This window comes from Lagopus leucura, unplaced genomic scaffold, assembly GCF_019238085.1.
Source record: "Lagopus leucura isolate 7727_CA_CO unplaced genomic scaffold, USGS_WTPT01 Super-Scaffold_760, whole genome shotgun sequence".
Classification (NCBI taxonomy): Eukaryota; Metazoa; Chordata; class Aves; order Galliformes; family Phasianidae; genus Lagopus; species Lagopus leucura.
Genome location: NW_024962257.1, coordinates 10,060,312 through 10,202,096, shown reverse-complemented (window position 1 = coordinate 10,202,096; position 141,785 = coordinate 10,060,312). Strand labels below are relative to the sequence as shown.

At 41.7% G+C, this 141,785-nt stretch overlaps 1 long non-coding RNA gene across 2 annotated transcripts; it reads left to right on the top strand.

Annotated features, from left to right (window-relative positions):
- The first annotated feature begins 21,195 nt into the window (after positions 1–21,195).
- LOC122176275 lies at positions 21,196–101,308 on the top strand. 2 transcript variants are annotated; one of them, XR_006177672.1, is made up of 4 exons: positions 21,196–21,336; positions 23,937–24,114; positions 98,806–98,976; positions 101,106–101,308. It is a non-coding gene; the product is annotated as an uncharacterized LOC122176275 (long non-coding RNA). The 2 variants fall into 2 exon arrangements; XR_006177673.1 differs by lacking the exons at positions 21,196–21,336; positions 23,937–24,114 and adding an exon at positions 94,953–95,028.
- The last annotated feature ends 40,477 nt before the right edge of the window (positions 101,309–141,785 follow it).

The window sequence follows — 141,785 nt, the reverse complement described above, 5'->3', positions numbered from 1 at the left end:
TTATTTTATTTTATTTTATTTTATTTTATTTTATTTTATTTTATTTTTTTAAAGAAGATATAAAAGATGAATGAGGAGTGTAGTTGTGGCTCTACTTGTGTGGGTTTAATTCTGTCAGTAAGTGTTGTCTAATCTGTGGCTCTGTGAGAGACATGAGGGTATATGTGAGGCAAAGAGGCATCTGGAAAACAACACTGAATGGCACATGGTTTAAAGTATGCTTTCCTGCTTTCCACGAGCTGCATCATTCAGAGGCAGGAAAGCACCTCCAGAGCTCAGCCTCTTTTCTAAGTTCTGAATAGAAATAAATGAGTTTGACCCAGCTAAGTACAGATACTCCCCGATGGAACTACATCCCTGATGTACCTCATCTTGGAATGGTCTACTCATGCTCATTTGAAAGTGTACTGGAAGTTATTCAGTAACTTACTTACCAGGAATTATCAGGAATTGGGCAAAATAATTGTGTGAAGACCTGTGTGGGACACAGCTGATGGCACCAAGTTCTTACGCAGAAGCTCTTGCATTGGCTTTTTGTACGTTTAGAACCGGTTTCAAAGCTCTGATAAAAACTTGTATGGTGAGGATCCTCAGATTTTTCTTAGAAATGAGGACACTGAAATAGAAACTGCAACTCCAGGGAAGGTTTATTGAGAGAAACATCGGAGATTTGAAGACAGGAGCATCACAAATTTGAATTGCGGAAAGCATGTATTTTAACTGTCATGGGTCTTTCACAGGAATCATTAAAAAAAAATGAGATTCTGTTCATGGGAATTAAAGATGCACAGAGTTTTGTGTAAGACTGGGAGCTTAGCAGCACTTTCTCTGGCTGGGTTTTTCCCTTCATTAACTACTTGGCAGTGTGCTAAACGTCCAGGGGTCGTAGGCAGCCTTTCAGAATGTGTGCAGTTGCTTTTGTCGATGTAGCTATAAACTGATTTGAAGCCCACAAACGTCATGCTGTGTTGTTATTTTAATCTTTGTTTTCCTTCATTATGCATTCTAATTAGTAGGCAATTGTTTTCTTTTAAACTGTATACAACTTAATCTTGGGGGTGTGGATTGACCTCTTGTCCAAAGAGAGAAATTCCCTTTGTATGCAATCATTCTGAATATGCAGAGTAAGGGCTGCTGCAGTATTTAACATAATTCTGGCTTTATGGATAATTTTGCAAGGCTTTTCCAGACTCTGTCTGTATTTTTAATGTGCCTTTAGCAATGCAAGTCTGATCAAAGGGAATAATTTGTGCCTGTTTCTAAATGGCTGGCAAGAATTTCAACAGATATTTTGAGTAATAATTAATTAGGGATATGGTATGATAATTACTACAGAAACACAGGTCTTTTATTTAAATAGGATAATAATCATTGCTACAGTAAAAGAGTTGTTTGGATTATTCAGAGAATCTCATTTCTCAAATAGAAATTTGTTTTATGGAATTAAAACAAAAACAGGATTTTGAAGCATTTAGTTGTTGGAGCAGCACTTCGTTCTTGTGCCTATTTTTTATAATCATACGTTTTTATTTCTGGGTTTCTCTCCCATGGGGCTTTCAGTGCTGCCATGGAGAATAACTACCCAGTTTCCTACTTTCTGCCTTCACAGGAACTCAGCACAGACTTGGCGTTCACTCTGTGCAGATCCTGAGCTAAAATCAAGACCATGAGGCAGGATGCTGTCTTATGCTAAGAACAACAGATATGTGATTGAAATTTTCAGATTGTTTTTCTTATTCTGCTCTGAATTCTCAATCTCAAGTCTGGTTTTGTTTTTTATTAGTCAAAATATTTTTAGCCAGTTATATGCATACATTATTTACATTGTCTTACCTCCTACTGTGTGAAAAGCAAGAGACTTTTATCTGGAGACTTCTTATCATAAGGCTCTTCAGCTGAGAGCCGGGATCCAGCAGGGAATGCTTTGGTAGCGCCATCTCCTGCTGGAGTTTAGCTTTTTGTCAGAAGTGAAATGGTTATGAAGTTATCAATTGTGCTGAAATTTTGCGTCTCCAAAAGAGATTGGACAAAGGGAATGCTGACAGTGTTTAACTTCCCTGTCTTGATAGAATGTAATGCTAGGACCTGAATTTGGAGGTTGTAAATTTCCTAGAGCAGCAGTCTGCTTTGGAAGAAGTGGAACAAAGTGGAGACTGTTAAAACTGCATGTTCTGAGTACAGCTGTGTCTTTTTGCTCTAACGCTTCTCCTGCAGCTGAAATTTTAACCAGTAAGTTAATTCATCACACAGCTGTATCTAATTCCTGGGCCACTTGGGTCTCCAATCAAAAGGGTAGAGAGTTTCCCAACCCTGTGATGGCAATGAGATATGTAACAACATTACTTGCATGACAATTACGTACAGGGAGCTTTTCATTTGGCAATTTTGGAAAAAAATGCTAAAACCCTAATCATCATTGCAGAAATTTCTCATATATCCACAATTCTGAGGATGGAGCATCATCTTTTCTTGACTTCTCACCAAACAAAGACAAAATGCTGTAAACTTAGAATTGTTGGCCAAATCACTTTGTCGTGTTTTGCTATGCCCCGTATGCAGGAGGAACCCAGTTGCCCAGGGACCAGGGTTCTGCCCAGGATGAAAATCTCCATTCTGTCTTTCAGGAACTGTTAGCACATTGCCTTTTACATAGAGTGAGCCTATTGTTTATTTTCTAAGCATTACACTGCTAGCTTGCCGTATTAAGAGCCATAATTTCCATCTCGCTTCCAAAAATTCTGTGAATTTGTGCTCTGCCATTTTCTTTCCCCTCTTTAAGTAACAAGCTGAGACATTGCTTCTGGTAGGAAATGAAAAGAAATTAAATGCTTTTGCTTTTTGGGGACCACCTGTGTGACTCTTACCTAAAGGCCGAAAGGAAAGAATCAATATAGTCATCAGAAGATCAGAATTTCTTCTAAGTGCTGCCTTAAACCTGCAATTTCTTTCAAAAAATAGGCCAACTTCTTGAAATTTCATCCAGCCTCCTTCGATGCAAGACCGCTCCAGCCCTCCCTTCAGTCCCTGTAAGACCTCTCCCCCCCAGCCAAGCCGTGACCCGTGGGCAGTGATGGAACACCTCAGACCTGCCCTGTCCCTCTGGCTCTCTGCTGCAGGGAGGAGAAGGCAGCAGGGCCGTTCAGGCTGCAGGCAGCAGTAAGTGCTTGTGCAGGCTCTCACCGGCAAGGGGCTGAGCAGACGCAGTAAGCTTTGTGCTCAAATGTAAGCTGCTTTATTTTTCTTTCCTCTGAAGAGACCTTTTTACTTTTTTTGCATGAGCCAGTAGCTTGAGCAAAGATGAGTTTTCTTTCAGCATCTCAGCAGATTTAAGTGTAACAATGCAGAAACAATGCAGAAGCTGACAAAAGACAAGCCGGAGCAGAGAATAGTTCGGGCAACGTGAGTTTTAGTCGGCTGTTTGTGGAAATGCCCTATTCATTTAGAGCTGAATTCCGAAATCATGACGGTTTTTACAGTTTGAGAGGCAGCAGCTTGTGCGTATGTGTGTAGAGGAGATTCCCGGCTCTCAAAGGCTGTTATTATGAGGCCAGACTTTCTTTGAATGCTGCCTGATGCCAGTGCAGATGAAATCAGCAGATTGTAGTGTAATGTGGTAACTGCTTACAGAAACTGGTGTGAACAGGGAGGCGGCAGCTAATCGGATTAAGGAAAAGTCTATCACAGCCACAGCTGTCAGTGGATTTTAGCAGATTTTTTTATCGCTGTTTGTGTGGGAAAACACATGATAGAGGGAATCTAATGAAGGAGATTGAACTAATAAACAGAAGTGCTTTTTGATCTGATAGTTGCTCTTCTGAGTAAAGTACTCTGGAGAGGCTCAGGGAAAGTTTTGATGTAACTCTTATGTAGAAGAAATAACCTGGAGACACTTTAGGGAGGGAAAGGTGAGGTGATTGAAATGTTTCCTTCACATTTCAAAAAAGTTAACAAAAAAGATTATTTTAAAATCCCAAAGCTCTACTTTGCCATCTAAAAAAAATCCTTGACACAAAGCATCTGTGTTGTTCCTGCCCCTTCTCATCCCACTAACATGCATACACACACACACACACACACACAGGTTTTTATTAGGAGAAAGAAAACATGAGTATAGAAAAGACTTGGGCAAGTGAGAAGAGAAATGGAAATGACTGTTCTGACTTACATGGTTACAATGCACGCCCTCTGCATCATGCTTCTTCCACCTATCCCATACAGCCTCTTTCAAATATGAGACTAAAAGTACTGACTGATGTTTTGCCTCATCCTGCCCAATCACTGTCTTAGCTGAGGACTCAGCAAGCCCTCAGGACCTTCCTGCAACAGGGTGAGAATTTTAAGGCTGGAGACATGGTGGCTTTCCTCCAATACCTTCACCCTTTCAAGGGTGCCTTGAACTTGGACCCAAACTGAACTGACAACACTTTGTGTGCAGATATGGGGGGTCTGAGTTTTCAGGAGCTGTGCTGCAATGTGCTTATATTCAGAGCTCTGCCCTTACTGACCTCAGCTCCCCCACAAAGGAAATATCTCTGGAGACCACCACAGAAAGTTGACTACAAAACCTCTGCTTTAGCTCACAGGAGCTCTGTGACAGGGACAGGAATTCCAAGTGAGAGTTGCATTTTCATACAGACTGACTCACGCTCATTTTTCCCACTTCCTTGCAGGACTGCTTAGCTCAGGCTTAGCTCCACATGAAGATGAGCATGTGCTTTCCCCATTGGGGGTGGTGGTATCTCTTTTAAAGCTGCAGTATAAGAACGGTTGGTGCTTTGCCCCAGTTTATGCCATAGGCACATAACCCACACATCTTACACACAAAATGCCTCGATTCTTCCTTGAGTTTTCATTTTAAGCAAATTGTCATATTGTAGGCATGAATCAATGTATCCAGGGCAAGAATTCCTGCCTTAGTTCAGGCAATATTCACAGTTTTGTTGGTATAAGTTGTAGCTTTTCATACTAAGGCAAGTTTTTATTTTGTTCCGATTAGAATCTGAGTGCTTGCTGGACTGTGCTTTAGCCATCCAGTACTGTCTTCATCATATATTTATATCAGAACCGAGCAGTAACTAATTGAGGTTAGTTGAGGCAGAAAAGCAGTTTGGATTTGCTGGGTACTTGCTGTGAATTAGGAGTTTTCTTCTAAAAGTCATGGCAGAATCCTTTAATCCAACATTTTTTCTTAATGCATGCAAAACAAACTGCTGTATCAGTGTGTTCAGTCCTGGAACTAATTGGAGGGAAGAGATTTATTCTGAGCTACTAGTGAATTAGAATGGAAGAAAAAAAAAGACCTCGTTGAACATGTTGTTTTATTTAAAAAATCAGCAAAACTGATACTGATGAAATGCAGTTTTTCTAGAAGATGCTGAATTCCTGATGTTTTTCCTGGATGTAGTTATGAAGAAAATAATTCTAAAAGTGTCCTATCCTAAATATTAAGCGTTTTAGCAGCATTGCAGGTTCTCCTCTTGTGTCTTGTATGCTTTGATGACTGTTCTGAGAGGAATCTGCACTCAGAGAAGTCTCTTAGGAACTAATGACACTGTTTCTTCACACTGTAGAATGCACACAGGTCTCTGAATCCAGGGCATTGCAGAATTTCAGGTACTTTTGGGATGGAAGGGTGAGAAGCGTAGCCAGAGTGGGGCTCATGGCATCAAATAGCAGCAAACGGCAAAGCAAAATCTGTTGTGATGTGATCTGGGGCATGGAAGAATGCACCTTTTTTTTCTACGTGGGTATCCCAGTGTTGTCATGTGGTTTTGTCCCTTCACTGTCATGTGGCAACCAGGTTAAGAAGAAGAGCAACAGCTTATTACATTCAGACTTCATTTTAATCCAGTTGCTGTACCGGGTGCAGAGCTGGAGGAGAATTTCAGGCATAGTTACATCAATTACCATCACCTTTTTTGTAGGATTTATTCTCAGGAGTCCAATTCTTTATGTTGAGAGCCCTTTATGCTGCCAAAGTGACATAAAAATATCTTGGTGCAAGCCCTCCTTTTCAAAGATAATATCTCTTTGCTCAGTGAAAGAGTCCTTGGCCTTGATGAATCCTTCTGCCTGCGTGCTCTCTTTTTCCTTTGCATGCACATTCATCCTTTTAGACTTTTTCCTCTGTTCCACCATTAAAAACAAGAAAATTGCGTATCTGTCATGTAAAAAATGTGCAGGAGTAAGCAACGATTCACAGTATTTCATGTCTTTTTGATTATAAAGCAACTAGAAATGCATAACTGAAATGAATTTGCACACACTTGTTTGAAGAAGGAGAGTGTAGAGTGGGTAAATGCACAAAAGCAATCAAAGCAGGAAACATCATATTTTTCTTTCAAATGCTTCAGTGCTCAGCTCCACTGCAGTTCCACCCCAGCCCCACCTGCACAGCGCTCCAGCTTTGGCAGGTGTTTCACAAGGCCTCGTTTTCCATGAGCAAGGCAGAGGCTCTGTAAAATAGCTCTGCAGATTTTCCTTTCAAAACAAAGGTTTTTTGCCTTCTGAATGTTCATTTCATCACAGTAGCCATGTATGAGGAGATGAGTTACTGAGATAGGAGCAGTAAGGGATGCATTGGGTTGAGTGAAAAAATGTTGATGCTATGGATAGTAATTGGCTTGTCTTGAGTAAATTGGTCCTGCTAATGTGAATGATCCATGGCGATAGCATTTTTAGCCTAGGAAAGGAACTTGTAAAGCCAAATAGGTCTTCAGGGGATGCTGATAGCAAAGCAACATCATGCATCCTGTCCATGCAAACACTATTGTAGACAGTAGTAGATCTGTAAGTGCTGGCTTCCACTGGAACCTAGCAGTGCAATGCACGTGTTCAGTATGCATTCAGTACTCAGAAATGAATTTGTAAGCAGAGGTGAACAAGAACATTGTAACTAGAGGATGTGTTTGAAGTGTCATGTGAATGTTAAATATTGTTCATTCAATTCATCCTGAAGTATAGGCCTCTTGAACTTGACATCAAAGTATCATGCAATTCACGTTTTGGACAATCTCAACTCTTCTGAGAGAGCAAGGTGCCAGGTTTCTGTGCTGTTCTATTTTACGGTATTACCCAGAAAGCCTAAGAGCCAAGAAACTTCACTGTCTACTGAGCAGTCGGGGACTAGAAATCCTGGGGAGCACCAGCTACAGACCTCAACAACACTGCTTTGTTTGGGTTTTTGTATTGCCTGGCTAACTGATTGAATACTTGTTCAATGTCAGGAGTGCCTGGCTCTCTGGAAACTAAGACATTCCACTCCCAGGAGCTTGTAAGGTGCTCAGCTCCAAAGCAGTTTCTGCCGTGAGACCGAGCTCACAGGAAAAAACCTTCATGAGCTTGAGTGGGACTGCTGGGAGCTCAGCTGATTGCATGAACTGTCTCACTTACAGAGAATCACTAAACAGTGATTTAACTTTTTAATCTTTCACAAGTGTTTTTGCAGCCACTTAAATATCTCCATTAAATATGTGCAAAGTATTACACAGGAGTACCTGTGTACCTAGACAAATGATATTTATTTTTTAAATCTCCTTCCTTTTCTCAGTTAGAGCAAAGGCAAAAATCCTGTTGCCCGTAAGGAAAACAAGGTTGGGCCTTTGGAGCTTCTGTAGGTATTCCCTTTAAATAATATTTCAAACAGCACTAATTTACCGTGTTCTGGTCAATGCTCCAAATCATCCCTGCCTTCCTCTTCTTTTGTCATGCTGAGTGTTGCACCATGCACTGCCCACCCTGTGCACACCCTGTGCTGCTGAGCCAGCAGCAGAGCGGAAGTTCCCAGTGGTCAGGCAGCACTTGTGCACGGTGCAGTGGGATGGCATGGAGCAAGGCAGGAAGTCAGCCCTGCTGCTGTCAGGCCAGAAAAGAACCTCTGCAAAGGACCCTGTACGTGGGGCAGCCCAGCACCAAGCAAGGGCCCGCTGGCCTTGAACACACCTTTGGAGCCTTTGGTGCTTCCCAAGACCAGAAAAAGCACCTGTGGTTGTGATTAGAGAAAATCTGCTCAGGAGTCTTTCTGTCTGTCTATATTCTGAGTTGCTAAAAACCCTAAAAATCTTAGTTCACACAAAGAAAGTAGGGTCAGTTTTTTGACCTAATAATATCACACACAAATACTGTCCCTCTATTAAGGATCAGCTGCATTTGTTTAAGACATTATAACCCCCTGCTGTGTGTTACAATCCCTATTAGCTATGCCTCTGTAACAGATTTACAGCCTGGATTAGTTTGAGCTTGTGAAGAAAAAAGTTTAAAATAAGGAGCCTGAGTTTGCCCTGAAAGAGCCTGGCAGTGCTCGTGCAGACGGTTGGCAGCAGCTTTAGAAATACCAGAGCTGCACAAGTACGCCTGTCTTTGCCTTATGTGACATAGATACGTAAGCTGTATTCTTGAAAGTGATTCAAGGGTTTTCAAGCCTAAGTCTCATTTTCTACTAAAGATCCAAATTGCTTTTCCATCTCTTCTCTCTCAATAAATAAATGATCAGCTCTGACTACCCATGCCAGAACAGATATCTGCACTCTACATGCATTCCTCACTAAATATTTCAGGAGATATCCTAGAAGCTCTTTGTTATTAAGCAGTTTTGTCATTCTGTGAACCATCAGTTATCAAACAGCAGCTTAAAATAAACAATACCTCTTCTTCTGTGGTAAAAAATGTAGCTGTTATTTTAACTCACTGTAGCTGCATTGCCACACCATCTTTCTGAAGGTTAAATTTAGCCAGTTCTGCCTAACTCTGTAAAAGGAAGTTGTTCTCCTTTCCTACCATAGCCTTTCCATTGCACATTTGTATCTTCAGTTATATTAACAAAAAAAAACAACAACAACAAAAGCAGAACAACTTGAAGTATATCAAATTGAATAATACCAAGTTGAATGATATACCAGCTCATGACTGTCTGCCTCATTCCTTGACTTCTCTCCTCAGCTCTGGTCCAGGCTTGGTGTTTTCATCTCTGTTCCCGCAGGACCCTTAGCAGGGCTCACCTCTCCCCCTCTCCATAACTCTGTCCCCTCCTCAGACTGCAGTGAATGCTGGAGGAGGAAAAGCCATTCAGCACTCCACAATCCTTCAGGGCACAACTCATTCAATCAGGATGAGACAGATTTATGGCTCCTGTACTTGGGTCCCAATTTCCTGCACTGACATTCTGATTTGTTTCAGTGACATTAGGGGCTTGCCAGGCTCGGTATTTGTTCACTCTCAAGGTACATGAAGGAGGGTGTTACGCTAACAGCCTGCAACTGTCCTGCAAAGGGCTGAGAAAGGGTCCTAATAAAAAGGACCTGAGTCTGGGACTTCCCTGATTGTTAAATGCATTTTGTTGATCTGGTTTTCTGGTTCCTAGCAGAGCACTGATAATACAATGCTGGTAACACTGCATTGTAAGGGGGTAGCATTAAACTAGAAGTAATACAAAAAGTCTGGCTTGCTTTCTAATATCCATCATGCTTGTCAGATGTGTGTAAAGTATATGCCATCTTGTGTTGACAAGCCCAAAAAGCAGTTGTGATTTTGAAAACTGAAATTACATCTACTGTTGGCCATTTGAAAGGCAAGCAGCACGAAAGACCACAGAAAGGTGTGATGCTGCCCAGGGTCCATCTTTCCCATAGATTTCCTGGGAGAAACATGGTTATTTATAAACAAAACTTCAGAATGATGTTTCTGCTCTGCAGGGCTGTACAGATAGCAAGAAAAGAGAGCTCGGTATCCCAAAAATGTGCAAGTTAAGCAGTAATTATTGTGAGAAATCTTTCAGAAGTAAAATTTTGAAATAACCGGAGTGCGAAACGACCTTTTACTTGCCTCCATAGAAACACACATTTGAGAGATTTGCTCCCTGGGATTTTACTAAACTTGGAAAAGCAAGAAAAAAAAAAATTGGTTGAAGGACTGTCATCTACATGAGTAAATGTTAACTACTGAGACTCAATGCCAAAATCAGTGGAAGTTAGCATGCATGCCATTGCTCTGAAACACAGATTCTGCTGTTACCTTAATACCCCAAAACTGTGCCTAGCTGTGACTTTCTCAGTAAGGATGGTGGAATTTTTGAATAATCAGTTTGTTATTTGCTCCCAGGAGTTGATAAACGCCGCTTTGGGCTTGGAAAGGACTACTGTAGAGATCCTGATCTGACCTGCATAACCCTGGTGTAGAACTGGATGAATTTTTATCTGTCTCAGTTCCAGTACTCTGGTTGTACCAAATCTGCAAGCTGAAGCCAGGATTTACCTAAGTCAGTTCTCCATTTCCCAAAACTGAAACCAGTTTTTTCTGCCTTTGCAATTCACCATCCGACTTACTTTTATCCAGCATTCCCTTACTAGATATGGGCTCAGAAGCAAATGGTGTGAAGGAGTTAAAGAAAGTGAATCCACTTAAATGTGTGTGCATTAGGCTTCACTGCTTTTATAGTACTTGTGTTTATATTTGTTCAGTGGTTTCTCTTTGTTTTAAATGTTAAGCGTAGGGAAATGCAAGTCATGCAGTTCACATATAGCAATGTGTTCCTGCAAATAAGGAGGGCGGACAGAGCTGCAGCTGCAGTCCCTTTTTGTTAGCAGAGAGGCATGAGAGGAAGTAGCAATGCGGTTCCCAGTGCGAGAAGCGATATCTCAGTGTTGATTTCTTCCTCTGTGATGGGCTGTCTTTCCAGGGTAGCTATGGTTAGAACAGGTCCTCTAGCTGACAGCCCACACACAAGTAAATCTTCCTGCTGGGCAGCCTTTCTTGTGGGCTTCTTGGAGCAGAGAAACAGAAAACACCTCTTTCAGTTCTGCCAGGAAGGATCCTAACGGCTATTTATTCCTTCCCCTGGATGATTTCCTATGGCATGTAAGACACTGCAGGTACAATTAGAAGGGAGACTGGCTGTGACGAGAGGCCGCAGTGCAGCCTGCCCAGTGCTGGACGGCAGCATGGATTTATGCTGGATTACAATCACAAACTGAGATTTGGCTTGCTGCTGCCAGCATGTTTCCTGCTGCCCCCCCAGCTCCACTGCTGCCCTTGCTGTGCTGTTTCTTGGGTCGTCTTCTGCATTCTCTTTAGATCCCGCATTCCAAAAGCTTCCTGAACCTAAATATGCTGGGCTGTGCTCACGGAAAGAGCAGTCTTACCCCCTGCTCCAGGACAGGTACCAAGGTAGCATAAATATTTTTCTAACTGCCCAGCTGCCCCAGTTTTCACTGAGAAATGTTCTCTGCAGCATGCCTGATTCTGATTAGGGTGGTGAAGGAAGGGGAGGGGGTGAGAGGCAAAGGGGCAAAGTGGGCACGGGGTGGCTTGTAGTGTTGCCACAATAGAAGTTTGTGGCAGACTGAGGTCAGGCTATAAGGAGCTGTGGAGAGGAAAGTGTTGAACAGGCTGGGCAGTCTGCTCTGCTTTGAAGACAGCTGTTGTCTGCAGATTGAGGTAAGGAAAACTTCTGCTCTGCCTGTGCCCACCTCCCACCCTTGCCCTGAGAGCAGGTAGGGCCGGGCTTCTGGTCTGTCCAAGGCAAGCAGGTTAGTTGTTAGAACTGAGAACATGCTCACTTGTGAGTGAGATGAAAGGGTGAGCCTTGTGCTAGTTAACATGGCTATTCAGACTTGCATTTACCATTTGGTCATCCTGCCATGTGTAGCCAAGGGGCATTGCTTAATTTTGCATAGCAAAATTGTCCTGTTGAGCAAATGCTTGATATAGCCTTAGTTGCTTCCTTAAAGCAACTACAGCACAGTTTTAATTATAATTTAAACCAAAGTCGGATATCTTTTACAACAGAAGTTTCTTTTTTGTGTTAAACAATGATGAAGAGATTAATGGAGCTCTGTAGGAAGACAATTTTTGATGGAGATGAAATACTGTCTCTGCAATTTCAGATGATTGATTTTTGTTGATTAGGTACCCATCAAAGTGCAGTCGGCAATGCTCTGGGTATGATCATAACACAGTGAAGAAAGGGGCAGCTCATTATCTGAAGAGAATCAGCCTGCCATCCCACCACCCTCCCACCCCCACATTTTCTATTACTGCTTAAGCAATTTAGGCCTCACAAAACTGTGCTATTTGGAAATAGGTACTATATATATATATATAATGTATATACACCAGGCTGCTATGAGAGAGAGTCCTTGATATGCAAAATGAGGCATGCAAAGATTTCATTAATTCTATTTATTTTTAAAAGTTTTGAACAAGCATAAATAATCCTGTGAATATTCCCTACTTTCTGTAGAGGCAGCTTGGTATAATCAGAAGAACAGCCTTCAATTTGGCTATTCCCAGAACAGGAGTTTGCTGCTAAATCATCTCTGTTATCAGTGGAGCTCTAAAAACAAGGCTATTGACCACGAGACAAATTTTGTCACCAGCTTGATGTAGGAGTCAGTTTTGACACAGTGTTCTCTTCTCAAGAAAAGCTCTATTGAGAGCTGATGTATAAAAAAAGTTAAGCAGAAGCTTTTGCATAAATGAGAGCGAGACATCTGACTTGCCTGAGCTTCTACTGCACGCTAAGCAGCTCACTGTCCTTTATGTCTTTGAAAAACCTTCCCTCAAACCACCACCTTGTAAAATGTGGTGGGAATATGATAGTAGGACATTATGTCTGCACGTGGATTTTGATTTTGATATTACGATGCATGTTCATAAATCTTCCAAAAACTCCAATGTTTTCACATCATTCATCCTTTGCCATTTGCATCCTTGCTTTTTTCTGTCCCATAAAATCAATGGATTCTAATTCAACTGACAGTGTTTTGTGGACCTCAGAGAAATTTGCTGAAAGCAATCTTAAAATGTCACTTTATACTGGCAGGAAAGTTTTGCCATTCCTAGCAGCAAGGCCTTCATGCACTGAAGTGCTTTGAAGTCACCGGGATCTACCTTTGTGCTAGCTTTGAATCTGGTTTTGCCAGCTGTGTTTTGGACTCATATTTTACAAGACTAACTCCTAACAGAAGTGAAAGCTTATGTCAACTCAGCACTACTGCTGTGGATTGGGGATTTTGAGAATTTATTACAGAAATGAGTTTGTGCGAATATTTATGCTTCATTAGTTACCCACTGGTGTGGAACATAGTATGGGAACTTTGTACTTACTGATTTTCTCAAGTTAAACTGCCAAACTGTTCTTGACTGATATTCCCATATTAAGTGTGTGCAGCTTTTAACACTTGACTTAACAAGTGCCTTTAATTTCACTGAACATAAGTTATTGATCATGGTGCTTGTTGCCTGGAAGCTCCATTCCTGATTGTTAATTGAGCCATTGATTTTTTTAACGCTATCATTAACCAAAGGGTGAGTGCCGTATTGCAAAGTGGTCTGCTCAGAGCAGGGAGGGGAGTGGCATAGCTGACCGAAAAATACCTTTGGAACACCAATGATAGCTGAAATCAGCTGTTGGCTTGAGAGAACTGCACTTGATTTGGGCTTGATACAGCAAAAGGAAGGTTGACAGGAAAGTTCTGCAGATTTCCAGGAATGCCAGATCAGACCAGATGTTTGGTGTAAGTTCTGTGTGTTAGCTGCTTATCACGACACCAGATGCAGCCCAGTAGGCCTTACGCTAAAAAGCTCATCACAAAAACTCAGACTTTAGCACCCGAAGAGCTCCCCATTCAGAGATGGCAGCTGGCTGGCCAATCTTCCACGCCACACAAGGAACTCACCTGTGCCTGCAACTCTCTGCTCAGACCATGCTGAGGCCAGTATGGCCACACTGATTTACGCCAGCCAGGGCCTTATAGTCACTGTTACCCCATTAACTACAAGGTGCGTACTGGACAAGTGAAAAAGCCAACAGCAATATCAAGTCTGACCACAAAATGGAAAGCAACATTCCCATCTGAGATGTATAACCTGATGACAGCAAGGATAAGATTAAGAATTAAGGTGAATAATGATGCCTTTGGTAGGATGGAGGTAAGCGTAATACATACACACATCGTATTTGTACGTGCAAGATCTTATGGATATGACCCCTAGCTGAATTTTCTGATGTTCAGTGTCTTATGTGTGAAGGAATGCAGTAAGCAAGTACCAATTTAATTAAACTGCCTTGTCAGGGAACTAGCATTATTATCCGTGAGGTCTTCTCAACTACTTACAGACTTCAGAGAAAGTCACCTCTGCTCACTGAAAACCTTTTGCTTGTATTCCATCATGCACAGTTTTTATGATTTTTAAACGGAATAAAATAGACAAACAACGTCTCAAAGGCATATGATGGAATTTATTTTCCTCTTATCTTTTGGGCGCTGTTTTTATGAGCACACATCACGGTATTCAGAAGCAAACTGTTTCTTCTGAGCTGTTGTACAGATTTACATGGTGACTTTAAGTGGCGTGAGAGTAGATGCAGTCTAGATAGGTTGAAAGGATTCATTATTGCTGTCCTTGCAGGACCATATCTAAAAGAAATAACCTATTAGAGTAGAGGCTATAGCAGAGGTGCTCATATTCATGAACCCCTGCAAAACACTACTGCAGTTTGACAACTGTGGTAAGGAAGTATTCATGAGTTTACAATTCGAAAGGTTTGAGTTCTTTGTAGTTCTCCAAACAGTTTCCAGAAACTATTTTATGACAGTTTTAAAAAACTTCAAAGACTTACACTCTTGGGTATACCAGCTTTCTCTGCAAGACAGGAGTGAGGAGAGAGGTCTCGCAGAGGTAGTAATGATTCAGGTGGCATCAGCTCTCCTCATTTCCTGACCTTGTGTGGCTGACAGTTTTAGTGAGGATGGAAACAATGCTGATTTCTGAAGACTGTCAAGTGCGAGCAGTTTTCTGCTGAGTTGTAGGAGGCTGGAGATCTATAAACCTTTTTAAGTGCTAAGAGGAACGAGAGGGCATTGTTTTCATTGCAGCTGGTCTGTGAGTCAGAAAGAGAATAGTAACTATTGGGGGATGGACCTCTGCAACTAGGCTAAGCTTTATTTATTAACTAGTAAAATTTCTTAAAAGGAGAGTGAGCCCACAAAAATTGCTTAGGTCTGTGGCTGTGGACAAATAAATATGAATGCAGAAAGTATTATAATAATACAGCATTAAATTATATTACTAAGGCAACACAAGTTCTTCTACTTTGAAAAATAGGCCTAAATGTGAATAGCATTTCAAGACTATCCAAAACTAAAATTGTTATTACTGGAAAGCAGCACTCCACAAATAAATCATTGGCTGCAATTTTTCAAAGGATTTGTCTGACTTAGGCTATGATGTTTCTGTATTAACTCCTTGGACCTGTTCCCAGCTCAACTGGCCACAGATTTTATCATTCAGTATGTATTTTTTGAAATAAAAAGTCAAGTATGAAACTAGTGGTGTGCCCAGTTGGCCCTGGGCGGTCTGAAATGTCACCCTAGGACTTCATTACCATTTAGTCCCTAGCATTTGCCCATTTTTTAGGAGAAGTCTGTCAAACCAAACGTACTGAGATCTTCTAGAGATGTGGTTACATTCTTTATGACTAAAAGGAAGCTGAGGAGGTGCAATTACTAAAGGACATTTGGAGGTCCATCCTGTTTGAGCTTTCCCTTATTTGCCAACTACTTTTTGAAGCAGAAACTGGGTGAAAAGGGTATAGTGCACTCCTGTGGTACTTCATCTATGAGATTCTATTTGCCTACCTCCATATTAAAATGTGTATTTCTGTCTTTTTTGTGTGTGTGCCGAGCAAAGAGGCGCAAGTAAGAATTTTCAGGTTAGCACATCATAAAGTAACAAATTTCATTTCCAAAATGCTTGTCACTTCCATGATGGTCATACAGAGATCTCCCATTTCTGGATGTTTGGTGTCTGTGGTCAGATGTGACAGTGGAAATGGTGCCAACTGTGTGATGGCTGCAGCCAAATCCTGCCCCTTTGAAACAAGAGAGGAGAGAAGAAAGATGCTCACTTTGGGGGCTGTGCTGGCAGAGACAATACTTGGACTGTAACAGCAGAGGGAATGTCTTCATTTGGGTGAGGTTTGCAGCTGGATGGCAGTGCTTCAAGCTACCATCTTCCATCTAATAAGAATGCTGCTCTGCGTCCAGAACAGCATCAAGTACGTCAGCTCTTCTAGGGATGAAATTCTTCATTAAGCTACAATATACACTTATTTATGGTAATCCCATGAGACACCTTCAAGATTTTCACTTACAGAATAACTTTCCAAAATTCCAGGACCTTTGTGAGTTATGAATGTCTTCCTAAAGACTTGGTAGGATTAGGTTGTAAGGGCTTTTATTACCATGTTAGTTTTTTCTGATGAAATGCCGTTTTTGTGAAATTTTCCCCTATTGAACATGTGCGTGCTTTCAGATCCTGGCTGGAGAAATCACTCAGTCTATGGCATTCACAGCTGCTTTGTCCCCTCCGCTCTGTTGTGTTAAAAATAAAATAAAAACCAGCCTGACTCTCCGTCAGTTCGACTTCTGCCTGTGCAACATTATTAACTGATCCTGAGGTCCAGTTCTGAGCAATCCAGGGAAGGACACTGGTGCTTTGATTTCTCTTATTTGACCTGTCCAGCTGAAGAAATAAGTTCCAAATACTGTCTGTAAAGTTAATATGAACAGCACACAGAATTTCATCCCACCAAAGGGATTTGTTTTTAAGCTTCTCTGAACTCCAGTATCTGGACGAAAGCTCTGGTGTTTAGAATTAATGATGTCTTGGGTTAGCTCACACAGCTTGCAGCGCTCTAGGTACTGCGGCTTGATGACTGTCACTGTTGGTTGGGTCAAGGATAGCTGCCACAGACATAATCGGCACGTTTCCTCATTTTATCAGGCTGGTGCAAGAGGCAGTCATTTTTCCAGGGGACAGAATTAATGGGTGAATGTGCTGTGGGGCTGGCACATGCTGCCTCCAGTTTAATAGCTGAATTAGAATCTTTTTAAAGCCTTGGCACCAAGAAATGTGATTTCTCGATGCTTAGGGCTAATGCTGTGGTAAGTGCTGGGAAATCTTGACTGATAGTGCTAAGAGTTAACAGAGACAAAAAATGAAGCACAATAAATCTTACATGAAGTGTCTGGCTATGTATGAATTACATATGTGCATATATGTATTGGTTGGAAAGGTTTGTTCACATGCAGAGAGAGATTAATTATACTTTAACTGCACTTAATAGGATCATCAAATCTAGTATTTTTTTCGCTCAGTATTTCATCATTGCTTCTAGTGGCCAAGCTTGGTTAGGGGGGAAGATTTATAGCCGCCATGTGAGAAACTGTATCAAATAAATAATGGGGTCAAATTAAAAACATTGATTAACTATCATTCACTATCCTGTAATCTCTTAATGACAAAGGTCTAATTTAAGAAAGTTGAGAATCGGGATTAAATTCTTAGTTGCTATTATTATTACATGCGTTCATTAGATTCTGGAGGAATTCAGCAGAGATTAAAAAGGCACCTGTGAATTAAGACCAGCTATTAATGGGGAGAGTTGAAGGGGCTTATCCGCATTAATGGCATTTTTCTTATTCAGATAGACTAATTCATGGAAGCATTAGACTTTACAGGTTGTCTGTGTATTCATGGATTTTGTCTGCCTAGTTTATCGTCAGAAAATTTGTAGAGCACCTGGAAATATAATCATAGCCACTGGATTGCATTTACTAATCAGAGGAGCCGAAAGCTAATTAGAGGGTTTCACAGGGCAGTTCAAAGGGATACGTTTCAGCTAGTTCTGCAGTCAGTCCAAAGAGATAAAATGGAAGGCGAATGGGAGAGGAGGGGAGAAAAGCTGTTTGCTTTAATTGGCCTGTGCATGAAGCTATTTATATTTAACTCTGCGAGTTTCAGACTGGCCTCGATGTGCCAAACTTAGGAGGGTTGCTGACCCTTCTGAACCTGCAGAACTCCCTCAAATATGTGAACAGCCACCTTTATTAGCTTACTTGAGCATTCGTGTAGGAACAGAGCCAGGCACGACCACACCCCAGCATTTTTTGCAATTTCTTGCCTTCTTTCAGTGATGTGTATGCAGTCTGTGAGTCAGGAGCACGAGAGGTGTGCGTGCCAGCTCCATTCAGCTCCAGTTTGGCTCCAAGGCACCACAGCCCACCACTGTGGCAGCTTCACTGTTTGGAATCGTGGAATAGCAGTGGCATCTTCTGGGAAAATCCACCATATGAAAGTACCGCCAGAGTACTTCCATCTGTGCAATGGTCATAATGGTAGGGCTTCTCCAGCCCTTCCCCAGCTGCTATGGGCTTGACATCAGCACCTTCCAGCTGAAAGTACTTGCTTCATTACAGCCTCAGTGCTACAGAGAAAGACAGGGGGCTGGTCAGGTCTGGGTCATTGTGGAGAGATGACTGTCCTAACATCATCTGATGCTTGATGCCTGAATGAGCGCTGTCTGACACATAGGCAGCCTTGAAGAAGTGGATTCAAAATAACGCTGCCCTGTTGAATATTTGTTTCTATCTTTCCTAATAAGGCACTTGCTTGTGATCTTCAGCCCCTCCTTTTTTGACATTTCTAAGCCAGTTTCCTGATGTTTCGTTTTCAGTAAAGAGGCCATTATTCCTGCAATCTATCATTATGAGGAGTGCTGCCTACTTCACAGAAGCTCTTGCAGCCTAACTGGAATCACTCGATGATTTGGATCATTAATATATTGCAAAATGACAATAAGAACTGAAGTGAGGGGGCAGGCAGACACAAAGCACTGATGAAGATGTATCTGCTCTGCTGTCAAAATTCCACTTATAAATATAGAAGCAACCATTGAATTTCTCTTAGCTAGAAGGTGAAGCTTTAACACACCTAAAGAGTATTGATTGTTAATGCTGTTGGTCTGTTTGGGAGTAGATTGAGAACACCTGAGTCTGCTTTGCCTCCAGTTTTTGTGTCTGAATTTTAGTGTGAGCTCTTTTTAATCGTTCTACTACCAAAGCATTTTCCTTTTTTGAAGCTTTGTTCGTTGTTATGTTGCACTGTAAAGCACTTCATTTTCTGGGTCTTTTTTTTTTTTTTACCTTTGGCATCACTTTCTGAGTTCTGCTTCGTCTCCTTTTTCTGGGAAAAAAAAAAAGAAAAAGGATTGCTTTTAATTGGATTTCATACTACCAATGATGTTTTTAAAAGGATGCAAGCCTAGGAACAGTGGTAGTTCATCTCCTCATCTGCGGCAGCAGCACTAATCTTGTACACATTGGCATGCATGCAGGGCAATAAAAAGTGACATGAAGTAACATTTCAATGAAGAATTGTATGCAGCGGAGCCAAATCCTGTCATTTAAGGCTTTCTGTGAGGTGTGATTTATTCTCATTTGCAAGCTTTGTGAGAATGTGTGAGTGTTGGGAATTATGCTTATACTTTTTAAGCTTTTCTAGTGACTGCAGGTGTCTGTGCCTTCAGGTTCCCAGCTTGGCATTCCAGAGAGGCTTGATTCTTGGCACACGCACAGTCAGCTTGTTTAGAAAAGCTGGACCCCGAGTCCAGGATCTCAAGTGGAACACCACAAATCATCGGGCTTGAAGACGAGGGCTGTAAGTGACTGGCCTAGGTATCAGGCTCCGATCTAGCAAAAGAGCTTCTGAAAGTTCTGCACAGTTGTTAGTATGCAGAAATTTTATTTTATTTTATTTTATTTTTTGCTCCTAGAATAGGAAGTGAAGGCTGATGGGACAAATCACTTCACTTTTCACATTATTAGTCTTCTGAAAGCATAGATCAATTGCCCAGAGTGGTTTCTTCCTTCTTAGAGGCAAATATATAATCTTATTAATGATAATGTTTTTTTGCCAACAGCATGATATTCTGTATTGTTCAGCTTAATAATCAGCGTGAAACCTATTAAGTGCATAAGATATGGAGCTGGAAATCTGGGGTGAAATCTTTGCCACTTGGAAATATTAACTAACGTGTTTGCAGTACTGCAATCTCCCACAGTTAACATTCTGGCAATTACAGAGATACAAGTTTTGAAAGATAAGCTTTCTGTTTTGCACTGTACCCATGATTTACCCTGTAGTCAAAATCCAAAGTAAGCCTTTTTGGTTGTTCTAGAAGCTTGGAAGAGTTTAATCTAATTTAATTTATTTTGATTGTGAACGCTTGGGAACTTCCTGGTTCTGACTGAGCCTAGCAATGACTAAATCCTCAGAGCATCTCTTCTCAAGCAGTGCTGATTTGGGGGGGCAGTAAATCAATTACCCAGCCAAGGATTTCACCTTCTTGTTTTTCCATGTTTCTATATTTTGTGTTCCTTCACTGTCATTTCACTTCTAACTAACAAGAATGCAGAATTAAAGTTGGTTTTATCAGCAACTGTGAATGTCTCTGCGTAGAGTCAATTTTCCTTTCCTTGCACGTGCCTGTCTCAGTTGCTCAATTGTGTTGATGAAAGTTTGAAACTTCCCCTTCACGAGAGGTCAGTGAAGCTTGTAATTTGTCACTTCAAGACATCAGTTCCTATAGCAAATCTCTCATTAGATTTTCCCTGTGCATATCAGAGGTTGAGGTCATATGGCCCCAGGTTGTCTTGTCTCTGAGGGGAGTGCTGGCATTGGAGTATTTGATTGCTTCACCACAGCTGTGAATTTGAAGAAGTCAATCTCTTCTGGTTTGCACTCCCTCTAGAGCATATTGCCTCCTCTGCACAATTTAACAGTGATTGGCTGTTTAAATAGCTTTTGAATAAGTTTGTTCTTAAACATGTTTCCCCTAGTTATCCTCCATGTAGCGTGGAGTTTCTGCTCTGAGTAGCTTACTGGTTTGCCCTGGTGCTTCTCATGTTCTCTGCTCCTTCTAATCTTTTTTTTAAATGTAGCAGTGAATAGCTAGGGAAAGTCATGTACTCTTATGCTTCTGCTGCTGTGAGAAGAAATTGATGCTTATCATTGCGCCTGGAAGTCCACTTGCAACTTCCCTGTTAAAACCATTTTTCCATCTGCCAAGACACGAATCTCTCTGTAATTACTTTCCCAAGGGTTTCTGGTAGGAAGGCTTCCTGCAGTCACTCCATGACACATTTCCTCCTCATCCTTCCAGTAGACTTCAGCTTGCTCAAGCCTCTCACTTCGGGTTCCTTTTCTCCACAGAAATTAGGTTGTGAAGATGACTTTCCATGCCCTTTTGATTTTTCTGTTGGGCGGTGTATGGGAACTGCTGAGTACCGGCCTGAACCACTGATTGAGCACCTGGGAAAGGACCGGGTCAGCTGGGAGCACAGGTGAAGGCAATTCTTTGTGACCAGAAGGGGTGGAGCCTGGCTGCACCTCTCTTAGACCTCATTTAAGGATTGACTGAGGCTGAGGAGAGATCTTTTGTGGGAGATTCCTCCTTGGTGAAGCTTTTTTCTGTGATCCTGGAATCTTCTGATGTGGGTGAGAAATCTTTTTCCTTTCCTTATAGCACCTTTCTGTCATGCTGGTTGTTTCTGTGACTGTTGAGCGTAGGCAGCAGAACAAAGGAGCAGGCACAACAGTTGTAGGGGTGTGCTTCCCCAGCATTCCATAGCTTGAAGCAGGAGGAGGCTGTCCAGAGCCTGCAGCTGGAGCTGGTCCAGCTCAACCCTGCTGCTCACTGATGGGAGTCTCAGCTGAATCAGCACGGAGCTGGTGCTTTGTGCCTTGAGGTTAGAAAAAAAATTCATTTAGAAGACCTGGAGCCGCTACTGATGCTGGTCTGGTTTCTGTAGGAGTGGGGTGGCAGCGTAAGGTGATTGGGCAAATGTAACACTTCCTGTGGCAAGAATATGAAGAGATTTACTCTGTACGCGTTTTACTGCCCAAAAAGCACTTATGTGATGAGAGAAAAAGTATTTTCTGAGGGAATGGAAAATGTGATGATCAATGAAAGATTCGGGCCTGCTGAGGTACTGAATGCCGATTGTCCTTATCTTTTTAATTGCAAAGTAAGGAATCAATTTCTGTCCATTAATTTTTCATGATCTGGTCACAGTGATTACAAGAAAGACTGTAAGCGTTCTCTGCACTATACCGTATCTGTTCTAAACATATACAGGGAGAGAGCACTGGTCCTGTTGGCAGCTACTGTAGCTGTGCAGGTCAAGCATCAAAGAGAGGGCAGCGCTCTTTGGCCTGACAGGCTGAAGTTGAACTTCCAGTATTTCTGTTTTCCTTTGCAAATCCTTTGCAAAACAAAAGCATATTTGTCTAAACGTGTTGCGTAGTCTTTCTATCCTTGTGTTAAAAGAAACATTATAATAGTATTAAAAAAAAAAATCCTAAAGTAACGTGACATTTGTCACTAAGCAGAGAGGCAAACTATTTGTGTTTCTAATAGGAGCCACTGGGAAGAGAGAGATTTGGGGGAAAAATCAGCCAGAGGGAATAGGCTGATGAAAGCTTTAAGTTCTAAGAAGGTTTTATTTCTTTGCTGCTTTGTAGTTCCTCTGGGTAAGCAGGTAAACCTGACAGTTCAAACTACATTTTCCTCAATATCTCAAAATTCATTCAGCCCCCTATGTTTCTAATTATTTTTCCACCTGAGAATCAGCTATTTTGTTTCAGGCTACAGCAAGGAAAATAATAAAGATGCATCTTTATTACCAGGGTCAAAGAAGAAAAAAAGAGAAAACTCCTTGCATCCTTGATAGCATGCAGCATTTTGTTTCAGTTTCCCTGAACTTGGGTGATTACAGTAAGCTGTTAGCACCTAGGAGGAAGGGAAAAGGAACTGAATCCTTTTCTTTGCCCTCTCAAATGAGTAAGCTCTCTTATTTAAAACTCACTGATTTCGTTAATATTACTATATAATACATTCAGGAGATTTTCATCGGCAATAGAAACTGGTAACTTGGTCTTGAGAACTGTGGAAACCACGAGCATTAATTGCAGTTCTTATTCTGGAAGCATAAGCTTTAATTAAGCCTCTAAGTAGGCAACCTATTAGATTTTCCTTCTTCTTACACAGTGACAAGGAAGCATATAACAAATTTTTGACCTACTCCCATTTTTGTTTCTCTTTTGCTTTGAGTCCTTGATGCCTCGAAGTGTGCTTCTAACAAAATATATATATATATATATATCCAGAACAACAGCTTAATGGTTCACTTGATCTGTGTGAATTCTGCTGCAGTTAGTGTGTAAGGAATTTCAATGGAAAAAGCACAGAATGGATACAAACTCAAAGAGCCATCATTAAATGTTTTGGATTTGTTGTTTAATAGCAGAGAAGAGGGAGTGGAATTCCTCACAGAAGGAATTTACCAACAGTAACTTGAGAAATTATTTATAGGTATAATTTATAACCAACCTTCAGAAACTCAACCTTGTAATATTGAAATGGGATTATTCATAGAGCTAAAGCTGTTCCATAAGGCCAGGGCTGAAATATGGAGGTAATATGCTCTGTAGTTTTGCTTGCACCTAGAACACCTTAAAATAGACGGTATACTGCTTCTGGCCAACCTTCTGAGGAGCTGCCCCTTCCATTGCCTTTTTCCAAGGAGGCCTTTCTAGTCTGGTGAAGAAACAGATGCCTCAGGAGCTACGTGTGAGGATACTTGGTGCTCTTTGCAGATGTTACATTTTAGGATTTTCACAGAGCCCTAGAAGACATCAGTACTCTGCACATAGTAGTGAATGTGTGATTACTGGATCACGAACCTAACAATGGAACTGGTAATTTTTCTAATGAGAAAATCTTTGGAAGCTGGGCCATTGTTCTACGAGGTCTATTTCTCCAATCTTCCATCCCCTTTACCTATGAGAAGCTTGAGGGAAAATTAACTATAATTTATGACAGAAATAACTTTGTCATGGATATCAAGCCTACTTATTTTCCTTTCATCTATATTTTAAAAAGTCTGTTCATATAATCTCACATACATATTTAAAACTCAAAATATTCACTTTATATCTTAGTAGCAGATTTCGTGTACTCTTCTGCTTCATTAGACTAGTTAAGCAGTTTTGCCAAATAACTACATTAAGACATTTCTTATCTTTTGCACTTTCAGAGGACAGACTGCCATTTTAACTCAGTTATGCCAAAGATCCAACAACGTGGTCCACAGAATGAAGCTTCTGAAATGTGGATGGTCTGACAACAGATCTCTGATCCATCATTGAATTATTTGATAAACTTCAACTTCAATCAACAGAAGCAAGCAAGATTCACAAGAAGTTCCTTTGTAGGTAAGATAATTAATTTATGAAATTCATTTTATCATCTGAGAGCAAGAGAAACTGAGATATTCATGGATGTAGTAGAGCAGAGATGAAGTTCTGTCACTTCATCTGTAAACTAAGGAAGTTAGAGTTTTTGCTAGTTTTTATGTCTGTGATTGAGCCACTGCTTCTTATTACAGTAAGTGATTGTAATGTGATAGAGTATGTCAGAGAGCTGATAGCTTGGTCCTGTACCTTGTCTCATTTTGTCCAGTATTTTGCTGTACTATTGCAGCAGGCTTGCTTACTGCATGAGCTCCTTCATGTGTAGTTCAGCATCAATTGAAAACAAGACTCCTCTTCTGTGGATACAGAAAAAAGTTGTCTGATCATTCTTTGAGGGTCCCGGATGTTTCTGTGCTCAGGCGGTGTTTAGCTTTAGGTCTGCTTATTTCATTTAAACTGTCTCCGTGCAAATGCCAAAGTGCATTAAAGAAAAGTGTTTCTGTAGTTTGAAGAGTGCAGTTTTGTTACTTTTCTGTGTGTTTAGACTTCAGATAGAGAAATAACTGCTACAGTCAAAGTAGATCACTTGAACATTTCCAAGTAGGACTTCTTGTTGAGATTCTCTTTCAATAGATTATTAAGGGAATATCTGCAGAAATAAGATTTTTTCTCTCCGTTTTCTGCTTTCTTGAAAAAGGAGAAAATATGAGAAAAGCAGAGCTGAAGTCAAATACTGTAAACTTTACTGACTTAATTGAAAATGTTGCCACTGTCAGCTGATGGCAGGAAGACTTGAAGTTGTCTTCACAGTAACCTCTTCATTTCCTTTGCGTTAAAAATACAATATGAGATCGTTACTTTTTTTTTAGAATTGGAAAAGGAAGCAGCCCTTTACCTGGCTTACCCAGTGATTTAGGTAACAACCATTGCACTGAATTTTCTCAGATATCTGACGTTTTTAATGAGTCTCGCAGACATTTCATTTTATTTCTAAGTGCCAATTATCAATCTAAGGGAATGGTGGGTAGTTTAACATGAACTGTCAAGGAATTTTATAAAATTATCCTGTCAACACTGTGCTCTTCCAGCAGAGTTAGAGAAAGATTACGAGAAAATGATATTGTCATTTAATTTAAGTGTGTGTGTTGCTATTATGTGTATCTTGCTATTTCACATTACTTATTTCTTATACTGGCAAGTACTGGCTGTCATTTTATTGTGCATGACTTTGTTATGCTTACTGTTGGGCAATTTGTTAGTTAGATGGCCTGAAAACTTCAGGTATCTATGCGCACTTGAAGTGATGATGTTTGGCATCATGATAGGGTAATGTTGGAGTGGGAAACAAGATTTCAGACACAGTTGATTGCCCAAATATTTTAGATGTGTTTTCACTTTTTCAGTCATCAGTGGAAGGCGTAACGGTACCCTAAACCGCTTTCACTTGGAAGTGTGTTTTTAAGTTGTCTGAACGTTCAGAATTCCCACATTCTCTCCAAATCACCAACCTTATTTTGCTTTTTAGTATTGAAATTTAAATCCGAATTCAGATTCTCAAAAAACTCTGCTAGCTCCACAAGCACGTGTCTGTAATCATTTGAATCATGTGGCATAAGCATTGCCTGTGAAAACCAGGTGGGCTCTCCTGTAGCAGCAGAAAGACCTTGCTGCGGGTTGAGGACACCAGTAAGTCAGAGGACCCAGGCTGGGTAATACCAGCTATTGTTAATCCTGATGGGCAGGAGGACTAGGCTCGGATTCAGTTATGATTCTAGTTTCAGCACTACAGAAGAACTCCTTTGAACCTAGCTGTGTATTTTAGGTCAAGAAAACCAATATTTCTTTCCAGGAGTGTTGATAGCTCTTCAGCAATGTTAGCTAATGAGCATTCAGTTTCTCCTGCAGTAACAAAAGATTTTTCTCCAGACTTTTAAAGAAAATTTTGGCTTCTCTCATGGCTACCCTCAATTATTCCTTTGTATTCTGAAATCTGTGTCAAAATAAATCCTCATCCCTGCAGGATAGTTAAGGGTTGATGGAAGTATGTATATGGTGGTTGTATTCCCTGTCAGAATCTACCTCAATAAATAATCACTGTACATGATTTTGCTTTTTCTAAGTAATCTCATCTCCACAAGTGATTTAACTGAAATTTTCAATTTGGCAATACTGAAGTCTGTCAAAATTTTCATTGTTGAGAATCTCATCGTGTTTTTTGCGTTGTCTGGGTTGTTGGATTTTTTTTTTTTTGTAATGTCTGCATTGTTCTTTGAAGACGTAGGCATCTTTCTTTCTCTTGTATGGTAAAAACAAGCAGTTTGAAGTGGCTGCAATACTAGAAACTAGAAAGCTGTAGAAAGATAAGAAGTAACAGATTGTCCTTTAAGAACTGGCAGACTAAAGAAAAATACAGTATTGAACAGAACTCAAGGAGGAGTTGGTGGGACTCAGTAAATCAGCTTGATAAAAGATTAGAAGAGGTTCACATTAAGCATTTTTTCATTGAAGAATTGGAAGATGGAATGTTGAGCAAGGCTTTGGATCCAGGGAAAGCACTCACAAGCTCTGTCTGCTTGAGTATTCTTAAAAAAAAAAAAAAAAGTTTTCCTGAATCATGGTCTCAGTCCTGGACGATGCTGATTGCTTGGTTGAGTAACTGCCCGCTACTTTTGAAAGTAAAGAAATGTCAGAGAACTGCAAATGCTTAACTCCTGTGTAAATCAGGCCATGTTCATCTCCCCAAAGCAAGGAATGGGTGCACATTTCAGTCACCATTACAAGAATGCTATTACCGTCTGACTAAGTCTGGCCTTCAAGTTTTTATTTTTAACTGAATGTTTTGTGATTTTTATGCCAGTAGGAAGAAATTGATCTGTTCTTGCTACTTAATGTAACTATTATATGCTTGCTATTTAATGTAACAGTACATGTACCTAGCAAGAATTAGTAGCCATGATTAGAACCACAGGGTAATTCTGGTTGGAAGAGATCTCAGGAGGTCCCAGCCCAAACTCCTGCTTCTAACAGTGTCACTTGTGAGATTAATGTGCTTCCAAGTACTTTCTTTTTATACTTCCCAGCAGATCACAGGTTAATTCCAGCAAAATGATAATTTTGCCAAGTGCCAATCGCTTCTTTAGAATTTCGGCTATTATCACTTTCATAGGCTTTTAATTCATGGGTTAACTATGGGAACTCAGTAATGCATAGTGACAATTCTGTAGACCTTTAAAATATTACACTCGTTATTATAGTAACTTTCCTCAGTTCCAACAAGTGCTAGAAATACTATTGTTACTGTAAGTTATGGATCCCCAATGGAAGCATTTAATTTCATGGCATGTTAAAGGTTATAACAGCCTATTAAAAAGGGAGAACAAAATCTTATTTTTCCACCCCCACCAGCCTCCCTTCCCCCCTCCTCCCCCCAAAAAAAGAATGGAATGCTTAGTGGTGTTCTTTAAGAGAGCAATGTATCAAAACCCCAATCTCAAATTTTTTTTCAAATAATACACTCTTCAGGGGCTAACCAATGGAATGGTGCAGCCGTACTTTTTAGCAAATACTGACTCACTTCTAATTCAGAAGAGAATGCTGAAGTTGGGGAGTATATGATTTTTTCCTTTCATCATTCTTCCTCAAATTGCAAATAACCAAGAACAATTAATCACAAACATCAGCGTAATCATTATAACTTAAGTGCACAACCCTGTGGAGGCTCAGCTTGCTTGCGTAGTCCTTTTGGTTTAAAACCACAGGTAAGGCTGCAGCATTTATGGCGCATTTTTGGAAGCTTTCAGAAATTTAGTTAACCCTGTGTGAGCTGTGGGTTTGATTGAGAGTCTGAAAATAGCCCTCCAAGCTACTGGAAGTGATGGAGCCCTGCTGGTTGCTTTTCATCTCCAAAACCTGTGGGTTTTGTTTGCAGCCCTACATCATAATTACATTAGAGAACATAAATAACTGAATATGAGAGATGAATTTTGTATAAAGGTGAATAAATGAAATATTTAAAAACTAGGTGCTTTATTTTGTTGCCTGAGCACCTGTTTCATTGTCCGTTGTAGCCAGCAGGATCCTGTCCATTGGCTTTAGCAGACACTGTGCTGATTCCTGGAACTATAGCTGTAAATGAGAAATCTCACAGAAGAACAAAAGCTGTAAGATTCAGGAATGTGAAGTAGCATTAAAAATTAATTTCTGCCTGGTTGGTACCATCTGGAGCTTACAAAGTATGCTAAAGATCATTAAAATAAAATTAAAATAAAATCTCAGCTTGAAAATCACTGAAGTTTCCGTCGTCCCACCCACCTCTCCCAAGGTGTCTGTTTTCCTTCATTTTAGTTATTTAGACATTTCATATAATCGCATCACCTCAGTGTTTGTTTTTTTTTAACACCTTTGTAGTGTCTTGGAGGCACTACAGTGGGGAAACAACGGTTGATGAGGGTTTGGCTAGTCGAGGAGTGCTGTTAGGCAGGTCCAGTAGCAGTTAGTTGCTCTGGAGAACTTGTAAGGAAATGTGAAGGTGTGAAAGCTGGCAGAAAATAAGAAAGTTGGAAACGAAGTCTTCGGTCGCCATCATTACTTGATAGGAGCAAAGGCTCTGAATATGAGAGCCAGTGGCCTGAACACAGAGTGACTCAAAGTGAGAGCAAATCAGAAGTTTCAGTAGTTAATGTGGGAAATAATTTGTGGCTTTATCAGTGAAGGAGCTGTATGTAAAGAGGGGATGTGGGGCCATGAATTGAAAGCCGAATGATTTAGTACAGCAGGATTCTTTTGAGAGTATAATGAGCTTCTGCCCCTAAATTAAAACTTTTCTTTAAAGATTTTTGAATCCAAAAATAACTATCAAGGGAGTTTCACAGAAGCATTAATTACTTTCATTCCTGAATCTGACAGTGATCCAAATTCATGTTCCAGCTACCATCCCTTTTCCTTTATAAATTAAGGTTGCAGAGCTAAATTATTGGCTTCAAGGACTGCAAGGGCAATTTTCTACATCATATCTCATTCCCAAGTTGAATGTTATACGTAGATTATGCACAAACAATGCTGAAAACCTTTATAGCAATATCCCTTGAGCCAGTAAACTCTTTGTCTACTAAACAGAATTTCCTAATGATACTGTGAATGTATGTGGCTGCCTACAGTGGAATTACCTCTTCTCTAATCCTCCAGTACTCTGTCTTTGATTTGATTCAACTATTTTTTTTCCCTTTTTTGCAGCTCTACAAGTACTATGATTTTTCTGAGTGGTTTTTCCACGTGTTCCTTAATTATCCTGTTTCATTTGGCCTTGCTAAATGTTTTTGCTTAATAACATAAAAGTATTGATACAAGAAATGGATTTATCTTTCCGACATGTGTTCTGTTCCAGTTATCACTAACTTGGATTGTTGATGATTTTTTTTATTGGGCCGGTAAGAAAATGGCTAGTTGTCTGTGGTGATTTTGTTCAAACAGGGTTGGAGGTCACTCAAATGCCGTGCTGCTGACCGGCTTAGAGTGCATGTTGTCTGCTGGGGAGTTTGTTTAAACCACCAGCTGAATAAAATATACTGGGTGGGCAAAAAGATTTCTTGGTTGTCCAATTTCATGTACTACTTTAGTTTTGTCAGAGTATAAACATAATTAGAATATCACATGTCTGAAAGGCAATATTAGAACAGCAGCAGCTTTGTGGTACTGTGTTGCTTTGTGCAGCACCAGCTGAGCTATGCTTGCAGGCCTACATCTGAAAAAGGAGTCTTCATTTTCTAGAAAGAAGTTTGGATTGAGGTGAGTTTTAGATGAGTGTAGATGTTGGAATGGGCATGTTGTTTGCTGCTGTTTGCTGTACTTATTTCTTTGAAGCCCTCAGCTGGCACTTGGCCTTCTGCATGTGTGTGTCGTTAAGCTTTGCAGTTGCCACCCTCCCTAATTTCTATACAGAGGGTAGGTTTTTTGGTTTTCTGATTCAGTTGTATCGGCAGTTGGGAATACATTCTGGGATTCCCTTTGGAGAAAATTTGAACTGGCTTTCCATGCAGCAGCTGTGTCAAGCTGTGTAAACCCATGACAGCATTTTTTGCTTTTGTCTAACTCTTGGATTTTGTTTCCACTCACCAAAGGTTTAAAAAAACCTTAGTTTGGGCCACTCTGGAAGGCCTCCCATAACCAGGGAAGCTGAATAGTATAACAGATTATCAGAGAATCATAGAATTATTCGGGTTGGAAAAGACCCTTAAGATCATCAAGTGCAACCGTCAGCCTAACACTGCCAAGGTCACCAGTAAGCCATGTTCCATTATGCCATGTCTGCACATCTCCTAAATAATTCCAGGGAAGGGGACTCCTCTGCTACCCTGGGCAGCCTGTTTTGGTGCCTAACTGCATCGTAGACTTTTTGTACATTGCAGACTGCATTGTAACAATTGTAGAAATTGTTCCTTATATTCGACCTGGACCTCCCTGGCACAACTTGAGGCTGTTTCCTCACTTGTCTACAAACAGAGACATGCACATCAGAGGCACTTTACTTAAAATTATTAGAATGCAAGAAGTAATAGGATGAAATCCTTCCTGTGTAAATAGAATTTTTTTTTCCTCTGGTCCAGTTTTCTTAGCAAGGGAAGTTGCCAGAAGGGTGTCTGCCACAGTGTGTGTAAACCTGCATGCTCTTTTGGTCATTGAATTCTTATTTTCCTTGTGTCTTAACCAACCCATTGCCCTTTCTCTGGCACTTATTCAGCTTTGAAACCATTAAATAGGGTGGCAGAGAAATTTACTGCAGTATTTGTACCTGTTATTTGGGAACCAATGGGGAGAAACAATCTGGAATCTTTTGCAAGAGAACAGAGGAGAGGCTTGTTTACCAGATCTCGCATTTCTGGCAAACAGCTGGCTGTAGTTCTAATAATGAGCTGCCCATAATTGGAATGTATTTAATCCAAGTTAACACACATGCACTAAACTTGCTAATTGGGAATTTCTCTTTATAATAAGCACATTACTCTTGCTTTTTCAAGTAATGCTAACACGCTGATACAGCAGAGAGACTGCACCTCGCTATGTGAATGCAGCCAGCAGGCCCCAGTGCATGGTAATTTTTGAAGAAAACATATGGTAAGAGTAATGGCTGAAGTCTGTAGACAGCTTGCCTAAATTACAGTGCATCCATTGAAACCAGGACACATGCTAAGCTGCTGAAAGCAAAGAGATGTCATTAAAAAATGATTCATATACCTTTGCCTTAATGAGTGCTCACACTTGAGGATTGCCAATTGCCTGATCAATAGGTTTGCTGCTGCACAAGGCAAAATTCTTTGTACAAGCAAAATATTATGATTACTTCTGTGTGTTAGCTTCAGCGTATACGCTTTTGCCTTACAGAAATTTGAAAATAATATTTTTCTCTGAAACCTGCCTATATTTGAATCTAGTAAATAAACAATCGTGTGCTGCCATATGGAGCAATTTCATAACAGCACATGGTGAGGTTCTAATGAGTTTTACCATACTGTGCCTGACAGGTGAAATTTCAGCTTTGATTACAGGAGGCCAAAAATAATTCATCCAGGCCAATAAAGTTTGATTTAGATAAGACTCGATTATTTTTGCTATCAGCCATTAAGATCTGTTCTTTCCTCATTTTCATTTTCAGGCACGCAGCTTGGCAACAAGCAGTAATGGATATTTATTGGGCTATCAAATCCACAGAGACTTGTTTATTTATCTGAGTACTATGACTGTTGGTGTTCCATAGTCCACTCACTGCTATCCTTAAAAAGGTGTCATGTTTAACAGTTGTTTTCAAGCTTGATTCCTGGACTTCAAAAAAAAAAAAAAAAAAGTGCTTTGGAGTTGCTGTTAGTAATGCAGTGTCTGGAGACCCCATTATGCCAGCCATGGTACAAACGAAGAGGCAGACCTGGCGCAGGAAATGAGCCCAAACATCACCAGAGCAGAGACAGCAGACTTGGTGCTGCAGCAGGTGGGTGCCTCTGTTGAACCAGTAGTAGCGTGAGCTCTCTGAACGAGACGTACTGTGCTGATGAGGGATTACAACACAAAGCAACATAGGTACTGCCAAGCTCAAGTGGAACGGAGTCTGCTTGCTGCTGGACTGCACATTTTGGGGTGGACAAAAGCAGGTTGGATAGGGTTGAGGCTTAAAAATCTTGGGTTAAGCCTTCATCATGAACCGGCTCTACCTTCGGTCTTACCTCCCCTCTTGCAATTAAATACTGACTTTGTGCCCCAAAATTCAAGTAATACCACTGAGTCAAAGCCATGGAGTTAATTTTAGTTAAACAAATAAATGTGGATTTGCACCATTTTTTAGCATAGGAGGGCATTTGTGCCAGCGTACAGCTTCGGATAGTACTGGTTTTCCAGTAAACTAGGGCACTGAATTATTCAGAGGAGGCAAGTGCACAGGGAGGTGTAGGCCACCCACAGCTGCAAGAATAAGGGATCTTGCTGTAGCTCTTGCCTCAAAATTCTGCCAAGTTTCTTCCCAGGGCTGCCCAAAATAGCTTCATGTTTTTGGAAGGCTGGTAGGTCTCAGACTTCTAAGGTTTCACATTAGTACTTACCATTGTTTTTAAGGTATCTTTGGTGAAAAGACATACTGTGTCATCTTGATTTCTTGGAGGCCCTTTATTCTTACTCGTGTGCTCATCACTGTTCTTTTCTTCTATTCTCTTATGTTCAACAGGTGGAAAATGAGCAGTTATGCCTTTTGAGAAAATTGGGAAATAGGTAGGCATGCCATTCCTGCATAGCGTGTGACATTTTATGCAAAGCTTTATCTCTGACCTTTCTTTTCTTACCCTTGGTTCAATTTCTTTCTGCCCTGGGGTTTGAGACAATGAAAGTTAATTATGACTCCTGTTAGGTCTTTCAGGGGGTTAGACTCTTCATACACATATACAGGAAAGAAGTGACCTTGAAGATCCTTTTTCAACAGATGCCCCTCTTTTTTTCTTCTTCTGGGTGCTGTTAGAGGTGTTAGAATTCAGTATGAATAAAATTAAGATCAAATGAAAATCTTTTTTCTTTGCTTTTTTTGGGAAATAGTCTTGGGATTCCTTTCCAAGGAATTTAGTAATCTTCGCATAAAATTTGGATCACCTCTCTGAATCCCACAGTGGAAGTCTAATTTGCAAATACTTACCAAGGATACTAAGGTTCAAGCAGGTCCTTTAAGTCATCTATTTAAAAGTGAGCTAAAAGCAGCTTCTGATGTTTTCCAGAATTACTGTAAGTTGGGTGCCCATTTGAAAGTATCACCAGTGACTTGCAGATACCATTTTCCTTGCGTTTCTGAGCTGCATTGCAGTCTGATCTCCTACTTCAGGATTAAAAACACAGGATAAGCAAGGAGCTATTAAATTAAACCAGAATATAACTGAGCCAATCTTAGATAGTATCTCTGAGGTAATTAAGAAAGGAGCAATACAGTGATCAAATCAAGCTTGCAATTAAAAGTGAATCAACAGATCAATGGGTTCAAATGAGCAAATCATCTTATTAATATAGCAGGTAATCAAGTAGAATTAAGAGGTTGGCACTGGAGGGAATTTATGTTAGTTGCAGTCTCGCGTTGCAGGATGAGGCAGGGAAGAGCCGGTTTTGCTCTCAGCTTGAGGTTCCATGGCAGTGATCACTGACCTACCAACAAAGCTCACACACGATCCTTGTGATCCTAAGCTTGCGCCGCATGTTTTCTCCAGCATTTCTCAAGGCATTTTTTCATTTTTAGGAAGTGAAGCCTGTCAAAGTCAGTGGTGTGAAAACTGAACATGATCATCCAGCTAAATAAAATTCCATTAATTCATTAGTGTGGGTGTGCTGAAAAATATAGTTCATCAGAAGCTTCCCTTATGAAATACATGAGTTCTGTGGTGTTCGCCTATATGGATCTTTCAGCATCTTGTACTGTGCTCCAAGGCAGCCTTTCCCTACAAAGACGTTTTCTGAGTCTTTTCAGTTCCTTCTTTCCCAGACTTTTGGGAATGCCCACCTCTGAAATCTCTGTCATCCCATAAATTCAGTTAAAATACTGAAGTTAGTTCTATTAGACTCCAAAGCTATTAGAAGTGTACAGGCAGTATGATGACACAAGCCTCATCTCCTCAGGGAAGATTAAGAAGATATTTCTAGACTTTACTGTGATAAATTCTCTTCCTGACCTAAGGATGGAACTGCCATGCTCAGGTAGAATGTGGGCATATAGATTTAAAAAATACTTTGTCAAATAGATTAATTTTGAGAATCGTGTTTTTTCACTGATAAAATAAGCAGAGCTTATAAACACAGGGGCGGCTCATGTGCATCTGTTTAGTATGATAAACTTGTCTCGCCTTTCCCTTGTTAATGGGGATGGCCTTTTGGAAAGCCTGTAAAATTACTATGTGAAAAAGAGCTTGTTTAAAATTCCACAGGATCTGAGGAGCTGGGCTGTGCTTCTCCACCCAAAATGGACAGCTACAGATCTCACCATCTTAATTCAGAGACCAAATGTAGCTCAGGTCAATTTAATTTCATTACTGTCACCAGGTCTTCTGAAAAGCTTATAGTGTTTGTGAACCGCTGCCCACCACGAGGTGATGCCACATGAGGAGAGTTCACTGGGGACCGCAAGCAGTAGTGAAATTAATTAACCCATGTCAGCAATGTAGAGCTAAACAGGCTGGTAACTTCTGCATTTGCTCGTCGAAGGCAGAGGAAAAATCAATTTAAGCTTCTTATTCTGCTGAGAATCAACATGTGGAAAGTTGAGTAATTTTTTTTTTTTTTAATTGATGGATATTGCAACAAAAGAGAAGGGTGGAAAAGTAAGAGTAGGTGTATTTTTATTTTCTCTTTTTATGGTAAGTGCTTACTAAGCGAAAGCTAACAAATGCTGCTGCAGCACTGGATCGCCCATGCTATGTAATTTTCAAACAGACATAAATACTACAGACCAACTTGTCATTTTAAAAGGGTAAACAGAAAAATCATATAAATTAAGTGACATTTAAGAAGTTCAGGGTTTATATCGCTGCCACTAGGGAAATCAGAGACCCAAGGAAGAAATGTTTCTGTAAAGCATTGATGTAATCAGGCTTGGGAGAGAGATTTTTTTTTTTCCTTCTAAATGATTGTCCAAATAATTTAAAAGCATAATTTTGGACTCAGATTGTCACAAAGGATTAACTCGATTTATTTTTAATTATGGGCACTGCATTTGGAATTCATTTTAAAGTTGATTGAAAATTAGTTCACTAAGGCAGGCTAAATGCAGTCAGGTGGCTGTAGGAAATAAAAAGCCTACTGAGGCTCTGGTTTTCTGAAAGCAGTGGAAGTAGTACCACAGTAGCAAGGTTTGTTTTGTTTGGGCCCTTACCGAAGCATTCCTTGGGCCAGCAGAGCCTGCCTTGGGATAAAGGAGCACTACGATCAGCTCCTGACAGCCATCCAGAACCGTGCTATGAGCCTACATGTGCCAAATGCTAATGAGCCTCTTTGCAACCAGAGAGCTTCACTCTGGAACGGGCCCTTGAGGTGATGCGTGCTGTGATGCCAGCCAGAGCTGGCTCTGGTGTGACATGGGATCCCGCAGCCCCAGCTACCGGCCCTGCCGTGTCACCCCAGCGCTCTGTCTTGCTGTGCAGTCTGGCTTTTGCTCTCTTTCAGAGTGGGCCAGGCCTGCAGAGCTCCGCTGAGTACGCGCACAGATTCTGGGGCACAGCAGCAAAGATGGACTTGAGTTGCAGCTGATCCGATGTTGGCGGTGAGGCTGCAGGGCCTCTGCTGTGGGTGCTTCTCACACAGCTCGTTCAGCGTGTAGGCTGCGTGGCTGCTGCCATGTGGCGTAGGTGCTGTTTCCTTTTCAGTCTGCAGTCAGATGCTGCTGTATCAACACGCAGATGATGAGAGGGGCGAGATGGGGGAAAGGTCACCTCCTGTACTGTCACAGTACATCAGGCTGCTTGCTGATATTTCTAACCCACGAGTGCAGGAATTCATTGTGCTTATCTCAAGAACAGTGTTCTGCGCACCAGAAGCAGCTCGGTCCTGTCCTCAGTGCTGGCGTTTATCATGTTAGGTGATGACCTTTGAAGGATCAAGCTACCAAGCACCATGCGGGCTGCAGCTTTTCAGTTTGTATAGTCAGGAGGTAGCTGCAGTGCAGTGTGATGTCGATTTGCGTTGCACAAACAGGTCCAGAACTTGATTGACCTCAGTACAGGACATGACCCATTCTTTGCTGATCCAATTAGTCGTAGTCATTAATTTATCTCTTTAAGGTCTTGTTTTAACAGAAGACGGTCTTATTGCCAAGGTAATCCCTAACGTTTCACAAGCATGGCACTATAGATGCTTCTGATGGAAGACGAACCTCAGGGGGGTTCACTAATCCTCCCCCTGTCCTAAGGCAGGATCAACAAGACAGTCAAGCTTTTGATGGACGTATTTATCTAAGCTGTTTTGAAAGAGAGCCTATAATTCTGGCAAGAGGGCTGGGTTAGAAGTCCTATCCCTATTTTTTTTTTATTTTTTTTTTTTCTTCTTGAGGGCTTGGGGTGGGCTTTGACTCATTTTGTCCACCAAGTTATTGGTTAGAGGCAGCAGAAACAATACGTTGTTTCTGTATATTACCTGTGAATGAGTTACTACTGAATGCCTTAACGAAAAGATTAGCAAGTGGCTTAGAGTCCATTTATGAGCAAGCTGAGACAATGTAATAACTCCCACTGATGTGTTAAAAGTTACCTATGTATGAGGGTTGCTCTAGAAGTAATGCCTCCTATTTATGATGTTGGCCCAAGATGGCAGAGGTGGATGTTGGTGGGATGGCAGTAGAGGTTGAACCTTCCCACCAATATTCTGTTATATGTTGTTGCCATGTGACAGATGGCAACAGAGGGACAGTCTGACAGAAGAGCATCTGATGCGGAAGTGCACATGGAGAGAAGGTTTGTCACTGAACTGAGAATTTGCTATATCAAATATTGTGTGCTTTGTATCTGTTGTAGTATCCGTGGAAATGAACAGGAGGCATTATTTTCGGAGCGACCCACATGTGTAGCAGTCTGATATTTCTTTCAATATCTGGTTCTTCACTTAGAAAAGTCAAAAAAGTGCTAAAAAAAAAAAAAAAAGTTAAACAATCATTGTAAGTAATTCCATTGTTTTTTTCATGAAATTGTTTTAAGAAACAAAGAGCCTTTTTATTTTATTCTGTAAGCTGTTCTTTATAAAATAGACTGCACTTCCATTTTTCTCAGAGGCATTTTGCTCTCTGATTTTATGCATCAAATATATTACGATGTTTGGGAAGCAGTGCTATGATCTTTTTTGTTCCTCGTTTGCTTTTTATCAGTAATGTCTGACTTAGAAGATCTGTAGCACTCTCATATACAAAATTATTAGTATGTCAGCAGAGAAAGTGCAAATTTTTTTTTGTCCTAAAGGGTTTCATAAAATGTTATGCAAGTGTCTGGTACAGATGGAGTTGGTAGCACTGCTCCTTCTTAAGGTAGTCCAGCGCTTGGCATTTTCACTTGCCAAGTTTTTCATTGTTCAAACTAAAACTTTTTAGGCAAATATTTGCTTTCAGGCTAAACGTTTTAGGGAATTTTCAAAAAGAAAACAGTTCAGCTGCATCCAAGATTACAGAAATCTATATCAAAGTACAGAGAAAAGGAGATCAGCTTTTCCTCACGAGAAGCAAAATATTAAAATGATCTAATCAGAAAGGTTTGTTTGCTCTTTGTTTAAAAATTGGCCGAGATTTGCTGTGACATCGGAGGTCAGTATCCTCCAGCTATTGGAACACCCAGGAGAGGTTTCTGAAAAGGCCCCCATGGCTGCACGTTGGAGTGGGGTCTCTGAGTGCTCCAGGTGGGTTCTGCCACCAGCCTTGGAGGGCTGTGCAAGGCTGTGGCCTTCCACCAAACCTGCAGAATTTACAGGAGCAATCTAGGGAAATCTCTGTGCTCCACATGTGCTTTCTATTTAATGGCTTTTCCTTCATTCCAGTTTGGCATCCCCAGGGGTGAGGTGTGTGATGGCCATGGTCTCTGGTGCACCGACAGACTTTGTGGTTCAGCTGAGAGGCAAGTCCTACCTTACAAATCAACACCTGTAAAAAAAAATTAAACCAGCTTCAGAGATGTCCAGCCAGTTTATATTGGCAATTACAGCTTTGACCTGGCTGACCATCACTCTTCAAGCAGTTGGCAGCGACAGCTTGAGTCACAATGAAGTCTGTTAGCAGGAATCTGCAGACGGGTCTGGCGAGGTAGGGCAGGAGGCAAATACTCACAATGGTGTCAAGCCTAACTATGCTATTTGGTTACTCTAATGCTCACTTACAAATGAAACAAAAGTTCTCTGGATTCAGTTCAGAAGTTGTCTGTGCTGAGCATGCTGCAGCACTGCACTATGGGGACCGCACAGGACTTAGCCTGGCAGCTGGAGGAAGCGAATGTAGAGGCAATTATGGTGTTAAGCACTGAACCAGAGAACAGGGAGACAGTGAAACCCTCCCTGCTTCATGCGCTTGATCCCCTGTGATGATAACAGTCTGCTTATTGTTGCCAGACGTCTCATCACAGCCAGTGGTAGAAGCCTGCGCTATGTACCCAGGTCCCTGAGACTCCAGCTCAAGGAGTCTTTCTTGCTTGATGGAATTTCATGATAATTTGTTTCATGAAATTTAAGACTTATTTTCTCATTATGGATATACATACAAATAGCTGCGCTCGGATTTGAAAAGGAACCAGTTGCTTAGTACCTCCAAACTTATGCATGCTGGAATGTACAACCTTAATAACCTTCTGAATTATTTATTTTTCAGAATCTAATATAGCTCTCAACATTTGTATCAAATTGGAACCATAGGGGAAACTTGGGCAGTAGGACGCAGCAGCAATTATCCCTGGTGCTGCTCAACTATATGATGGCTTGGCTAACCATTTTTAGCTTTCATGGAGATTGTACTGACGAGTGTTGCTTCAGAACTACTTTATCAGCCTTTGGTTACGCTGTTGTGCTAAAACACCAATTCCAAATCAGACTGCTCGTTGCTGACACATAGCGAGCTTCTGACTCGTGTGCAGCTCTGTAGCGTGGAATTACATAGCTGCAGGCATCTGGACCAAGTTAACGTATTCATTATTTGGGTCCAAATTTATTGTCATTAGAGGAAAACACGTGAATTAGCTGCAATTTTGACAGAACAGTAAAGTATAAGATTAAAATTGATGTATTTGGAGCGTTATATGCTATATCTATTTTCTTGTAAAAACAAAGGCATTGGAAATTGTTGTACAAATGCTTTCTATGAGGAAACCATTTTGAGAATGCTGGCTGCTGCTGGTTTTACAGACGTAGGGATCTGAGTCTTTGGGAGCCTGCTAGTTGCTGCTGCAGCATGTGTCTGTATGGCTGAAGGATGTGGCTCTTCTGAGGTCTGCTGCTGCCTATAGTTAGAACTTCTGGAACTGAGCAACTTGTCTTCTCTGCCTCACCCTATGTGGCTCTGCTTAAGGTGGGAGGTGCTTTCAGAATCATGAGCTGATACAGTGCAGAGGGGCTTTCTGGAGCTGAGTTTTCAATCGGAGCGAGTATATGTGGTGTTCAATGCAAAATTAAGTGGATTAGTTTAAGTAAATAGGCTTTCAATTTAACTTGGAAGGACTGTGGGATTTGGATAAACAATCACAGGGTGTGTTTCTTTTTCTTTTAATAGAAGGTCTGTCTTGTACCGTTAAAAAACAAAAAGTATTTTTCTTACTGAAGAATTGTCTCTGAGAACGTGGAGCAGACTTCATAATGCTCTGCATGATGAAACAGGGGAGTTTATTTCTATATATTTGCCTCTACAGGGCAATGTACGTTAGTATGTGTGATGACTGTAGGGACTGGTTAGATGTGTGATAGAACACACAGTACCGTGCTGTTATCTTGTTTTAATTACATGCAACATTTTTCTTCAAAATGAAGAAAACAATAGAGACAATAATCCGTGAGCGAGCAGACATGTGGATGCAAAAGAGATGCCTACAGTATTCCTCTGTTGGTAGTACCAAGAAGAAAGGTCATGAAAAGCCCCATAAATAGCCTCTATTACCAGAAAGAATGCCTCAGTAAGTGTCTGACAGAGATCCCCAGCTCCCAGCAGCCATTAAAGCAGACTTTCACTTTCAGACATTAGAACATAAAGCTCCTTAATGAAGGGAAGATGTTTTTAGTCAAATTGTTTTCCTTTAATATTTGTTTTCTCCACTTGAATAAAATGTGTATGACAAATGACTGCCTAAGCTTACAAGAAAGACCATTGTTAAAATGGACAGTTTGTACTGAAATTTTTTAAAAAATTCCCATTACACTATTTAAATGGAAACAATCCAGACATCATTAAAATAAAGCAGGATTCCTTCAGGGAGAAATTATTTCTGGTTTGATTTCTGTCAAAATGACTTTGACTTTCAGAATACTTTTACAAAATGTTTTCCCGAGGCTTTGCCTTTGTGAAAGGTTTTTAAACAAAGGAACTATTTGCCACTAAACAGAGTAATCTGATAAAAGATTGAATTCAAATTAAGTACGCTGCCTTTTTAATGGAAGAGGTTCTTTATTATTTTATTTTGTTTTAAGACATGTCACCTAATCAGCACATAAATCTTCATAGAATTCATCTGACAACCTCATTAATTTCCTGTGAATATTGCAGTGCGAAGAAAAAACCATAATTTCATGAAGGTAATTTATTTCAAAATCAGGTGCTTCATATTTTTAGTTCTGTGAGTTTTTCTTTTAATGAAGCTAATCTCAGTCCTAAACACATCCCTGTGGGCACGGCACGCTCAGGCTCTGACCCTGCAGGAGGCCCCATCCTGCTCTCCTCCTGCGGCAGCAGCGCAGGCACATCTCAGTGCAGTCACACGAGGGCACGGACGAATGTAAGCCAGGTGCAGCCAAGCTCAGGTGTCTCTAAGAGCTTCATCTATGTTAGGCTGTGGCAGAAGAGGGGTGGAGGACTCTAATTAGACCATGGAACAACTTGTCTAGCATAATCACTGCGTTAGAGCAGGTAGACCCGAACTGGCACAGCCCTCAGCCGGGCCTCCTGCAGGCAGCAGAGCTCTTGCTCTGCCCCAGCAGGTTCCTTTTACTTGCAAGTTCATTGCTAAAAAGTTTCACTTAGTATCTGGAAAAGCTGAACTTTCTGCCAAAAATCACCTGGTGCTGGACCTGATTTTCAGTTTCTTTGTGCTTCAGTTGTTTATTGTTTTTATACAACTGCATGTGAACTTTTCATGTTGCCTCAATAGAGTACGTTTTTTGCTACTTTGTTTGTTTGTTTGTTTTCCTGTGTTTGTTATATTTGTGTCATAGGCGTCTTGGCAAAAAGCAGTTATTTCTGTTGTTCTCCCAGCTTCTATGTGAGTGGGCCTGGCCAAGGAGGCTGCTGCTGGAGTGAGCAGGTGCTCACCTTTCTCCTCTCCTCCAGGACCTGTTTCTGCCCTGCATGAGTACTGATCATGTTTTAAGTGTAACTCCCTAGAATTTTATAATACTATTGCATTTTCAGTGTGTCTTCAACTTAACATCATCTTTGGGCTTGTTGACAAAGGTGCTTAAATAACTTACACAATAATTTTATATAAAAGAGAGGCTTGTCATAAGGCACTGGAACTGTGACATGAATTGATATCTATCACTAAACGCTGGTTGTGGAAAAATGTCAGATTTGCTGGTAGTGAGTTAAGGTTTTGATGAAACTTCTATAGCTATGCATCTCCCAAATTCTGCCCGCTTTTCAGCGTTACTGTTCTCTTAATGCTGTTTAAAAGCATGGTGGTCACAAACCCCATGCAACCATTAACAATAATGAGATACAATTTCAGAAAAAAATAAGCAATTTGTGTGAAAATGTCTTGAGGTCTAAGCAAAGGCAAAGGGAGCCTGCTTTATTGTCAGAAAAGTTTCAGAAACTTCACATGCAGAATGTACAGAAAGCATCTTTCAGGCGTGATTTTGAAAATTGCTAATATTTGAAACCAGCCTGTGTAACAAGGTTACTGAGGTGAGGAGAGAACGGCTGCCTGGAGGACACGTATTAGAGAGATCAGAAGATGTTGCAGGCAAGCTTCAATATCAGTAGCTATTTTTTACAGTAATTTCATTGCAACATTGACCACTGAGAACCACCACCCGTCATTTAACCAGTTCTGAAAGTTCTTTTTCCCCCAGTTTTAATCTTCTTGTGGAGGCAGCTGAATAATACCTTTTTCAAGGTAAGTGTCTGATATGTTACATCAATCACTAAAATTTCTTCTAAGATCCACATTATGCTTTAAACCTTGACCTTAACAGCCATATCAGCATAATAATTTTTAGGTATCTGAAGGATTTAATACTTGATCAAGAGAGAAGGTGTTGGGGGCTCCTTTTATGACCCATGGCAGATAGGAATATGATTCTGTTGCTCCCCCCTTGGATTATTCTCCATCATCAAGCTTTTAAAGGCAAATAGCTGTTGTGTATGAATGCAATCTGCATGGTAAAGCTTTATTAAGAAATAATAGCCAGTACAGTTGAGTATCAGGTAAGATATTTTGGAGAAGAGTGTTTGATTTTTCAGGCCAAGGGCAGCATGGAGAACAGCAATAAAGATTTCATCTCCTTGCCCCACGGTGAAAGAGAGCTCTCATTAGCATGGTGCAGTATTCCAGGTTTCAAGGCTGCTGGATGGTTTTTGAGACAGGCAAAGAAAAGTGGAGTGGTGGTTTCTGAGTGGTGCTTCCTGTAATGTGAACAAATTCAGTTAGAAATTAGAGGTGGGCAGCTCATTGCTTGGCACATCAGAACATCTTCCAGGTATTGGCAAGTTTCACTCCTGGAGGTTTCTTGCTCCAGGTCTGTTGACCAGCCACCCTTGTGAAGGCATGTAGCTTTGTAATCGCTTGTGAATCTGCGGAGGCAGTCAAATCACTGCAAAACAGTTCAGTAATGATAAATTATTCCAATTTCCATTAGGGACGGTCAAGATATTTTTCAAGATTTTATGATCTTATTTGAGCAGAAGTATTCCTTTTAATTGTTTTATGCAGCTGGTCTATGAAAATGACTATAATTAAAGTCATTTTATAAAGAAAAGAATATTTTAAAAAATGATCGTACCATTTTTACTCTTCTCATCACAGAGGAATGAGGTATGAAGTTTTCTCTTACTTAGCCCCTAAGGCACGTAGGTGGCAACTTTCACAAACATCTTCAGTAACAGAGGCCGGCAGTTTGGCCTGTGACATCCTGGGCCAAGACCCGTTGGTTTCAGGCTGGTTCCACATAAATGAAGCAGCCTGTTGTTTGAACTGATTGTGAAATTTGTGTCAAGGCTTACTTGTGAGTTCAGAGGGTATCTTTCCATTATCATCAGGGAGATACCGGCCAGGCTTCAGTGTCATAATCATGTTCTAGCCAGTGTGATAAATGAATTTGTTTGCCATATGTACACTGCTGTGTGAGGAACAGCAAGTTCTCAATGAAAATAGTCCTGTTTGGCTGCAGGTTAAAATGAATATGGAATAGTCTGTTAATCCCTCCCAAAGTTTGAAGGTTACTAGTTCAGAAGTTAATTCTGAGTACCGCTCAGCTTGACACAGTCGAGCTACATTTTTCCTGTGAAATAGGCCTGCAATATTGCAGTAGTGCTAAAAATGGATGTTTGAGTAGGCATTTCCATAGCAGAAAATGATTCTTTCGAAGTATGTGTAGATGCTCTGCCATAGATGCACTACGTGCACTTTATTAAAGGAGATGCTTTTTCGATGTTATAATCCCCTCTGCTATTTCTAGCAGGTATGCATTTGACTCGTAGGCTGATCCATTTCCATAAAGCACCTCTGTCCTTAACAATCATATCATGCAGCTGTCAAAATCCCTGGGCTGTGATGAGGCATGGTTTTCCTGGGCTTTATCTTGTCATAACCATAGTAAAGCATCAGACATGTAAAAGTGGATGAGTTGTGAAAAGAACCTTTGGCACAGCTTTTTCATTTTCAGATTTTAGTGTTTAGGAAAATTATGAAGTGCATTAATAAGTTTTTTATGCTTGAAGACTTCCATTTTTTCATCAAGATAAAATATTTTAAATAAGGCAAATTTGAGGAAGAGCTTGTTTTGGTTTTATGTATATTTAATAACAAAAGTGAATGATATCTATTCTTTCTGTTGATTGCTGTGTGGATGGTTTGAGTTGTATGTAGCACAACACACTTAGTTCATGCAACTTCATTATAAGCATTTACAAAAAGTGATTTTCTCTGTGGCCAAGCTGAGAGTGGTAAAACATGTGGCATGAGCTTTATCTCAGCACGTTTACAGAGTATGTTGGGAACCACAGGATCCCTGAATGTATTTAATAAATAACACATGTCATCCATCTATCAGCTGAATTACAGTGTGCTGCACAAGCTCAAGCAGTCAGCTGACCTGTTTATCTTCACCCCCCCACCCACCAGCTCTGTTCAGTGTGAGCAGAGTTATGGAAGTAAAAAAAAAAAAGCCATTAATAGAAGAGAGGCAGAAGATGATGAATTAAGGGAGCCTCCATTAATTTTTCATTTTGACAGATTATCGTCTGTCAAAAGGCAGAGGAGATGTTTCTCGTACACAGAGCCAGGGATCTCGCTCTTTGTAACACAGGCTTATGTTTTTCGCATGAATTAGGTAGTGGGCACCAAAAGGATGAAAAATTCATGACAATCTATAATTTACATGCTAGAAGATAAATAATGAACTAAATCCCGTCATTAAATTGGTCTTTCGTTTTTTCTTAATCCCTAGGGTGATGAATCTGATTCTGCAACAACATTTAGTATAAATTGATTTTTTTTTTGGTGGGGGGCAAAGCTGTTTAAAATACTTTTGTTATAAATAGCTTTAGCAGCACAGTGCATTGCCTTAGGCTGAAAGATATGCCAGCCTATTAATGTAATAGTACATTAAGATTGACGTTAATGAATGTCAATATTAACATCACCTTTTCTAAACCACACTGAGCTACAAAAAAAGTCATAAATATTGTAGGGCTTGGTTTAATTAACTTTGAGTTTTGTTCAAAAAAAGAAGTCTGACGTGTTGTGAAACCTTTTTTATTCCAATGGTATTAGCATGGATAAATGGGCATTTGAATGAATGCGGGCTTTTCACATCACTTAATATATGTCAAGGGACATGACCTCATTTCAGTCGGATGTGTTTTTTCAGATAAGGCATTATGGTAACTGAAGTTCCACTGTGTATAATAAATAATGAAAATGCAAGCATCAAAAAAAAAACCCTAACAATTTTAGTTGTGCTCTGGACTGGTTGCTAAAGGCTGCTGAAACTGTTCTGCTTTCTTATGTCCTCCTTGTAGATGGCAAAGGGAGGAAACACGGCTCTTGCTACGGATGTTAAAAATGAGTTTCATCTTAATTTTTCTGAATGCCTCTTTTAGTGGAACGTTGTGCAAACGCGTGCAGAAAATTGTTTGTGTAAATATATACAAATACACAGCTGCACACATGCTCACACATATGTGTAGGGCATAAGCTTGCTTATGCTTGGCTGTGTTCTGTGTTGCTGTGTGACGCGAGGCTCTCAGATGCTGGGCAGTTCTGCAGCCGGTTTCCTCCACGCAAGGCGCTGCTCATGGTGCCAGCTCTCAGGAGGCCAAGCCATCAGTGCCACCTGACCTCTGTGGCAGTGCCCAGCCTCGCAGCACATGAGGGCCCTGCTGCGCTGTGCCGCCAGCAGCCGGCCTCATGTCCGCTCATCTGCATCCTGAAGGTTCCTTGCTGGAGGACTCCTCCTTCAGGTGGTTTCCTTGACCTCATGAAAGCTATGGAATAGATCAGACGCATGTGGCCAGAAGGTGTTGTATGAGTGTGCCATGAGTGTGACTCAAGCAGAGCACATCACTGTTCCAGCTGTTCCTGTGGCCGTGGCAGCCATGTTCCATCAGTTCATGTTGGTGCTGTGCGAGTGCTGTGTGCTATGAGACCCGGGCAGTGCGCCATCCTGCATTGTATCCGGGGTCTGCAGGTACTCCTTTGGCTTCCTGCTTGCAGGAAATGCCTCCTAATTAGTTGTCATAATGAAAACCAGGCTAAGGATGGACTGATTTAACACATGATCGTACCATTAATTTCTGGGGACTGGTAGATTGAATGAGGTTCCTGAACAGTAACACAGAAGCGCTTCAGTCACTTCCAGCCATTATTTGGAGTAGTGAGCATTGGCTGCTGTGTGCAGCAGGAGCCCTCCTTCCAGGGCCACCAGGGCAGGTATATCAGGCCTGTGTCCCTGGCTGGAGGTAGGTTTTGCATAATATCTGCCCTTTTTTTTTTTTTTTTTCATTTCTTGAAGGAAAAGCATTTTTTGTATGTTCTTACAGTTACCAAACAGACTACTTTCAGCTCCAAGCCTTTTTCCAGGCAGCACTTTGCTCCCCGGACATTTGGATTTTTGGAGACTGCTCTGGAGCTTTCCTTTGTGCCTCCTGCTGGCAGCTGCTCCCCTGTGCCTCGGCTCGGCCTCCCGCAGCTCTTCCTGGGCTCTCAGCACAAGTCCCACTGCTCAAACCAGCTCACTGTGGCACAAAGCCTGGCTAGCTTACATCAGAAACAGGTATGTTGTGGGCCAGCCAGGCTTGGAGCAGTACCCTTGTGTGAAAACCAGGCCCACTGTTGGTGTGTTGAGCCCCTTTCAATACCACAGCTTTCCATTATCCAAATCCCCTCAAAAGTTCATCCAGAGAGAACGCTGTGCTGGTCTACACCAGCTAGGGATCTGGTCTAATTTTCTATGTACAGCAGTACATTTATTGCTCTGATTAGCAATGCCAGTCATGGCCTCATGATAAAAGAAGACAGGTAGAATCTCTCCTTCCTGAATATGGCATTCCTTAGCTTGTGCTGTCTGTACCATTGGGATGAGAGAGGTCTGAATTTCACCCCGAATAAGTCAGTAGGATTTTTTCTGTCACTGAGTTCCTCCTGGCCAGCATTTCACTTTCAGAATATGCAATATATTTTTAACACATTTGGGTTTTATAGCTCATTTCCTGTAACAAATGTGTGGGAAATATCGGTGGACTTTCAGTGCAGATTATGCTTTTGTAGCTGTCCAAATTATCTTGGCCTATTTAAGCACATTTAATGCTATTTTAGGCTTGTTGGTATTCACATTGCTCACTGCTTTAAATGTAGCCTCGGGGGCCCCGTGGGCAGGAGCTAGAAATGAGGTTGTCCCCATGGAAGCCCTGTGCAGTCATATGGTAGATAATGGGATTGATCCAATTTCCATTGAAGTCTGTGGTGGCGGGATTGAGTCCAGTATGTTGATTAAAATTTTGTGCTTGCTCATGAGAGTAGGTTTGAGATCAATAAGTAGAATGACATGAAATATCAGGGGAAAATTTATGCAGCGCTTTTTCTGCAAAAATATCATGCCCGTTGTTTTAGGACTGTGTCGCTGCCTGCATACTCTCAGCTTCTGAACCTGGATAAGCACCACATTTAAAACTTAACAATTAATAAGGATTTTTCTTGACGATCTCTGGAGTGAAATTTATTTCCGTGACATATGCTCTGTGTTTAGACTTCAAGGTTAACGGGCAGTTGACAATGGAGACAAAGTATGGACACCTTGACCTGAGTCCCAAAACAGGGCTACAGTTCACACTTTCAAAGCCACTCATGCAATTTTTTAAGATGCATCAAACCATAATATCTGTTATCTTCTGGCCCCTCTTGCTGCCTGTTCTTTTCTCTGTAAAGCAACACAGCTAGTCTAGGATAAAATCTGACTGTTAATGTACTTTTGGATTTGTCTTTCCTGCAAATACTTGCTGAATATTAATATCTGTGGAAATTAATCATTTTTCCATTTGATCATCCTTTTATTGCATTGACTTTACTGTATATTAATCTTATTAAGACCTTTGAAAAATCAAGTCAGTACTTTAGACACCTGCTTATAACAGGTGTTTTCTTTTAAATCCTGAGTGGGGAATCTTTGTGATGATAGCAAAAGAATTCTTATGACTTCTTCCAGGTTTTGGTGTTTTTTGTTACTTTTCAAGTTAGGTGAAACTCAAAGATTATGTAAGGACATTCCTTCTATAGGCATTTCTTTGCTAACTATGAGGAGAAAACAACTTGGTACAATGCTCACTGAACTTAATTTCTTCTACTGGAGGTAAATTTGAAGTTGGTGGTTTATGAAGAAAACTTCATAGCTTGTTTAAAAAGTTTTTCCTGAATCAGGACAAAGTTTAAAAAAACAAACAAGAAAAAAAATGCTTCAAGTGGGCACTTTCATTTTTAGGGGGAAAGGTTTGACATTTTTTCCAGTTAAATTTTTCCCAGTAACAGTAAGCTGGACCAGGACCTATTCAAAGAGAGCACTGCAGCAGAAAGAGCACTCTGGGAAAGTTTCCCTTCACTTTTCCTGATGACAAATCTCTCTGCACGTCTGAGGCAAAATCAGAACTGCAATTAAACTGTTTTAGTTCTGGGGAAAAGAGCCTTCTTTCATTTAAACACCAATCACTGTGCTATTAGAAACTGACTAGCATTGGGAAGCAGCTAGAGGATGAAGTCTTTGCAGAGGCTGGAGTTAATGATGTCCTAATCAATGACCAACTCAGTTCCACAGATCTGCATTTTCCTTTCTTGGCCTGATAAACATCTTCAGCCCATACTGAACTTCTAAGCAGTGAATATTCCAATTTAAATCAATCGTACAATCCTCAGCTTGTAACGGAGGAGCGTGCTTATTTGATGTCTAATATTTTAAGTATATGGGGAAGGAATAAGCATGCTTACCATGTCAATATGTTTTTATACGTATGTTTCTGAAATCAAGCAAAGAATGGTGCCTTTAAGAATCTTTTCGGACAGTGCACCATCTAGCATCCCAGCACTTAAAAAACAAGACAGCTAGGCAGTCAGCATCTCTTCTGGTGTGTGACCATATATGCTTTAGTGTCGTTACCAACATTCTAGCATCATTCTATATCCTGTATAATTTCAGTTGTAACATTATCTAAACTAAACCATCCTATGTATGACATGTATTATGTGCAGTCCTAGAATGGAGAAAAAAAAAAATTGCAAGGCTTTGTAATATTGAAAGGTAGGACATCACTTTGTATGGTGATTGTAGACCTTGGATTAAGAAACAGGACTGAGATTTATACTGATAAAACAGAGGGTTTTTTTCATACACAAAGAATAGATCCTCATATGCCCATCTTGAAAAGAATGAAATTGGGATCATTTTGAGTATTGGGAAAATTCAGTCCTCTATAACTTCAGAGAATAATGCTTTGAGCAATTAATTCCTGCTTTATATCTGGTATAATCATTGTTGAATTTGATGGGGATATTTGATGGGGATGTAGGTAAGCCGGACTGATTATTTCTGAAAATTCCAAATTTATAAAGCCCTGGAAAATATTTAAATAAATGGGACCAATTGTGTCCCTCAAATATGAAATCACTGTGCATGGGGATCAGATTCCAGGTGTCCATACAGCTATTGCCATTGTTTTTGTGTAATTTGATAGTATCTTGGAACTAAGCCACAGATGAGTTTGCAACTGAGCTACTGCAGTGCAAACACAGGAGAAAAGCAAAAAGAACTCAGTTTGCAGAAAGTGGCTGCTCTTTGTAACAGGCTTGGTATAAAGAAAAGTAACTCGGAGAAAATTTTGAGACAAAAACAAGACCTGATGTTAATTAAATGAGTGACAACCAACCTAATCAACTGGCTGTCACCACATACTGACATAACACAGATAGTGGGAGACAACACCAACAAAAAGCAAGTGGTAGTAGCAGTAAAAACAAATAACGTTGAGTACAATGGAAAGACACACGTCCAAGCTGCCTCTTACAAAGAAAAGAACAAAGTTGGCAGAGATCAAACTGATCGTGTTTCCAGTTTAATGTTCTATTAACTGTCACTGTCAGTCGGAAAGGACTGCTTCTTCAAAGATATGCAGACCTTTTGTGAGTAGCAAGATGAATATTCATATTGCCTAGCACAGAAGGAAAAAGTAATGATTGAAGAACTTTGGAAAGACAATCTGAAGCTGATGAAAAATGGACCCAGAATCAGCACAGGTTTTAGAACTGTAAAGCAGAATTGTGTGAGGCAAGAGAGTTGTTTGTTATGTTGGAAGCAAAACTACACAAAACCTTTGGGGTTTGCTTGATGGATACCAGACAGGACACTTGGAGGCTTTTGGGACACTCCATTAACTTTGCATCCTAAAATTTCCTTGGGAGCATATTTTCTCCTGATCATAAACTAATTTTAATCTAGTGAAGGATGTGGCCGTTTAGAACAAAATTTGCAGGGGAGGGGGAGAGGGACACATAAAAATGAACTGCAGTCATGACAGATGACTAAGAGTTTCACTTGCTGGGAAAACAGAAAATGTAATCTGTGGCCAAACAGAAGAATGAAATCATAGTCTCACAGCCAGGGAGAACTTTGCGAACTTTAATGGGAATAGAAGCACCTTGTTTGCTTTTGATGGCATGGGATAAAGAGATCTCAGTTGTTTGTTTTTTTGTTTGTTTGTTTTTTTTAAGTAGAGATCTACACGCTGTGCTTCTGTTAAGACCAATGAAATTTGCACCCTTACAAAGGCCATGTTTATATAACAACAAGCATAGTACCACTGTGAACAAAGGGCATATGACAAAAATCAGAAGAAGAAATATTTTTATTTCTCTTTTTTTGTTGTTAGTTACAACTCCTCATGACCCCCACATTTGTGTTCAGATTATTTGTTAGAGTACTGAGAGTTTGGGGAAAGAAAGTATTCAACTAATGGTTTTAGTATTTCTTTAGCTGAAGTGCTTAGGAAAATTCCTCCCAGTAATGTGGTTTGTTGGTTGGTTGATTTGTTTATTCAGGGAGATTAATACACAAGCTAAGGTTCTAGACATTCTCCCATGCCGTAACCCTGCATACTCAGCAAGCTCTAGTTATGGCAAAAATGTGATAACAAGTCCCACGTTCTGTTGTTCATTAAGTCTCTTACTTTTAGGACTCAGCCTTGCTTGACCTCTACAGGCTACCAAATGCCTATGACTTCCATGGAATTACTTTACTACAGAGAATGGAAACTCTAAGGAAGTTTATTTTAAATTAGCTTGCTGTTGCTGAGCTACTCTGTTTCAGAGGATTCCTTTCAGGGGGAGAAATCCATCAATCATGATTTATGCTCTTTGGGCATGACATTTAGAAGTGCTAGATGGTAAAGAACAGTATTTGGTTTAGAGAAAGACCAAGAAGACCCAAAAGATAAAAGTCCTGCATCAGAGCAGTTTACTGGATTTATATGGCACGGAATGTCTTGAATTATGTTTCTCCTGTGCTAAAAGTCCCACATCCTCATCCATGCAAGATATGACAAAAATAGGCTGTTCTAAAAGTACACTTTAAGGGTGGAAATGAAAATTTATTTTCAAATGTATTCAAAGACACTGAAATAAATATCTTGCAGAGGAGAGAGAGACTCAAAATTATTCTCCAATTAGCATATTCAGCCTTGCATATGAATGATTTACTTAAGTGTCAACCTGCAGACTAATATAGATATATTTCAGTCAAGAAGAAGGGCAAGGAGTCTTTATCACAGTGCTATGAATCTGGACCCTAAAAGAGTTTGGAACAACAGACAGCAATTAATTTTGGCCTTCAAGGATTATCAGAAGGCTTCACATAAATTAAGAAGAATGCTGTGGAAGTTAAGAAGGTAAGCAACTGTGCAGTGCTGGAATACCAATGACTGCCCTTGTTTATTATAAAATAAAAGGCTCAGTTATAAGAGGAGAACAATGAAATTCTATAAGCATATGAAGTTAAGCATTTGCCATTACTCTTAATTTGCTCATAATGGAAGCAGACAAGATTTTCCTTCGCCTTTTTGAAAAGAAATACTTTAATATGAAGAATAACTTGTTGGTTGGTCAATAAGAAAAAAATGCAATGCTCTGATATATTAGAAAAAATAATGCTAGCACAGCACTGCATTTTCAGGCATCTGATAATTTTAGAGGAGAAAAATACCTATACCACTTCAAGTAACGCTAACTCTGTATTTTTCATGTGCAGTCCTTTAAGATAGTATCGAAATATTTTTCACAGAGAGATCCAGATCTCAGCATACAAATACTGAGATCAAATTCTGATTCTGAGTACATGCACACATTGCTATTGATTCTGTTAGCATCCATGTTCTCGTACAGGAGACAGATCTGACTCTAAGATGAACCTTAGAGTAACACTGGTACTATTACACGCCCAACTAATGTGTTGGCAAATCTCTAACAAGAAATAACAGTTCAGACAAGCATGAATGTGATCATAAGAAGATTCTGTATTCCTGTTTTGTCTTGATCAGACTTCCTTTGAATAGTGACAACAGACGTTACTGCACAGAAAGAAAAATGAGCAATTGGGTAGAGACCAATCAGACACCCTGTAGATGTCAGTTGTCTGTTTTTATGTGGTGTCTTAAAAGCCCTTAAATTATCATCTAAATTTTGTCTTAAAATTACTATTAGCGCTAACATCTTTCCACTGCAAAGTCCAACTATCAGTCTAAAGATCTATTTTTGTTTTGGATTATTTATTTAAGTCTGAAGCTTATGTTCTTACAACTCTACATTCCCCTTGGGGTATTGTTATTTTTGCTAAATGAAGAAGAAACAACATTTCCGATAAGAACATTTCATGAGAATAAAGTTCTTTCTTTATGGTGAATTAAACTGCTAAGCGTTCATTTTATGTTCTAATCTCAGCATTGCAGCACAGCACAATTCCAAAAGTTAAGGAGCTGAGCTGCCCAGTTTTTGTACATGACACTGCTACTAGAACTACCAAGTTGTCTAAGTATTTTTTTCAGTGCAGCACCAACTTCAACCTCCTCTTACAAGTCCAGAACACCACAACTCTCAGTATTGTAGGGAGGGATTTTGGTGCATTGAACAGATGCATGAGCAGTAGGGTGAAGATGGAGTCAGATCATGCTGTTACCACTCTTGGAGTCAAATTTATTCTGTCTGCAACTGACAGTGGTGCCAGAAAGGTTTATATTCTTCTCTAGCATAAGCATTGTTGGTAAAGCATGCATCACTGAAGCCTCATAGGATTGGTTGTAGGAGTGCAGGCTGAAAGTTGAGCAGCTTGTAGCAGCTGAAGCCTGAGTCCACAGGAAGAGGCAGAAAGCAAACCCTTCCTAGAATGCTCTTTGTGTCTCAGTGTTTTCTTTGGGGTAATTTGTTGTGGGTTTTCTTCCATGACGTTCTACAATTGCTTTTTGAACTCTTGTGAAGTACTAGCAGCCCAGTTACCTGTGTCTGTACACACAGTGGCTTAAATACCTATTCAGTGGTGATTTACTTCCTTTTGCTTCTTGCAGACGGTCCTATGTTTAGGTTACAGTTGCCTCCCTCCCTTGCTCTGGATAGAGACAGCTGTTCCCTTGCTCTACTAACACCTCCTCTGTACTTCCTATGACTTTATGGACTTCTGTCATTATTTTCGTTCACTTCTTTTACAGGTTCATCTAAACCTCAGTCTGTTGAACAGTTCCTTGTATAGAGGTTGTCCTTTTGAACGCATTTGGCACATTCCCCATCCATTTTCTATTTCTCCTGTATTCTTTTTGGGACACAGCTGAGCCTTGGGCAGCTACTTTCATAAAACAAGCTTTGATAACTTAAAGATCTCTTTCTTGTTGATAATCAGTTCAGAACCTATTTATGTATGTGTAAAACTTAGGAGTTCTTCCTACATAAATTGCTTTATGTTTAATAGTATTGAAATTCATTTGCCTTTCAGTGTCACAAGAGAACCCTGTGTCTCTTCACAGTTGGCTTTCAACTTTACTGGAAAAAAAAACTATTTTATCTTGAAAAACTCATCATCCTGAGAAAACTTTGTCAGCTGACTATCCGTGCCCTTTGTCACTAGATCAGGTTGGGACATGTTTGGCTCAGCTGCCCATGGGGATCCCCTGGTGCCATCCTGCCTCTGTGACAGCTGCCCTGCTTTTGTCCGGTATCTTTCAACCACCTCTTTTTCTGAGAGAGAACAATCCCTTGTGTTCCATGACAGCACAGCTTCTTTAAAAGTCTTTGATGAGGGACCTTGTCAGATACCTTCTGGAAATACAAATAGACAGTATCAGCTCAAACTCCCTTATCCACATGCTTGTTGATTTCTTCAAAGAACTCTTGGTGAGAGGCTTTCAGTAGCAGTGGCTTTGAAAGTCGTAACAAGAAACCCGTGTTGACTTTTCCACAAAAAAATCATATATATTAATGTACCCAGTAACTCAGCTCTTTACGTCCAGATTTTACTTTTTTACTTTAGTTCTTCTTTACCAGATTCGGTATCTCTGTCAAGTTACTGTGTGCAGCTTTTGGATATAACAGTGCTGGCAATGAAAGCAAATCCTCATGTATCTGCAGCAAACTAGAGAGACAAACAGCAGTCCTGCCTTGAGAAACATGGTGGTGTGTGGGTGACCAGAGGGGCTCAGCCTTGAGAGGAGGCTGAGAATCTGACTGAAGGGGATTCATAATTGGTGTTGCCTTTGCCTGTGCAAAGAAGCACCTGAACATGCCATTTCTGGTGACAGCTCTGCACTCTCCACAGAACTCCCTGCTCCTGTTCTATCAGCCTGCAGGGAAATTTCCTCTTTCCAATCAGCTTCAGTTGACTGAGCTCTTCCAAATACAGGTTTGTTTCCTTGTATTCATTCCCTCCTTCCCTGGTTGTTCAATGTGCTTTTCTGCAGTTTCTTCTCTGGACCTTTTGATGCAAGCTGCTGCAGCCCTAAAGCAGTCATTTGGCACTGAGAAGATTGAGCTCATGTTATGTGGGGATTTTCTGTTCCTTGTTTGTTTGTTTGCAGGGAAATAGGAGTTAAGCTGGCCAGTCTTTTTTGTTTGTTTTTTTTTTTCCCTGTATACACATCAGAAAATAACACCTATCTTTTTTTTCTCCTAGAATCACAAGTTACAGCAATGGTTTCCGTGTTTAAAATAGAACATAGCTGTTTGCATCACAGCTCTAACTGTGTGTGTATTAGTAAGCAGGTTGCTTTTTTTTCTGTGGTCTTTGATAAGACTGTGTAGGGTTTTGTTTGTTTTCTTTTATACCTTAAACACTATTTCCTAGCAAGAGATGTAACTTGAATTGGTACTTTGTCGTCCTCCCATGCCTTTGTGTGTGTGTGCGGTTTGGATCAATATTTTTGTAAGCCCACACTTATGCTCTTGGTCCCACTCGGAGAGAAATAGAACTCCCCCACTCACGTCAAAGCCGAGCAATTGTAAATCAGCACGGAGGAGCCTGGCAGCCACAGTAAGTGCTGTGTACTGGAATGAAAAGGTTACTCATCCTGACTACTAATGAATCAAGTTATGTCTGCCACAGCTATTCTCTGTATGATACATTCATCAGTTAAATGGGTTCGAACCAGCCGTTTGCATCCTGACAACAAGGTGGAGTGGCTCCCAAAATCTGTCTGCAGCATTCAGATCCTCCCAGAGTGCAAGGGGAACAGAGGCGGGTGCCAAAACATGTATTTGCAGTCAAAAAAGAAAGAAAAAAAAAAAACAAAAAAAAACCATGGATGCAGTGGCTTTTTTAATGAAAAGAGGAAACATTTGAAGACGACTGGATAATATCCTTGCTGTTTCTTTGACCTCAGGAGAATTTTAAAGGAGTTTGATCTGTAATATATACCTGTAATATATATAGGAGGTCATCTAATGTTTATTGGTTACAGCAAACTGGTTTTATTTCATGTATGTTCTGAAGTGTTATGTGATAATGGCAGTGGATAACATCCATCAGATTGGATTCAATAAGAAAAGTTTGCCAAGAACCCTTTCTAAATCTTGGAAGAAAGAAGGCTCTGCTTTAGGAAGGACAGTATGCATGTAAGAGCTTCCTGTAGTTGAAACCAGCTTTGAATAAGGTAGTTAATCATAAGAGCCTCTGCAGGTTATTGCAGCCTCCACCTACAAGCTAGGATATGTGATTACTTTTAGCTATTTAGTTGCAAAATTTGAGCTTACAGAGTGAGCCTGGGTCTTCTTGGGCCTGGCCTCCCACGTGCTCAAGTCTGGGAACAGGAGGACAGCTCCTGCTTCTGCACTTGAGCACATCTACAGAGCCTTGCAGGTACAGAAACATGAACAGGTTTGGCTCAGCACCTGGGGACATCGACAGGACTGAGTTCTGGGGTACAGGTATGTAGTGAATGGTTTACTGAGTCCTTTGTGGTCTGTGAAATTGCCCTCACATGGGAGGACAGTCTTTGAACAGCTCTAGAAGTTCATTACGTACAGTAGTTTTCATATCTCTGATCTAGAGATGGTAATTGTGTTGGTGTTTTTCATTTTCCATAAAGAGTGGAACAGGATCCTCTGTACTCACAGCAAATTGTCCACAAATATATAGAAATAAAGATGATGCTTTCTATATTCAGCTCTCTTCATCACACTATGACTGCAGTATAAGGCCCAGTAATTTTATACTGATATAGGCTGGTTTAGCAATAGGGATCAGTGTATTAATGTAAGGATGAATATGTTAGTTTATCAAAAAGAATCAATGAGTGCCACTTCTAAAGCTTTCCAGTTCAGCTTTGCTTGGTGTGTTTTTCTCAATGATCCTGCTTCACAGAAACACTGGAGTCACAATAGACTACTTTGCATCCACCAGGTGCAACGTTTTCTTGGCTTTCACATACATCTTTTTAGGTTATAGTGAATATACTGGGGAAAGACTGCTGAAGATCAGCCAAAAGTCAGTGTGATGAAGCTGAAGGAGAAATACGGGGAAGAGGCAGGTGGTCACACATGTCCAGAAGGACATTAGTATATGTTAATGAGTTCTTGCACAATAACAAATACGTATGCCAATGTATGCTTGATTTATCAAGTTGCCCAGTACATATCATGAGGGATAAAGGAATGTTGGCTTTCTAACACTACACTGGAGTTAGAGAGTTTCCTTCACAAATTTTGGACAACAGTACGGTCTGAATTTTAAGGTCCTAGGTGAGCTTTAATGAAAGAAGCTCTATGGGACGCCCACTAAGCAGGTGGGTGTATGCAAATTCCCCTTAGAACGTAGAACAGAAGCCGGATATTGAAAGGTGTAAGTGCTGATATCACTATCTTTAAGGGGGAGCTGTGAAAGCTTGGTACAGTTTGGGGGCTGGAGTATCATTGCAGTGCTGGTCACTTTTGCATGTTTACTCCTCTGGTCTCATTTAACATCACCCAGATCATTAGTCTGACCAGGCTGGATTCGGGTTTAGTTTGTTTTCTTTTTCCTTTCCATTACTTCTTATGACAGTAGCATTCATGCATTCTCCCCCAAGGGTAAAAAGGAAAATAAAAACATGATGGAACTAAGCAGATCCCCTTTTAGGCAAGCATTGTGGGTTAACACTGTCGGGCAGCTCAGCACCATCCAGTTGCTTCCTCCCAGCCCTCAGTGGGAGTGAGAGCCAGAAAGGTAAGAGGGAGAAAGTGTATGGGCTGAGATAAAGATAGTTCCATACAAAAGAGAATGAGCAGGCTCATAAAATAAAATATAATGAGATTATCTTGCAGTAGAACTGCAGGAAACTGATACTGGCAGGAATGAGATGCTTAGCCTAGCGTACTTTTATCCAGCTCTTGAGCAGGAGCTGCAGATCACGTTGGCCTTGCTGTGGCCCAGCTGCAGTGCTAGCTACAGCCTAGCCAACTAATTGAAACAGAAGCACATCTGGATAGTTCAGGTTTAGCATCAGCAAGTGTGGATCTGTCAGAGCATTAACGAAGGTGAGCTCTTCCAGGCAAATTTGTGCATGGGTTACTGTCCTCTGCTGCATTTATTCTTGGGCTGGTTGCACATCTTGAAAGCACAAGTTGTGCTGTGCTACAGGGGTACACTTGGGGTGTTCGTTGAAGAGTCTGATGAAGCTGAAGAGGCCCTCTGTGCCAACAGGGAAAAGTGAGAGACCTACTCAAATTTCGTTATCTTTGTCTCTTTCTAATGAAAACCTAAGTTAGATGCTTGCGTCTGAAGTTAACATTTCTGTCTCCTCTTAATCTGCTCTCTCATCTTCCCGTCCTTAGCATGATTGATTGCTGTGCTCTGAAAACAGCAACTGAGCTTTTTGGCAGCTTGAGATTTTGAATTGTGCAGTAGTGGCAGGAACAGTTGGCAAGAGTTTCTGAAAGGTTAATCCACTGAGGATTTATGGGTTTGTGTTAGGGAGAGAGCAAACATTATTTGTGTTGCCATGTTATAAAACTATAATCTGACATTGATGGTTATTTTGATTTTGCTTATATTTCAGTGAATGGGAATTACATAATAGCTACTTTCCTATGCAGATCTTAAAGTGGCTTAGGAAATGCAATGAATGCTTTCTGCTAGAAAGATGTTGCAGATGTGCTCTCAGGCCCAAAGAAAGAGCAAAGGGTGGAATCTGGTGCCCCATTTCAGAGTCTGTTGTGCTGCCCTCTCTTGCACACTTCCAGTTTCTCTGTCCCCTCTCCCAAGCCATTAAACATTATTTCATCTGAACAGAGGTAGGGAGACCTCGTTTCAAGTCTGTTTTCTTCCTGCTAACTAGTGCAATAAGGAGTCTCTAATCATGCATTGTAAGCTTTTCTGAACACGTTGCTGAACAAAGTAGATGGCTGTTTTTGTTCCCAATGTGTCAGATGAAAATGATATAAAAAAATAAACAAATGAGAAGATAAATTTTAAAGAAGGAGAAAAAGAGAAACTGAACAGAAATAATTTTTCTTTGATGATAAAGAAGTTCCCTTCAAACTTCTGTCTGAAGTCTAGACAGGTTCTTATTTAGTCTGAACCAGTATGTTTATTTCTAATTAAGAGCATTACTTGGCTGTAAGGTCAATGGGGATATTTTGCAATCTGTGCTTTTAATTTAACTTGAATAGCTTACATCTGGGAAGAAGGAGAGCAAATATGAAGCTCAATAAACCTAATGTGACAGATAATAAAAGCAATATGCAAGATAACAGTATTAAAAATTGATAGTTTAATATCAGTAGGAAGGTTCTGGTCATTTTGTAGAAAAGCAAAAGTTAGAAGTTCGTCTTCTGAATACAGCTTTTCACGTTGTGCCTGTAAGGGACTAATTCCTGTCTGTGCAGCGTAGCATGGGGGATCTTAGCACTGGATTTGCACCAATTCAGATGTCAGTGCTGTTCCCTTCTCTTGAGAAACAAACACTTAGGAACGTATGGACGTACTTGAATGATTGGCATCTTTAGTTATCTCTGCAACACTGCAGGGAGATGTTGTATTCAGCTTTTTGTTTTGCTGATGGTCCACATTTCTTTCCAAGTCAAACTCTCTGAACAGAGATCTTCAAATTAGCTGGGATACTGGAATATTAACACTAGTTTGCTAAAGCTTAATATGTGTGATTAGGAGCTATAAATTGGATAGCTATTCCAGATGTTTCATCTCTACAAGGCTAAGCACTATAATTTACATTCAGTTGGGAAACATTGGACACTTGCTTTAGACATAATACATTGTTTTCTATGGCAAAACAAATTTTCTATGTCTCGTGTGTTCATCATGTTCTTTCACTTGAATATCAGATAGAGCATACGTTGATTTCTTTGTCCATACTTCAGAAGCTAAATGTTTATTGTCATGTATGGGAATTGTTGAGTCCCAGCCTGAACTGCTGATTGAGCACCTGGGGAAAGGACCCAGTCAGCTGGGAGCACAGGTGAAGGCAATTCTATGTAACCAGAAGGGGTGGAGCCTGGCTGCACCTCTCTTAGACCTCATTTAAGGGCTGACTGGCCCTGGGGAAAGGTTTCTGGTTGGAGACCCCCCTCTCTTGTGGAGTTTTCCCCGTGAGCCTGCATCTTCGTAGATGGGTGAGCACTTTTTTTCCTTTGTGACATCTTTCTATTGTGTTTGTCCATTTGTTATCACACCTCCTGTGTCACCATTCCTCTGCATTGATCCTTTGGATTGTTTCATCGTGTCAAAAATGGACGTGAAAAAGAGCTGCTCTATTGGTGGAAGATAGTAAGAATTGTTGTAACGGTGATGTTGTACGGGTAATGCAAAAGAGTTTTGCTGAAACAAGTAGGAGTTGAGGAGGGTCTGGCTCTGAGAAAGGAGTTATGGTGTTTGGAGTGCAGTCACTATTACCATTTGGATATGTGCTGATTACCACAGAAATGCTAGATTCAAAGCAGATGGAACAATTGCAGCCTACTGGGCTGATATGTTGGCGAACATTTACTTCCTAATGGCAACTGCTCTGCGAGTGACAAAAATGCTTCTGTGCCTTCTGGTGTAAGGGGACTGTTTAAGCAACAGTGTCTTGGCATGGTTTGGTGCATCTGTGGGAGCCACCCCCCAGACCCGGTATCATTGACAGGGTCAGGCGGCACAAGAGGTGGAACTGGAGGCTGTGCAGCACAGGGCAAAACTGCCTGCTCCTGGTGCAGTGATGTGGGCTCCAGATATGTTTCTCTGCCTGTAGTCAGTGGAGGTCACACTCAGGAAGTGTAACCTTCATCTGCATGTCATTGATTTTCTGAGTAGTATTTCAGCCCTGAAACCATCAACCACTAGTTTATTGCTAATTCAACCTTTCTAGAGTAGTTTTTAGTTTTTTTCTTATTCCGTCTACCTTGTCTCAGGACCTTTGGATATCATAGCACTTCTAATAACATAGTGCTTTCTGCGATTTGTGTGGATTTATCTATGGGGCCATGTCAGTTGTCTTCCAGTAAGTCTGACTATACATAAGCTGAAGAGTACATTGAACTTCCGAGTTTAGTTACAAGCTGTACAATGCCCTCTAGTTCTTATTCATGGTAGTATCATTTCCTTGTAAAATTGTAATAGTAGCTATAGTGAAATCTGTGGTATGATCATGTTGTTGTATAGGAGTTATTTTGAGGCCATTTGTTTTGATGTAGTTGGAACTATTTGGAGAGGCTGGATGCATCAATTTAAGATGGGAAACTACAGTAATCCTTCTCTAGATTTAAAACTCAGGTAGACTGAACTCTTGACCTCATTGTATCGTGCTTCCTTACAGCTCAGTGATACTTGCAACTTAAATTGAAATTGCCCTTCTACATAATTAACTTCTGCCTGCGAAAATTTTGCACCTTTGTAAGGAAGTTCAGTAGCAGAGCTTTAATGTCATGTTGTGGTTTAATCTCAGAGAAGCAATTACTGTTGCTTGGTTACTAGTGCCATTGCTATCAAATTTTAAAACCCAAAGCCAAGCTAACAGCACATAGTTTCAGGTATAAGTCTTGATAGAAGGCACAGGTGAGGGTTAAGGCTGATTCATTTTTTCAGACTTCTTTGAGTCTTTGTATTTTTCTGTTTCTGTAAAAGTACAGAAGGTAGTTTTCAGTGGGCTGGAATTTGGTATTTTTTTGATATAGATTTGTAATCTCATGGGATTTCTTGACAGTAGGATGAAGGTCTGGTAAGTACCAGAGTTCCAGAGCTGACCAGAAGAATGAGAGATCTGCTTGCAAGCAAGATTGAAATTTAAAGGTTATGAAAACATGTGGAACAAAGCCCATGGTAGAGACAGCTGGTACCTCATTGGAGTGGGTCCGGGGGAGGGCCATGAGGATGGCCAAAGGGCTGGAGTGACTCTCCTATGAAGAAAGGTCAAGGGAGCTGGGCTTGTTTATCTTGGAGAAGAGAAGGCTGTGGGGAGACCTTATTGTGGCTTTCCAGTAGGTGGAGGGAGCTTTTAAGCAGGGGAGGGGACAACTATTTTGCATGGTCTAATAGAACCATGATAGGACAAAGGTGAATGGCTTTAAACCAAAAGAAGGGGGAAACTGGGTTAGATGTTAGGAAGAAGTTCTCTACTCAGAGAGCAATGAGGCCCTGGCGCTGCTGCCCAGAGGAAACGTGAGTGCCCTGTCTCTGGAGGCGTTCAAGGCCAGGCTGGATGGGGCCTTGGGCAGCATGAGCTGGTGGGTGGCAACCAGCCCACAGCAGGGGGTTGCAGTTCAAATGATCTTTAAGGTCCCTTCCAACCTAATCCATTCTATGATCTTGTGAGCTGAAACCAGTGGTTTCAACATCCAGCCCTGCCAGTAGCAACTGATTCCTCAGTAGACAAATGTCATGGATTTCTAGATCTTTATAATGTAGATGTTGCAAACGGGAGCAAAGGATCTGCCAGTGCTGGAGGTGAACATAAGAAGTATTGCATATATTTCATTGGAAATGCTGGATCGCAAATGCTGTGATCCTTGATCTTAGTGAAGTTGATGATCAAGTCTGGACTTTGAGGACTATCTTAAAGACTTCATATTTGTTCTTGTAGTAATTAGCTGTGTATATTTGACTCAAATGTTACTTGGGGAGCTACATTCGCTTTCAAATAAAAATATTCAAGAATTTAAATATTGAATACGATCTAGGTCAGCAAACAGGCATACTGGGAAACTGATATTGCTGGTTTTGAGAGGAGCGCAAAATTGAGGCAGGCAACCACAGTCATTCTAAACCACTATCCTTTCTTCATCTTCAATGCATATCTGATGTGCTGTTGTGCTCTCGTTGTTCCCTTCTTAAAGTTTAACTGGGTCTTTGTTGTGTTGCTGGTTGTAAGTCTCCCTGTCTTCAGGTAAGAAACTCATGAGAGCTGCAGATTTATAACTAAAGTTATTCCACTATTCTGAAACTGTAAATTATGTCTCACTTCACCACCTCCCCACTTTCATAGAAGACAATTTTAATGCTGTGGGAATAAAGCGTTTCTCTCATGCATAAGGATATAATAAGACCATCAGTAAACTAAGGGAAAACACAAGCTCAGAGGACAGTGTACATGATGAACAGTCTTGAAAAGAGACTAAATTCAGGCTTATTGCTGAAACCGAAGATGAATGTCATCTTTATCCCTGCCATTGTAGAAGGAACTTTTCTTAAAGCTGGAATGCTAACCAGAATATTTTTCCTTTGCTGTGGATTTTCTTGTTTTTCCTGCTGCAGTTACCAAGATCTTTAAACTCATGCATGGATTTGCAAATCCTTGCAAACAAAAAGTACTGTACAGTTTCAATTTGTTTAATATTGTAAGGTTCTTTTTCTTTGTTTTCTGGTTCTCTCAAGGACGAGCTCTGAGAGTTTGAAACTGGGACACCAGTATTGTACCAGAGCTACGCATACAGTGCTGATACCCACATGATGATCGGAAGCTTTTTGTGTGTAGTATTAAATATATTCTTCAGCACTTTATTCTGGAGATGAAAAATGTGGGCTTACAAGACAATTTCACTGCAAAATTCTCTGCAGAACATTTGTGCAGGTAGTTTAACTGTTTGGAAATTACCTGCCTTAAGGCCTTGAAAATGCTCAAACCTGGAACAGTCTGGAAAATGGGAGGATATACGCAGTTGAGGAGGGAGTTAAGCTCAGGAAGCAGATGGAAAACTTCTTGAAGCAAGTTAACTGCAAGGGGCTGCTATGGCCATCCCCTCAGCAGTGGGTAGGCGCTGGGGCAGAGCTGGCAGCACAGTTGCGGCACGTGAGTGATTCTGCAGCTGCCCACCCATCCCAGCGCTGGCAGTGTGAAATTTACTCCTGTTTACCCACCAATAACAACTGACTGATGATTTAAGGTTGGCATGTGAAGCACCCAGATGTCCAGCTCTGGGAGAAGTCTCTTCAGTAGGATCAGCTTCTTGACAACTCATTTTTCTTTGTCTGATTCTTGGCTACATATCAGGGACTGGTCCTGTGTGTCTGGTGTGAGGCCTGACTGCTGCAACTGTTTGATCTTCCTTGATGCATTTCATTTTCCCTTAACCTTTTTATAGGTGCTGTTTCCTGCAGCGTAGGTCTGGGGCAAGAACTGGGATATGATTCATGCGCCTGAAATGAGGAGAAAGACTTCTTCCCTTCCGCAATGAATTCCTGATGTGGTTTTTAAATGCAAATATCCATAGAAACACCAATACTGCCATGAATGAAGTAGGAAGAAGTGCTGAAGGAAACTTGCTATGCCGATGGATATAAATCACATAAGTTTTACAGTGCTGACGCATCAGTGAGCACAAAGCAACAGCTTTATATGGTTGGCAGAGTTCCATTATGTTGTCTGCTCTGGAGGACCCTGAGATGTGGGGTGGCTTGAGCCAAAGCAGAGGCATATCCAAAGGTCCCACTCCTTAGGATGAGTGCTCAGCACTTCCCAAAGCGCTATAATTGCTGCGTTTTGTCTCAAACAGGTCACCTGCAGCTACTAATTGCATTTAGGAATCATGGCATCCCAGGTGCCATTGTGTAGTGACTGTTGACAAATTATCTCTCTCTTAAAAGTGATTGCAGTTATTGTACTTTCTCAGTCGGTAACTGTGCTTTTAATCTTCATTCCGTGTTATGGATGGCCAGAACATGATCCGCATGTTTATCTCTCCCGTGTCATCATTTTATGTGACCCCTTTTTAACTGCTCCCTTGCTCTGCCTACCTGTAGATGAGATCACTTCAAGTCCAATGGCACTGAAGGGATATTGCACTTGCCTCTACATTTCATTGATCATTTGTATTTTGGTGCTAATAAGTATCTACCTAGATCTGCTTATAAGTTAGATTCCAGTGATACCTGCAGTCCTTCAGTGATAGTAAATATATTCCTTGAAAGGCATCTAGTATTTAGGGAAACAGACAGTGCACTGAAAGCCAATTGTATGCTTTCTATCCGAAGCCTAACCCTTTTATCTCTGGCCAGCTTTGCTGGCTGAGAAGATTGGACTGTTTATCTGCTTACTACCACGGTCCATCTCTTGTTCTTTCGTGATACTTTTTAGGCATTCATGAAGATTCTCTCAGCACACTTAAGTGTCAGAATGGTCTGTTTAGATAGAAGGTTACCTAACGAGGAAGGTTTCATATGTTCTTCCTTGTCAACGTAGACACTGAAGTAGAGATTATTTACAAATTTGTATTGCTCAATTATGATATATGCAGCTTGTGATGGATTTGCTAGTCAGAGTAGTGCACTGTGTCCTTGAGACTTAGCCATCTCCTTGGCTTGCTAATCATTTTGACTGCTTGCCTCTAAGCTGAGCTGATTCAGAGTCAGGTATTTTTTGAACCAGACAGCTAAATCCCCAGAAATGTTGGAAAGAGTAAAACTCTTTCTTATAGTCCTGTAACATCAAAATGATCCACTATCTGTACTTCTAAATTTTGTTGGAAGTGTATGTCCCGTGGTTAAACTGCACACCAGCTCTTCTCTTTAGGCAATCTCTCAATCCTTCGCTTTCTCCCCTTGCAATGAATGTCTCGTGCTTTCAGCAGGAATTACGATTTCTGAGAGTCCTACTTGCTACCTACACTATTTATAATGCTCTTACTTTGCATGTAGCAGACATCACTTTGCGTTGCTATGCCACAATGTGTGACTATGTAAGTAAGCTGTATGCCACTCTGCATTCCTGGAGCAGAATACATGAGCATGCTACACGTTTTCAGTTGTGCCTTGCGTAGCTGTGGGAGGCACATGGTGGCTCTCTGTCAGGGAACTGCACTTCTGCAAGGCTTGAGGAATTGCACAGTCCTGTAGAAACCAACGCATTTCTCTTGACAGCAGCAGAAAGCAGATGTTATCCTGATCAATTATCAGTGAGGCAGAAGGACAATATGCAAATTGAGGTAGACTACAAACGGCATCTTTTATGTGGTGAAAAGTAGAAAAAAAGAGGGAGGTTTGGTATGTGAAATAAATAAAAAGTTTACATGCATATGAAGCTCTCTGTATTTCAGGATACAGCTCTGCGAAACAGCAGATGAGCCTCAGTTCACTATTAAATCTGAAATGCGTTTCCCTGGCTTTATTCAGCCCACTAATTGCCCATGAAAATTCAGGTCTTGTATTTGACACATTAATTACTCAAAAAACATTTACACTAGGATTTGCAGAAAGGAACAAAGGAAAAATGTAAGTGAAAGAGTAAAGGGCTGGAGAGTGAGGGGTGGAGAATTTAAGACAAGTCTTATGATGCACTAATCATACGGTATTCTCTGGGGCCAAACACTGACCTCTGTACCACATTGTGGAAGTGAATAAATGCCCATTTATTAAACCAAAATGACAAGGGATGAAGTCAGCTGACCTGCTGACTAGGTCACCATTATGCCCACCTGTGCCACGTGTGGTCAAGTTCCCCTGATATATAGGGGTAGAAGTGTCTGCAGAGAAGTCCTGTGAGGGGTCTTCATGCAGCCAGTGCATTCCGCTGGCTCCCAGCTCTGCAAGGATCGTTCCTTGCTCCTGGCTTCTCTGCAGAGCTTGGGAGCGCTGGTGATCATTGACATCAGCACAAGGCATTGCATTCTAATTCTGCCGAGGTCATGGCTGTCAGTGGAGAAATGGGGTGGTAAATCTAAGCAAGTGAAAGAGGTCGTGAACTGTGTGATGGTGATTACACCTCACAGAATCACCTCATTACAGAGCCAATGCCATTTACATAGGAGTAAATAACAGCTCTGTGGAAAATTTGGTCTTTGTGAAGCTTCTGAGGAATAAAAATGAAAATGTAATTTTTTTTCCTCCCGATAACATTGACTGTGATGTGAAGAGTATATTGTGTACCACAGAGGAGCAGGGGAGTCTGTTTGCTGTGAGGAGGATTAAGGCATGAGTTACTATTGAAATTAGTACTCTTTATCGACAGAATCCAGTCATCTCGAATCATTACAGTTCTACTGAAACGTTAAACTACTTTTAAACTTTCATTTCCCCTTTAAAACTAAATTACTTTTGTGTTTTCTCTAGCAGTAGTGCCACCCTAAGGCAAGCAAGCTACAGTAGAGCAAACATATAAAAAACAATCAAGGCATAATTACTAAATGGGAATAACACTTTCTAATGCTGCTTCTCCCAACCCAGCTCTGCGTGTACTGTAATGGAAACTCTCTTCTGCTATTTGCAGCCGAGTTCTTCAAGCAGATGTCAGATATGCTTGAGCAGTTTGGGATTGTCTGGTTCACTGACCATGCAGTTCAATCCAAAGCTCTTTTATTCTTTCTCTTAAATTAGGAAAAATCCTTTTTAGGGATAGATGGGAAATGTTGAAAAAATCAGAGATTCTTGCAGTTATCTGTAGCTTTTACTGAAAAACTTATTTTAGATTCCAAGTTTCACTTCCCTCGTTTTCCTACTATTACCTAATGCTTCTGTCTCAGTCACGAGCATTAATTTAAATTATGACATGCTTTCTATGGAATGACACAACCAGATTCGTTTTGGACAAGAAAGACTGCTATGGTCCCCCAAATTCCTCTTGATGAAATATGAATTTTGCTTCAGTTTCAGATAGCTTTTCAAACTCTGTGGTGCATATCCCATTAGAGTGTAGGTTCTGAACCTTTTGAGATTTATTCATCACAAATCACCTTCTTCCCGTTCATCTTTTGATATTTGTCCTTAGAAAGAATTCATTCTGCAAAACTTTGAAAAACTCAAAGCTGCAGCAAAGCATTGTAAATCATATGAGCTTTCGGATATCTCTGGATATCACAGGCTCACAGAGATTCTATCTAAACATACATTGGGTTAATCTTTTATTGCAGAATTCAAAAACTATCAATGCTGCAAGATATTGGACTGTGTACTTTTAATTCCATTTATTTCTATTATTATAGTAACTTAAAGCCCTAATCAAGCACTAGCATCCCATTTGGCAAGACATTGTACAATAGCAGGGGAAAAAAAATGTTCCTGTTCTCAAAGAAATTCGAATTTGCATTTTAAGGGAGAAATAGAGGAGAACAAGAACAACTTGAAGTAGCAACAAACTTGCAGTGGTATTAGGGAACCGGCAGACTGCAGTGGGACTTGTTTGTCCAAGGGATATATGGACATATTTTCAAGAGTTAACTGTGGATGTCTGGAGGGCAACAGAACTGAAAGCAAATTTTGTTGGTTTGGACATTAGAGACAGCCACCAGTATTCTCCGTAACACCTCTCTGGGTTCGCTGATAGAAGGAATAATGTTAATGTAGAGGTGACATTGAGCAAATTTCAGTTGTTGAGGATTATGTGCTTCTGTAGGAGTTTTCAGCAACTCTTTCCTACACCCACCTGGGCAGGCTGCAGGAGATGCTTTTAGTTCTTCAGGATACACAAGAACAAGAACAAGAGTGGGAATGGTGCAGGGGATGGAGGGCTGGGTTGCTGCTGCTCCTGCTGCTGTAAGGTGGGGACGAGGCAGTGACTCAGTTGCCACAAGCACTGAGCTGCCAGCAGGGAGCTGCCAGGGTCAGCAGGGCCCTGTTCTGCTGATCTGGCATCCTTCGTGCACGTGGGGTGAGCTCGAGGGGTGGAGGAAAGCTTTCAGCACACTGGGAAACCACTACTGCAGTAACTGCCTTTCCAGGTGGATCAGGAGCTTTTCTTTTTACTGTTGTGCCTGGAGCTGTGATGTAGATAAGAACTGGGGTAGGAGTGGTTTCTATCCTGATCAATCTTCTAAGGGGGATAAAATAGTAAAATTGATATTGACAGAGGGAAGAATGTCAGAGCCCATCAGTGAGCTGCACAAGAGCCACTGGAGGCGATGCCAGCTGAGTCACAGCAGTGCAGGGATGACTTCAGCCAGCTTGTGCTTCGGGTCCCAAGCATGTCCTGTGAGTGGGGGGGGAAGTGGCACCTCATGGGCTGTGGCAGTGACAGGAATGCTTCGAGCTGCCCTAACGTGGAAATTTTTGAGGTAAATTAACATTCACAGAAATCAAGATCTGCAGCAAGGCATCAAATCTGTCCAGGACTGTGAAGGTATGCACTGCTCACAGACCATCCTCAACCACTGTTAGTCCTCTCTGAAAAGTTATTTTAAAGCCCTAATAATATCTTTGGGAACTTTTCAGCATAACTCAAGACAAATTTTTGCTTGGTTAGCTTTTTGTTTGCAGTTGTTTATTTTTCAACTTCCAGAATTTTTTTCTTGTTAAAAGCAAGCACTGCTGAGAGTCAAGTGGTTGTTTCATAAGCCCTCATCTAAGAGTATTTTATTCAACGCATGAAACCAAGGCATGTTCAAGGGCAGTAGAGGAACCCAAGCACATGTACAGCTGGACAGAGTGTGACATAGAGAGGCTGCCTATAATTTATTTTGCAGCATAATTGCTGTCTGATAGTCTCTAAGGGTCTATGTGTACTTTGATCTCTGCAGTTACTTGAGAGCCCAACCTAATGCAGCACATATATATATGCAAATAGATACAAAGTTTAACGTTCAGGGGCATTGTGTCATTCACAAAATATAATGAGCCGAATTATCCTCTTCTTACAGTGTGAGGCCAAAATTCAGCAAAGCACAGCAGCACTCACTTAGCGTTCTTTCTGAAGGCAGTGACACTTGGATGGTTAAAAGCGTTGCTGAATCAGATGGGACTTAAGCATTTGCCTACCCTGAAATGTGTACTGAGAAGAGCTGTTTATTTGGAGCTTTAAATAATGTTCTATTCAGACTAAGGGAAAATGCAGTATTTCTTTCCTTTCTGTCAGAGAAAAGGTAGTGTTTGTGTGGTCAGAATGTAGTTTATTCCTCTTATTTTACAAAATGTCAAAATGCATCTTGCAGTGTTACAGAGCAAGTTGCTGCTCCTCTGGCCCCAGGGTCGGGGAGCAGCGAGCCAGGCCTGCGTGCAGGGACCGAGTCAGCCCTGGAATGACTGTGAACTTGCTTTCTTCTCTGACAAAGATGGTTCTTCTTAATTAAGTCACCATATTGTCAGAGGGCCTGAGGACATGCAGGACACATGGCAGTGACGTGCTCCTGCAGCAGGGAGGGCCAAGAGCACCCTGGGCCAGTTAGCAGGAGCACAGCCAGCAAGGCGAGGGAAGCAATCCTTCCTGCCTTTGGCACTACTGAGGTACAGCTGCAGCAGTGTGTGCTCTTTTGGGTACAGAAAAGGTGCCGGCAGATGGGAACAAGTCTTGAGCTGGGCTGCCAGGACGGCTGAGGCCTGCAGCACATGCAGGTTGGCTGAGAGAACAGCAGGCGAGAGGACCTTGCTGCTGCACACTGCTGCCTGAGGAGAGCATGCAGAAAGGAGACAGCATGCTGCCCTCCAGTACGGGGTGGGAGCCGGAGAGGCACAAGCTGGGCATGGGAGGAGCCATCCTGAGGTAGTGTAGGGCTTCCTCCTTGTGAGAGCGAACAGAGCAGTGGCCACAGTAGTCTATGGTCTCTCCAACCTCAGAGACAGCCCAAAGTGACCTGCACGCAGCCCTAAGCAGCCTGCTTTATCCATGCATGGTGTCGAGCTAGAGGCCTCCAGCAGCCCCATCTGAGATGTCCCTGTCAGACTGCAGAGAAACAGCTGTTTGTCTGAGAAGCACCCCTACAGCCTTTCATTGCTTTTGTCTTCCAATGTTAAATCTGCTTGGGCTGCACACGCTCAGCTCAAGTCAGCATTTTCATCACTGTCTTTCTGTTTAAATGAAGTCTTTCAAATTGGAGCCGTTTGGTGAGAGAGGAAAAGTAATTACGCACCGACCTCTTGTCAGCTGCAGATTTCCCGCTCGTTTTTACGTACTGAGTCATAATCTCACTCTCATAAAATTTAAGTACTGCTACATTGCTAGCATTTCCATTTTGCTTGGTGACTTTTTTGTTAGTATTGTGCTACCAGTTTATGTAAAAGAGAAGCAAGAGTCTCTTTTTATGGATAACATGTCTAACTTTTTTTTATGGTAACATGTCTAAATATTGTTTTGATACTCCCAGAAAAAGTAAATTGGGTGAAAAAGGTCACTGAATATTCTTTTATTGTGTTCCTCCCGAAGAGTCACTTAGATTATTCATGTGCTGACTTAAAAATAATGTCGTCTCCTGAAACTCCTTGTTCAGACAAAGTGACTTATTTCTGACAAGGATTCATCTGTGCTAGTGCTGTGCACTGAGCAGTCATTGACAGAATATGTGGATTTAGCTGCTACTTTTGATGTAGGTGGGGGCAATGAAAGCCCATCTCACCTATGCACCTCAGAAATCCATGAGTAATTAAGGTAACCAGCCTTGATTCGTATTTGGAAAGCGGAGCACTTGTGTGTGGTACTTAAAGAAATGATCTGTAAATGAGTGAGTACAGCTGCCTCGGTATTCAGCATTATTTGCTGCCAGAGAGTGAAGCGAAGGAGAAAACAAAAATATGAAAATGAGAAGGTAATGTGAAAGACGTGAGAAGGACAAAATCCTTCTGAGCGGCATATGAGCAAGGACGTCTTCTATTGTACTTTTTCTTTTGCAATAGAACAGTTGCTATTCCTTGTTGGGCTGCACTCATTAAAATAACCTCACTGAAGAGCGTTTCACTTTTAATTAAACCTCACGTATATCCAAAAAATTGGAAGTATTCTTAAATGCTAACTGGAAGGCTTTCTCACAGGAGATCTCCAAACCAAATCTGTAAGCTGAAGAAGTAGGAGTGATTATTGTAAGACTGAGCAAGACTTTTTACCAAGGCCTGGAAGGAGAAGGCCTGAGGGTAGATTTAGATTAGATATAAGAAAGAAATCCTTCATTATGAGGGTGGTGAGGCACTGGCATAGGCTGCTCAGAGCTGTGGGTGCCCCATCCCTGGAAGCGTTCGAGGCCAGGTTGGATGGGGCCCTGGGCACTTGGACTTGGTGAGTGAGCAACCCAATCTGTTGCCTATGGCAGGGGGTTGGAGCCAGACGGCCGATTGGTCCCTTCCATCCAAACCATTCTGACTCTCTGATTCTGTGCTTATTTTCCCTGTGTATCAGACTGCCACTGTGTTCTGGGTTATAACTGAACCTTTTTTGTGTGTGTGTATTTGTACAGTACTTATCACCTTAAGCAGTATTACTTATAACAGCACTACAGGTAATTAATTTCTTTAGAACTGCCATGATAATAGCCAATTTAGTGCCCTGTGAAAGAGGCAGCATTGTTACTCCTGGTTTGCAGTGGGGGGAAGCGCTCAGGGAAATGAGTAGGCTGCTCACTAGATGAGTCAAAACCTAAGACTGCCTAGAGATTTTCAAGGCTTTTCAAGTTCTCTTCTACATTTAACTACATTTGAGTCTGTACTTTGCAGCAGATTGAGCAATGTGTCTGTCTCATTGCAGCTGATTTCTTACTGCTGTCAGCTCTGCTGATACACCTGCTGCTCAGCTCAGCCTGACTGATGACCAAAGGGGTAGTAAAGAAGCCTGCTGTTGTACTCTGCATTCCTAGACAACTGAAACAAGTTGTCTAGAGGACTTCATAACTAAATTTGTAACGCCTACCTTCTTCCTATATTGCAAGGTATATACATTATTTTTTTATATTGTACCTTCCTAAACTGTTGGTGCTCATCAGTACTCCCATGCTTCTGTGAGCAACAGAGAGCTCTTCCCAGCTGTCACCAAGCCCCTGTTTTTGCAAACTCAATCGTTTTTACAGTTCGATTAGATAGATGACAAAAGATGGTGTTTGTAAGGATTGAGACAGAAGCAGCAGAAAGAGGCTGAAGAGTTCAGGTAAATCTTTAGAAGTCAAGAAAGAATTAAATGAATAGTAAGGTTGGAGTGTGACGGGGGAATCAGTGGAAGACTGTTTTACTTCAGTTTTGACACTAAGTATGTGCCACGTGAAGGAGAGGGCCCCTGCTTAAGTGAGCTGCTGAGGCTGTATTCAATTATGGGAAGTGCCATGATCTGATCTCCACTGCCACTGTTGTGTTTTGAGGGTTTTTTTTTAACACTGGTTGCACCAACGTGTAGTTGATGGGTATGGTGGGAAATTTCTGTGTGCTCTGCAGGCGCTCACTGCGCCATGTTTGGTCTTGAGCTCTGCTCATGATGAATCTAATTTGGAAATTTTCTGTCAAAGCTATTTGCTTCAAAACCAGTACTGCTATCCAAACAGCTTGGGACACTTAAATGCCATTTCCTTAAAAGTAAGAATATTTCTCAGTAAGGGCATAGAAAATAGATGTTTGACTTTGCTTTACTCCTTGTGAGACAGTTTCAAATTGTCCATCTTGGACTCAGGATCAGGATCATGGGGTGACGGGATCTGACAAACTTTAATGGTCTAAAAATCTGTGTGAAGTATTCATCTGTTCCTCCAGGAAGACCTTCAACTTTTGGTGTTCTTTATATTGCTCTGTTCAGGTGTTCAATGCATGAACATGTTACAGACTATCTGTGTATTTATGAGGGCTGCTCCAAAAGTAATACCTACTGTTTTATTTTCTTTTGATGTCCATGACATCAAAGGCAGATGTTGATGATATGACAGTAGAGGTTGAACCTTTTTACCAGTGCTCCATTATATTTTGTTGCCAGGCCCCATGTTGGTTTGAAGACTGTAGAGCCATTGCCAATCTTGGCTGCGCTGTCCTACCGCACCCAGTGCATATTCTGGATTTAGCATTTTCTGGCTTCCATCCGTTTGGATTAATGAACAACAAACTGCGTGGGCAACATTTGCTTAGCAACAATGCCATCATACCCACTGTTCCACAGCTGCTCAACTCTGCTTGTGCAGATTTTTGTGAGCACAACATGCAGGCTCGTGTTCATTGCTGACAAAAATGCATAGCTAACAATGGTGTCTGTGTTGAAAAACACTATTTTGTAGTTGAGAATTTCTTCTATCAAGTAGTGTTATTGGAGTCTTTCTATCTGTTGTAGCTTCCCTGGAAACAAAAAGGAGACATTACTTTCAGAGTTACCTTTGTACAATGGTCAGGCGGTATTTCAGGCATGAGAAAATCCCTCTCCATTCCTCCACAGAAGTAAGCTGCTGTGGTAGGAAATGTGCGGATGAAAAGGTCCAGCTTTAGACAGGCTGTGCCAGAGCATTTCTAAACAGTTGGCACCACACATACAGTGATAAACTCTTTCCTTCATTCAAAACAAACTGGCTGCCGTTTGGCGGTTTCAAGCACTGTGACCCCCTACCGTACTTATCTGAGCTTGTTCTTCTCAGTTTTTAGTTATTAATACAGACACTTTAGTTATCAAAGGATTGACAGGAATGAAGGATTGACCTCCTGTGACTGAAGATGCAGACAATCTCAGCTTGTTAAAATAATAAATGGGTACCTGTCAAAGCGACACTCAGAGCAAATGTGGCCCCTGTAGATATCTCTATTGTAGATTTTTTAAAACTCTTTTTGCTTCCTTGTATGGATATTAATTAATAATAATATTTTCCTTCATTTAGATAGATGGAACCACTAATTACTCTTTCCCCATGTATCCCTCACTAGTACCATTTATTCTGTAATAATTAAACATCTCAAGGCAAAAAAAAAAAAAAAGGTTGGTTAGAAGTAGTTAGTAGTGATTTAAATGCTGGTGAGGAATTGGCACTTAAATTACTACTCAGAAGGAGGTGGCTATTTGTGAGACCTATCTCTAAACCAGTTGCAAATAACAGTGCAGGGCCAGGAATTTGGTTGGGTTCCTTTCTTTAATTTCTTTGCTTTGAACATAGCAAAAGAGCTACCTGATACTGGCGACGCAGCACAGTACTAAAACCCCAGAGCTGTGTAAGCCTGTGCAAAGCCTGCCCGCAGACTCCGGAGGGAAGAGCAGAGCAATGGCAGTGACCTGCAGGTGCCACTGGGCTCCCAGGTGGGACCCTGCAGCTCTGCACTGCACTCTGTGGTCCTGGGCTTGGAAAACGCAGTGTGTGCCTAGGCTGCACGGAGATGCAGAAGGCTCCACTTAGGGCTCTTGTGATGATGTACAATGCTTTAGCCACACAGATTCCCAGGAAACAATAACAAAAGCATTTGACATATTTTTCTTTTCTAGACCAGTTTTCATTAAACTCCATCATCCTGAAATGTCTGCTGCTACCCGCTGTGTCTGCTTCAAGAGCAAGTGCTGATGTCAGTAACAGCACTAAACCAGGGCAGCTTTCAGGACAAATCTCTGTACTCATTTGTGAACATATTGCATGCAAGCGGTTACTCACCCCTCGGGTTGTTGTTGCTGTTGGTGCCCAGGTTACTTAGCTCAGTTACTCTGGTTTTATTGTGGTGCAAATGGATAACAGAAGACCTGAATACCTCTAAACTGAGGCAGATCTCTGTCCCTGAAGTGTTCAGAAAGGATGCTGTTATTGGAATGTGAGATTGGTTAAAGAGGGAAGAATAAATCTGTTTTTGCTTAGCCTGTGAGCAAGCAAAGCTACTTGTACTGCAAAGCATTTCTGGTGACTTCTGGCTCTCTCATGTAGTTGCTAGTGCTGTATGGAGAAGCAGTTTGTTGTTTTGTGAGGAAGCAAAGCAGTACTCTAAGGAAACCTGCACTTCTCCGCAGAGAGTAATTGAATATATGCATACGTTCTTCCATAATAAATTGTTAAAGAACATTAGTTTTGGACACTCCAAGCATGCTGAGTTGGTGTGGCAAGAGATAATGAAATGAGCAGGTATTAAGAAATGGCCATCAGAATCTCCACTGGAAGCAAATCTTAACACTTCCAGGTGTTTTTAGGGCAATTATTTTAAGCCCTGGGTAAAAGCTGTATTTGTTACACTGGGTCTGGGTGGCGGGAAGAATATTTTCATTCATTTAATTATTTTTAAAAAGCCAATGGACAGACTGGGTAGCGTTCTGAATTTTCTTCATGCTTCACTTTCTCCATGCAAGAAACTGAGCATGAAATGTCATCTTCTAAAAGCAGGGAAATAAAAATGAGGGAAGTTTAGTTTCTTAGATCGTGGTTGTTGGGTTTTTTTTTTTTTTGGTTGCTTTTTTTTTTGTTGTTTTTAATGTATTTAGGCTTATTATTAATATAAAACTCCTGTGTTTGGACAGCATCACACAAGCATTACTAATTCTTGCCCTGACCCTTGTGTGTGGATTGCGTCCTGTAGGCGTTGCGCAGTGCTCCGTACATTGGCCTTTGAAAGTCCAACAGTCTTTAGCGAGCACATGAGCTTTGTAAAACTTCACACACTAGATTTAGACGTCCAAAACAATTTCCTCCATATGACTTATGATCCCACATTGTAATGCTTTTGCAAAGCAGAACTTTCCTCAGATGTTTACTTTAAATGGCAACAAATACAAAAAAAAAAAAAACTAGCTTGAGGAACTTGTGATCCGATAGTAAACTACCAGTCACATAATATACATAACTGGAGGAGATCGCGAGTGTATTTCTTCATCATTTTTTAACTCTACATTACATTCTAAGATGTTATTTGAGGTGTTTTGGGAAGCAGTATTTTTGGTTGGAAGCCCTAAGGGAGGATGAACACATCATCAGTTATGTTCTGATTCCTAAATAGCCTGCAAAGAGGAGACATCCTGTCTGAAATATGTGAAAAATATGTCTGAAATATGTGAACAGAGCCTTCTCATTTTGTAAATAACAAATGACCTTCAAGTAAAGGGCGTGAGCCGCAGCAATTAAGAAGTTACCATCTTGTTTGCTTTAAGCTACTGTTCTTCCAATGAATTTCAGTGTCTAATGATGTACCAGCGCCTGCTCCTTTAATACGAAGTAAAATAGGTTCACGTAGGTTGCCTTCAGTGTCTTACCTTCTGTTTGAGTAGGCTGAGGACAGCATTTACATCTCTTCAGCATTATCATTCCTCACAAGTCCCTGTCTCTTCGATCACAAAGCAGGAAAACTATGCATGCTCAGCTTCAGCAAAAAAAAAAAGGCTGAACGATGCTATGACAGTGAAACTTCACAATCTTATCCTTGGTGTTCTATGTATAATAATATCTGTTAAGAAAGGACAAGAAAGGAAATGCTAGTGTAATTCTCTCAGGATTCAATCTGGTGGCAGAAATCAGACCATTAGCTTTGGAAATACTGAGAGCAGGACATGAATAACTTCTTTAACCAGTGAAGACAAAGGAACTGACTCCAGTGTTCATTAGTCCAGCCAATAAAAGAGCATCACTGTATCAGAGTCTTACTAAGATTGATGGAGATTGAGGCACAAATTTGATTTTTGTCTATGGCTAATAAAAAATCATTTACCACTTTCCAAGCACTGCAATATCTTAGGAACTAAAACTAGACTTGGAAGTCACTTAGTAAGTATATCATGATGTTCAAGAAATATCTTAAATTCTTCATTTATGAAAGCATTTCTAACATATTTTGAGATAGAGGAGTTTAAAACAGGCTTGTGAGGCACACTCTTGTCTTGGAGAAGATGAAAGAAAAGCTCTAATATACTCAGTTTGTTTTTTAGTCTCAGATTGTGTACTGAGATCCAGATTTTGTGCTGATGCAGTTGCTTATGGCAGTCATAAAAAGAACGAGTGATTTAATTCTGTTTCAAAGCAAGCTTGTAAAACCCCTGACAGTTCTGGTTGGGGACGTGGACCTGCTAGATGCTCGGAGAGGGTTGTTTTACAGGCAGCACCACTAGACCTTTCTGGAGCATGTCCTCTGTGAGGTACTTTCATTAGATTGGTGTTGGTAATGATCAATTAATCTGTTTCTGTATCCAATCCTCCTCTACTGTGCCCTCGTGAGGCTCCACCTACAGCACTGCATCCAGGGCCGGGGCCTCCAGAATGAGAAAGACGTGGAGTTGTTGGAGAGGATCCAGGGGAGACCACGAGGATGATCAGAGGGCTGGAGCACCTCTTCTATAGGGACAGGCTGAGGGAGCTGGGTTTGTTTAGCTTAGAGAATAGAGACCTCGTTGCAGCCTTTCAGTACTTGAGGGAGCTTATAAATGGGAGAGTTACTTTTTACATGGTCTGATAGTGATAGGACAAGGAGGATGCTTTTAAATTTAAAGAGATTTAAATCTAAAGAAATTTAGATTTGATGTGAAGCAGAAGTTCTTTACTCAGAGAGGATGAGGCCCTGGCAAAGGATGCCCAGAGAAGCTGTAGGTGTCCTGCCTCTCGAGGTGTTTGAGGCTTTTGTAAGATGTACTGCAATGTTTTATGCTCCCTTTGACCAAAGCTTCAGGTAGGCAATTTTGGTTTTTCAGGACTTTTTCCTTGCATGCTTTATCAAGAAGGTCAAACAGAGAATAATAAATTTATGGTGCATTACAATGCACAAGTGCAGTGAGGAACATGCATGTTTGCTGGAGACATGCCATTAGCTGGTGGCAACAGGGTGCTTATGCTCTGCAAAAGGTTTCTGTTTTCTTTCTGACAGAGCTACAAGGAGAGCACCTTGTAAGTTGAGTGCATCTGCATCTTTTTCTTCTTCCTTAGGTTATTATTTTCACGGACCTTGACGCTGTTCTGAAAGCTAGAACACAATGAAAATAAATATATATTCAGCAGCTGTATGTTTCCTGTTTCATCTTCAGAGAATGGATAATGTCACAGATAAGGAGGAGAATATAAATCATAAAACCATTCAAGTGTGTTGTCTTGCCAGTACCATCTCTTTGCTACTACAGTGTCTTCCATGACACTGATTCCCCTCGTCTGGCTGAAAGTAGCAATCTCTCCTTCACACTTCATCAGTTGTCTAACCAAGCAAGCTCTTTTAAACCCCAGAATACTGTATGTGAAATTCTAGATCTGCTGAGCACAGTTCAGAACTCCAGCAGCCTTCCCTGGACTCAAAATGCCATGTTTCGAAGTACAAATCCAGAGCTTCTGAGTTGTTTTTTTTTCCTGTAGCTTTCTTGTAGCGCTCATTTTTAATGTGTTATTTCTTTTTAAAAAGCCTCTACTGGGCTTCTGCCACATTCCACTGTGCCAAAAGCACGGTCATTTAATATGAAAAGGAGCTACCCAGTCAAGACAGACCAACAAGGATCGTTGGAAGAGTAGTCCTCTTATTCCTTTCAAATTCCTGCTACTTGGTATCTTCTCAATGGCATAGAGTTCTCAAATGGTTTAAGCTTTAAGCCAAAACTGCATTAAGTATGCATGGAAAAAGTTTCATCTAAAATTACAAGTGAATGCCTCAAAATAAGGCTTAACAAATTTCTTGAACTGCTGCAGAAGCCTGAGAACAGAATTTCTGTTCAGTGGCAAGAGGATCCCATGAAGGCTTTTGGTCTTTAAAGCATTAGCTGTGCATGTAGCCCATGTTTGCAGTGATCTGCTAATTGTCTTTTCTGAAGCTCAGATAAGAATCCCTCTGAGATGGTTCCTAAATTAGGGCTCAGCAACCAAGAAGTTTCCCCGCATAGCCAAACAGCCATTCAGTGTCTCGCACTGCAGCATTATGATGTCTGAATATCCCTTTCTTTCCTTGCTTCTATCTTATAGCAAATGCCAGTGACCCAAGTCCGTCCTCTGTCACTAAGACCAGAGGAAGTTCCTCTGTTCCTGTTGTTCTGCTGTGCCTGGAAGTGGCAGGGCTCCTCTGCGGCACTGAGCGCGACCAAAGCCTCCCAGGTGTGCTCAGCACTTGGTTCTGCCTGCAGGCAGGAGCTGCAGGTATCTTCATTCTGAGGCCAGAACCCCAGGAAGCTGAAACTTTGGTCACTAAACCTTTTCAAAAAATGTCACCAAAGGCGCTTAAATATCTAATGAACTTGCAGCTATTTCGTATTTTCTGAGGGCAGAGCAGCAGGGCTGCTGTTTCCTTATAGTTAAATCTGGCTAGTGAACAGTTAATGAAAGGCAGGCTGCATACCTATTCATCTTGTTTTATGGGCAAAAATTGTGCATTGAGCTATGGAGGGTTCTGATTGCTTTCATCTTTATGTGGGTTGTTAATCCAAGGGCAGAGGTTGCGTATCCTTACTTTTACCATTGGTGAAAGTAATTGACTAAAAACCTGTTGTTCTGAACTGTTTTTTAAGCATTACCCATTTTTCACTCCACCTCTTTTTGCCGTAGGAATCCTGAAATCTATTCAGACCACATAAAGAACAAAGAGAAGCAAAGTGTTTTAGTGCAGTGACCAGCATGCCTTGCAGATGGGTTATAATAAGATGCGAGCTGTCTTTGTGAGAACTGAATCCATACTTTTCATGTACAACCTTTACAAATTGTGCCCATGTGGCAGAGTTTGAATTACTTTTTTTACAGCTTTAGAAAACAAATGCAAAAATCTTTCAAGTGCATTCAAAGTCATTACGGTACTTTGCTGAACTGAATCAATTGTCGTAACCTCTGTGGGTGTGTAAAATATGAAATTACTATCACTCTTGTGGTCTTTCTGAGTTTGTAAATTAGAAGGAATTGATTATAGGTGCTTTTGGAAAGGACTCTGGTGTATTAAAAATGTCTTGATGACAAACAACAATATATTATTTGTAAGGTCTTGCTTGATGAAACTGTCTTGTCCACTAATGGCTGTTTGTCTTTGTTATTGTTCTGACTTGCCTTCTAACAAATTGATGTGTGGGATGAGATTTATCATATCAAGTCTGCAGGAAACAAGAGACTTTGCTTATTAAAGTGGTTGTAATACTTATTTCATTTGATAACTTAAAATATTTTAGAGTTAGTTAGCATTAATATTTTCCCACTTAGACTACTTAGAAGTAGTTGCTATAAATTTATTTTAGAATGAAGCAAATTGTGTTTTTCTGACTAGCTATTTCAGTATTCACTTTGAAAGTTCTGCAGATGATGATGTAGCATTTTTTCTTTGTATTAGAATTATTTTACAGCTCGCTATTTTCTTATCCCTTTCTTGTACTCATTCTGAGAGCTTCAGTGAAAAGCAATATGCGAACCTCAGAACAGTCAAAACTTTACCGTTACCAGACTGGTAACCGAATTCAGCTGAAAGCCTTTGACAGGTTAATCACTAATAGCTCCTTCCAAATTATTTGTGACTCTGGTTTTAGAAAGCAGTAGCTCGAAAGAGCATAAAAATATGGCAACGTTGGAAAAAGATATGTAAAGAATATATGTATCTTGTTAAAAAAAAAAAATTATTTCTGATCAGTGAATTTTTCTTCTAGTTGGGATTGTTTCATTCTAAATCTTCAGCCTCTCCTTCTAAGCAGAGCCTTTTCTACTCAATTTTATTAGAACGGAATTGGTGCAGGCTCATTTGCAGTGCGGAAATGGCATCTGACATTTTTAAGTAACATATGCAAGAAAAAGAGGAGATAACATGATATAGTTGGAACGATGTATGCTGACTTAATCGATAGATTACTGCATGTCGATTTAAAGATGGCAATGATCTGAATTTTGAGTGAGTGGGTGTTGATAATTCTCTGTGGGGAGGAAAAAAAAAAAAAAAAGGTATGTTGAGGGGATGTGTGCTCTACCCTGCCCTGAACACCAGCCCAGGGCACCGGCAGAGACAGTGTCAGCTCTGACAGACTGACACAGCATGGCAAGTCTTTATGGGCTTTTATCTCAAGTTGTGTATATAGTATATACAAGTATGTATATAGTTATCTGTGTCCTTCCTTGTTATGCAGTAGGACTGACATGTAGCTTTGGGATTATCATTTATACAAGGCAAAAGGACATTTTAGAAACTTTGGAGCAACACGTTATGTTCATAGTTGTAATACGTCCTGCAAATTAGCACAGCACAAGTTCCAGTACTGTCAACAGGGAAAAGTTCAGTTAGACACCATGAGTTTTCTGGGTTAGAACGAACTTTCATGTGCCAAATCAGTGGGAACTGGCCCATCGGAGAGTTCCCACCAGCTGTGCAGCGGGGTGTGTAAGGCTGAACAGCAGTGTGTGAGAGGAGCAGGGAGATCTGTCCTGGGGCACATAGGAAGTTTAGGAAGTGTTGTATTAGATAAATGAAGAACAAAGGAGCGTGCATTTCGTGAGGTCAGTTTTCTGTGTTGCACCCATTATGTTTATGTATGACGTGGCAGCATGCATGTTGTATGAAAAAGCTGCCAGTTATGTCGCTCCTCCATACCCATCACACTCATTTTGTCACAGGCTGAATGTTATCAGGCACCAACTGCAGCGAGGGGGTTAACCAAGGTGGGAATATCTCAGTCTTAGAAAAGTACAGGGTAGATTTGAATTTGACAGAGAAGGGCTTAAAGACCTCTATAACAGCAGCAAAGCAGGAACTCTTCCAGGACCTGTAACGCTCCCTTAATGTTGTAAGCTGACTAGGCAGTGAAAATGGTGACAGGTGGAGCTTTTACAGCTCCGCCGGTATTCGTGCCAAAATTTGGACAAGCTCTAGTTCAAATGGCAGCTTGCATCCTCAGATGACAAATTATACCTGGTCAGCACAAGCATGGAAAACAAACAAGACAACATTTTTTCTACCTCTGGGTTCCTTATGAAGCTGAAATACTGCTTCCTAGAGCTTGTTTTAAAAAAGAAGCTGCAGCAGTGATAAATGCCCAGGCCAGTCAGTCCAGCTGACCAGTTCAGAGAGGTTATCCAGGTGTTCTTGTCAGGGCACAAATAGATGATGCTCCCTGTGTGATCCATAGTTACTCTGCACGTGCCTTGCCGAAACACTGCAGAATGTAATAGCTGTCACTCCTTTCAAAACCGTAAGCCTGTGATGTCTTTATATAGCTTCAGAAGCATACAACGGTTCTCTATGGCAAGCTTTATGGTTTTGACAATATATGCCTTTGCTCTTCTTTAAAACAAAAAGGGTATTGCTGCAGTCCCTGTGGCTTTATTACATACAAGTGGCAAGCTCTTTACGTTTTCAGTAATCCACATCTTTCAGCCACTGCTTAGAAGATAGCCCAGGGGTTATCTACCCTCTGTTATTGCTTTGATTCCTTTCATTTGTTTGCTTGGTCAATTTAATAAGGAGGAGAGATCTGGCTTCTTGATGGTGTTGTTGGCGTGGCACCAAGCTTGTCGGCACTGAACTCCAAGGCACTGCTGTGGCTGCAGTTCTGAGCCTTGGAAGCTTCTGCATCAGGTCAGCAGCTCTGCCAGAGCACCTCACTGTTTGCTTTATCCCCTGCTCTTCCTCCACTGCTCAGTCGTTGTGTGGCAGCCGTGGGCTTTACTTCATCATCTCAGAGAAACATTCTATAAAGCAACAAAATTTCCTTTGGGTGCAATGAGCCATAATGTTATGTGAATTTGGGGCTGTTGTCTGTCTAATGTTTTAAATACAAGGGGATAGCACTGCTGCAGCTCCTTGTTGTCTACCAGCATGCAGGAAAGCCATGAGACATAAATAACAGATGCAGAAGAGAACGTACCAGAAAACTGCCAATTAAAGAACATTGTATAGCAACTTCTCCATCTGGGTCACCAGCAGGGTCTGAACCTGGAGCGAGCAGCACTGCGAGCACCGCGAGGCTGTAAGCCCTTTCTGCAGCAGCCTGGCAGAGATGCAATAAAACCAACAAACCCATTCTCAAGGCAGTGAACCAATAAACCCGCTCTTGCCTGTGCTGCTTCCTGCAGGTGACAGAGGCAGGATCTGTTACCTACCTAGCACTATGCAATAACAATTTTGCTGGTTTGTTTTCTAGTGAAGTCGAGGCGAAAGATCTCCCCATACAACCACTTCCTGCAATTTTGCGTGGGGTTTTTTTTTCCTGCTACCACAGGTGCAACAGTAGTGACCACATCTTGCTTTCAGTTTTGATGTACACGGAGTCAATGAAGTGTGAATATACCTCCCACCATCCTCCAGGTGCTGTGGCTCACCTCCCCAAATGTTTTGGGGTGGCTCGTATGCGTGTTCTCCTCTCAGGCAGCCATCACACAGTGCTTGAGTCCGAACAGCTGCTGCCCCATGAGGGCAGAGTAGGAGGGGGTGCAGGAAGCAGAGTTCCCTTGTTCACGTGTCTGGAGCTTTGTAGGAACTGGTGTTGTATAGGGAGCTGTTGGTGCTGGGGAGGGGAACAGTGCCCACACACACCACTGTTGGGCTGAGCATGGTGATAATGTGGCACCTGTACTCCAGCTGTAGGGTTAGCCTTCATTGTCAGCTTTCAGAGTGATTTACAAAATAATTTTAAAAATTCATGAACCTCCTCCTTTATAAAACATTCTTGTGAAGCTGAATATTTTATTACACAGGGCAACCATCGCTCATTTCCCAGAAAGAGTGTGCGACTGCTGTTTTGAAAGGCCAGGATGTTGGGCTCTTTGGTTTTGGAGGAAAGGAGTTCTTGCGCTGTATTTAGTGTCTAATAGTTTAAATTACACTGTCAGACATGAGGTTTCCAGGGTACAGTGTTTGGCCTGTTCGTATTTCATTTATATGCAGGCTTTGGCTGTAATCTTTTTTTCCTAATGATTTCTCTTTTACAACTTCATATTCACTCTCATAAACTGAAAGCTGATCGGATTGGAAGCAGGAATGTCCTAGGACAGCTTTTGAAACCAGTTTGTTCACAGGACAGCAGCAGGGCTCTTCTGGGCCTGCCCTGCTCTGTGCAGCTGCACAGCAATTCCCTTGTTCACGTGTCTGTCCCACTTTGCCTTGTGTTCATCTGTGTGATGGACTGCTGCGGTTCTGTATAGGTAACAGCAACAAGTGGCTGTCCAGGGCAGAAAGAGGTGGTTATGATCCAACTTGCCTGGTGTGACTGCCAAGGCACTGAGAGGTGCATGGTGTGGCATGGAGGAGGACAGACGTGGGAGGACAAGGAGAGTGAGTAAGGGCTTGGTGCTGAGGACACAGTTTAAAAAAATAAATAAATAAAATAAAAAAAGGCAAGCAAAAAGGTAAGGAGAAAGCACAAATTATACCAAAAAAAGAAAAAAACCCACAAACCCTAACTCTTTGAGTGCATCATACTCTATATTATTATGTGATATTGTGATAAGAAAGAAAATGCATGCATGCCACATTATGGGTGTGATGGGTGATGGGGCGTGCTTTACAAACATGGTCATAAAACTAAAATCCAAAGCAGCAAGGATCATAGAGTCACAAGCAAGCTGAGGTTGGAGGCACCTTGGGGTCCCAGTGTCCCAGCAGAGCCTTGCAGAGCCCCACAGGCAGGTGGCTTTGGGAGAGCTCCAAGGAGAAGACCCCACAGCCTCTGGGCAGCCTGTGCCAGGGCTCCAGCACCACACAGCACAGCAGTGCTGCCTGATGGGCAGAGGGAGCTGCTGTGCTCCGGGTTGTGCCCAGTGCCTCTGCACCTGGCACTGGGCAGAGCTGCATGGAGCCTGGCTGTGTCCTCTTTGCACCTCCCTTTGGGTATTTATGGACATGGAAGAGATCCCTCTGAGCCTTCCCCAGGCTGAACGGCCTTGGCTCTCTCTCTCCTCATAGCCCATCAGAACCTTCATAGCCCTCCATTTGACTCTCTCCAGTATGTCCATGTCTCTGTTGTACTGAGGGACCCAGTTCTGAATGCGGTTCAGAGCTCACCAGTGCTGAATAGAGGAGATTTGCATACATAATGATAATTATTCATAAAGACTAATAATTAACCACTGACAGTTTATATAGTTAGTGAATGTTAATGTGGTGGTGTTCTGTAATGTGAAACTGGCCTGATCTATCAGTCTTTCAAACATGCCCATCACATTGATCTCTAATTGCCTGATATGTACATGTAAATACGTAATATGTGTGTGTATTCAGTCGGAAGAAGGGAGAGAGGAAAAAAAAATTCCAGGTTGTGTTGCTCTAGCCTTGAAAGCCAGGTGAGAGATCTTGAGATATGGCCTATGGCAAGCTCCATAGCACAGCTAGATAGGCAGGCAGAAGGATGCACTGCCTTAAGTGCTAACCCCAGCCAGCAGCAGGGGCAACCAAAAATCCTTGTAGTTTCTGATTCTGAATCAAAGGTTTCTTTCCATTCCTCTGTTTTGCCACCAGCTGATCAGCCCCTATCCGTTTTTGCTACGAGCACTGTGGTGAATGCAGCTGTGTAGTAAGAAGTTCACATCCCCTACCGAGGTCCATGGAATTGATAGCTTCTGCCTCATTAGAGACCATATCAAAGGTCAAACTCTGTAATGAAATAAGCCTCAGCCTTATGCCACTGATTTGTAAGAGGAGAAAGGGAGGATCGTTGATGCTACAGGCACAAATTAAACAGAGCTGCATTCTCAAATTGGCAGAGCCTTTCCCTTCCTGGAGTTACATATACCACAGTACAATGTTATATATATATATGTGTATATATATATATATACACACACACACACGCTATTTTAAGAATGTGCGTGTTACATCAAAGGCATTTAACATACCTTTTCAAACCCATTCCTCTGCTTCCTCGTGTTTCTGATGAATTTTTCAGCACAAATTCTGGAACACTGAGTAAACAGATCTTTTAGATAACAGCAATATTCAACCTGCCATAGAAATTTTATCATATTTAGCATTTTCTGTCCAAAATTGCTCTCATCCTAGCAAAGTATGAATTTTTATATCCATAACAGTTGTGCTTTTTTTTTTTTTTAAATCTCTGTATCAGTAGTGCTTTTTTGCTACCTTTTGGAATTACCAGCCCGGGAAAAGAACTGTACTGCTGTTTGAATTGGGAATTTCCTGCCTCAATGGCACCCCTCTCCTTGAAGTTTCAGCACATATTAATGTTTGCAAGACCTGCAAGGACTTTGGATGACCTTGTGCTGCCTAATCCCATGCAGGGTAACCTACCTCTCAGGTACGCTTGCTCAGCACAAACACTGTCTAGGAAGAATGAGCTTTCCTTCTTTTTCAATATTTGCAATCAAGATATATGTATTTATTCAAAAAGTACAACATTCATCTCAGTAGGGGTGGATATTACTTTTTTTTTTTTTCTCCCTCAAGTCTCACAAGGCATTTAAACTTGTTTTACTGGTAGCAGGGGGCAGAGCTATTGCTAACAGGCCGGGTAGCAGTGCCTGCATACGTGCACTCACACTTGTGACCTGAAAGTGACTGCAGGGTCTGGGGCTGTTTGATCCATTCAGAAACCCCATGAGTTCCCCTGTGATCATGAGTGCACGGGCTGCAAAATACAGCATTATGTGACACTACATGTAGGAATGCACACAGGATCCACCCGTGGTTTAACGGTGCATCTGCAGAGGGTCTGAAGGAGTCCCTGGTGTGACATCCTTCCGCACTCGTCTTCAGAAATTCCTGGCAAACTATTCTGCAAGTATAGAGAGGAATGCTGCTCTTTGTTCAGTCACTTATTACATGGGGCTCTGGTACTGTTTGAATCACAAATTGCATGCTAATGGCCTAATTCATAAACCATTGACATTTTTTATGAGTCCTTAACATTCAAAAATGAAGAATTTGTGCTCAAAAAATAATTTGCATTGCAAAATTCAATAATTTAGTTTCTCATATTCATTAATGCCTAAGCCCACACCACATAACTTATCCCACTATAACTACACTTCCCAGCACACTGATAAAAAAACAGGATACACAGTAGTTCGCATAAAGTGCTTCTATTTGCTGCTAACTCTTTACCTGCACTGATTGATTATATTTGTAGAGAGGAAAAATCCAGCTATGCGGCAAGTGTGATGAATGCAGTAAGCAATGGCTGCTTTGAAGCTGCTTTCTGCTCTAATCATGTTTTCCACCAATGGCGTTAACTACCATAAAATATGAGATCATAAAGGGTAACGATATCAGACAACAAAATCATCCTACAGACTGCTCAGTCCCACCACATTAGGGAAGGATTCATGTTTCATTAATGAAAACTTGCTTTGCTTTTGACCTAATACCACTGGTTGTCAACAATGGGCGAGTAGAGCGATAATAATGGAGAGCTCTTAAATAACCCTTTTCATCCGCTAATTTCAAGTGCTGTATATTACCCCCTTTATAGAAAAGGAAACTGAGGCAAAGACAAAGCAAACAGCTCAGTGTCATTGTGGAGTGACCTGGATCTCCCTGACCCTGTCCAGAGCTCAGGGCAGCTGCTGGACATGCATGCTGTAAGGGCAGTTGGGGCTATATGGTTTTATAGGTGAAAGGTGGTTTGCCACTGCCTGTGTGGAAATGGGAGCCTGCTGTCCATCCTTGCAGACTGGGCTTCATCTGCTTTACAGAAGATGCTCTCAAGTACTGCGCTGCTCTATTTTTGGTGTATCCTCACTGCAGACAAAACATCTCTTAAATTGTGTAACCATATACAAATGCATACCAACATGCCAGGTTCTGCAGTGACGTTCCTTTAACTATCTGCAAACATTTCAGGAATGCGCTATTTTTTCCCTTTTGCACCAGGAAAAGTCTTCAGTGGAAGGGTGCAGCTTCTTGCCCCATGTGCTAGCCAGTACTGAGGCATTCAGACTGTTAAGTACAGCAGGAGCTGCTGAGGGGAACCCCTGCAACTGTCCAGGATTGACGGAGACCAGCTTTTCCCAGATTACTCCTCTAGCTGTCACTTAGCCATCTGACAGTGGAGGTTCAGTCACCTCCATTCCAGCAGCTCTGTTATCTAGAGCCAGTCCTGTGTCTAACCTGGCTGCACCTTCCTGGGTGTCCCAGCAAAGTAGTGGATGAGTACCCTGGGTTTGCACACAGGCACAGCCTTGAAACTGACAACCAGAACTGAAGTTATAGCTAAAAATGAATTTGCTTTTCGTTCTTAAAGCTGACTTATGTCTAGCTCTTACTGCAGTTCTTTTATGCTGTTTTATTGAAACTGACTCCAGATGTCCTTGCAGCTCACCATAGCACAAAAGGTATGCATATAGTCACAAACCTCATTTTGCTGGAACAGGGACTGTCTTCCCTTTATAATGACATTGCAAATAAACTTTGCACACAGCTTGAGGGGTTTCTGGTTACAATTTCGTTAAATCCTAGTGAACATAAAATGTTGATCAACATCATCCATTCCACCCAAGTGTAGGATCTGATCTCGCTCTCATTCAACACCTTCTTCATGACACAGTGGAGAAAGGAATGCTTATTCTCAATCAGTGAGTGCTTTCCAGTATCATTAACTTGTTGAGAGTGAAATCTGTGCAATGCCTGTGTTGGGGTGGCCCTGCAATTCTGCTCACAACATAGGAAGTGCAGCACCAGGGAGTACAAATGTGTGTCCTTACAGAATGCTTTGCAGGATCCTGGCAAAACTGTGCTGTCTTATTTTCAGTCAGTTCTTAATATTTCTTTTGTATTCTGATGGATTTTGAACTGCAGTAGCTGAAGATGCTGACAGTTAATAAAGAAGCAGCTACAATATATTTGCAGAGCTTCCTGTCTGAGGTCAGTTGCTAAACAGACCTGAAGCGTAGTTCCATAATAACGTGATGCCAAAGGCTTTGGGAGCAGCTGAACCATGGATTCTTCAATTTTAAAGGTCAGATGAAATGCTGATTTAACCTAAAACAAATCAATATTTAAAAAAAAACAATTGAAAAAGTTGAGCTTCTGTATTGCTGGTAGAAAATAGGAGGATTTGAGACATTGAGACTGGCAGATAATGTATGTGTGTTATTAAGAGGACATCTTTTTCTTTCTTTACCAAAGCATGAGACCTACAGGACACATGGCATCCAGCGTTGGTGAGCTGGTCTGAGCTGTTGCCTAGCGGTCAGAGACCAAGGCAAAAGCTGATTTGACAGTTCTCTGTATGAGGCACCTTGCAGCGTAGCAGGTTTGGGCTTTCTCAGTTCTCCAGGCAAGCTTTTCTGGTTGTTACTTTTCCACCACGTGAGAAAGATGTTAGTGACGTTGGTACAGTTCCTTCAGGTTAAGCTTAGATTTTGTTAAGGGAGAAAACCCAGAGCCCCATTGTGAGTGGAGCTGCAGAGGGGCTCCAAAGAAAAGTGAGGTGCACCAAACACTTCCAGGCTTGGGCGTCTTAATCAGAGGGCAGTGAGGCATTGGGACAGGCTGCCCAAAGCATGGGCCCCATCCCTCAAGGCCAGGCTGGATGGGGCCTTGCTCTGGTGGGAAATGTCTTTTCCCATGGCAAGGGCTGGAACTGGATGGTCTATAAGACCTCTTTAAACTCAATGTTTTCTAGGATTCCATGGTTTTCCATCTAGTTCTTTTCTTTCTATTTCCATCTCTTCAGAAATTCATTGGGAAATGAGAAGTGATTTCTTAATGTTGTGATACGCTATTTAAAATAGTTTATTTATTTGAAATTGTAACTATTTTTAAATGAGTTGTTTCAGTTCCAGAAAAACAATCTCTTAAGTAAGCAGAATTAGCCAGGCTCATTTTGATGTGCTTTCCTCCGAGTTAGAAGCTGTAATAACATGTCTTCCATTATAAGACAGACTACATTACCCTTAAAAATGAGTTAGCCTTCTGATTATTACTACACAGCAGACAGGGTGGCAGAGCCAAGCTTCTTTGTGGATGGTTAAACCACCTTGCTGCTCAGGAGAAAGGAAAGAAAAAAACAAAACACTGAAGACAAGCATATGTTATCATTCCAGAAAAACAGGTTCCTGTGCCCCTCCACTACGTGCATACGTCGTACTGAAAGCAAAGGCTGATGAACGTATGTATCTGTCTGAAATGCCAAAGCAGCGTGAGCTTAATGTTAAAGCTGCTTCTAAGTGAAGTCTGCATTTGTAATTTAAAGTTGTTTCAAAGTAGTGAAGGGAACTAGGGAGTTGTTTGGGGCTATGGAATATAGAATATCATTACAAGCACATGCAGATCATATTTTGCTTGAACTAATTCCTCCTGCTATTTTAATATCAAACATAACCCATGCCAGTTTTACATCTCAAATATATTTGGTATTTCAAAAAATAATTAATAGTGTCAGTTTTATTAATGTGTTAAAATATGAATTAAAAACATGACAAATCAACGAGAAACAGCAGTCTGTTTTAATGAATATTTCATACTGTACATCAATAAATCATAGATCAAAGGGAATGAAGCACATTCTGCAATATATCTTTTCTGTCAATGTGGGGTTACTAAAAGTTTTACAAGTTATTTTGGCACTTACTTAGTTGCACATTTGAATTAACATTTTAGGAACGAAATAAAAGAAGTTATGGCTTTGAATCCCAGAAGACTCCGGTGTTCAAAACAGATTGTCTTGTTTTTAAACATTGTAGTTGACCACATAACTTCAAGTCTGTGCCATGCCTGCAGGTAACTTGCTCTTCCTTCCCAAACCAGGCTATTTCCCAGGTTCAAACAGGCTGTAGCAGAAGGTGAAAATATTCCTCTCACAAAACGTCTCTTATGTCGTGCTCAGTTACGTGACTGCTTTGATATAGGTATTGGATGAATTGTATCTCTTTCTGCTGCTCCTGTTTCTCTTTAGACGGATTGAAATTTAATGATTCTAACATGATCAGCCAACAAAATGAGTTTTAACCCATGTCATTGTTGATTGCACATATGGTTAGCCCCTACAAGTGAGGTGAACCTCTCTGGCTTGCACCTGGTGAAAGGGCTTATAGCTACTGTATTTCACATCACGTTTTTATGAATTAATGGAACACTTCTAGTTACAGGAAGTCAGTAGGTGGCTCACCGTAAGTGGTAGCTGAAGTAGTTTCAGTCAAAGTTTTTGATGAGTAAAGATCCTTTAATGGAAAGTGTTCTTTTTTTGTGTAAACAGAAAACTTCATTGTACTTCCTTTTCCCCAATTGAAGCAAGAATTATAACTGCGCAGGAATCAGCATCTCTCCTCTACTTTTAGGTCAGTGATTGATTAGCCCTAGGGAAAGATAACTGGAGAAGGAGGAGTGGGCAAGGCAACTTCTCTCACGGAAGCTTCTCATCTGTAATCAGGAAAAACTTCTTTACAGAAAGGGTTGTTAAGCACTGGAATAGGCTCCCAAGGGAGGTGGTTGAGTCACCTCACTGAATGTGTTTGGATGTGGTGCTTAGGGACGTGATTTAGTGGAGGGTTGCTAGAGTTAGAGTAGTTTGGTTAGGTTGCAGTTGGACTCGATGATCTTTTAGGTCTTTTCCAACTTGAGCAATTCCATGATTCTATAATCTCTGCTTTCCCCTAAACATCCATCTAATCTCTTTTAGACTACAGAAACGACCTTCAAAACATAAATCAAACTGACATTGGCAGCAAGGTATGCCTGTTTATGTAAGCAATGTCTACAGAGGATGGACCCGTTTTGTTTGTCCTAAAGGACTCCAAGCTTGATCCAGCGCCGGTAACATCAATGCAACCACTAGACTTTATTATCTGTGTTTTAAACAAGGAATTTCTGACTTCTCAAAGATCTCATCAGTATATTAGAGGCAGCGCACAAGTTTGCCTGTGTGGACAGATTCAGTTCATGAATCCTATGTGAAGCTGTTTTTACCAATTACCACTTAAATAACCCTTGAATTTGACTCCACTGGAGGTACTTGGTCAGTCACTGATAATCTGAGTGGATTCTTGAGCTATAGGGTAGTGTCTTATCAGAAACACATAATAGGGGAGAGAGTTATAGTACATAATCAAGAGACAGTAAGTGCTGTAAATGAGCAAGCATATACATGAATACAGTAAGCTAGAGCTCAGGGCTTTACAGATGTAGTGTTATCGCTTTATCTATGAAGCTTTGGATTAATTAGCCACAAGCAGCACAAAACATTTTCACCTATTTAAGTTTTCTGTGTGCCTACTTCTGCAGTGACATCTCCTTCAGAGGAGCCAACAAGTTTGTCGGTATGATGCTTTCTGCCCAGAAGGGTGGATATGTAGCCATCCTTGGCTATAAAAACTGGAAAGTGACAGTGAATTGAAAATTGCAATGGCAATGAGTTTGCCATTTTAAACTACAGAGAAAGAATTAAAAAAGACAGTTAAAAAGCAGAGCTCCAGTCGAATGTTCCCTACAGCTCCATAGGGCAGATCCAGCAGCACTTGTTCCGCAGGCGCACACCTGCACAGTCTGCAGCTGCTGCCCATTGCCCAGTCCATCTGGAAGAAGGGCTTTGCCCCAACACCAGCCTTTCCCTCTTGTTTAGTCTGGAAATCCTAGACTTGCACGTAGCCCTACTATGCCTTGTTTCAAGGTCATTTTTTGGAAAAGGCAACAATAATGGGAGTATTTCATTTTCTGGAAGTTTTGTGTAGTACTTTTTTCTAGGAAACAGAGATACTTGTGTTTTTGTGGACCACTGTATATATTTACTAGTTTTAAGTTCTAAAACTTGGTTTTAAATTTAAAGATTTGGTTATGCTTCCTTCTAAAGAGGAAAAAAAATCTTCCCCTGATTTCTATAGGATCTGATTCAGACTCAGTCGTGCTGAGAATTGTCTCATAGAGCTGAGTGAAACGTTTGCCGCAAACAAGTTTTCTTCAAGTTTAGGAAGCTTTTATTTCCTTCAAATCCTGTGAGCAGGCAACAAGTTTCACCTGCTGAACAGAATGTTTGAAGACAATGAATGTGGTCTGGTTGTGTCAGGTGTGAATCTTTCCAGCAGTAAGTCAGAGGTATGGGCAGCCAGGCCTGCAGCAGTGGCCCTGCTTACCTTTTTCTCAAGGCGTTTCTCGTTTATGCACAGATTTACAAATTTGCTTCCCTTAAAATTTTATCTAGAACTTGATTCGTTCACAGAGTTTTGCTTAGCCCGAAGCAATCAATAAACAAGATTACGCCCTCCAAATTTATGACATCATTACTTTTTTTTTTTTTTTAATTTTTTCTCACTGTAGCTGAATGCAATGCTGAGAACCAGAAATCTGTGGTGTTTTCTTCTTTCGTAGATGCAAACTGGCCTTCTCACACCATTAAGTAAGTCCAGGACTGTGTCTTAGAAATGATACATACAGGAACAAAGACACTGGATCAGGCCAGTAAGCTCATAGTTTTAGTAAAGTAGTAAAGTAAGATTTTAGGAATCGACTTCATTCTTTTTCATGAATTTGGTGGTAAAATTATGTATAAACATAGTTCTGTCTGCAAGACTCAAGGGTAAAGTTTGTCACTTTGATCTACTGTAACTATCAATTAAAAGAAAGGATAGGCCTTTTCCAAGAAGCCATCTGGCTGCTTTTATCAAGTTCTCCATTTTTCATGTTTGTCTTGCTGTAAGAAGTAGCTGCTGTGTTAGAATAGTGCAGCCAGATAAAAGGAATACTGGCTCAAGCTGTCCATTGTGGTTGAGAGCAAATGATCATGCTTAATAACGCTGAAAAGAACAACAAAAAACAGATATAATTCAGAGCATGGCAAAGACAGGAACAAATTCCTTACAATAGCCAGGTGGATGCTCCCTTGCAGCATACTTATGTGTGATTCCACCACCTCTCTTTTTTAAACAAAGAAAAATAGAAGGGATTGCACACGTTTGGTTAGTTAAAGATGAAAAGATTCTTATAGCAATTAGTTTCCACTAATTAAGTAGTAAGTGAGGGACAGAAATGGAGACAGATGTCATTCAGCGTACACGGTTGAGCAATACGATTTTGCTGTATCCCAGTGCACAAGGATGATAAACCCCCAGGCCTGCAGCAGGCAAAGAGGAGTTTGAGTCTATCAGTGGTTATTCTGAACTGAGTTCTAATGCCAGCACAGGCCCACAGGAAGTGTTTGAGTGTGTAGACCATGGGGGAGGTCCGTGTTGTTTATACTCTTACCAGAGGCTGTGTGCCAGCTCTGTGTTCTGCTCACAGTGGCTGTGCCATACCACTGAGGGGCAAGCCAGGTCCCGTGTGATCCCAGCTAGCAGGACAGTAATACCAGCCAGAATAGGAAAAAACCTATTGATAAGCAACACAAAAACAACGGCCTCTGCCTCTGAAGGCAGAATAGAAAAACCAGAATGTGGAGAGATTAATCTGTAACTTATACCAATTGCTTCCCTTCATGTTCGGCGTATTTGGCATAATTACCTTAGGAACAGTATAAAAGCATTATATTGTTAAAGCTGCCAGATGGAAGACAGAACTCTGCTGATAGAAAGCACATCAGACAATGATATTGAAGAGATTTCTGAGGAGTTTTAATTAATCTTTCCCTCCTTTTTCATATAGTTGACATTACTTTGGGCTCATTTGCTCTCTGGACCCAAGCACTTGACTCCTGGCTACAGAACTTGAAGTATAAAGGTCTCCCTAAAGAGCAAGGTGAGGCTCTCAGCTCCTATGAAAGCCACTGCAGGAGTACCTTAAAGAAAAGATGGTTTCTCCACTACACAAAACAGAACTTCGTATATCAGTGTTGACATAAGATGGTGCTAAATGGGTAATTTTTTTTCAAGCGTTTATCTTCTCTGGCTGAGACCCATTATTTTATTGTGCCGGTTGGAAACCACCACACTGCATGACACAACCATGTTTTTAATTAGTCTGAAAAGTTTTAATTGGGAAACAAAGGGAGATATCTTATAGATTATTATTGCAACCTTTAATTGCCTGACTCGAGAGACCGTTAATTATCTTGATGGGAGGATGACACACCTTTCTGTACTAAGGCACTCATATTCACAGCACCTTTTGCAGAATACGGTACCTGTTGACTTTCTTCCAGCCTTTCATTAAGGAACTGCTGTGATAGGAATTAACTACAGTAATTCCATTACAAAACCTGCTGTCCAGTGGAATTTTTCTGGAAGATTAGATTTCTGAAAGGGAAAAAGGCCATTTTAGCTAAGCATTTCCTCAAGGCCCAAAGTAAATAACCGACAAAGAAGGTCAGAATGAATTTAGAACTCTTAAAGGTCTGCTGTACACTTGTATGCAGCATACAAAAAGTAAACAGTGCAGCTTTCCAGTACAGTGATTTTTATTGTTTAAAATGTTTCACATTTCAGTTTAGAGAGAGATGAGAAATGCAGAGGACAGAATCTGATCAAAATGATTTTACTTGGAGGAAGAACAGCATTTTAAGCAGACATTTCAAGGTTGAAGTGGTGCTGTTAGCAGTTGCTTGGGATTAGCACCAGAAGAAAACACTTGTCACACTCCCTGGGGCAGAAAGGCAAAGAAATCCAGTGACCTGGGGTCCAGTCCACAGTGCTAAGGGGAGGTGCAGAGCATTTGCTCTGTGTGTGTATTCTGTCTGGGTTTGGTTAACTTAGCAGAGTGATTCTCTGGCAGCTGGGCGACTGGCAGCTGGGCTGGGAGCCATTGCTTGCATTTCATGGCTTCAGGATTTGGTCATTTGCAGTAGGTCTCTAATTGGGGCTGTATTGAGTAAAGACTTGTTGGAAGATTTCATACTGTCTAACTGAAAATTCAGGTGGGAATTACCTGAACCTGTGTTAGTACAGAGGCCATTGCTTTTTCCTGAGGTCAGCAGGATCTGCTCTGTTCCTGTGCCAGGACAGTATTCCCTGGCACCCTTCTGTACCATGAGCTAACTAGGCAATGGTCTTCTTTTAAAAAGACAGCCAGGTGATCTCTTTATTTGACCAAGAGTGGGCAAGCAGTGGCTCGAGCTTCGATCCCATGCCTGCCTCTCTGCCAAGCCTCAGCTAAGGCAGCTCTGTGAGAGATGCCCTACACTCCTGCTGCTGGGGCTGGAGTAGTGAGGAAGGAGAGAGTTATGCTTGAGTCATAGGACCTCATAGGTGGGTCACAGGGAGGCAGAGGTAACACGATTTAAATTGCTGTGAGCTTTTTTCATCAGAATGCACTAAGGGAGGTAAGGCAAAATCAAGCAAGCTAAACATACGTTGCATCCCAAAAAGTGTGCACGTATACATGCCTGATAAGAACTCGCCAAAGTGGATTCCACTTCATCTATGCTGTCTTACCAAACAATGGGAGGGAAAACAAAGTTTTGACATAACTCTTTCATCTGAGGAAATCTTTCCACAACTACAGAAGTCATTACACTGCATCTGCAGTAGCTACAGTCATTGGAAGCAAAGTGGCTATCAGCAGTGCTCGAATGTCGTCTATAGCAGAGCTTTTGCAAATTAAGAGTCTGAGGCTGCATACTGATTGAATGCTGCAAACTACTTCCCCCTTCACTGTCCTTTATTTCTTCTTCTCTCAAGTTGCTGTCAGTAGTAATCCCTCTTCTAATATACTGAGATGGGGAAAATCTCTCTTCAGAGTTTTTCTGGCTGTTTGTTTGCTTTTCAATTAATCTCAGCTAGGGCTGTGTTCAGTTGATGACATTGGTTTGCTATTCACATGTGCAAAATTGCAGACTTTTGACACTTTGTCCTATGTGCAAAACGTGCTGAGAGTATGTTTGCAGACCAAAGGAAATTTTTCTTCAGGAGTAGTGGACGTTTGGGCTGGACATCAGCTCCAGAATGATACATGTAGCTGTGTTATTGGACAATTTTAAAGGGCTGTTCACCTAAGGGCAAAAAATACCCTTTTGGGGACAACTTCAGCAGTTTAAAAAGTAATTACTAGCTGATTCCATCTAACAGGGATGGCGCATTTGATTCAGAGACCCACAGCACAAACTGAACAGAAGGCCACCTACCGCACTGCACGGACAGGGCTGCTTATCCATTGTGCGCGAGCAACGCTTGGTGTGTGAATTGAACTCAATAAGCTGAGCATGCAGCATGTTGTTTGGTGGGGGGGTTGATCTCTTCAGATGCAGTCCGCGTTCCCACCTGGGAGGTGAGTTGAATGAGAAAGCCAGTCTGAATGCCGCACGCTTCTGGGAGATTCTTACCTCTCTGGAAGCGGTGGCGGCTTCGTATCTTCTTGTCCAGAAATATACCAGTTTGTTTCATTGCACTGGAAATAGAGCTCTTGTCTCAGTGTTTAGGAAATCACAGTAGTTTTTCAAGAATTTCTTCTGAAACCAAATTAATGGGAGAAAATGGAACTTCATTTTTAATACATGTAATACTAAATTTTAGTATATTCTTCAACACTTGTATTTAATTTGTCTCATCTAAGTGTCAGCTTTATTAAGTAGCTTTTAAATCCTTAATTTGAAGTTGGTGTAAGTAAGAACTGAATCCAGATTTAGAGTGTCCTGGGCAAAGAGGAAGCTGTGATCATACGTGGACATCTCAAGCCAGATGGATATTGTGACAACAACTAAAAGCTTTGAATGTTCTGTATTTTACCATCTATTTCTTTCCTGAGTTTTGTGGTTGTTGTTTTGTTGGTTGGTTTGTTTGCTTGTTTTGGTTTTTGTTTGTTTTTAATATGTGAAAACCTTTTGCTTGAAGGAGATTCTCCTTGTACTTTTATACATCAAGAATTGAAATATTACCTTAATCTCTTCTCAATTTTTTTCCCCTTTGTAGGCAGTTTTGGTCGTTGCTACAGAAACATTATGGAAATAGAAATGACTATTTTAAATCACTGGTGAGAGAGGAGGAAGGATGATGAAGCAGACTCTTAGCTGTAGTAGCATGTAGTTCAGCATTGGAACTACGGTGCTTAAAAATATCCTCACCTCCCATTTCCTTCTCTCCCTTGCCCATAGATGGTTGCTTCTTACACCGAGGCCGACGAAGCAAGTGGAAACGTTCTCACAATATTATCTGGCCCACAAGATCAGAACTAGATTTTCAGGGCACCAAAACTAGCTAATGAAAAATGGTTTGGTTTTCTTCAGGTTTCAGAGTTTAAATGCATGTGAGCAACTCTTTTGTAAGCTCACGAGGATTCTGCTGTCTCTGACAGGCTTCCTTGTCCAGCTGACACTAAGAGCTTTGCTAGGTCCTCAGCACATGTGAACAACGGCTGCGAGATGATGGCAGGCACACGGCTGGACAAAGCTTCCAAACAAAGGCACGATTTCATTTGAGAAGATGGTGCCTGCAGTCACGGCACAGACACTTGTCATCAACAGAGAAAACAGGAAAACACTCTGTTTGGCTTTCTGTGCTTTTTTTTTCTTTTTTTCCTTTTCAGTACTGTTTTTGCCATTAGCAATGGTGCTGGTTACCTGATAATTCTCTTGGTGTTTTTCAGGAAAGCCCAAACTCACCGATAGTAAATGAAAGCCTTCTGAGAATAAAATCCTGAAGAAAACTGTACTAAACTAAATTACATGCTGGATGAGCTTTGGCACTGAATCTCCCAAAGTTTATGAAATTACTGCACGCAGCTTTGTAAGGAATCATGAAAAGTGAAGAAAGACCTGTAAGTAACAGACAAAATTAGTGCAATATAAAATAAAGGCTTCATCATTCTGAATTGTTTAATTCCTAGCTATGATACACCACTGCTAATAGCTGGAAGTGAACACCAGGTTCCGGGCACCTTCATTTCCAGGAGGGGCTCACACTTCTCAGCCAAACAGGATGGTGGAGTCTTTGTGATTCTGTCTAAGCTAGATATTAAAATAGGTTTTAAGTGAGCATTCTCAGAGGAAAGGCTCTAACAACACAAATGCTGAAGGGAAACAGCCTGTTTTATCTCTGTTTTTGATTAATAAAAGAAAGCCCAAAGGCAAGGAGAAATTGTTTGGGACACGTTGTTGCTTTGATGCGTTCTGTTGAGTGTCTGTGCACCTATTCACAGATTTAAATAATTTGGTTTAGATTATTAAGTGATTACTCTGTGCTCCGAATGATAGTTAAACTCACTTATTTCCCGTGTTGGCAGTGAAATATCCCTCCGTTGGATTTGTCACTTGCTTTTCTCATTCCAAAAAGATGGGTTACGCAGTTATCCTGACACGTTGGAATACTGACAAGCAATGTCAAATCTCATGATAGCATATAATGACTCTCATTTTCAAACAAGAAAGAGAAATGGGTGTTATTGCAAAATGTTGTTAGATTTTGTATTAAATCTTGCATAGTAACAGTATAATTATAATGTGTCATCTCTGGCTCAGTAATTTGACAATTCAGTTCTTTGGGAGGGGGGGCAGATGGCCTATAACATACCATATTTTTATAATTAGTTTATTCTCTGCAAACTCGGTATGTAATTATTCCCTCATTCATTACTGGTTTCTTTGAAATCTTCTTTTCAAGAACTAATAAATCCTCCAACACAAGTGAAGCTTAAATCTCTCTTTGTACTGTTCTCGATCACCTCTAAGGAATTTACATTTTTAATACTAAACACCCTGGTTATTTCACACTCCAGATTACTTATAAAGACGTCCTCAGCATCACCCTCTGTATAACACTTGGCTGCCTTCCTTTTTGCCCCTCTTTCTTTCAAAAAAATAATGAACTTATTTCGGAGAAGCATGCAATATTAAGATGAGATTTTAGTGCCAGGATGGCGAGATGCATACACCAGCAGAATATAAAATGCAAAGAGATGTAGGGATATGTCATATATGTGCTACATTCCAGTGTATGATGTGTGAGAGCTGCAGTTCACTGTGCCATTGCAGGAGGCATCTGTGTAAATAAGAGCGCTCATGTGAATTTTTTTGTTCACATTTGAATCCCTGCTGTAGTACTTAGTTGTGCTATAAATTGTCTTAAATAGTGACATAATCTTCTGACAATAAAGTTTCTTTCCAAATCCAGAGCCTCCTATGTAGTTGCAGGTGCTTCAGACTATCACAGCCATTCATTTGAGCGCAGCTTAAAGCTCTGCTGTGAGCTTTGCTCCCCAAGAACCTCCCTTTATTGTGGTGCTTATCTGAGTACTGCCTGGGGCCTGGTGCTGCTGCTCCAAAGTGGTTCCTGTACCGAAAGGACAGACTCGCCTTCAGCCTGCCCTTAAATAAATTGACTCTATGCTTAAAGAAAAAGCACAAACACAGTGCAGCAGAATTCTGGCTTTTTCAGTCTGCCATTCTTTCAGGTAAGGTTGTCTTCTGGTTGTTTTCAGAACAACACTGTAATTTTAGATGTAAACCATATCATGAGGCTGAGATTTTCAAAGCAGCTTAAAGGATTTAGAGACATTTTCCATTCAAATTCAGAATCTTTCTTTCAAAATCCCTTGAAGAAGTATGGCTGTGTTTTTGGTAGCTGTTGTTTAAGCATCACTTCACTTCAGTTGCTTAGAAATTCTTTGTGCTGTTGTTTAATGTTTCCCAAAGGTGGGGGTAGGAAAAGGAGTGGGGAAAAAGATTGCATTTGCTGTCTGTAGCATCTCACTGACCTAAAAAGGCTCTAAAACTCTCCCAGCCCTACGCAAAGCTGACTTCAGTTGTACTCTCTCATCAAAGCACAAGGGGAAATGAAAAAGTTCCCAAGATTTAAGGTGGCAACTTTGTCTCCTACTGACTAATTTAGTTACTGTCATTATCGTCTGTTTTTCTGCCTTTTTCTTAATCCTTTTCCTGTCTGAAACAGGGTACTAATTCATGCCACACTGTGCTACACGGTGCTCCTGGCTGCGTCGCACCTGTTGATGTTTATGTGCCAAGGTACATCATGCCAACTGCAATGGCAAGGAAGGTACAGCTGCAATGGAGCCTGCAAACAGGACAGCTGCATCTCAGGGAACACTGCTCTCCAGCACCAGGCCAGGAACCCGCTTCAACCGCTGGAGCAAAAGTAGAGGTGTGTATGAGCACTTTGCATCTAAAAGAGTTACCAGGGGAAAAACAAAAAGTGATGGTTCACGTTGTGCAAAATTAGGAAGACTCAAATGCTTCTTCCAGAGCACCTCCATCCAAAGTCCTCCAGCGATATGTGCTTCCCTTTTTTTTATATACAAGGAGTCCCTGCAGCAGCCTGCAGTCTTGGTTTATCTGGGCAGCCAGTGTTCTGCAGGAGTGGCAGAGTAAGCTCCTTACAGAGACAAGCTTTCAGATCTTGTAGGATCTCAAATAACTCTTCAGAAGCTGCTGTTCTCACTCATTGCTTCTGGTAAAGCAGATAAGAAAGGCATCCAGTGAAATGATCAGGTAGCATGTTTGAAACAAGGGAACCTGTTTTAAATAGACCTAAATGAGATGAGAGCCTAGATAATGAAGTCTTTGCTGCTTACCTTTTGCTGAATTGGAAGTCCCCTACATTAACAGGAGCTCAGGGAACAGCTTCCCTGCCTGTGACATCCCAGACATTCATCTGAGGTTTTTTGGAGCATCAGTACTGAACCTCTACAGCAAGCTCAGACAGTCAGCTCCAGCCAGGAGTTTTCTCCCATAGGTAATTTCAAGCACTCCTGCTGCAGTTTAAGATGGTGTACCTTTCTGTTTGGTGTCCTGATTAGTGAATATCTATCTATCTGGCTGTAACTGTATCCAGAAGCTCTAAGAAGAAGCTGTATTTTTATTATGAACCTGTTGTAAATGATGTGTCATGCAGTAGTTTTCCCCTTAGCAAGGTCCCTTTTCTCATTGAAGACACCTGTGGTTGCAAATCTAATAGAATCTAACAGAACTTGATCCGATAGCCACATTGCTCTCCAATATAGATTGGGTGTGTCAGTAGGTTCAGAAGATACTAGGAAGATACGGGATATAGGAAGATATAGGAACATGCTCAGGATAAAAAGCCAGAATAAAACTAGAACTTCTTTCTTTTCTCTTTTCATTTTCCTCAGTTTCAGAATTGTTCTACACATCAAATCCTTGCCTCCCCAGACAAGGTTTGGTGATGTCTCACATGCAGTAGTAGTCTAAGTGTTTGGAACAGCACACCATTATAGTTGCAGGGAAAAATGTACCAGCCTTGACCCTTCTTGAATTCTGTACTCAATTATTTATTGGTAAAATCCCCTTGGCAGTTAATTTTTTTCAGTGTGTGGCTTCAACAGTGTAGTGAAACTTATTGTCAGGTATTGGGAATACACTTTCTCTCTTTCTGAACTGCACATAGGAAAAGGGTTCTTTTATATTTTTTTTTTTCTTCCACGGTGCCAAAGCTTTCTAAAAAGCTGCCAAGCCCATATCCCATGTTTGTTTTAAAAACAACAGTCAAAAAACACAGTCAGCTCCCTAAGTTCTTTTCAAATTAATTGTATTACTGGAAAGTTAACATTTCAAGTCTCTTCCAGTATTTTCAGGAAGGAAAGGCTAGAAATCAAGGATTGTTCCCTGTGCATTTGAACAGTTGCTACTAACTGTGATCACCAACAAGACGGTGGATTCAGTGAAATTTATTTCAGCAAATATCTTACAAAATACCACTTATTAAGTGGAACTTGTATATTTCAATATTTAAAAAATGGAGCTTATAAGCTGGAGGGAAATAAACTTTTTATATGGGTAGGTAGTGATAGGACGGGGGAATGGTTTTAAACTAAAAGAGGGGAAAATTAGATTGGATGTTTAGGGGAATGTTTTCACTGAGAGAATGGTGAGGTGTTGACACAGGCTGCCCAGAGAAGCTGTGGATGCCAAATCCTCAGAGGTGTTCAAGGCCAGGTTGAATGCAGCCCTGTGCTACCTGGTCTGATTCGTGATTTAGTTATTGGCACCCCTGCCTGCAGCAGGGGGCTGGGGACTTGGTAATCCTTGAGGTCTCTTTCAAACCAAGCCATTCTGTGATTCTACAGTTCTATTATTCTGTCTGTTCACAGTTCTGTAAGTCAAGTTTTCTCTCCCTTTTTTGGTCCTTTGCCTAAAAGGACAAAGTGATCTGAAGTGAAGTGAGCTCTGCGAGCAGGTCTGACCTGCATGGAGCAAAGAGGCAAGATCACTTCCCTCAACTTGCTGGCCACATTTCTTTTCATTCAGTCTAGGATACAGTTGGCTTTCTGGGCTACAAGATCAAACTTCTGGCTCATGTCCAGCTTATTATCCCCCAGTACCCCCAAGTCCTGTTTGGCAGGGCTGTGATCTGTCCTTACATTCCCCAGCTTAGCACTCTACTAATAGCAGAGTTTACCATGATCCAGGTGGAAGACCTTGAACCTGGATTTATTGAACCTCATGCAGTTCACCTGGGCTCACTGAGCCTGATGCAGTATGAGCCTGCCTAGGTGTCTCTGAATAGCATCCCATCTCTCAGTCATGTGAACTGCACCACACAGCTTGGTGCCATCTGCACACCTGCTGAGAGTGCACTCGATCCCACTGTTGATATTACTGACAAAGATGTTAAAGGGAACCAGTTCCAGTACTGACTCAATGGCGAGGGACACCACTTGTCACCAATGTTCATCCAGATGTTGAGCCACTGACCACCACTCTCTGAGTACAATCTTGCAACTAGTTCCTCATTCACTGAACATTCTACCCATTAAATCCATATTTTTCCAGTTTGGAGAGAAGGATGTTATGGGGGCCTGTGTCAAAGGCCTTACTGAAGTCCACATAGATGACATCAGTGGTTCTTCCCTTGTCTACTTATACAGTTATGCCATCAAAAAAAGCAGCAAGGTTGGTCTGGCAGGACCTGACCTTGGTGAAGCCATGCTGGTTATCCCACATCAGCTCCCTCTCTCCCATATTCCCTAACATAGCTTCCAGGAGGATCTTCTCCATGGTATTCCCCCAGCTTCTCCAGTTCCCACCTTAGTAAGCAGAGGTAGGTGCCATTGGCCAATTATTTGCACTGTTCAGAGAAAACTGGGAAAGTCATCTTTGAATGCACACACATTTTGCTTCCTGTCACCAGAAAGGTTTCTTTCTTTAGTCTCTGAAAGCTTTGGTGAGCCAAGTCTTTTGCATGGGAAAATAGATTACAAACATGCCATCAGGTACACTTTGCACTGATAGACAGATGGAGACAGTAGTGTATCTGTCTGCTAGAGGGAATTGTCAGAGGGGCACAACTCATCACACTGGTTCTTAGAGGGCTTAATTTGCTGCCGGTAAATAATCTATTTTTTATTACCTCACATCCCCGGATTGTCAACATTCTCAGCTTTTTGCCACAGCTAATTAGACAGGCAAAAGCCTCATAGCCTGAAGAACGAGTCTGAGCTAAGCACCTGCCAAAATATCTGACTTTTTTTTAAGAACTGGAATGTCAAAGAGTGAAGGAGCTGCAGATCACATTTAAACGCTTTGAGCATCAATAAGATTATTAGACCCATGAGGCAAATGTTCAGGATTTCTCTTAGACTTACCACTGAGAGAAGGCAAGATAAAGCTCTGATAGATAAAAACTACTGTGCAACAGTACCAAAGCTAATTATTCTGCTGAACTCTTGGAGAAATCTTGTAGGGATGTGTTGACATCATGCTCTATGTGGCCTGCTTTCCTGAACAGAAGCGAATTTAATTGCATATTTGAATGGAGTCTCTTTGTGTAAGGTACAGCTTTCAGAAAGGAATTTGTCTCAACCGAAACAAATGATGACTTTGCTGTTAGCCAGGCATGGCAGATTTGGCTGGGGATGAGGAAGGAGTTGTTGCTCTGTTTTCATGGTGGTTTTTGTTTGTTTTCCCCATCCGTTATTTTTAAAAGTCCTGTTCTACGTTCATTGTTTGAGGAGTTTCTCAAAAGAGCTGAAGGCATAAGGTACTGAATGATACCCCTTCATCTGGCATGTCACGATGAAGATATGCATGAAAATGGTGGCAAAGGTGTCCTGCAGACCGAGCATATCCTCAAGGGACAGGCTACCAGTGTAAACACTCCTAGTTCTCTCTGCCTTGCTTTCCTTAAGATTCTTTAAGATCAGGGGAAGTTACAGTATGTCTGTGTATCTATAATAGTTATGAGTTATACAGTGCTCAGACATCTGGAGGAAGAGATGATGAGAGATTCTGGAGAGTAAAACTGGTGGCCAGCTTCTCCAGAGCTGTGTGGTAATTCAGCTTAGTGGGACTGTCACTGTTTAAATCAAGTGTTGTAATTAAGCTATCAAACTCCCTTTGATTTTCTGTGATATGAGCCCTAGCACCTATTTGTGCCTTTGGAAGTCATCCCAGAAATTGCTGACTTGTGATTTCTCATCAGGGATCCTGCTCTTTCAGTTGAAGTGAATAACCTGTTTTCTCCTCACATTAACTTTAATGCTATAACTTTGGTGGGTTTCATGTTTCTGAGATTGCAGAGGTGGAGACGGAATAGAGCCCAAGGAAGGGAGTCACTATACATCATCTGCCCACACTGAAGTACAAGCGTTCACCAGCTAATGTCATATATTGCTCAGTTACTTCAGTGTTGCTGGAAAAAAAAATCTAGGATTGAAAATAGCAAGGCTAAAAAATTGTCAGTGTGGTTTCTTTTCCTGACTGCATACAAGGTGATAAATATCTCTTAATTCTATTTATAGCCATAGTCTTGTTTTATATTGATTTACTATTATTAAAAAAATAATAATAATAATTCAAGTAATTTAGGGATATGAGAGAATCCATACCACTCTTTCAATTGTTTTCTTAGCAGTGAAATTTAAGGTAACTCTTTGTTACTGTCTTCAACACAGAAAATATTCTCTCTGCTATGTAACTTCGATAATATTTATCTACAGAGATTTCATATGTTCTGAAGTTAGCAGCTGTTTCAGAAATTGATTAAACCTCCTCTCTTGTTCCAGAATTAGAGTTCATATAACAGAGTGATCAGCTGGGTCAGTTTTCTGGTCTAGCTTCAAACCAGCCTTGCCATATTAAATAAATTTCTCTGAGCAAGCTGAGCTGCATGTCATTGGTGTTAGTGCCAACAAGGAAAAAAATATATGGCAGTGTGTACATGGGGATAGAAATGGAAGGCATGATGGTAGCAGAGCAGTCAGTTCTTCTGTTTTCATTCTAATGTCTGGTCACAGCTTTCACTTGTTGACTGCACTGGCTTACGGTTAGAGTCAAGAGCAGCAGAAATTAAGGCAAGTGTCTGAGGGAAGGGTAGAGGTCTATCAGGTAAGCATTTGAGAAAGCACTACACCTGAATCAGAAATAAATGACTACTCGCAGTAAGTCTTGCTGCAATCAAATCTGAAGACGTTCAAAGGCAAAAAACATAAGTTTTTAAGTGAAGGTGAATCATGTTCGTGGTTTTAGGACAGAGTGCATTAGGAAGAGAAAGAGTGGTGGGGTCAGGGCAAGGGGGAAGAATACTTTAAAATATATATATTATTGCTTTCTGATATTGTTGAATGTTAGGATAAAATGTTGTTCTTGTGGAGATCTAAACAGAAGAGTGCTTTTTGGAATTCCAAGCTCAATCTCCAATGCAAGACTGCCATTCTGTTCACAGACAAGTAACTCATGCAGTTACTCCAGACTGTGCATATGGAAGGATTCTAGACTATGTATATATGTTCATGCCAGTGACATTTTATGTAAATCATACTCTTCAACAACTGCATCAGAGTTTTGCGCACAAGATGTAGTCTGGATACCAGCAGGCATTACAGGGTACCTAAACAGTCTGTTGCATAAATGGAGTGTGTTCCCCTCCAGAAGAGCTACAAAAGGCTCTAAACTTTAAGGCTCTCAGTGTCAGCCAGTTCCTCAAAGAAACGGACTTAGGAAGTGACTAAGAAGTCTTCAAGTCATTGCCAGCACAGAAGGCTATTCAGCCACTACAAGCAGAGCAACCAAGGGAGCGCTTCAGAGCTTCAGCTTAAAGCAGAGCAGTCAGTGAGAGGGTAATACAGTCCTACAGAAAAGGAATTGTGTAACACAAACCAGATCATTTGGAATGCTTTTCTCATACAGTTTTTTACAAAAGAAGAGATTTAAGAAGGGGATTACATTAGAACTATGTTAGAAATGAAAGACTGGAATTACTATCTTTTAATGCCTGTTGGAGCTGAACGCAACTTGCAAATTTGGGCGAAATATGTTTTGTTAAAAGCAACAGCAAAAAAGTTTCAGCTTTTAATAACAGGGACAGACAATTGAGATACTGCTGGTTTGCAGATTCTGTTACTTATATCTGAATACTCTGCATGGCAACTCAGCCATTAATGCAGAGACAAGGGAAGGTGGAAATGGTTATAATGGAAACAACCCTATAAAACCTCCTCTCCTGTAGCAGTAGTGAGACAAATCATTGACCTGGGTTCTGAAAGCTGGATGGAGAACTGCAGCATCTCTAACTTTTGGATAGTGTACACAGATCCTAACATTTGGTAGAGATGGATTTTTACCCCAAATTTTAAAAAACACCAAAAATTTTCCTTTGGAAATTAAGCTGAAAGATGTTATGGCAGAATGATTCCTGATGTCTGTGGGAAGTCCCTGGCACCGTGCACAGTGCGTGCCCATGTCTGGTGCTTGAGGTGGGCCTCTGTGAGCAGAGGTGGGGCTGCCCCAGCTACAGGCACTGCCACGGCACAGCTGGGAGGTGATACCCAATGAATTCTTGTTGTTATTCCTTTCTAATTGAGGTATTTTGTAATATTTTGTCTCCTTGGCAGAAATGCCAGGCAGAAAGCAGTAGAGTTAGTTAGAAACCATGGTCTGGTTTTGCTGTTTGAAATTTATACTTCCTCTGAGGTGAAGATCTGTCATGAATATTCCCAAAGCAATGAAGGTAGGCGGTGGACAGACTGAACTGAAATTAGACATGGTATTACATGCCACAGCAAAAAAAGGAAATGAAAATTACAAAAACAAAAGGCATTGCGGCCACTCTCAGCAGGGCATTTTTCTTGCCTCCAGTGGTGAAGGTGTGGCTGATGGCTTTCTTCACTCAGGACAAGGTTTGCTTGAGGTTAGGATGGCAGTGCACCAGGCTCTGTATGTTGTGCACAGCAGTCAGCCTCTCCTCAGAGTACGGCCGTCTGCATGTACAGCTGTAGTGCATGCGGTGAGGTGGTCTTGCTCTCTGTTTTTTACAGCCTTCTATATAGGTAGATGGTTTTTCATCCCTGTCTTTTCCATAGACTGCTGTGCAAACTGGTCCATTTTTTTCTTAACTAAGCCTTTTACATACCCAGCAAAAGTTTCTAGGACTGCCTGTGGCTCGTCGTGTCGCTGGCAGTGCCGCACAGTGTCCCAAGGATGCTCGCATTGTGGTGCTCTCAGGGCGCTTGGATAAAGAGCTCAGTCGTGAGGCTGTGTTCAGATTACATGCAGGGAGCCAAAGCAACAATTTATACAGAAGTCTCTGATGCACTTCCACGTTTCCTGGCAGTCAGGTTAAGCCATCTCAGAAATCCCACCCTTGGCAGGGAAATGACTCCATTTTCTGGTTTCCGTAGCCTGGAAATGTGCTCTCTTTCTGCCAACACCAGAAAAAAATGCATCCATAATCCATTGTTCCCCTTTATGAGAGCTAAGCTTACTTTGATTTGCTTGAATTTAAATAAAGGTATTTGCACATCCCTGATGATTTTTTTCCACCTGTATTTTTCTCCGTAATAGACTGTCTCTATACTAGCAGTGACTGATCAATTGTTTGGGGGTTGTTTGTTTTCGAGGCAACGCGTGGGTGATTCTCAATTCTCTCTTGTGGCAGAGCATGCTGTTATCAATATGTTACTTTCTTTTCACTGGGAATGTAGCTTTCAGAAGGCACGTAAAATGAATGGGGTCTGTTTTAATTCTAGTGATGGTTCAGAAACATGTCTGGCAAACCACCTTCCAAATCCCCTTCCCCTTTGGAACTGGTCAGTATAAGAGCTGCACTTGCAAGATCTGAGTTTGTTTATCCTTTTCTAATTAACAGGAGTTAGTCTTTTCAAAGTATCCGCAACCAGTGAAAGCCAAGAGTCTGGGCTGAATGCTCTCTGCGGTCTCAAAAGAAATGCATTTGCTTTCCAAGGGGAATAGCAAGATTAGAAAGAGGCCTGACTTGGGCTGTCAGGTTTCTAAAGCAAAATCCATGCTGTACTGATGGGGCCAGGAAGGCACTGCTCGTATAAATGGGTGAGAGCTGCGTTTCCTCTCCTTTGAGCTTAGAAGCAGCAATGCTGATGACCTGAATAACTGAGCAGATAAAGGAGAGGGCTCAGTCCACACAGACATTATCATCATAGATGCTGTAACCAGCCTGGTGCGGCAGCAGAGACACTGACGTGGGACTGGAAAAGCAGCTCATCCTCCAACAACCCTTCAGTCCTCAGCCAGATGCAGCAAAAAGCTGCATCCTGTCATGGACCAGAGGTGGGACACTCTCCATATCTCCTTTCCACCTTCCACATAAAGTTTATTTGCTTTATTTCGACAAGAGACAAAGTCTAGCTCACTCAGTACCCTTCCAACCACAATGGGGTTTCTGTCTCAGTTAGTGACTTTAGGCAGTGCTGAAGTTCAATGAGGAGGAGCAGGGACTCGGCTGGAAATGCCAGTGTGCCTGCCAAACTGTCACCCAAGGTGTTTTCAGATGAGGATGTCTGCAGAAATTACACTGAGGCTTGGCACCACCAGGCAGAGCTTCTCTCTTACATCTATTGCTGACTAATACAGACAGCATAGTCTGTCACCCCATTAAGAAGCAGCAATTGTACTGAAAAAAGGAGTGAGATTCTGCAGGAGCAACTTTTATTAGCAAAAAGAAACATCTCGCACAGAGTCAGTCCAGTGCTGGCAAACTATTATTTTTATTTGTATTCCCCCACCCATTTCATTTTGAAATGGTGCTTTGCCTGCCAGAGGGTGCTGAAGACTCAGAGCCCATTGCCACAAAGGTGCCTGTCCCACTCCACAGGAGAGCATCACGGCCCACCCTCTGATGGGTCTGCCCACATTGCTGGTGCCCAGAGCTGCCCTGCATGTGGCACAGCTGGTGAGCAGAAGCCCTTCTGCCTGCTGTTGACACCTGCAGAGCAGTGGTGGCAGCCAGGGCCGGGTACCCCCAGCTCCATCCATCCAAGACCCAAGGCTGGGAGCTCTAGGAGGCATTACTTGTGAGCATTGCTGAGCTCATGCTGTTGTTGGCCTGCTAAGACGTGTCGTCTTGGAAAAGAGGTTTTGAATAAGAGGTGTTGTTGTTTACACCTGTGTGTAACGTTTTGTAGTAGTTTTGGTGGGGAGTTTGTTCTTGCTGTGTGTAAGAAGTGGGGGTTTTGCTCCCTCTACAAGCTCAACTTGGGATCTCATTGTCAAGCTGTGTTTTCTGAACAAGCAAAATCTTGAAGCAAAAAGATTTATCACTTTTACAATGCAGACAGAAGGATTGCCATCTTAGTTGCTCATGCAGAGCAAAATCCCCGTTGTATGTGTGGCCACCTCATTGGGGCTAACATAGCTGAGAAGAAATGAGCGTGAGCCTTTCCTACAGATAAAATTTCAAGGGCATTATTTCATCCAGTTCCAGCTTTATGTGTCTCTGCCAGTGAGATTTTCCACACTCCTCTTTGCAGATCATCCTACAAACTTCTAGCTTTTCTCTATGCAAGGTTTTCCCAATAGTCACTTTTTTTTTTCTTTTTTTTTTTCCCCCTCTTTTATCCTTTCATTCGTAGTTTCTGGATTCCCAGCTTTCCTCTGAGGAGTGATCTGGAGCAAAAAATATCTCTCACATCTTACAGCTGAGAAACCTTCTGGTAACCCATTGCTGTGCTGCTGCTCCGGAGGGCTTGGGGGAATCAGTGCAGGGATGGCTGTTCCCATTTGCTGAGGCTTTTGTAGGCAGTGCGTTCCTCTACACGCTCTTTTTTACTGCCTCTTGCAGTTGGAGCTGGTTTTATCGTCAGATCCTAAAAAGCAGGGAAAAGTTGGTGATTTGGGGGGGGTTTCTTGCTTGTTTAGGTGATGTTTGAAGTTTGTTTGAATGCAGTGATTGGTAAGAATAGGATTACTGTAGATCAAATAAAACCTTACGGGGTTTGAAGAATTTTTTTCTTTATTCTTAAGAATATATTAGCCTTCAGTTCAGAAATAAATCACACGTTCCAGAAAGTCTGAATCTCTTGCTTGAGCCTCAAACGGGTATAAATAAATGCACGCTCTGTTGCAGCATGTTGGAGGAGTTAGAGAGCTGGCTTCGGTTTGCTGACCCTGATGTCTGTTTCGCTCTGTATGTAACTCAGCATCTCCTGGGCTGTGTTTCATTATTTCTCAGAATGTCAGTGTTTTTGAAAAATTAAATATCTCACTCGTATCCTTTATTTTAATTTCAGTAATATTAAGCCCACGGGATATTGAGCTATGTCATGGCCCCGTGCCCAGCATTGCAGGTATTTGCATGCTGCAAGGCATTACAGGAGATTTCTGCCGATATCTGGCTAGCTTGCCGAGCAGTGTTGCTGTTCTTCCTCTGTCGGCAGAGCAGAATAAAAGTATCTTCCTCTACAATTGCAGGTACTTTTACTTAGACTTGAATTTCCTACTCTTTGCTTTGCTTGTGCATTGCCATCAGCAGTGCTGGCACCAGTGGCATTAACTCCCATGGAATGTATTAACTAAAGGAAATACTCTGCTCCCAGATATCATTCGTGCTCACAGTGGCTAGTGACTAAACTAAAGGAGCCTAACTATTACAGCATACTGAGAATTGATTATTTGGAAATCTTGTAAGCATATTTTAACTGGACTCTTAAAAATCTCTTAGTGCTTCTGACAAATGCTGGAAATTTTGCAGCCAGTTTTTCTGTAGAAATGAAGCTTATAGGATTACTTTATGGATTTTTCTCTCCCACTAGCAGTTTTTGGGCCTGCTGACAAACTTCAGCTGTGACAGCTAAAAGCCTTAGTACCTTTAATTCTGGGTGTTTGGTTTTATTGGGATTTTTTGTCATTATTTCTTGAGACACCAACAATAAGGAGCAGGACTTCTCTGTTTCTTCTACTGATCAAACAGATCCTCTTTATTCTGGAGTGCCAGAGAAATTTGGATCCACACTGAGCTGATAAAAAGCACTCTTTGGCACAGCTCTCAGACATTGATCATACTCCTTCAAGCAGAGCTCTCCTTCCACCTCTTAGATCACTGCAGATGAATTTGTCTTTCAGAATTAATTTTAAAGCTGAACATAGTCTTTTTCTAGAAGCTGAAGCAACATATCAGGATTGGTCCATTCTTTCAAAAAATAGACATCCTCAGAGCTTTGGTTCAGCTTACTTAAGCCAAAGATGCCACTTTGGCACTAAAATATTATCAACACTCAAAAGGAAAAAATAACTTACTTAATAGATCTGTGCTAGTAAAAGAAATTCATGCTTGGGCATTTACAGGATTGTACTTCAAACTTTACACTTCTGGCAGCATTTTGTTTTTACTTTTAAATCCTCAGCAGTAACATTTGTGGCATTTGAAATGGTCCTGGAAGACCAGCCATCAGGAGGGAGAGCCCAGTCTGGTCAGTTCTGGTGCTCAGTTTGTAGGTGCTAAGTTAGCAAATGTGAATCCCATCCAAAATCACTGACACACAGAGCCCATGCTGCACATATATTGGCTTTTCTGCAAGAGGGGCGAAGGTGTATGAGGAACATCTGTCACTGTTAGCATAAAAATGTGATGATCTTAAAGTACAGGGTTTCTTTAACTAATTTGCCTGTAATACAAAATCAAATATCGTAGAAGATAGCTAGATATATTCCCTCTTTTGTTTTTCCTAATGAATCTTTCTGCACTTTGTCTCTTTGTTTATGGCTGCATAAAATCAGCTGCTACCTTCATATATTCCTGAGACTCTTGCTTTCAACCAGATAAAAAAAAATTCCAAATCTTGAAACTGAAATTCTATTTAGCACCGATGCTGTTTGCATCCCAGCTAGAGCTGTGCTGTTCTTGCTCTGCTGTCCAACACGAGTGAAGCTCTTGCTGCTACCAGCTACCAGCTGTGCTGAGAGTGAGATCCTTTAGAATTCAGACTTGAAATCATCTGAGGACAAGAACGTGTGAATTTGCTTCACTTTATGCATGATACCTGCAGTCAGCTGGTCTCGGAGGAGCTATAACTCATAGCTAAGTGTTTGCAGTGTTGTAATGCAAACACCAGGCACAGCTGTAGCAGCGTGGCCCCGTGCAGTGGGGCAGGCAAGGAGCTGTGCTGAGTGCACAGAGCTGGGCAAGCAGCAGTGATCCTGCTTAGCTGGGGCTGCCAACGAGGTCTCACAGCAGAGGAAGGCAAGGAACACCCTGCAAGCAAGAGTCCAGCAGTCAGAACATCCTATGGAGAGCAGGCTGCAAGGAGGTGCAGGGGAGGAGCGGCACCAGTCTGCCCAACCTCCTTGGTCACACACAGCAGTGAACAAAGTGTGGAGGTTCAGTATTGCCAGGAGTTACTGTTTGCCTAGGTTCATGTTGGAGGCAGGCTGGGGATTGTTGAGCTTCAGGGGATTCAGTGATTTCTCAATCCAGCCAAGCTGTTTTCCTTATGAATGAGGCTTAGATGAGGAGATACTTCCTTGGGCCTACAAATGGCGATCCTGAAAGCTGCTGGGAAAATCCTTGCTGCAAAAAAGCTCATGAAGTTTGGGGTGTTTTAATTTTCAGTTGGTTGTGTTTTTTTAACATTGTTGTTGTTGTTGTTGTTGTTGTTGGGAGAGGGGGTTTGCTTGTTTTTCTGTAAGGAACAACCTAAAAAAACGTGAGATTGCTCTCAAATCTGAAATCGTTTTTCCACATTTCTGTACCTCAACCTTTTTTTCCTCTTCTGGGAATCCTTAGAAGGACAATGAACACAGAGAATTGGTAGGCATGGGTAGTTGTTACAGGTGACTGTATCTGAGAAACATGGGATGTACTTAGTAGACAAAGGTCAGAATTAACATTTAGGTATCTGAACACATACTTTTAGAGGAAAAGGTATGTTAAATCCAAACCTCCATTAGGAAAGATCATAAAATTCAAATAAAACATTTTCATTCTGGGAAATAGGCTGTTGTTGCAGGTTTGCATTCTTGTATCCCAATCTGTGTGAGGCAATCTCTCTGTTCCTGAAAAGACCAACCCCAGATGAGCATCCAGACATGCTTACTGAGTTGATTTTCAGACACTGGGTCTGAAGCTTTTTAACTGTGTGTGCAGACTCTGTATCCCTGAATCATTTGTGATTCACTTGAAATTAATTAATCTTGTCTCCATCCATACTCTAATATTCTCGATAGCTTTAATTTCACTCCCTGCCCCCAAGTGAACATCAGCTATTTTGTATAGCAGGTAGTCACTCTGGCCTGTACTAAACAGAGTTTCAAAGCTTCATTCTGGTTGGGAAGCTGTCCCTGACCAGACCCCAATGCTGCATCCAGCCCCCTCACAGGTACGTTTACACCTGCCTGCCTGGTTTCCATTAAAGATGGGGATTCTTAGGTCTGGTTTCTTGGTGTGTTTTTTTGATGTTGATGTTATTCCAGTTCAGCTTTTCAGCACATCACAAACGTATTTACAAATATCTTGAATTAGGTATTTCCCATAGGACACAGAATCTTTAGTTAAAAATCTAAGTATTTTCTTTTCTTACATCTTATTCTGGTACTATTTCTCCCCTTAAAGAGGGTGGCTGTAGAAGCTAATTTAACGCAGCACCACGGTACAGTCAGTGGATTGTGGGGAAAGGAAGGCAGGGGTTGCAGCGCTGGGGCAAATGAGAGTTGAGGCGCTGGGATACAATGAGACTTCTATTTTCCTCCGCGATAAACCATAAAGCTCAACAATGTGCAACCCGCCTGAAATGAATTACCGAGTGATTACGGGGAAGGGATCTGTGATTTGCAAGCGCCACCACCTGGGCACAGTGTCTGTTTGCAGCTGGAACGCAGGCAATTGCATAAGAGAACAACTTTTTCAAGCCCGAGCAAATCTGCAGATTTTTCCTACTAATAAAGTAGTGTTTTTCTCTGAATAAGCATGCATGTATGCTCCAGCCACCCTCCAACACGCATGCAGAGCCTGTGAGTGTTTGGGAGTTGTAGCTGCTAGGTAGTAAGGACGGATTAATTTCCTTTTTAAGATATAATTACATCTTAGTCTGCTGGGACCAAGCCCATTAAATCAAGATGCAGTTTCTAATCTATCAGCATGTTTGTTGCAAGTGTGCTGGTCTGCACCAGAGCCAGCTGACCTGGGAGATGTGACTCTTGGCTCAGGCAGCGTGGAAGCAAACACCCATGCGTGGCCAGAAGACTTCCCTGGACTGTCAGCTCATCTTCTGTTCTTTGGGGATCATGCTCATAATGTCAGTTAGAGGATGAAATAGGGTTGAGTGGAAATCCAGAGCATCACTGTGTGCTCAGGAGGGTTTCAGTCGTTTCTCTGATGGTGAGGGAATGATGGCCATCTTTGTGTGGTCAGAAAATGACCCATTGGGCACTTGGGTGCAAAAAAGAAAAGCCTTTGCTTATGGAACCACTGCGCGTGCTCTCTCAGAGACTGAGGTAGAATTATGTAGCTGCAGGCACAACAGCTAGGGGAGGTTTCAGTGATTTCTTCCTTCTGAGATGAAAGTCTCTTCAAGAATGACCTGAAAGGACTCTTTTGGGTTTGTTTTCCTGAAACATTCGGTGCTTTTGTGGGGATTCCCTTTGGCAGAGGAGCCCTGGGGCACTGGTGCTTCACAGGGATGTGGATGGATTGGTGAGAACAGTGGACATGTAGGTCTGAAAGGTAAAACCCAATCCTGAAGTCACTAGGACCTCCTAATCCCTCAGTTCTAATGTGGCGTCCCTGCAGAGTAATCCAAATGAATAAAGTATCTATTGAAATATAAGAAAGGCATTGGATCTTTAAATGAGGCTCACCATGGAAGGAGCAGAATTGGGATGCTGGGACAAAGCAGATCATAGGCACATGTTGTTGCTGTTACTTCCCTCCTGCTTTCTTTTTGAAAATTCCTATCGGTCCCATGAGGAGCAGGAGAATAAACCTGTTGTCAGTTTTATTGCAGTGCTGGCTGCCTAAACTGATGTCTCACTGCAATGTGGTTATAAAAAGGAAAAAAAAGAAAAACTGCCAAAAAGCCTTGCTGATGTAAATGATATTCCTGTTGGAAGACTCTCCAGGAAAGGGCCTCTAAAACAGGAGAAGCCTAATACATACAGCAGTATTTTCAAAACACTGACTTAAAAATTTAAGGCCCTCTGGCTTTTTGTTTTGTTTTTTTTTTTTAATGCTGTGAGCTCTAAGGAGAGCTGCCAGCTCCAAAAGGGATGGAAAGAACAGAACAACATACAGCAAAACAGAGTGGTCTGGTGGTGATGAGACAAATAATATTCCATATTTTGGAATACAGCCTGATGCTTACACTTCTACACTTCTACTGTAGCATCAAGAAATCACCATCACTGCCAGCCCCAGTTTTTAGCATCCAACATACAGTGCTCCTTTTCTTTTTGTTTCATTGAGGCAGGTGCTCTGGTTATGCAATTTCTTGTATCATTCTGATGAGATACATTGCTGATGAAAGTTGTCCAAGGTCTGGGATGACTGCTCTGTTGTAGCTGTGTGCTGCCTTCCCGGTATCGCTGCATTCCCTGCCAAGGCCAGGTTCAGCTATGTTGTATTTGAAAAATGTCAATACACTCAGAAATTTCATTAAAATCTTAACCTTGTCTTGGGTTTGCATAATTAAGTCTGAAATCTCATGAGAATAATTTTCCTTGTGAAGTTGCTTGTATCTTTCAGTTATAACTAGGCAGAGAGCAGTTGTGGTGCAAAACTCACTGAAGTAATGTACAGTGAGATGAAAAATAACCACAGAAAGATACTGATTTCTAAGATGACCTGGCTAACTTTGGGACCAGCACACCAAGTGCTTCACATTTTGCATTCATTCCTCCTGGCTTTTCATTGCTGGAATAGCAAGCTTCTCTGAGCCCATGCCATTCATGACCCAGGACCGCTGCCCCTGTGTGCTACCACCTCCTGCCTGTCCTTCATCACCAGCAATTCCTCAAAGGGGGTTAACTGCTGTATTTCACAGATCTCTGCTTGATATTTCAGAAGAAAATGTTTAAGGCTCCATCTGACTTCTCTTCTGAAAAGGAGTTATGTGAAATGAATATCTGTTGGACTATTGATCTGTGCTTGTTCTTAAATACACTGCAGCCTTAATAAATGCCTTTGGTCCATCCCTCAGCTGGTGTAAATTACTGCAGCTCAGTGAAGCTGAGCAGATTTACATCACCTGACGACACAGTCCTTGGTGTGCTCTGGCAGCCTGTTCTTTAAGAATTTGGCTGTTAGTGTACCATTCTGTGTAAATCCACAGCTGAGCTTCTTGGATCGTGGGGTGTTGCTTGGGGAAGAAGGGTGAGCGCCCTGTTTTTCTGTGCTGTTTTGTGTCTTGTCTTGCTGCTGTTTGGCTTAGCTAATATGAAATGGTTGTTTTTATGGAAGGCTGGATGCTGGGTAGCTTGTGTACCCTGTGCTACTGGGGGATGGCTGCCTGTACTGCCCTTGTGCCGGCTGCGACTCACCCGCTAGCCAACCCAATTTCCAAAGTTATTCAGTGTGCAAGTGCTCTCACTTTTATAGGCCTTTTATGACTTTTATGTTTGGAACATATAATTTTAATGGGTGGAAACCAAATTAACTCTAAACCCCAGCTGACCAGTGCTTCTTGTGAAGACGGTTGAAATTCTGTTTGTTGCACTCCTGGCTCTCCAAACCATGCTAACCTCTTGGCCTGCTGTACTCGTTGTGTGCAATGGGAGATCCAGAAATTAGTGCACTTTAATTTGTCTTTGCTCCAGCACTACAGTTCACCAGTTCACAGCAGTTTGAACTGCCATAACATGAGGAGCCTGAAATTTCCCCCCCAGCAGCAGCACGCTTGCACACTGGTAGACTGAGTTCTTGTCTCCATTTGCAAGCTACTAATTGTGAAGACTTGCAATAGAAGGGGTTACACCAGTTTGTAGGAATACTAAATAAGACACTAATGCAGACAGACTTTGAATGGTAAAAAAAAACCTCCATCTCTTGTTTGAACATATTCTTCTGCTATTTGAGATAGGTAAAGGAAGTTGGGAATAATAGATCCAATATAAATATCATTCGTCAGATACTTGTATTCCTCCTGCACATCTGATCTATTCTTCCAGTTCTGCTGAGTATTTCTGTGCTGTGCTTACTTATGGATACACTTTTACCTCTTCCAAAAGTTTCCTGTTAACCAGTTGTAATGCAAGCAAAAAAATGCATTTGAATGTTATACTGATTTGCTCATGAGGTACTGCAATTGTGAGATACCTGTATGCTGGTAAGCACTCTATTTTACATCTCTAAGGTGAAAATAGATTAAGATGAGAAAAATGGTAAAAACATCCAGAAGACTCTTCCTACATCTGCTACAAAGACTTGTGATACACAGTTATTTTAATGAAAACATGTGTGGGAAGAGGGAGAGAATGTGTTTCAGGTCTCCAGACACTGCAGCATTTTTCTTTCCATCATACTATGCAACTTTCTGTAGCTTTTCTCCTCTCAGACAGCATTACTTCTCTGCCTGTGCTTGGGTACACATCTTGTAGGCTACTGGGGCTTGTGATTTCACAAGGCAGGCAGTGCATCACTGCTAACTGGTTGCTTCTTGCTATGCATGTGTGAACACCTATGAAGATTCGCTGCTGTGTGGCCTGAAGGATACTCCTCGCTTAATACCAAAACGCTACTTATGTGCCTGTGTCACCCCTGGTATGGGAAATATGGTCCTGCCATCCTTCTAGAGAGTACTGGGGTGATGCAAGGCAGTTTGACTACTTGTGACAGGAGCTAAGCCATTAATTGTTAGCTGCAAAGCAATGGCTACGATGCACGTATTCCACTTCCAGGGAAGCGAATGGAAACTGTATGTGTGATGAAGGACAGCGTTTGGTAGATAAGTGCAGATGTAAATCCTCAATCAAAGGGCTTGGGGCAGCAATGACAGGGTACTGTTAAACGTTACTTGGCAGTAACGTGCAGATGTAGAGATGTTTGATTTTTAAACCGAATGTAATTTCTGGCACAGATGCTACTACCATCCTCTGAGCAAGGAAGTACCAAGATCTGAAAGTTCTGCTTTTCACCTCAGTTTAAATAAGGTGAGCGAACCACTGGGATCTTGGTGCAACTGTTATATCGCACTGAGTCAGACAGCTATAAAGACAAGTCTGGGTTAAGGTCTTTCCAGAATTCACTACTGCTTCTCAGTAATCCTTTAGTCCTTGCCCCCACTTTCTTGGGGGTAATTCTCACTTGGAAGTATCAGTTCATTTCATGCAGATTCAATCTTTAGCTCCTCAGTGTCGAATGGAGACAGCTCCCAGGCAGCTGGGGAATCCCCGTTGGCACAAGGGAGGGACACTTATCAGGAGAAGGTTCCAGGGAGGGATTAATTGCTTGATCAGGAAATCATACAGAGAGAATGAAAGTAGAATTTCATGGCCTTGTTTTACAGAACTGCTTTTTCTGCTAACACTGTGCTTTAGTTAGCAGAGAGAGGAATATATGCTGACACTGCATAGCTGAAGTTTGAATCTTTTCCAAACTTTACTGACCAGAAGCCTTAAAGCTTTTTGAGAACTACAAAGGAACATCTGGGTAACAGAGTTCATTGAACAGAAATCTGCAAGAGCATCTCCAGGGCTACCTGCACCCTGCTTGGTTTCCTGTTATAGATTATTTTTGGAGGAGTTTTGGCATCCACTTGATACTGTCAGATCTTCCAGCAGTAGCATCTCTTCTGATCTCATGCATTGTTTGTTGTAACTATTTTCCTGTACGTTTCCATTGTTTGTAGGTTAAGATAATAACTGTGTCAGGCTGCAGTCTGTGCTATCCTTTACCCAGTGCACTCTTCCATGTTGAGTTCCTTTGCCTCTGGTACTAGTCACATCAAGAGTAAGCCCCACCTTCATCTCTCCGACTCCACTTGCAGCAGCAGGAACCAGCAAACTTGAACTTTCTCACGTGTAAACTTGCATCCAGTGTGCACTTGTTTTCCTTTCCAGTTTTAAATATTTCCTCTGCCAGCTGTTTATTAGAAATGTCTTTTATCTTTTTAGAAATTGCTTGCATTTGTGTCTTGAAAAGTACTGTATCTATGGTAAAACTTCTGTCATGATCCTAAGGGAACAATCTACTGCTGATCCACTGTCAGTTGTCTTTGTATCATTTTCAAGCTAATGATCAACTAGATTGGGAACGACTCAGCTTATGTTGGTATCTTCTGTTGTCCTCGCTGTCTCTTTTTGATTCACATTTCCAAAATCCTGCTATATTCAACCATTTGAATGTAACCAAAGTTAGTGCCATAGCATCTCTCATGAAGGAATTGGAGTATTTTATTTCAAAGCTATTTTAGCTCAAATGCTTCACCTTTGTTCTTGCTATTTGCTATGACCTTTACTGAATTCTTGAGTGTCCTGTCTCGCAATGTGTCTCCTATCTAGGGATGCCGTCCAGTGACTGTGAACAAGATATGAGCCTGCTTCCAAATGGATCACCAGCTGTGTTAGGGATGGCAGCTTCAAAGTGCAACAGAATACTTTCCCTGGGATCTGAGAGCACCCAGAACTCATGAAGGCTCTTAGATGGGAGCAGTAATTTTGCTTGTGCATGTAATCTACTCTATATGTTCTCAAGACAACCCTCTACAAGTCGCACTTGCACGAAGCTTTTATCATGCTGGATATAAGCCGTTGGCACAAGGAAAGCTTACCATTTTGCTTCTTCAAGGAGATGTAGTTACTGATTTATTTCACAGAGAAGGGGGAAAGCAATACCACACTCTAACAAGAGAAAAGACATATATGTCACTAGGTCAATATATGAAGCCTGTAAAGACTTTTTCTGACTTTTTCATAAAACTGAAATTAGCTGAAAGTGTTTCAGGGCAATACATAACACAAGATGGCACAGCTGTCAAGGCCAAATTTTCTGCTGATTTGTAGGATTATGCCTAATACTTACGGGAATTATCTTTGCAAGGGATGTGGGAAGGGTAGGAGGGGAGAGACCCTGCCATTGCTTTGAAGTATGTCTTCCCACATGGTTTCTTGCTGAGTGCTTGCACTGTGGTCTGTATTTACGTGAAAGACTGATGAGTAGCCCTGAACATTAGGGCTGTGACAAATTCAGTCACACACAGAAACGTAAGAGACATGATTCTGGCTTTCTGTAGAGTAATGCTGGAGTCGAAATAAGTTGAGGAATTGTAGGTGATCCCAGATCTGAAATAACAGAAATGCTGACAGATGCCCGAGAAGAAAAAAAATTGCTTAAAAAAATGTTTCACATGGGTAAAATGTGAGGAGAAAACAATGGCAGGCTATTTTGTGGCAGGGATTATGAAGTGTTAGCAAATGCCTACCATGCTGTGTCTAACATACTGGCTTAGTTTAGGTTTTCATCTAGTGAACTGAAGGAGGGCGTGCTGTTCAGTGCTCCTTGTGAAGGTATATGCAAAGCACAGGGAGAAAAGCTCGCTGTGTGGCAATTTAAGGCAGGCTACTTGTCTGGATAGTAAAGTTTGCTAGTGGGCTGAAGGGGCTGCTAAAGAGAGAGCTTTCCAGTGAAGAGAGAAATATTGCATGAATTATGAGGGACAAGAGGAGCTACTCACTGTTGTTGCTGCTTTTGCCTTGATGTTTGGAATCCAAACCTCTGCTCAGTGCACATGGAATAAGGCACCTTTTAGGCACAGGTTCTCATTGACTGCTCTGAGCAGACGGTTCAGTTGGACGGCCTCCCATGGTCCTTTCCAGCCCAAATTATTCTGTGACTTTACCTGTTGTTGTGTTTTTCTTTAAAGCTTGCCACAGTTGTCAGCATTGTTGACTGGTCGCACTAATGTGATAAAAGCTGGTAATTTTCAAGGATTTATTGAATACCCCAAAGGCACAACTATACAAATAAGAATAAAGTCATGCTGCCCAGAAAAGCATCCTAGTTATAAGGAAGTGTGAAAGCAGAGATTTGAAACAAAAAAAGCTATGTATATAATGAACGAGGAAAGAAAAAGAAGTAACAATTTGGTGGCCACAAAGATCAGATGCAAACTGTGTCTGGATATTCGCATTACAGTGAATAATGTTTGATGGCACTTTAAAGTGGAAGAGGTTTTGAATGGGTCCAAGGAACTCCCAGAGTCTTTTGAAGGCAGAAGCAGAGATAATGAGTCTCTGCATGTGTGCATTGTAAAACTGCTTTAGTTGCAAGATAAATGAAACTTAGAGAAAAAGAAAACGAGCCTGAAGACCCTACAGGTAGTGCTGCAGCTGAAATAATTTCTCTGTTCATTGAGGTATAGGGTCCAGGCTGAATCTGAGACAGTGGAAGACCAAACCAAAGTGGTAGAGAAGGACTGGTTGTGCAGTAACCTGCAAAATCAATCTGACGGACAGATTGCGTTATAAATCTTTTAATAATGCCTTGTAGGAATTGAGAGATCGCATGCAGGATCGCCGTTCTGCACAAGGCTCTTCTTTTCTGGTGGCTTTCCCCTGGACCTTGGAACCCAGGGTTTATCAGACTTTTCCTCGTGTCTCTTGTGGGACTGCATGCGGTCTCGGCTGATGGAGTTACAGGATTGGAGATGAGGACTGAGGAGCTTCTCTCTGTCACAGACAATGCCCTCCTTTGCCCCGTCACTGGCTGGACCCAGCAGCAGCATGCTGCTCAGTGTGCCCTTCCCCTGTGCAGGTGCAGTTCTGCTGCCTGCAGTACCACAGCACTGTGCAAGGAGCATCTGCAGCGGCTGCACAATGCTTTGTGTGGTTGGGGTTCTGCTTTTTGCAGCTCTTTGAGGGATCCGTGTTCTGTCTCTCAGCTAATTTAGTATGCGTTTCCTTCCCCAGCAACTCCTCAAACAGAAGCCTTTAGCTGTCTCCTAAAGCTGAAGGGGATCCATTTTCTGGAATCCAGCAGCACTGTGTGAGACACGCCAGCCCTGCAGGCCAGCTCTGTGCAGGTGGTGGCCCTGCGTGCAGTGCTGGGCAGGGGCTGCAGGGGTGAGGCTGGTGCACTCTGCCCTGGCATGTGGCATTCTTTGCACGTGTGTGAGTGATGGAATATTTCTGTTCATCTAGAAAGCCAAATTTCTCATTAAAATTAGTCATTAGTGAAATTAGTGAAAGTATCTATTAATATATGCATTATCATTTGCAAATCTGCTGCAGGCCTACCAGTTCCAGAATCAATTTAGACGGCCATTTCTATGACTTTGGCTATGTAATATACATGGCTGAGTTAATTCACATTAAGCATTAAACCCCTTATAGTTTTTGCTCTTTTTAACAAACGTTAGCAATGCATAGAAGTTTTTTTTTTTTTTTTTTAATTTCAAGTTTATGGGCTAATTTTGGCTTATTCTAATTTTATATTTAAAACAGTGTTCTTCTTTAACATGTTTTCAAGGATAATCAGTTATTGAGAACACTAACGACCTTGGATATTAAGTTCTAACTTCTATTTCCCTGCGGCTGCTTGCTGAATCAAAATGGAGGAGGTATGGAGCAATGCTGGCAGCTCGTTTGCCTTTTTCCTTCAAACAGACCAATAACTGATGCATTTTCCTTTAGATTGTTTTGTTTTCAGTGGTGTTCTTCTGAAAATTGCATTCCTGTCTCATCCCATGAATCATAAATTATGTCTTCTCTGTGGGTTTTAGTATTTGTTTCCATTTCTTGTGACTCCTACATATAAGCGGATTTTGATGCATATTGTGCTAATATGATTGCTGCTGGCTGTGCTGTCTATTTATCAGGTAACCTTACTGATCTTTATTTCACCTCAACTACCAGCAGTTTTGCTGTGCCTGACCTAATTTCAGCCACTGAAGATGCTCTAAAATATTGATATGAGCAGAGAGGTAATTTTTCTTTAACTGTGACAATAAAAGTGGTCTAACATTTTCCAAAGAAGATTCTGATAGTTTTATGTAACCGTATGTGCAGAGGAATGAAGGAATTGCACTGAGTTAAGGGTCCTAATCTTCAGGAACCTGGTACTTTCAGATGAGAAAAAACCCTCTCTGGATGCACGAGCATTTATATTTACAAATATACACACACATAGGGGTGTCCTGAGGAAGGTCCAAGGTAAAAGGAGCCTAATAAAGATTTCTGAAGGCCAATGTATCATCTAATTAAAAAACAAACAAACAAACAAAAAACCTGAAATTTCTCTGGAATATGTTTGCATTTTAATGAAATTGCCCAAGCTTTGAGCGAAGTACAACTCTCTCTTCAGCACTGCCTCTAATTGCTTATTTAAAATGCCAAAAGCTTTACTGGGACTTTTTTTTTTTTTTTAAGACTACTTTTACTTTAACAGCCCTCCCCCCCAGCTTGCTGCATTTGTTGGCTGTGAGCAGTGCCTGAACTATGAGGGCTGTAGATCGATCACACCAGCCTCTGTTTGCATTATTTAGCTCTTGAAGAGCATCTGCTGAACATCCATCAGAACGGGGTGTGTGCCACCACCATATGGACTGCCAACTGCTGGCAGTGCCAGGGAGGTGCCGTTATGCTCCCATATATCCCCATACAACAGCACCATTAATATCTGGCGTACCATGGCACGCGCTTACTTCTGTGGTACAATAACAGCAGATTATTCATCCCTAACTACAATGAAGATGTTTAATGGAAGTGATGGTACTGACTCAAAATGAAGGTAGAGAAGCAGTCTAGCTGTGCGGAGCATTGAACGCGAAGGTCACATACTGGAATTTTGTTCCTACTCCGAGTGCACAGGCAGCTCTTTGGGTTGTTTCAGTGGTCCTTCCTGTATTGCCTGCTGCCTCTGGCTGAGACACAGGGAGGCAGGGACTGCAGGAAGGCTTCCCTCAAGGACCTGTGGAAAGTCAGGTTAACATCACAGAAGCTTGCTGCTTAAAGGCATGCTGGTCAGCAAGCCATTGATGGAACAGAATACACTGCCCATTGTATTTCTTGAAAATACAGTGGAGTTTTGAATTGTATAATGTTTTACTTCGATAGGGCCCAGAGGTGTAATTATGCGTTAAGTGACTGCATTTTGTGGTAGTTGTTAGCTTTGTTTGACAGCCATACTTCCAGCTCTCCAATTATGGACAAACTGCAGAAAGGATCATGTGCTGTCCTTCTTTAATGCTACGTACCCCGCTCTGGGGCCCTGAAGTTGCTGTGTGTTCTAAATTCGTGTTCCCTCTGATGTACTTGATGGACTGGGGCTAAATCCAAATCCTCCTCACTCTGGCAGGATGAGGTTACAGATATGTTTTGGATTCTCTTGGAATACATTTCTGGCTCCTAGAAATTTGCTGTCAGTTTTTTCCCTATCCCCAAGTAGCTTCACAGAGATCAGAAAACCATTTGTCTCTCTCACATTCCTTACGGCCCTAGTTGTGAGCTTATCTTTCATTCCTTATCAATAGCTAGCTGCCAAGGCACATGAAGTGTCTCTCTTGCACGTACATTTGCCAGGGAATCTCATTGTAACACACCAAGCATTAATTTCCTTACGCTCCGTAGTGGGTGATTTAGGGAGGGACCCCTGCCAGGCCAATGCACCGCTGCAGACTGCCTGAAAATGCTATCAGTACTGTAACAAAGTATTTTTTCCTGGGATTCAGCCACATAGTTCACATAGGTAACTTCATCCATTTCCCTAAAAGAATCCAGTTTTAACAAAATTTCTTACATGATCTCAATTAGCAGGAAAAAAATATACATATATATTTCAGATCAGCTTCCAAACAGATGTCAAAAGGGGAAAACTGGCTTTGGAAGTGTTTATCATGAATGTGGCAACCATTCAGTTGTTCAGGCTAGCCTAGTTCCCACAGAGAATGCCCTATTTTCTTAAGAGTTGGCTTCTTTTTGAAGGTAAGGCTTCAGGCCCAGTTTTTAATATCTTTTTGGGGTTGGACTGTTTTTAACATTAGCTGGATCCAGACACTAAAATGCCTGCTGTGAGCCTGGGTATCCACTCTTCTGAAGGTCTGCTCTCAGCTGCAGTACTGGGTATCTCTGATGCGTGTTTATACTAGCCTGCCTGTAGCCCGCCACTGTGTCACCAGAGCTCAATGCAAGCCAATTTAGGATTGATTTTGCACTGAAAGAAAAAGCAACTATGATGCAGGAGACTTTCTTCTTTACTGTAAGAGAGACAAAGGGAAACGCAGTGCATGGAAATAACCCATGCTTGCATGGAGTCTGTTGGTTATCTGCCAACAACTAGAGCTTGGTTCCACCCAAAAAGACTGCAGTGAGAAGGTCCTCATCTAGCAGGGGGAGGTGGGCAGATACTTCTAAACACCCCGAAGTGCGCTACCTGCCGCTGTTGATATCAGAGGTCAGTTTAGACTAAGAGGCTCCTTTAAGCATAAGGAAAAAACGTGAATCTGGACTTAATCTGGTTTAATAGCTGGCATAGCTGGATGTTTTTTGGTGTATTTTTTTAATAGATATCTCTAGTACATGCTTGCAAAAAATAGTTTCTACAAGCTACTTTGTTACATATGCTCATTCATTTTGTTTGCCTTTTGGTGACTTCAGAGGGAGCCAGGGAGGGGAGAGGTGGAGGAGGTACAGAGGAACAATCTGCTTTCTCTCTGCCACCATGAACTGCTACTGAAAAAGGCTGCAGTGCAAATCTGCTCTGTATTTCTGTAGTTCCATAACTATACCCTCCTTCATAAAGGTGGTCAGTATGCTATTCTTGTTTCAAATTTGTGATTAATGGGTGAAGATCGTTTGAATTTGGTTATAATCCCTAGACTGCTAAGCCTTCTTGCCCACAGACTTAAGTGGGGCAATTTCGATGAACACAGTTATGTGTCATCACAGATTCAAGCTGCTGGCCATTCTAATTTGTGTTTAAATAAAATAAAATCCAGTGAGGTTTATTTTTAAGTGTAAGAACAAGTCCTCCCTCTGGGACCTGGAGGGCTGCAGCCCTAGTCTAATAAATGGCAGCTACAAATGGGAGATGTCAGAGGAAGCAAAAGTAAAAGTTTTTTATATCTTCTAACCTGTTAATTGGGTAATTTTGGGGCAGTTGTTGGCTAGCCCACATCACAGGAAGAATAAAATGAGTCGTAGGTATTGTGTTGCAGGCAAGCCGTGTTTCAGAAGAGGTCTTTCTGAAAGACAACTTCTTCTCAGGCTGCCTCAGATAAGGGGCACCTTTCTGACAATACCACTGCTCTCATCTTATCTGCATGTACCGCTGCCATCCATATCCCCTCCAGCTCGGCCCAGGCACTCCTGCTGAATTACTTATTAACAGGCACTTCAACCAGGAAGTTTGCATTTCCTCCCGAGCCTCCAATTCCTGCAATTGTTGCCAAAATCCTGTCAGAGAGTCTGGACAAGGTCACGACTGCAATTCCTCTGCGGCTGGCAAAACCACGCTTCTCAGCTCATTGGTAGACTCCTTAGTTGTCTTTAGGAAGGTTATCATCTCAGGGAATCGCTGCTATCAAAAAGATTATTCTTAAAAGCTGTGGAGTTACTTATTCAGTCTGTCAAGGCTCGTTACATTAGAAGACTCCATGACAGAATATCTAAGAAATTTATCTTTTTGTTCATGGAAGGAAATGATGGTCCCACTAAGGAAACCGCAAATTTAATTATACAGTAGATTTCCTCACAGACAGAATTTCCAGTGACCTCAGTATGTCAGCACTTGCTTTTAAATCTTAATCCTCAGCACTGACTTTGGTTTTTGCTTGCTAAAAGACTTCAAGTGAGGCTGTTCGTCCAAAGCAGTTCTCCCAACCTCAGGTCTGCACCCCTAATTCTCTTTGAACTCTATTTGCTTGCGGAGAAGACAGTGGAATTCCTTGTTTAAAGTAGCAGTGGTGGAAGCGTGCCCTTAATTGTTGCATTAAATTCTTTATTAAGCATTATCTGTTCCTGTTGAGTCGAGAGACCCGTGTGCTATTCCTGGAGCTCCACGGCCTCGCTGTGTGCCTGCAGATAAGTCGCTCAGCTGCTCGGTGCATCACTTCCCGCATCCCGAAATAGCGGCGCTTCCCCTGTGTAAGCATTTTCCATCTGTGGTGTGCATTGAAAGCAGGGGAAAGACTTCACAAGGTCGCTGTTGTTACTCCTGTTTAGCAAAGGGGAAACTGAGGCAGGCGTAGCCATGTATTTGCCTCAGGATTTGAAATTCAGCTCGGGTCTCCTCATCCTGGAGCACTTCCCCACTCCTAGGCTATAGCCACCTATCTGAACTATTCCAGAGGCACCACCCATTTGACTGGCATTTGGCTTTGCTGCTAGGTTTCCTTGTCTTCTTCCCCATGTCCTTTCTTTGTGTATTACTCTGACTTCTGCAATATTTGAGCAGACACTTTTTGAATAGCTGAACCATCGTAAAGAAATTCCTGGCAGGAGACCCTTTGGGTAGCAATTGCGAAGCTTAAGTTAATGACCTCCCAGTTGCATTTGCCTGTTCCTTTGTCTCTAGAGAGATCTCAATTTTTCTCTTGGTGTGCAATAATTATTAACAAATCTTTTTCAATTTAGGACAGAAAGATTTAGTCTCTATTTGTAATTCTGGCCTCTCAGAAAGAGCCAGTATAAACAGTGCCGTCCTGGCCCACATCCATTCTGCATTATTAGGGTGGCATTGATTTGAGAACTCACTCCATTAAAAATTTGATGTCTAAAGCAGTTCCTGTACAAATGGGGTCTCTCAAGGTTTATACATTACTTTAGCCCTCCCTGTTGCCAGATGGTCAAAAACTAGAATGTGTCACAAATGTTACTGGTACATTTCACAAAATGACACTTTCAACTTAGTTTCTACATTCATCTGTTTACTCTAAGGTGCCATTTCCTATATGTAAATAAATGGTGATTCACTGCTCCACCAACAGAGGAGAAACAAATTCTCTTGAAATGTTTGAAGGTAGCTCATGTTTTCCAGCCAAATGCTCTAGTTGTTTTCTTTCTTTAAATCACTTGCATGGTTGTTATCCTGCCCCTTCCCAGGATATTAGAAGATGGAGGTAGATGGGATGCCCCCATTTCCTTCCTCAGTGGGGGTACGGACACCGCAGGAAGGAGAGCACCTGCCTGTACCTCCACCACCCCATTTCCCCTACGATTTGGGTCTCTGTGACCTTAGTGTTGCTGAACAGGAACATGAGTAGTGCTTGTTTACTGTTTTCCCCTACAGATTTCAGGTTTGGAATTAACCTCAAATCACAGAATCACAGAATTGTAGGGGTTGGAAGGGACCTCCAGAGATCATCGAGTCCAACCCCCTGCCAAAGCAGGTTCCCTACAGCAGGTCGCACAGGTAGGCATCCAGGCAGGTCTTGAACATCTCCAGAGAAGGAGACTCCACCACCTCCCTGGGCAGCCTGTTCCAGTGCTCCGTCACCTCACTGTAAAGAAGTTCTTGCACATGTTTGTGCGGAACTTCCTATGCTGCAGTTTCCAGCCGTTTCCCCTTGTCCTGTCTCTACTCACCACTGAAAAGAGTCCGGCCTCGCCATTCTGCCCCCCACACCTTAGATATTTATAGACCTGGGATAGACCTGTAGATAATTTTGTTTGTTTTTTTTTTAATTGGTACTCACCATAGACTCACTCCACAGACTCACTCCACAGCTTACTGCAATGGACTCCTCCCTGGGACAAGAAGGTGAGGTTGATGCTTCGATGTTGATCAAAGCAATCCCTGAACCATAAAGCTGGTATCATACTCCTATCAGATCTCTTCATTTCCACTCACACGTAGAGGACAGCTCCCAACCTATAACCTCTGTGCTGATGAGATCTGGCCTTAACGTAGGCAGACATTTTGTCAAGTTCTCCAAAATTTCAGTCCTACAAAGCATCAAGAAGCTGTAATTCTGGGTAGGTTCACGTATACGTGGGTTGTTTTATTTCTTATAAAACATTGTTATATGCTGTATGGTACATGATGAAGCAAGAAATTCCTGAGTTTTCACCGTGTATAGCTCATTGATTTTTAAGAGTCTGGGAGTTTGGAGCCTCTGGAAGCAGCTTGAAACGTAATGTGAAACCTGCAAATCCTGCCAATTGCCATGGAAAGGTGAGAGAGGTGAAAAAAATCATTTTACACTGTAGACTTTGGCTCATTTTTTGACACTGAGAAAACAACTTATGCCAGCAAAAGCAAAACCTGCAGAGCATGGTGTGGGAAACAGAAAACCAAATAGATAGAGTTGCACTAACTGCAGTCCCAGGACCAATCCTGCATTCTCTGAGCACTCTTACCACTGCAGCGAGGGCGCTCAAACTTTCTCCTGCAGACCCCAGTTGCTTTTCAAACCTCAGCAAGGTCTTATTTGCAAAGTTCTGGGAGCAGGAAGGCAACAAGGTGGTAAAGGTTAACTCTCTCCAAGCACAAATGTGCCACATTTCAGTGGCTGTAGCTTGGCATCATTCATTCATTTCAGCATCAGTCTCATTTTCTTTACCAGCTATGTTATGGTCATCTTCTCTTTTTGAGATCTCTCAAGCAAGATAGGATTTTGATTGTACAGTCTTTCCACTGACAGCAACAATACAGTTCTTTAACCCCTACTTTGAGCATTATCTCAGTATCCACCCTCGGCTCCTGCTGATAACTAATTAGTACCTCGCTGCAGATTTAATGATCTTAAGGACAGGGTTTGTAAGTAGCAGTGATACCTTTCATGAGACAGGTACACCTGACAAGCTTTTTGGTGCACAGATAAACATACGCATATGCTGTGCAATGGACTGGTCTCCTGAGTACGTCTGCAGAGATGGCTGAACTAACTGTACCTTTTCGGTGTCATTTGCTCACCAGTTCATCAAAACTCATGGAGGTGCTTTTTTTTCTTTCGCTTCACCAGGACCAGATTTCAGCTGCTGTGCAGTATAGTTCCATTTCTGATCTCATTGCAATGACAGGGAGAGAGGAGCAAGATAGCATCTCTTATTTGTAGGGTAACCGTATATAAAGAGGGGAAGAGAACACCAATTCCATGGGAGTTCATCTTATTGCATCTAAGATGAAAAATGGAAGACAGAAAAGGAAGTGAGGCCTAAAATAAAAAAAATCTGAGTGCGAAAGATGTTCCTTTCTGCTAGAAGGAGGATGTTCTTAGGCCTAGATACTGAAGTACACTTTGAAGAGTAGTTAGCTGCTTCTAAACAGTTGTACAGGAAGCAGTGTCATTCAAGTGTCCTGTATTTTCTGTATCTGTCTTTGCTCCCTGTCTTATTTGCCACATTCCTAAATATATCTGTTTTTAACATCTTAAGAAGCTTGGGGTAGGGCACTCACTAGGTCACAGTGACTGAGTCAAGCCAAGCAGCGTCTTATTGTCAGTTGCCCCACTGAAGACAGCTAGGCTGTTACTGATGCATCTGAAGTAAAGATGCCATCCCAATTTGGAGCCAAATGCCTGTGAAACATTTAAACAATATTGAAGAATGAACTATAATAAGTATTAATATTATTTCTGAGTGCAAACTAGCTGAATGTCCTTTACTGCAGTCACCCTCAGCTAGGACTACTAGATCTGTGCAAGCTAAAATATTCTTGTTCAAGAGCTTTATGTAAACCTGTACTGGACATGCTGACTTATGGCCTGAACCAGTGATTGAGCACCTGGTGGGAAGGCAGGGCCAGCCCAGGGGAGCTCAGGTGTATGCAGTGCTCTGAGTGATCAGAAGGGCTGGAGCCAGGATCCATCCCTTCCCAGACCTCATTTAAGGGTTGGCAGTGGAGGTGAGGGTATCTCACTGGAGGTACCTGCATATCTAAGGCCTTCTGAAGGTAAGAAGATTCTTTTCTTTATTTCTGTGCTTTCTGCTATTGTATCTAAGCAGATCCTTGCTCTCTGTAGCTTAAGGCCTTGCTACCCTGCTGTTTTGTTTTCCATCGTGTTACAAAACCCCATGAGAAAATACTGCAGTGCACATGCACTGAACCTAACCACTTGTATTCTAACTCAAAAGCCATTGAATGTACTGTCTTGAGATGAGTTTTGTTTTTCCTTTCTGAATAAGGGCAATGAATCAAGTCAAGTTAAAATTTTTAGAGGTTGAGCTGGTTTGACTTATGCAAATGCAACATTTCAATCGCAACGTTTGGGAAAAACATATTATTTCCTTTTCCTCCATAACTCAGAAACCAGTATGTGATTTTTCTACAACTCTTCCCAAATGTTATCGTGGGTTAGAAGCTACAGACAGGAAATACAGCCCGGTAGGAGTTTACTCAATTGAAAAACTGCTGAGCAAATGAAGAAAATGGAAGTGGGGATTTTTACTACTATTTGTTTGCTAGCAAGAGTTGTAACCTGAATGTTTGTGAGATACCTCAGGTTCCAAGTTATGATAATTTGTAGAAATAGAAAAGCATGCCTGAGAAAGTCGTGCTGGATCACTGAGAGTTATTTTTCCAGCTCCTCTGTTGCTCATTCTCCTTAAAGCTGCTTTGTGATGCAGTTTCTTTGTTGCAGACACAATTCAAAACCATGTGAACTGAATTACTTCCTGATGGAAGTGAGTTGTTGTTATCTCATCTTTTGCTTTTGAAGCATCAGTACATCAGAGCAGCTGGGAGCACTGCTCACCAGTGTGGTTTGAAGCATCCTCACCTGCCCGCTACTGCAGGCTGAGCGGCTGTTGAACGGCTTTCAAAGCGTAAGTGCTGCAGAAAAGTATGGGGATAGCACACATCTAAAGCTCATTTAACTCCACAGCTTCTTTTTTTCTGTCTCCTATTTATTTAATTTTTCTTGAGTTGTTCTGGAGGAGCAAGCACCATGGTATCAAAACTCATTCTGTTACAGACAGGCAAATTCTGAACACATGCACACTACAGCCTTTTTCCTCAGGATCTCCTCCGTAAACAAAGTGCAGGATCTGGCCTGGCTACCTCCAGCTCCCAGCAGTACAGCATGCAGTACTGCTATGTAGGGACCAGGAGGGGAAGCGGCCACTACGCGGAGGAGCAGCAGGTCTGGCCCAGGAGCTGTGCCTCCACCTTCACGGGAGCACTGCTCCCTTGGTTGCTGGCTTCATGAAGGGAAAATCTTCAGGATAAGCCTATTTCTGTAATTATAATGATATGCTTTATCATGCCACTGCAATCCAACTTAAATCCCTTATGTGCTGTGCTGGATAACGCTGCCATTCCCGCAAAGCTGGCTGGCAGCAGAGGGGTGGTTTGTGTGAGGGCAGCAGGGGGGGCTTTGTGGGAGAGGAGGGTGGGCGGACATTGAAGTGTTGGGCACTTTAGCAGGTTAAGCAGATTGGGCGCGATGCAGAAGAAACAATCCCCTCTCTGTTCCTTCAGGCAGTTGTTTCAGTATTTCAGCAAATCAGCCAAGTTTGACTTAGATGTGACTCGTAGGAAGTTAGGATCTGGTCAAGAAGTAGCCAGGGAATGCTTTGATGTCAGCTCTGGGCAAAGGGCCTTCATTTTTGTAGGAGAACGAAACTGTGTTGTCTCTATGCAGCTCTGCACTTAACACGCAGGCATAATTAAAGATTGGGCGCTATGGGACAGACCAATGGCAAACTCCTGTGTGCCCAGGGCTGGCAGCTGGGCAGAGGGGGGGCTGCCCTGGCTCCAGGTACCACCATGGTACGGCTGAACCCCTCACTACTGCTGGGAAGCAGGTTTCAGAAAGGTCAAAGCGGGGCGGCAGTGAGGGAGAAGTGTGTGCAGCCCTGAGCTGTGCTGAGAGGAGGGCAGAAGGTGCTGCAGCAGATCCCTGGCAGCCCCAGGGGAGGCCACAGGGAGCAGGGAAAGAAAGGCATTTCCTACAGCTTTCTTTGTATCGCTCCCCTTGAAGCAGCAGGGTTCAGTCCCTCTAATGTGAGTTTTGGGAGCCTTTTCTTTCTCAGCCATAATAATGCAGCAGTCTCGCTTGTGACCTGGAAGTCTGAAGTCATATTTTCAGAAAGGAGCAGTGTTTTGTTTCTTGTTTTCCCTGTATAAAGGAAGGATATGTGAATGTCTTTCTCCTTTCTGGCTGTCAAAAGCTACAACAGTACTGTCTGTTGCTGTGCGTTGATGTCAGCAGGCCTCATCCAGCTATGTCAGGCTGTTAGCAGAGCTCTACAGGTAGGAACGTGGCATCTTCCCCCCATGATACGCAGCTCTGTCCATAGCAGCTGTACCTCTGCCTGAAGTGCATAACTTTTCCCCCTTTTTGTTTTTCTCTTTTTCTCTGCTCCCTTTTTAGACAAGGCAGAATTTTCCCCAGAATTCTAATATCTAAGTTTTCATGTAAGAGAACATCTGTATTTACTTGACTTACGAGTATCTTTACTAACAGGTTTATCCTTTGCATCGTAAAATGCCTATTTAGGCTTTAAAAAGTGCACTGACTGCTTCTTTGAAGCTTGCAGCAATAGGCCATTTTCATTTGAAAGACGTATTATTACCCCCAAAACTAAACATATTATTTTACACATTCCAGCTATCCTGATTCTTTGTGCCTAAGGGCCTCTGAGCAAAATGTGTCATTTGGAGCACACGGCAGAGAAAACTCAGTTATGTCAATATTACGTTTCCCTGCTCCTTCTGCTTCAGAAGAGCTGTGTTCACATCTCTCACTAGGAAGCTGCTGGGTTTTTCCTATCTGATGGCAAAATTGTATCTGTGTGTACGGTATTGTTATTTTTGGCAGGCACATACTTCACATTATTCACACGAGGAACAAGTGCTAGCAGTTGGTTGCATTAAATAGTCCCTCATGTTTTGTGTTCTGCCACAGACCAAACCCTTGGGGAATGCAGGGCTGGGGTGATGCATGGTGTGCTGCGGGGAGAAGGTTGTAGGCATGGCCGGATCTGGGCAGCGTGGGCTGCAGAACTGGGGGTTCGGTGCTGTGCAGTACACCAGCAGTGAGCTAGCATGACCTGCAGCCCTATGTTGGGGGCAACACACAGCACACCCCCAGAATCCACTGGATTTGCAACATGAGGGTTCCACCGGCCACCAATCCTACAACCGTAGAAGGGAGGGAGTGGGGTCTGACGTCTTCCGGCCCCAGGCCAGAGGTAGAGGAGATGCAGTGCCAGTGAACTCCTTCTGCCTAATGAACTGCTCCTTTTCTCTGCAGCAGCAGATAAGAGCAATTAAACACTAGATAGCAGATTAATGATTACTGCAAAATCATGCTAGCTCATGGTGACAAATGTGTATAAATATTCACCACGGTGGTAGGCGAGGTGTTCAGGCAGCAATGCACCCTCTGTGTGGCAAATCATTCAAAGGTGATGCAAAGAGAGAGCGTCTGGTGCTTGTCAGATTCATTAATTATCACTGTAGATTAAATTGGAGGAAAGACTGGCTTATGTATGTTGTCTTGTGTTTGCCAAAGGTGGTTTTGGGTCCAGCTGCCACCCAGAAAACAAGACAGGCTCTGGATGTGGAATGTGCATGGATGTGTCTTTGTGCTGTGATGGTTTGCAGCTGGAGGATGGCAGCTGTACTCAGAGCTGGCTTCGGACTTAGGTTACTGGAAACCACAAGCAGAGTTATGAGATGGCACATTATTCCCATGACCTCCAGCTCCCACTCTGTCTTCTATTCATCTATCGCTTGCTGTCCTCAGAGACAGCAAACTGGAATAAGTGGATTTGGAGTCTGACCCCCATTTAAGAATTCCTATTAATAAAGAATGGAATTCAAGGGACTAAATCTGTATTGCTTTCACTGAAGTGCTAGTTAAATTATTATTTGTTTAACTGCTCCGATATACAGATCTAGTGGTGATTGAGATACCCAAAGTGTAAGACTTCACCTGTGCTGTAATTTGTATATCTGGTCATGGTCATTGCTTTTTTAGTATTGCATGTAAGACTCATATAGTCTACTGGGAAGGCAAAGAAAGTAAGGTGATATCTGGGCTGCACAGAAGACTTAGATCTCTGCTCTAAAATCTGTTTGATTTTTACAGAGCAACCCTTGTAAGGATTCTAATGGTTGATGGTATTTTGTTGTGTTGTTGGGGTTGCTTTTTTTGCCTCAAAATAGCTTTTGCCATTATCTACAAGAACTTCACATGAAGTGGGGCTGAGAAACTTAGTAGATTGTTGTAATATGGCTAAAATCTTCAAAAACAGCTGTAGGTGTCCAGGAGGTGAGTGTTCAGCACCCTTTGCTACGCTGGCTGCTGGAACAGCCTGCAGAGAGGACAGGAGCCAAAACCATCAACTGCCATTTGAAAGTCTTCCTTTATTCTAAGCAAGAGGTTAACCGATGCCTCATCAACAATCAGAGGTGACATCTAGGTTCAAAATGGTTTTATGTGCCTCTCACAGAGTGCTTCCTAAACCTGTATTCACATATACATATCAACATGACTAGGAATTTAATTAGATTTATTTCTCAGCATGTCTATTATGTCCCTCATCAAAGGCATTTAAGTCTTTCTATTATCTTCATTAGGTTTTGGATCTGACCTATGATGAGTATAACCCTGAAAATGGATGTTTCTTTGAAGCGTAGCTGGTAATAAGTATTTGAAAAGGTGATTGTGCTTCAGAATTAATCATTAAAACCTATAAAATGCATCTGTCACTGTAGTGTTTAGCCAGCTCTTTCTCTCCTTTATCCCCCCAGAATTGGCGCTAATTAGTGCAGGATGAGCTGCTGCCTTAAAATTAAGAATGTTAGAATATTTAATTAAGTTTGGTTCCGTTACTTTCTGTGCCTGAGTCAGAGGTCACTGGGCCCCATGTTTGAACTGTTCAGGTTTGTCAGCACTGCAGAGCCAGCAAACGAGCAAGCCAGGCTGGGGCAGCTGGTGCAGGAGGGCAGTGGGCTGCGGGGCCACTGCATGCAGCTGCTGTGTTGTGTCCAAAGCCCCTGAGGGATGAGTTAACTGAGCAGCACTGGTCTTCTGGACATACCAGGTATGGAGACTTTTCAAATGCTGCTTCTTAGTATGCAGCAGTTGTCAAGGATTGTGAAGGTTTCACTCCTAAACGTGACATAATGTGGAGCAGTGCTTATTGCACCCCAGCGATTCTCTCCTAAATGTGCTCAGCCAGTACATAAAGATGCGAGTTCTTTTTCACTCATCAGCTCTGAAAATTTACCTTGGATTCCTGCTTTGTCATCCATTAGCTGTTTTAAGGGCTCTGCTGGGCAGATCATTCCAGGAGCATGAGCCAGGAGCACATAAAGCATCTCAAACCCTCGAGGGCAGCTTGAGCATCCCCAGCGCTCGCAGGAGGCTGCTCGCACCTCTCTCTCTGGCAGGAAAATTCCCCAGATCCTTCTCTGCTTGGCTCAGCATTACCGTGCCAGTCACACCATGGCACACACTTAGGATTTGCAGTGATCACTTGTAATTGGAGCTCTCTCCCCAGCTCTGCACGCTGAGCAGGGCTCACGCCTGCAGCCAGGAGCTGAGCATGAGAGAAAGATGCCTTGCGCCCATGTTTGCTGCCTCAGCCCTCGCTTCTGGCAGGGCTAAAGGACACCTAAGCTCTGTTGTCCGAAATGCAGGCAGAGGTAACAGCAGAGAGATTTTGCAAGTCACTCCACAGCTGCTTGCAGAGCCAGGAGCAGTTCAGAGAGATGGGCACAGCGGAAACGCCGCGTTCATTGAGCTTGCTCTTGTATTTGTATTCGTTATGGCGTTTGGCTCAGGCTCTCTGCGGACCTAACCCCACTGCAGTCAATGGAGCGGAGAATTTGGCTATTTTACTTCATTTAAATTCTTGTCAGACCTTTCTGCTTGCCTCCTCAACTTCCCCTCTCCCCTGGCTGGGACAGCTGCTTAGCAGGGCTGGCGGGGCACAGGGCTACGAAGGCAGGGCCCATTAACTGCACTGTGATGAGTTCTTCTGCCTTAAAATCCCACACGCTTCCAAATTAATTTAGAATAGATTCAATCATAGTCATTTACAAGGTCTGCTGCTGGGCGCTGCGAGGAGCAGTTTGCTGGTGGGATTCTTGTTCTTTGCCATGGCAAATTGCATAAGTTAGCCATATCACTTTGTGCAGGAATAGAATGCTGGAATTTAGGTCTGTTGTGACTAATGCTACATAAGTGTAGCTATTTATTTTAAACTGTGTCTGGTTACATTAAAGCATACCTCGTGAGGTCAGGGAGCTAATCCTGGAAGGTCCTTGGAAGAACTGTTTTGGTTTTTTTTTTTTTTCCTACCTAATAGATAGCAGAGCTGTAGTGTAGGACATGGAATTTCTCTGAACATCAACCAGCAAAAACCAGGTGCATTGTAATTACCTGCTTGTTTTAATAATTAGTACTTAATTACTTCTGTTTTCTAATCTTTTTTCATCTGCCATGAATCTACTGAAGTAAGGAACAATTGTCCACGTTTTAATAAGCAAGGAGGTTGTTGTGTGGCTTTCAGTAGGGCAGGACATGGAGACCACTGCTGCAGGGAATGGTCCTGACCCTTTCCTGGCACCTGGAGCATTTGGTGGGCTGCAGTCAGTGAGCAGGAGGCTGCTGTGTGCTTCCCAGTGATGCTGTAGGTCTGCTCTGGCAGCTGATGTACACAGGGAACCATCACTGCCTCAGAATACTGGCACACACAGACAGGAGCAGTAGGTTGAGTTTTAGGGCTTCTTTCTTTCTTGAAAGCTCTGATTTCAAAGAGTTTGCATCCACTTGGCTACAAAATGGCTAAAGGTGATTGAGTGAATGCAAATGAGGCAACTCCTCATCCTGTATTTCTTTATCTGAGGAGCAGTTTATAAATTCAGGGTAAGTGTATCTTTCTACCGGCTTTGCATAGCTCTACTCTCTCAGGGTGAATAAATTTTTTTGATGGGTGAGTTAAAACATCATTATTTTTTTCATTATCATTGTCATCAGTATAAATGGCAGAGGTGTAGGTTTTTTGCCCAAGCTTTTAAATTTTCATGACAATTTTACTAAGCTATTTTATACGTTATTAAGCACACTTGTGATTTGTTTCAACCTATACCTTAATGGGATGTTTTAAGTGAGCGTTCCCTGAAGAGGGCAAAGTGAGCCCAGGCGTGGGGGACCCAGCTCCTCTGCAGCCGGGTGCCAGCACTGCACCCACAGGCATGGCCTTGGGACGGCTGAGGTGCATGAGAATGCACTTCTCTATCTTGGAAGTTTTCTTTCTGGTTTCTTTTGAAAATCCTAGCCTAAGGGATTAAGAGCGTTGATCATTCCTGAGAATCAAGGACCTGTTTTGCTAAGTCTCAAAAGCAGTGACTTTGGGGAAAATGGTATCTGTGCCTTTTCTGGTGGGGGGAGAAGCTGGCTGTAGATTGAATCCCTTGTTCACCCAAACACAGGAATAATTCCTTCTTGTGGCCGTTACTAGAAGCTGAGGACACTGCTTGTATTTATTCTGTAAACAAGGCTTTTCAATGGGGTTTTGCAGACGGCTGCTTTTTGTGAGTCTTTGAAAGAGAGCAGGGCGCCAGTATCTCAGCACCACTCATACAGGAACATCTGATTCCAGGAGGAGCTGAGCAGGGCCCTCCTGCTGAGCAGAAGTCTGTTTTCATGCTATTACACTGGTCTCATTGGTGTATTGACTGTATTTTGAGGTAATATGCAAAGAAATTTGCTTGACCAAATCCTCAACCGTGCAGTTGTCAGTTTTGTCAGTTCATAAAGCAGATCTGCCTTTCAAAGCAGATAAGGCTGCCCTTCCCAAATCTGGGGTTAGTGCTAAGTCTAAAACTAATGCACATGGGATTTGGCAGATTTTTTTTTTTTCGTATTTGTAATGGAATCAGTCTGCCAGTAAACTTTGATTTCTGCTCTCCCCGTTATGTTTCCAAAATCAATTTGATTCTTCTTTAGAACTGTTGTCATTTACAGGAACACCATCTTGCACGTGCAAATTACATCTCCTTTCCTTTCTTATCAGCACTCAGATTTCAGAGAACTTCACATGAATGACCAAATCCCAAGCGTTTTCCTCAACTCTTGCTGGAATTAATGGGAATTCTTCCTGACGGAAAACTTTCTGGCATGGTCAGGGTCTTCAGGACTGGCACGAGCAGCCTGCCTAGGGCAGAATAGTAGACGTTTGGCAAGTGCTGGCCTGATCTAGCAACGGAATTCTATGGTGTGTTTCTAGTCTAAATATAGAATCTTCCATCTACTCACCCCGAGGATTGTTTAATTTCCACCACGTTCCTCTTTCCTGCCCTGTGTATTTCTGTAGTAGGAAATTGACGCGTGTTTTACTGTGTTCCTTTATAAAAGTGCAAGTTATTTTTCAGGCATTTCCCCTCCCCTTCACCTCAATAATTTCTTGTTTTTCTGATAAGAGATTTCAGGCAGAAAGGTGGTATTTTTTCCTCTCCTTTTATGCTGTATACTACAGCGTGTCCGCCAGGCCCTTCAGATCTTAAGCACACCATTAGAAAAGCCTAACACTCCATATCCCAAATGGGTCACTTCCCAAGTCTACTGCTGAAATCCTTTTAGCTAATACTGTTCAGGTGACTTAGTACTAAATTATATTTTAGAAAGATATGGTCTGCCCTTTACTTTTTCATGGGGCTACCATTCAGTCAATTTTAAACCTGTAATTCTTTTTCAGAGTTGCCATGGAAACAAGTTAGTGTTCCACCGCTGCCTTGTGAAAACGAGAAGAGTGCTCATACATCATTTTACTGCTCCTAGGTCGTTATGCAGTGTTGCTGTTCTGGGCTTCTCTTCTCCTAGGCGTGCGTTAGCGGGAGCAGAGCCCCATGCTGTTTTAGCTCTTCTGGCACCATGAGTCAATTAGTTCAACTGAAGTCATATTTAAAGCGTGAATGCTCCATTCGTTCCTGCTTCTGGTGATGTTAGCACCAATCTTAATATATGCTCCAGACTGGGGATTCTTGGCCTTTGAAGAACGGCTTTCCTGAAACTTGGGCTTTATTGCCTGCAGTGAAGGGCTTGTATTTCATATCAAGGTTACATATGCATGTGTGATACTGAGGTTAATAGTGGAGTCCTAAGAGGTATAAATATACTCAGCATAAACAATGTGTGTTACAGAGAAGTACAAGCACACCAGCAGATGATAGATGTCCATAGGCCATGGTGGTAAATAACCTTTTGACCTGTTTGGCCATTACAGCAGTATCTTAGAGAGTGATCGAAGCTAGAAGTCTTTCTGTAACCTTTTGAAGTCACTCTGGCTATGCTCTGAATAATAAGCCTTATCAAACCCAAAAAATACAAGCTGCAAAAGTCAGGTATCTCCACTGACTATTTTTGTGTGTACTAGACATATTTATAGCCTCTATATACACTTTAGAAATACATCTATAAATAAATATGGATATAGTGTTAAATACATAAACCTGATATTCTATTTATGTTCCTACAGTGCAGCGCTTAAATAATTTCAGTGGTGCAGTTAACACCTATTGTATTTTTTA